General features: G+C 38.0%; 1 protein-coding gene and 1 long non-coding RNA gene across 2 annotated transcripts; one reads left to right on the top strand and one right to left on the bottom strand.

The window, feature by feature from the left end:
- On the top strand, positions 364-102,514 carry AGBL3 (ATP/GTP binding protein like 3). The gene is given in 17 exon segments (XM_021079175.1): positions 364-4,762; positions 6,206-6,266; positions 22,045-22,230; positions 38,951-39,058; positions 42,791-42,929; positions 44,470-45,249; positions 48,555-48,717; positions 50,915-51,041; positions 52,047-52,147; positions 52,351-52,463; positions 53,448-53,506; positions 62,970-63,055; positions 70,502-70,559; positions 72,356-72,421; positions 86,869-87,100; positions 100,800-100,888; positions 100,891-102,514. Coding segments are annotated over 17 exon segments (2,751 nt in total). The 5' UTR covers positions 364-4,699; the 3' UTR covers positions 101,211-102,514.
- Positions 61,639-62,974, bottom strand: LOC106506765. The gene is made up of 2 exons (XR_001302308.2): positions 62,730-62,974; positions 61,639-62,621 (listed from the first exon to the last, which is right to left on the bottom strand). It is a non-coding gene; the product is annotated as an uncharacterized LOC106506765 (long non-coding RNA).

Here is a 112,801-nt window from a genome sequence, read left to right as displayed (position 1 = left end):
GCCCTTACTCATCCTAAAACAACAAGGAACTAGCACCTGGAAGAAAGAGGGGATGAATGTAAATAGCAAAACACCAATTCCCTCCCACTTCCTAAGCCACAAGAGCTAGGGACAGATCTGGGGGCCAACAAGAAGGACGTTGAATCAAGTTTGAAATTGAAAGTTAAATGTTCTTAATACCCCTAAATAAATAAATACATACATAAATAAATAAAGGAGTTCCCATCGTGGCTCAGTGGAAACAAATCTGACGAGCATCCTTGAGGACCCAGGTTCAATCCCTGGGCTCTCTCAGTGGGTCAAGAATCTGGTGTTGCCGTGAGCTGTGGTGTAGGTCACAGACACGGCTCAGATCTGGCGTGGCTGTAGCCAGCGGCTACAGCTCTGATTTGACCTCTAGCCTGGGAACCTCCATATGCCATGGGTGTGGACCTAAAAAGACAAATAAAAATAAAATGTTAATACCAAATGCCAGAACGAAATCTTAAACACCAAAATGAAACAGTTTAGTGGCTGAAAGTGGCTGAAAAGTTGTGGAATCTAGCCGACATGACCATGACGAGAAAGTAGATTTCACCACTGCACAATTTGGTGTAGTTATTGGCTGGGTGTAGGGGCTGAGGGGAGACCATTTCATGTTTTTTATCATGAAACTTCACAACTGAGGCTGGGCGCCATTCTTTCACTTTCGAGGTGATTTATCCTATCTGTTATTCGTTGAACAGGTAGGGGGCAATCTTAACTACCTCATTTCCAAGTGTTCAGAAGAATGATGCTTCACTGCAGTCTCCAAATTCAGACATACTGTATAAACTAATAGTACAAACTAATTCTACCAATGGCAGGGGGATTAGGAAAGACTTCGCTGAGTCTTGGTTAGTTGAGTGGCTGGGAAAGATCCCAAGATCTGGTTTGGCCCCATACGGGGACATCCTAGACCCCAATAGTCTGAGGAGGGCCACAACAGGTACTAAATGACCCTAGGGGTCCCAGGGTCCATATAGCTTCCTCAGCCAAATTGTGACAAGGTCTCTAGAGCTGCATAACCACAAACTTCTGTGATGTCATAAAAACCTTGCCCGAGTCACCTCATATTCTCATTGAACCTCGGCTCATCAAATTCAAAATGATAGAACTACACAAAACAAATCACATTCCTAACACAATGTACATTTGGCCAAGTTGTTAAAGTGACTTTTCCTACTGATTCTCACACTAGTAATTGTGCATTTTGGAGTAATGTTTTGGTTTTTATGTTCCTCTTTTTTTACCCTTATTATACAGCCTTTTATACTGCAGGCTTAGATGAATCCACTAAAAATTGGAGGAAAAGTTGCTGCACAGGTAAAGCTGCCTTCCCAGGAAGCAGAAACTAGTTCCATAAAGAGTCTGTCCAATAACCTTCTCTGATAAGATCAAAGAGAATGGGAACAAAAACTCAGACAGACAGAAACTCCTTGGTTGAAATTCACTCCAGGCTTTCTTTCCACTTTAAAGGCAAAGAATTTAATTTCCACTGTATTCTACTGTCCAGAATAGGAGTTTTTAAAAGGAACAGGTGCTTAAGAAAACCATCTTATATTTATCTGGGGAAGAAAGAGATCCTAACGAAATCTCTTAAAATGATAACTGACTCCATCTAAGCTTCAGCTAAACAGTACCCTTGAATAATTCATAGCATGATCTTCTCTTAGAGCTTTTGTAGTGGCTGCTTCCCCTACCTGCCAAGGTCTTCCTCTAGACCGCCGCATGGCTCATCCCTTTTCTTGCTTCAGGTCTCTGCTCAAAAGCCTCCTGGTCAGAGAAGCTTCCTAGGACACTCCATCCAAAGAGCCAACACGGCCAAGGCCCATCTAGTGGAGTCCTCCCTGTGCTCTTTATTTTTCCCTGTTTTATTCTCTCCACAGCCCACAGCAATTGCCATAACCTGAGCGCTTTTTTTTTTTTTAAGTATTGGTCTTTCTTCCCCCAGTACTACATCACCTCCATGAGGAATGTCCATTTCTATTTCCTGCAAAAGCCATCTACCAGGTACAGTCCCTGACAAGTACTGGGCATTCAATAAACATTTGTTGAATTAATGAAAGAATAAATATGATTTTCAAAGTCTTTTCAAATTCCTAAATATTTTTATGCACTAAAATAATTTTTCTTTGTAGGATTACTTGAAATATGATCACGTAAATATTTAGACTAAAAATTATGAGACTTAAGTGCCAGCTCTACATTAATGTCTTGTGTAACCTGGTTAAATCACTTCTTGGGGTGCTTCACCTTGTATCTGATGGTACTATGCTTTGCAATCACGACTCTAAAATCCAACAGAAAAATAGGCTGCTTATATAAAAATTCTCTGTGTAGGTCACCTTTAATAACACATGTGACATAAGACAAGGTACGATTATAAAGGATAATTATTTTTCAAGAAAATGCGGTGTAATATGAGCTCAATTTATTTTTCTGGAAGGTCCAAACTTCTAAACCACGGACCTCAAAACAACATGTTATCTTTCAGAAACACAAAATTTAAGCAGATAATGTTAACCTACTTCCATATTTAAGCTATTGTTTTGCCTTTTATTCTACTTTGAAACTTGCTATGGTCCATTATCTCCATTCCTACAAGATTACAATCTCATAGTAGGCACTAAACATTTAAAGACCTTTTTTCAGCTATACCTGGAAAACTATTCCAAATAAATTATCCACCAGAGCTAAAAACTAGGGGAGAATCAAGGTGGGATGTAGAGGAATAATGACTAAGTCTGTTATGAGTAGATCATATTTAATTAGATGAGACCATACATGTAAAGTGATTCGCACAGTATCCCAGAAAATGTTCTTGATACGTTAGCTATTATACTAAAAGAATCTCTGAACAGGTAAAGAGCTTGAGAGTTCACCCTATAGATTAAATTTCTAAAGAGGAAAGTCTCATTTTTTCCAAATCCAATAAAGATCATTAGTCACACAAATGTGCAGAACACAACTCAGTGTGGGTTCAAGTAAAGATCGACAAAACAAGTCTTAATCAGTTTGCTCTACTGCCTGCTAGTAGGGACCTGGCAAACAACCGACGTGCAGAACCGTGGGTACAAACAGCCGTCCTGCCACCACGCATAAGAGCTCCCGCGAGCCCTCTGAGCACTACCACCCCCGAGCTGTGGAAACCCTCTGCTGCGGTCTGCTCTCCCACTACTTCCCGTCATCCTCCAGGCTTTCCGTTTCTTTTAGCCGAGGTCTCGCGTAGCTAGGGGGTGTCCGAGGTCTCGCGAGAGTGTTCCCGTTGCCTGGTAACTGGTGCTGCGCCTGCGGGTAAAGAACGTGGCTGAGGCTGCTAAAGGGCCGCTGCTTTCGGTCGCCGGGCTCTTGCTAGTGCTGGCAAAACGGCTGCTCCCGGCACGGAAGGGACGACAGGCCTGACCAGGGGACTCCGGACCGGAGTGAGGGGGGCCGAGTTGGGCCAGTGATGTGCTGAGAGGGAAAACCCCTGCGGGAAACGAGCGCGCCCCAACAAATGAGCCCCTCCCCGCACAGCCGTGTCGCGGAGTGTGGAAGAGTTTGCAGCCGGGAATTGTGGCTTCGCCGTCCTTCCCTCCGAGGAAGCCCTCGTTCCTGCCGGTAGACCTGTCCCGGCGCCGCTGAGTGTGGTCACGCTGCTGTTACCTCTTCTGCTTCTGACGCGAAGGCTACTCACGGAGCGCTCATTAGATGCATCTGTGCCTATGGCTTTCCTGAAGCTCAGCTCAGGTTTTACTACGCTTCTTGTCAGCACGGTGGTGCGCGTCGTAGGCTCGTGTAAGGAAAGAGAATCAAGATTTATCCAGTCCAGTTTTCCTAACTTGGAGTTGTGAAACCTGGACCTAACTTCAGTATCTTACTACTGAAAGTGTCGCCCATAAAGTAGACTTCTCTGTTAAATTCGTAGTTTTTTGCTGTGGAACTTGGGCTTTGTTTTATGTAGTCCACGCTTGAAAACGCCTTTTAGAGAGGAGTATAAGCCGTTGGTTCGAAATTAGTAGATTCCTTTGGTCTCTCAAAAATAACAGAATCTCGACAAGGAGTTTCTATTATTTCTTATTTTAGTAACCTCTTGAAAGAATACTTGCATAGGAGGGTTAATGAGCATTGCTAACCCAACCTTCTGATAACTATTGAAATTCCGGTAAGACTAATATGCAATATTAGAACAGAGACATTATCTATTAACCAAAAGAGAAAGAGAAAAGCCTATTTTTATTTGAACTGTTGGTCAAATGAAAATTTAGCAGAAAAATAACTAGATAGCTGCAACTTACTGCCTGAATAAGTAGCTAATTTTTCTTTGATTCCTCATCTTTTTAATGCCTTAAGATCATTCCGATCTTGCTATCACTGTGTGGTATTTAATTGTAGATATAGGATGTAAATGATTGGGCTATGTACCCTGGAAATTACTTTTTAAATTATTTATTTGATTTGACTTGTGAATTTTGTTTCTCGATCTTGTAAAAGTGGAAAATTTCTTCAAATCTTTGAAACTAAAGTTTAATTACTTTTTAGAAAAGCCTTTTTACCACTATTAATTAAATACAAGTGGATATATTCTAGTATACACATTTAATGTGTACTCAAAAAAAATTGTCGAACAAGTTCCTTGCAAATTGTTTTACAGCCTACCTACATAATACAAGATACTTCAAGCCACATACTGGAAGAGATGTCAGAAGATTCAGAAAAGGAAGACTATTCAGACAGAACAATCAGTGATGAATATGAATCAGTATGTTTTTCTCTCTTAGAGATAAAAACTTTTTATAAAGGATAAATTTACAGTACAAATATTGTAAGTTCAATTGGTTATAAAAATCAACTTGTCCCTGAAGCTGGGAAATAAATTGATTAAAAGTGAAGATACTGCAGTGTGCAGTATGCCCTATCTAGAAAGAGAATCTATGTTGATACTGAGGTGTTTTTGTTTGTTTTGGCTTTTTAGGGCCACACTCACTGCATGTGGATGTTCCCGGGGCTAGGGGTGGAATCAGAGCAGCTGCTGGCCTGCACAACAGCCGCAGCAATGCTGCACCTGGGCCGCGTCTGTGACCTATACCACAGTTCATGGCAACACCAGATCCTTAACTCACTGAGCAAGGCCAGGGATCAACCCAAAACCTCATGGTTCCTAGTCGCTTTGCCATGATGGAAACACCTGAGATTTTTTTGAGAAAATATTTTGGCTGATTCTTTTGAATTTTTATTAAAATTATAATTCATGTCCACTTACTTTCTTACATGTACTAATTTTGTGTTACATGATAATGTGTCATGATATTGAAACTTCCTATGTTCTAAACCTGTTTGTCACAATAATAGGCTTAATGTGGCACTGATGAAACAAAGGAGTGTAGAGAGATTAAGGGGGTGGGAGAGACACAAAATGCAATAGTTAAAAATGTTTTGTCTGGGAGTTCCCATCGTGGCTCAGTGGAAACGAATCTGACTAGCATCCATGAGGATGCAGGTTCGATCCCTGGCCTCACTCAGTGGGTTTAAGCATCTGACGTTGCCGTGAGCTGTGGGGTAGGTCACAGATGTAGCTCGGATCCCACATTGCTGTGGCTCTGGCGTAGCTACAGCTCTGATTCGACCCCTAGCCTGGGAACTTCATATGCTGCAGGTGCAGCCCTGAAAAAACAAAAGAATATATATATATATATATATACGTATATATATATATATATTTTTTTTTTTTTGGTCTGGTCTCAGTATATAGTTCTAAGAAATTTCCTTCACATTTTAGTTAAGTATAAATTATCTATGTTAAGGTAAGATCTCAGAATAAACTCCCTAAATGATGTATAACCTTTAAGTCAATGGTTTTTTGTGTTTCTTTTCTTTCTTTTTTGGGGGGAGGGAGTAATTTTATTCTTAATTTAAATTGTTTTGCCAAGTTTATTAAGAATCTTTAAACTATTTTTTTTCTACCTGTAATCATTAATATCACCTTACCTTGTGGAGGAAAAGAAATGAAAAATGAATACTTTTGTTTCAGAATGTTCTAAGTGTTGGGTGCTTTAAGACCAATAGCCCCTGATAATCCTTTTTTTCATTTATTAAAGATTAAAAACATGCACTGAATTCTAAGTACTAAGGTAGATGTAAAAAGATTTCTGAATTTGGAAACTGTTGGTTTGTAAAAGAAATATTTTAAAACCTCTTGTTTTAGGATGAGGATACCTTTATGAAATTTGTAAAAGAAGATATCCATCACTGTGCACTTTTAACAGGTTTGAAATTATCCATATATATCCTCCCTTCTCTTTATGATAATACCTTACATGGATTAAAAATAAAACTACAAGTCAGATTTAATAACATAGGGAATTATTATTCTGTTATTGATAAAGAGAGATGTATTTACCTTTATAAGACTCTCTTGGAGTTCAAACTTTTTTTTCAATTTTTTTTATTTATAATATTGTTAGTTTCAAATGTACAGCAAAGTGATTCAATTGTATATATTTTTTCTTCAGATTATTTTCCATTATAGGTTATTACATTGGATATTATTCCCTGTGTTATTCAGTAAATCCTCATTGCTTATCTATTTTATGTATAGCAGATTGTATCTGTTAATCCCATACTCCTTTTATTTCCCTCCCTCCCTCCCAGTCCTACCCCTGTGGTAACCCTAAGTTCGTTTTCTGTGTTGAGTCTGTTTTGTATATAGATTGATTTGTATTATTTTTTAGATTCTATATATAAGTGATATAATTAATTGGTCTTTCCCATCTGACCGACTTCACTAAGAACAACAGTCTCTAGGTCCATTCATGTTGTTGCAGATGGCAATATCTCTCCTTTTTTATGGCTGAGTAATATTCTATTGTACGTATGTACCCATGTACACTACATCTTAAGCCAGTCGTTTGCTGATGAGTACTTGGTTTTTTTCCATGTCTTGCTGTTACAAACATTGCTGCTAAGAATACTGAAGTACCTGAATCATTTTGAATTAGAGTTTTATTTATACACAGGAGTGGGATTGCTAGATCATATAGTATTTCTACTTTTAATTTTAAGGAACCGCCATACTGTTTTCCATAATTGCTGGAAAATTATATCCAATTTATATTCCCATCAACAGTGTAGGAGAGTTCCCTTTTCTCGACACCCCATCCAACTTTTGTATTATTTGTAGACATTTTGATGATAGTCAGTCTGATCTTTGTGAAATGATACCTCATTGTGCTTTTAATTTACATTTCTCTAATAATTAGTGATGTTGAACATCTTTTCATTTGCCTGTTGGCTGTCTCTTCGTCTCCTTTGGAAAAATAACTATTTAAGTCTTCTACCCATTTTTGGATTGGGTTGGGGGCAGGGTCTGGGTTTTCTTGTTTTTTGTTTGGTTTTTTTGGCCTTGCCTGTGGCATGTGGAAGTTCCCTAGTCAGGGATCAAACCCAAGCCACAGTAGCAACCTAAGCCATTGCAGTGACAATGCCAGATCCTTAACCTGCTGCACTACAAGAGAACTCTGGGTTAATTGGGTTTTTTTTTTTTTTTTTTGATACTGAGTTTTATGAGCTCTTCAGGTATTTTGGATATATTAACGCCTTCTCAGATGCATAGTTTGCAAATATTTTTCCCATTCTGTTGGTTGTCTTCGTTTTGTTGATGGTTTCCTTTACTGTGTGAAAGCTTTTAAGTTTGATTAGATCCCATTTGTTTTTATTTCTTTTGCCTTGGGAGACTTATCTAAGAAAATGTTGCTATGATATATGTCTGAGAATGTTTTCCGTGTGTTCTCTTTTAGGAGTTTTATGGTGTCATGTGTATTTTAGGTCTTTATACCATTTTGAGTTTATTTTTGTATATGGTGTGGGTGAGTGTTTCTGTTTCATTGATTACATGTAGCTATCCATCTTGCCCAGCACCACTGTTGAAGAGGCTGTCTTCTCTTGTATGTTCTTGCCTCTTTTGTAGTAGATTAATTGACCTTAGAACTGTGGATTTATTTCTGGACTTTCTCTTCTGTTTGATTGATTACTATAGCTTTGTAGTATAATCTGAAGTCTGGAAGCATCATCCCTGCTGCTTTGTTCTTTTCCTCAGGGTTTCTTTGGCAATTTTGGGTCTTTTGTGGTTCCATATAAATTTTAGGATTATGTATACTAGTTCTGCAAAAAATACCATTGGTATTTTGATAGGAATTACATTAAATCTGAAGATTTCTTTGGTAATGTTGTTATTTTAACAATATTAATTCTTACAATCGAGAGCATAGGATATCTTTCCATTTCTTTGAATCATCCTCAGTTTCCTTTATCACTGTTTCAGTTTTCAGCATATGGGTCCTTCACCTCTTTGGTTAGGTAGATTTCTAAGTAATTTTTTTAAATGATTTTCAATGAGATTTTTTTTTTTGCTTGCTGATATTTTACTATTAGTATAAAGAAATACAATGTATTTCCCTATATTAATCTTGTTTCCTACTTGCTGAATTCACTTATTAGTACCAATAATTTTTGTGTTCAATATGTAGAGGATCATGTCATCTGCAAATAGTGGGTTTTGCCTATTGTCTTCCAATTTGGATAACTTTATTTTATTGCCTGATTGCTGTGGCTAAGACTTTCAATACTATATTGAGTAGAAATGGTGAGAGAGGGCATTCTTTGTCTTGTTCCTAAGTTTAGCAGGAAGGGTTTTAGTTTTTTACCATTGAGTATTATGTTGGCTATAGATTTGTCATAGAATCTTTTATTATATTGAGATATTTTCCTTCTCTACTCACTTTGGTGTGAGTTTTTATCATGAATTGATGTTGAATTTTGTTAGATGCTTTTTCTGTGCCTGTTTAGATGATCATGTGGTTTTTGTCTTTCTTTTTGTAAATGTGGAGTATCATACTGATTGATTTGTATATGTTGAACCATCCTTGTGACCCTGGAATTAATCCAGTTTGATCATGTTATATGATCCTTTTTGTGTATTGTTGAATTTGGTTTACTAATATTTTGTTGAAGATTTTTGCATCTGTATTCATCAAAGATATTGGCCTGTGATTTTCTTTTTTTGTAGTATCTTTGTCTGCTTTTGGTAACAGGGTGATGGTGGCATCATAGAGTTTGGCATTCTTTCCTTGTCCTCAATTTTTTTGGAATAGTTTGAGAAGAATACGTATAAGTTATTTGTTTTATGTTCTGTAGAATTCCCCAGAGAAACCATCCAGTCCTGGACTTTTGCTCGCAGGAAGTTTTCTTTGTTTTTGTTTATTGAGTCTATTTACCTTTAGTAATTGGTCTGCTCAATTTTACCTGTTTTTTCTTGACTCAGTTTTGGGAGGCTGTATATTTCTAGAAACTTGTCCATTTCTTTAAGGGTGTCCAATTTGTTGGCACTTAACTCTTCATAGTATTCTCTTAAAAAAAATTTTTTTTGGATTTCTGCACTATTGGTTGTTCTTTCTCCTCTTTCATTTCTTATTTTGCTTATTTGAGTCCTCTCCCTTTTCCTCTTGATGAGCCTGGCTGGAGGTGTTTGTCAGTTTTGCTTATCTTTTCAAAAACCCAGCTGTTTATGGTTTCTATTGCTTTTTTATCTCAATTTTATTTATTACCTGTCTGATCCTTATTATTTCCTTCTTTCTGCTGACATGAATTTTTGGTTGTTGTTGTTGTTTCAGGTATTGTAGGTGGTAGTTTAGATTATGGGTTTTTTTAATTTTTTATTTATTTATTTATTATTATTATTTTATTATTTTTTTTTTTTTTTGTCTTTTTGCTATTTCTTTGGGCCACTCCCATGGCATATGGAGGTTCCCAGGCTAGGGGTCGAATTGGAGCTGTAGCCATTGGCCTACGCCAGAGCCACAGCAACGCGGGATCCGAGCCGCGTCTGCAACCTACACCACAGCTCACGGCAATGCCGGATCCTTAACCCACTGAGCAAGGGCAGGGACCGAACCCGCAACCTCATGGTTCCTAGTCAGATTCGTTAACCACTGCGCCACGACGGGAACTCCACATTATGGATTTTTTTGACATTTTTTTCTCCTTGAGGAAAACCTATATTGCTTTGATAATTCCTCTTAGAACTGTTTGAGCTGTATCCCATAGATTTTTGTAAGGTTGTGTTTTCATTTTTGTTTGTCCTGAGGTGTATTCTGATTTATTCTTTGATTTCATAGCTTATCCATTGGTTTTTTTTTTTTTTTTTTTTTTTTTTTTTAGTAGCGTGTTGCTTAGCCTATGTGTGTTCATTCTCCTGTTTTTCTTTCTGTGGCTGATTTCTAGTTTCATACCAGTGTGGTCAGAAAAGATGCTTGAGATAATTTCTGTCCTACTAATTCGTCGAGACTTGTTTGGTGGCATAATGTGTCATCTATCCTAGACAGTGTTCCATGTGCACTTGAAAAGAATGTGTATGGGGGGAGGTTGATGTCATGTCCTATAGATACCAATTAAGTCCAAATGGTCTGTTATGTCATTTGGGACCTCTGTTGCCTTATTGATTCTCTGTTTGATGTCAGTGGGTTGTTAAAGCCTTCTAGTATTATTGTACTCTATCTATCAGTTCCTTTTGTGTCTGTTAGTATTTATTTTATCTATTTAGGTGGTCTTGTATTGGGTGCACATATATTAACAAGTGTAATATCTTCTTGTTGTATTGTAAGATCCTCTTCTTGTATTGCTCCCTTTATCATTATATAATATTCTTCTTTGTCTTTCTTTTTATGGCCTGTAAAAAAATTTATTTTGTCTGATATGAGTATTGCTATCCCCACATTCTTATTGTTTCAGTTTGCAAGAAATATCCTTTGAAAGTGATCTGTGTGTGTCCTTTGCCTAAAGTGAGTCTTTTGTAGTGGCATATTGTAGGTTCTTGTTTTGTTTTTGTTTTTGCTTTTGTTTTCTGACATTCATTTATTTTTAAATGATTTTTATTTTTTCCAACATAGCTGGTTTACAGTGTTCTATCAATTTTCTACTGTACAGAGGTGACCAAGTCACATATATACATTCTTTTTCTCACATCATGCTCCATCATAAGTGACTAGATATAGTTTCCAGTGCTATACAGCAGGATCTCATTGTTTATCCATTCCAAAGGCAATGGTTTTGCAAATTCCCAGTCCATCCCACTCCCTCCACTTCCCCTTTGGCAACCACAAGTCTCTTCTCCAAATCCCTGATTTTCTTTTCTGTGGAAAGGTTCATTTGAGCTGTATATTAGATTCCAGATATAACTGAAATCATATGGTATTTGCCTCTCTCTTTCTGACTTACTTCACTTAGTATGAGAGTCTCTACTTCCATCCATGTTGATGCAGGTTCTTATTTTTTTATCCTACCTACCACTCTGCATCTTTTGATTAGAGAATTTAGCCCAGTGACATTTAAAGTAATTAAATGTCAATGGTTTAAACATTTTTTAATGAAGATAATGCAATTTTATTTATTTATTATTATTATTTTTAAATTTTTTATTACTCAAATTAATTTATCACATTTGTAGTTGTATAATGATCATAACAATCTGATTTCACAGGATTTCCATCCCACAGCCCAAGCACATCCCCCAACCCCCCAAACTGTCTCCTCTGGAGACCATAAGTTTTTCAATGTCTGTGAGTCAGCATCTGTTCTGCAAAGAAGTTCCGTCTGTCCTTTTTTCAGATTCCACATGTCAGTGAAAGCATTGGATGTTGGTGTCTCATTGTATGGCTGACTTCATTTAGCATGATAGTTTCAAGGTCCATCCATGTTGCTAAAAATGCTGGTATTTCGTTCTTTTTGATGGTTGAGTAATATTCCATTGTGTATATGTACCACATCTTCCTGATCCACTCCTCTGACCATGGACATTGAGGTTGTTTCCATGTCTTGGCTATTGCAAATAGTGCTGCAATGAACACTGGAGTACATGTATCTTTGCGAGTCGTGATTTTCTCTGGGTAAATGCCCAGGAGTGGGATTGTTGGATCCAATGGTAGTTCTATGTTTAGTTTTCTGAGGCATCTCCATACTGCTTTCCACAGTGGTTGCACCAATTTACAATCCCCCCCCAACTGTACTAGTGTTCCTTTTTCTCCACACCCTCTCCAGCACTTACTGTTTGTAGATTTTTGGATGCTGGCCATTCTGGCTGGTGTAAGGTGGTACCTCATCGTGGTTTTGATTTGCATTTCTCTAATAATGAATGATGCTGAACATCCTTTCATGTGTTTCTCGGCCATCTGTATGTCTTCTTTGGAGAATTGTCTGTTTAGATCTTCTGCCCATTTTTGGATGGGGTTATTTGTTTTTTTGGTATGGAGCTGCAGAAGTTGTTTATAAATTTTGGACATGAATCCCTTGTCAGTGGATTCACTTGCAAAGATTTTCTCCCATTCTGTGGGTTGTCTTTTTGTGTTGTTTAGGGTTTGCTTTGCTGTGCAGAAACTTTGAAGTTTGAATAGGTCCCATTTGTTTATTTTTGTTTTTGTTGTCAATACTCTGATAGGTGGATCTGAGAAGATGCTGCTGTCATTTATGTCAGAGAGTGTTTGGCCTATGTTTCCTCTAAGAGGTTTATAGCATCTGGTCTTATATCTAGGTCTTTAATCCATTTGGAGTTTATTTTTGTGTATGGTGTTAGGGAGTGTTCTAATTTCATTCTTTTCCATGTGGCTGTCCAGTTTTCCCAGCACCACTTATTGAACAAGCTGCCCTTTCTCCATTGTATATTCTTGCCTCCTTTGTCATAGATGAGTTGGCTGTAGGTACATGGGTTTAATTCAGGGCTTTCTATCCTGTTCCACTGATCTATATTTCTGTCTTTGTGCCAGTACCGTGTGGTTTTGATGACTGTTGCTGTGTAGTATAGTCTGAAGTCCTGGAGCCTGATTCCTCCAGCTCCATTTTTCTTTTTCAGGATGTCTTTGGCTATTCTGGGTCTTTTGTGCTTCCAAACAAACTTTTAAGTATTTTGTTCGAGTTCTGTGAAAAATGTCCTTGGTAATTTGATAGGAATTGCATTGAATCTGTAGATTGCCTTGGGTAGTATAGTCATTTTGATAATATTAACTCTTCCAATCCACGAGCATGGTATTTCTTTCCATCTATTTGTGTCATCTTTGATTTCTTTCATCAGTGGCTTGTAGTTTTCAGAGTACAGGTCTTTTGTTTCTTTAGGTAGGTTTACTCCTAGGTATTTTATTCTTTTGGATGCAGTGGTAAACGGGGTTGCTTCCCTAATTTCCTTTTCTGCTCTTTCATTGTTAGTATATAGAAACGCTATCGATTTCTGTGTGTTGATTTTGTATCCTGCGACTTTGCCAAATTCGTGGATGAGCTCTAACAGTTTTTTGGTAGTCTTTAGGATTCTCTAGGTATAGTATCATGTCATCTGCAACTAGGGATGGTTTTACTTCTTCCATTCCAATTTGGATTCCTTTTCTTTCTTTTACTTCTCTGATTGCTGTGGCTAGGACTTCCAGAACTATGTTGAAGAGTAGTGGCGAGAGCGGACATCCTTGTCTTGTTCCTGATCTCAGCAGGAATTCTTTCAGCTTTTCACCATTGAGAATGATGTTCGCTGTGGGTTTGTCGTATATGGCCTTTATCATGTTGAGGTAGGTTCCCGTTATGCCCACTTTCTGAAGGGTTTTTATCAGAAATGGATGTTGGATTTTGTCAAAGGCTTTTTCCACGTCTATTGAGAGGATCATATGGTTTTTATTCTTCAGTTTGTTAATGTGATGTATCACACTGATGGATTTGCGGATATTGAAGAACCCTTGCATCCCTGGGATGAATCCCACTTGATCGTGATGTACAATCCTTTTAATGTATTGTTGGATGCGGTTTGCTAGTATTTTGTTGAGGATTTTTGCATTGATGTTCATTAGTGATATTGGCCTGTAGTTTTCTTTTTTTGTGGTGTCTTTGGTACCAGGGTGACAGTGGCCTCATAGAGTGAGTTTGGGAGTATCCTTTCTTCTGCAATTTTTTGAAATAGTTTCAGAAGGAGAGGTGTTAGCTCTTCTCTAAATGTGTGATAGCCTTCACCTGTGAAGCCATCTGGTCCTGGACTTTTGTTTGTTGGAAGTTTTTTAATCACAGTTTCAATTTCAGTTCTTGTGATGGGTCCATTCATCTTTTCTATTTCATCTTGGTTTAGTCGGGGAAGATTGTACTTTTCTAAGAATTTGTCCATTTCTTCTAGGTTTTCCATTTTATTGGCATATAGTTGCATATAGTAGTCTCTTATGATCCTTTGTATTTCTGTGATGTCTAATATGAGTATTGCTACTCCAGCTTTCTTTTGATCCCTGTTTGCATGAAATATTTTCTTCCACCCTCTCACTTTCAATTTGTATGTGTCCCTAGAAGTGAAGTGGGTCTCTTGAAGACAGCATTTATATGGGTCTTGTTTTCGTATCCATTCAGCCAGTCTGTGTCTTTTCGTTGGGGTGTTTAGTCCATTCACATTTAAGGTAATTATTGATATGTATGTTCTCACTGCCATTTTATTGATTACTTTGGATTTGTTTTTGCTGCTCTTTTTCCTTTCCTTCTTCTCTTGCTCTTTTCTGCCTATAGAAGTTCCTTTAGTATTTGTTGTAAGGCTGGTTTAGTGTTGTTGAATTCTTTCAGCTTTTGCTTATCTGTGAAGGTTTTGATTTCTCCTTCACATCTGAATGAGAGCCTTGCTGGGTAGAGTAATCTTGGTTGGAGGTTTTTTCCTTTCATCACATTGAGTATATCACGCCACTCCCTTCTGGCCTGCAGAGTTTCTGTTGAAAACTCTGCCGATAACCTTATCGGGGTTCCCTTGTATGTTATTTGTTTCTTTTCCCTAGCTGCTTCCAAGATTTTCTCATTGTCTTTAATTTTGGTCAGTTTGATTAGTATGTGTCTCAGGGTGTTCCTCCTTGGGTTTATTTTGTATGGTACTCGTTGTGCTGCCTGCATTTGAGTGAGTGATTCCTTCCCCATGTTAGGGAAGTTTTCAGCTCTTATCTCTTGGAATCTTTTTTCTGTCTCCTTCTCTCTCTCTTCTCCTTCTGGCACCCCTATAATATGGATGTTGGTGCGTTTCACGTTGTCCCAGAGTTCTCTGAGACTCTCTTCATTTCTTTTCGATCTTTTTTCTCTTTTCTGTTCTGCATCTGTAATTTCCACTAATCTGTCCTCCACCTCGCTTATTCGTTCTTCTGCCCCCTGTATTCTGCTGTTGGCTGCTTCTAGTGAATTTTTTATTTCAGTTATTGTATTTTGCATCTCTTCTTGTTTCAGTTTTATATCTTGTATCTCTTTGGTCAGTGTTTCCTGTAAGTTATCCATCTTTGCCTCCAGTTTATTTCCAATGTCTTGCATCATCTTCACCATCAACAGTCTAAAGTCTTTTTCCTGGAGGCTGAGAATCTCCTCCTCACTTAGCTGTTTTTCTGGGGTTTTTTCTTTCTCCCTCATCTGGGTTATAGTTCTCTGTCTTTTCATTTTTATAGGTTTTTGGTATGGTGACCTTCTTACAGGTAATAGAGCTGTAGCCTCTCTTACTTCTGATGTCTGCCCCCCTGTGGGTGACGTCAGTATGGGGGCTTGCTGTAGGCTTCCTGATGGGAGGGGTTGATGCCTGCCCACTGGTGGGTGGAGCCGATTCTAATCCCTCAGGTGGGTGGGGCTTAGTCTCTGGATGGGATTAGAGGCAGCTCTGTGCCTGAGGGGTCTTTAGGGAGCCTGTTTACTGAGGGGCGGGGCTGTGATCCCACCTGGGTTGTTGTTTGCCCTGGGACTTCTCAGTGGCTGGCTGACGGGTGGGGCCAGATTTTCCCTAAATGACCACCTCCAGAGAAAGGCACTGCTGCTGAATATTCCCGAGAGCTTTGCTTTCAATGTCCTTCCCTCACAACAAGCCACGTTCACCCCTGTTTTCCCAGGATGTCCACCAAGAACTGTGGCCAGGTTTGACCCAGATTCCCTTGAAGACTTTGCTTTGCCCTGGGACTCAGTGCACGCGAAAGTCTGTGTGCTTCTTTTAAGAATGGGGTTTCCGTTTCCCCCAGTCCATGGAGCTCCTGCACACAAGCCCCACTGGCCTTCAGTGTCAGATGCTCTGGGGCTCTTTCTCCCCGTGTCAGATCCCCACACAAGAGAGTTTGATGTGGGCTCAGAACTCTCACTCCTGTAGGTGAGTCTCTGTGACCCAGTTAGTTTCCAATCTGTGGGGCTTCCCACCCAGGAGGTATGGGGTTGTTTATATCGTGAAATCACCCCTCCTACCTCTTGATGTGTCCTCCTCTTTTTCTTCTGGAGTAGGGTATCTTTTTTAAGGTTTCCGGTCCATTTTGGTGAAGTGTGCTCAGTCTTTAGTTGTGAATTTTGTTTTTAGGAGAGAAGTTGAGCTCCCGACCTTCTATTCCGCCATCTTAATCCCGTCTCCCTGGTTTAAACATTTTAAACCTTGTTTTCCAGTTTGTTTTTTTCTGTAGTTCTTCTTTGTTCGTATTTTTCTACTTTCCATTTTTCCTTTTATGGTTTGATGGTTTTTTGTATTATGCTTGAGTTTTGATTATTGCATGTTTTTACATGTGGTACCTTGGTTTTCAGGTATGTTAATCCATAACCATATCTACTTGCTTTAAACTGATAGTCATGTAAGTTCGAACACATTCTAAAAGATCTACATTTTTTTGGAGTTCCCGTTGTGGCGCAGTGGTTAACAAATCCTACTAGGAAGCATGAGGTTTCGGGTTTGATCCCTGCCCTTGCTCAGTGGGTTAAGGATCCAGTGCTGCCGTGAGCTGTGGTGTAGGTTGCAGATGTGGCTCAGATCCCAAGTTTCTGTGGCTCTGACGTAGGCTGGCAGCTACAGCTCCGATTAGACCTCTAGCCTGGGAACTCCATGTGCTGTGGGAGCTGCCCAAGAAATGGCAAAAAAAAAAAAAAAAAAAAAAGATGCAAAAAAAAACCATTCTAAAAGATCTGCATTTTTTTGGAGTTCCCGTTGTGGCGCAGTGGTTAACGAATCCAACTAGGAAGCATGAGGTTGCGGGTTCGATCCCTGGCCTACTCAGTGGGTTAAGGATCTGGCGTTGCCATGAGCTGTGGTGTAGATCACAGACGCGGCTCAGATCCTGCGTTGCTGTGGCTCTGGTGTAGGCTGCCAGCTGCAGCTCTGATTCGACCCCTAGCCTGGGAATCTCCATGTGCCGCGGGATTGGCCCAAGAAATGGCAAAAAGACAAAATAAAATAAAATAAAATAATTTAAAAATAAAAGATCTACATTTTTATACTTCCCTTCCCTACATTTTGTGATTTTGATGTCATACTTTACATCTTCATGCTTATCCTTTTTTTGTTAATTGCAAATATGATCACTTTTACAAAATTTTTTGATTTTTTTAAATCTTAGTACTGGCTTATTTAAGTGATATTCAATTTTTTTTTTTTTTTTTTTTTTGGCCTTACCTATAGCATATGGAAGTTCCCAGACTAGGGATTGAACATGCACCACAGTAGCAACCCAAGCCACTACCACGACTATGCCAGATACTTAACCCGCTGTGTCACAATCTTTTTATATGCTTGCCTTTCCTGTGGTGATTTTCCCTTTTCTGTAGATACTTGCTTATTTTCTGTTTAGAAAATACCTTTCCATATTCCCTTTAGGGTAGGTTTAGTATTGCTGTATTCTTTTAGTTTTTGCTTGTCTGAGAAAATCTTTATCACTCTTTCTATTCCAAATGATAGTCATGCTAGGTAGAGTATCCCAGGTTGCAGGGTTTTCCTTTCAGAACTTTGAATATATCATGCAGTCCCTTCTGACCTATAAAGTTTCTGTAGGGAAATCAACTGGTAGTCTTATGGGGGTTCCCTTGTAACTTAATCTCTTTTCTCTTGCTCTCTTTAGAATCTTTATTTTTAACTTTTGCCGTTTTAATTATGATACATTTTGGCGTGGGTCTGTTTGGGTTCATCTTGTTTGGGGCCCTCTGTGCTTCCAATACCTGGATATCTGTATACCTGGATATCTATTTCAGGAAGCTTTCAGGAATTATCTTCAAATATATTTCATCCCTTCTCTCTCTCCTCTCCTTCAGGAACCCCTATTATGCATAGCTTGGCACTCTCTATATTTTCCCATAGATCTAATATGTTGTTTCCTTTTTTTTTTTTTTTTTTTTTTCCATTTCTCTTTCTGTCTGCTGTTCTGATTGGGTGATTTCCATTGTTCTGTCTTCCAGATCATTTGTTTATTCTTTTGTGTCATTTAGTTTGGTGTTCATTGCTGCTAGATTGGTATTTATCTTGGCAAGTGAGTTGTCTAATTTTGATTGGTTCCTCTTTATAGTTTCTAATTCCTTGCTACAGAGCTCTGCATATCTGTTGATACTCTTTCTTAATTTCTTTAGCATGTCGATCACTTCCTTTTTGAACTTGAGGTTTAATAGACCATTGAGGCCTCTTTCATTATTCTTTCAGGGGACTTTTTAAATTGGGAACAGTTCCTCTGCTTTTTCATTTTACTTTCTCTGTCTGTTTGAATTTAGGAGAACCAGATATTTACTGTGGTCTTGGGAGTATTTTTATGTGGCAGTGTTCTGTGTAGACTGTGTTTGTCCACAATTTTTGGTGCAAGGGCTGAATGTGATATGGGTACCAGGCCTGTCTTTCTTCAGAGTGTGCTGGCCATTAACCCCTTGATAAGGGGATGTGATTGGTGTTGTAGTGTCTGGAGCCTGTGCTTGATGAGAGGCAGGACTTCCTCCTTGCTCTATGATTGTCACCATCTTGTTGAAATCAGGGTCTGCTTCCTAGTTGTTGGAGTAGAAGTCCTTAGGGTTGGGTTTGATAAGCCTCTATTACCCTTGCATGTGTGCCCTAAAAGAACTGATTTCTGAAGCAGGTGACACCCTCATGGTCAGAGCAAACCTGTGCACCACCTATGTAGGTGTGTTTGCGGTTCTGCTCAGAAGCAGCCCAAAGATGCATCCCTTTTCTGCTGTGTTTGTCCCAGATCTGTTGCAAGGCTGTAGTGTGGATCTGAGGGTCTGGGCTGGCTCGTGGCACACTTCTCCCCATTCCTGTCTGCTCCAGATCTGGTGCTAAACTGCACAGTGGAGTGGGTGGAGCTTCCATGCTCTCAATAGGAAACAGATCACTGCATACTCCAGCCCAGAGCCTATCTGCCCAAGATTCGCCACTTAGATGCCGCATGTTCTTGTGGCACTGCCTGGTGTGTGCACTGATGATGGTCGCCACAGCTCTGCCTGGATCACACCCCAGGAACCCTGGTCTGTTCCTGTGTAGTTAGACTGAATCTTTGCCCTGATCTTGTGCTAGGTTGCGGTGTGGAGTGAGCAGCGACAGGGCATTCACCCTTCAGATTGGGAAACGCAGCAGGGAAGCAGCTGCCAGTGCAAGGCTCTCTCCACCCTGATGGTGAGCAAGCCAATACACATATACTCCTCATGAGGGGAGTCGAAGCTTCTCCAGTCCTTCTCTCTGTGTCAGTGGGCTTCCCAGCAGGCAAGGGGCTTGTCTCTCCCATTCAAGACCCCAGAACTGAGATGCACATGTTGCAAGTCTGTCAGCTTCCTCTCCACAATGAGGGTCCACCCATGTGGATGTTCTCGTCTTTATGGATGCCTCTGAGGGGCACAGGTCCTGACCTGATGCCTTTCTCTGTCCTACTGAGATACGTGGAGATCTTCCTTGTAGCTCTAGTTGTATAGGAGATCTTCTGTCAGTTTCCAGGCAGTTTTCTGTGAAAACTGTTTCACATGTAGATGTATTTTTAATGTATTTGTTGGAGGAGGTGAGCTCTATAATCCTCCTGAGTCTGTCATCTTGAAGTTCAAACTTTTAAGGTTTGATGTTTCAAGGAAACTAAATGAAAGTGGTCATTAAAAAGGACCTCACTGGAGTTCCTGTTGTGGCTCAGTGGAAATGAACCCAACTAGTATCCATGAGGATGTGGGTTCCATCCATGGCCTGCTCAGAGGGTTAAGGATCTGGTGTTGCTGTGAGCTGTGGTGTAGGTCACAGATGCAACTCGGATCCCGCATTGCTGTGGCTGTGGTGTAGGCTGGTGGCTGCAACTCCAGTTAGATGCCTGGTTTAGGAACTTCCATATGCTATAGGTGTGGCCCTAAAAAAAAAAAAAAAGGCAAAAATAAATAAATAGAAATAAAGGACTTGACTTAACATGAGGATTTACCTTGGTGTTTCTTTAAATAATTAGCTCTTTAAATGCATTTGCAATATGACTCAAGTTTTAATGAACAGTGTTTTCAAAGTATGTATTTAAATGAAACATGCCTGTATGAAGAGTTTACTTATTCATTTGCAAATGTACATGTATATGGCTATTTTAATGTATACTTAATTTTTTTCATTTTATACATTTACAGTACTTTCAGATACACATTGAAATATTTATTTTAAATATTCACATATCTGTCACAGATACTCTGGAATTGAAGATAAGGTTTTTAATCCTATTTATTTAAAAATCATTTTCACCACCACCGTCTAAAACAAGTTTTCGTTTTTGATATAACCACTTGTCTCAGGCTGGTGCATATCCTTCTAGACCTTTTCCTTTGCATATGTACACATACCTGTGCCCATACTCACAGAAAATTTGTAGTACTATTTTGCAGACTTCTTCCCCCACTTTTTTCTTTTTAAAATTTTGCCTGTCTCTTGGAAGAAAGGGGGTTACTTGCTATTTTAACCAACATTTCCTTGATTGCTACAGAAATTGAGAATTATTTCATATGTTTGTCTATTTATATTCTGCCTTATTATGAACTGCCCACTCATAGTAATCCTTTGGTAACTTTTTAAGTTGCTTCTGTTGTTTAGAATCATTTTGATGTTAAGTTTATCATTATTCATTTTTGGCTCTTATTTTTATATCTGTTAAGTGGCAAAGACCTTTGCTACAGCAAGGGCATCAATAGTCACCTAAGTTTCCTTTAAGTACTTTTTTCTACTTGTTTGAATGTTGGCGTTTGATTTCTTTATAATTTACATTTACAGATAGTATGAGGTATGGATCTAATTTTATTTTCTGATTCATAAATAGCCACCTTGCCATTTTTGAGTCATACTGTAAATTAGACAAAATGTGGTCTGTTTGCATAATGCAAAACTAGATAATTAATGACTGTTGAATAAGTGGATCTATAAAACCCATCCTGAGAAAATACAAGGGAAGATTATTCCTTCTTTGCATATAGTAAAGTTTACATTCAGAGAAGCTCTATTGACTAATCAAAATCCTATAGAAACAAAGTGGTAGAATAGAACTCAGTTTGTCTGACTCCTAGGCCAATTGCTATATTTGCTATTGTGCAAGTAATAGCCAAGAATTAAATGTAGCTAAGAAGCCACATTTCAGAGATGAAAGTTCAAGAACAGTCAGACAAATGCAGAACCAAATATAGGTAGAAGAAACTAGGAACTGTAGCATCACTTTAAAAGTGGGGGGGGTGGAAATGAGCTTAAGGAGGGATGATTATCAATATCAAATTGATGCCCCACAATTATCCCATTAAAAGAGGGTCACTACACTACCTTCTTGGGGCAACTCCATTGTATTCCATGTGAATTATGTTCCTGGGCTTATGTCACACCGTGGCCCTAGAATGAGAACCGAGAAGTTGTAACTAAGAGTTCACTAGCAACCTTTGAGAATATAGTTGCAGTCAGTAGAGTGTCTTTTAATGCATTACATCAATAGTTGCCTCAATTGTGATTAAGTTTAAGATGACAGTTTTCTACAAAAGCTGTAAGAAACAAACATTTTTGGAGTAGCATTGAGCATTTAGCGTAAATTAACAGATTATGAGGTCAACAGTGATTTTCTAGCTATTATGAAAATTGTTACAACATTTCATTAGTACTTAGATTTTTTAAACTGCTGTGAAGTATAACATTTATGATAATATCCACAAATATTGACAGATTAATTGTATTGGGAGGAAAAAATAAACTATATAGAAAATTATAAGAATTGGGTTTTTCTCCTCCTCATTAATGATTGTGTTTGAATCCTTTTTCAGCTGACTCTATTAGTGACCCATTTTTCCCCCGGACTACGCAGATACTATTGGAGTATCAGCTAGGGAGATGGGTTCCACGTCTTCGTGAACCACGAGACTTATATGGTGTCTCTTCTTCTGGTCCGCTGAGCCCAACACGGTGGCCGTACCACTGTGAGGTCATTGATGAAAAAGTCCAACATATTGGTATGTTCTTAAGAGTTTTGGGGGTTCAAACACTGGCACACTTAATTTGGCAAAATTGATTTTAATGAGAAGACTCATGGTATTAGAAAAGGATGTTGGAGTTCCCACCATGGTGCAGTGGGTTAAGAATCCAACTTCAGTGGCTCGGGTCACTGCAGAGGTATGGGTTTGATCCCTGGCCAGACAAGTGGGTTAAAGGATCTGGTCTTGCCATAGCTGCAGTTTGGGTTGCAGCTGAGGCTGGGATTCAGTCCCTGGCCCAGAAACTTCCATATGCTATGGATGTAGCCAATTAAGGAAAAAAAGAACAATGCATTCCAAAAGAAATATAAAATGAGCCATGTATATAATTTTAAATTTTCTAGTAGTCACATTTCAAAAGTTTAAAAAAAAAAAAAGTGAGTGAAATACAAATATATTTAATCCAAATAATCCAAAGTATTTTACATTCTTTTTTTTAAAATATGAAGTCTTTGAAATCTGGTGTGTGTTTATATTTACATCTCAATTCAGTTCCAATTTCTTTACATCCTTGCCAACACTTGTGTTCTGTCTTTTGGATAATAGCCATCCTAACAGGTGTAAGATGGTATCTCACTGTGGCTTTGATTTACACTTCCCTGAAGATTACTGATGTTGACAGTGCAATCCCTATCAAAATTCCAAAGTCATTCATTACCGAAATAGAAAAACAGCTCTGAATTCAAATGGAACCACAAAAAGCCACAAATTGCCATATCAATTCTGAAAAAGAACAAAGCTGGAACCATCACACTTTCTGATTGCAAAATATATTGCAAAGCTACAGTAACCAAAGCAGCATGATACTGGCATAAAGATACATATATGTGTGTGTGTGTGTGTGTATATGTATGTATGTATGTATGTATGTATATGTATATATGCCTATAGAACAGAATAGAGAGCCCAGAAATAAATGCATGCCTATATGGTAAACTAATTTTTGACCCGAATGCCAAGAATACACAATGGGGGAAAGATAGTTTCTTTAAAAATGTTGTTGAGAAAATTTGATACCAACATACAGAAGAATGAAATTGGAACTTTTATCTTATTCCAAAAAATCAACTCAGAACAGATTAAAGACAGACCTAAGACCTGAAACTGTAAAACTCCTAGAAGAAAACAAGGGTGAAAGCTTCATGTTGTTCTTGGTAGTGATATCATGGATATGACAACAAAAGCACTGGCAACAAAAGCAAAAACAAAAACAAAACAAGTGGGACTACATTAAACTAAAAAGCTTTCGCACGCAAAGGAAACAGTCAAGATAGTGAAAAGGCAGCCTATGGAATCGGAAAAGCATCTCAAGATATATATTTCATAAGGGGTTAATCTATAAAATATATAAAGAATTTCTCAATAGCAGGAAGACTAATAACCAGATTAAAAAATGGGGCTAAGAACTTGAAGAGATACTCCTGCAAAGACGACATACACGTGACCAACAGGTATATTTGACTTACTACGTGAACTGTTTCTGTTGTTGGTTATACTTTCCTCTTGGTCTGTAAATGCTCTGTATGTTTAGGAGATTGGCTTACTGTCATATATGTTGCATACTTTTTTCTTAGTTTCTCATTTATCTTTGTTATTCAGGAATTTAAAATTTTTATTTGATCAGTATGTATACTGTTTTTCTATACTGAATTTCTGTGAAATGCTCATATTTCTCTTAACACTTTTCAACTTGTATTTTTTTGTGACTAAATTTTTTATTCATCAGGAATCTATTTGATGGGAGAAGTGAGCTCCCAGTCTAGTTCTCTTAACTGTCTAGCCAGTGTGCCAACAAGATTAGTAAATAAATAATTTTCTGTCTACCAATTGGAAAAGCCACAAGTATCATATACTAGACTGCCAGTTCTGATTTTGAATTCTGTTCTGTTCTGTTAACTTGTCTATTCATATGATGGCATGAAATCTTTGATTACTATAGCTTTAAAACTCTTAAGTTTTATTATGTAGTAAACATGGTTCCCTATCATTACTTCTCTATTTTTAATTTTCCAGTTTCTTGGCTACTTTTGCCTAATTGTATTTCTATATGGAATTTTTTAAAAGCCTTCCTAGTTGCCCTAAAATTAATACTGGTAACTTTATTGTGATCACATTACAGTTATAGATTAATTTAAGGACGAGTGGCATCTTTACAGTATTGCATCTCCCTATCCAAGAACAAGGTATGTCTCACTGTTCTAGTTTTCCTTTATCTCCCTTAATATAATTTTACATTATTTTCCTGCACCCTTTCTAAGTTGTATTTGTTAGGTGTTATTTCCTAACTTGTTTTGTAGTAGAAAATTAACTTTTGTATATTAATTTTGAAATTAGCCTCCTTTTGTTTCTCATTTTTGAATTTTTATACATATGCTGGATATACAGTTACACCATGTAGTAGTAATATAATTAAATCTCCTCATTTCCAATTTTTATATCTTACACTTTTTTTTCTGACCGAATGCATTGACTGGTAGTTTCAAAAATACTTAATAGATTTATATTCATCTTATTCCTCATTTGTAATAGGAATTCTTTTAAGTGTTTTCCCTCTAAGCAAAATATTATCAGGTTCTGGTTTGAAATAAGTTTGCCTTTGATCCTATCAAGCAAGTATGCATTTAATCTTATATTATTAAGAACTTTTACCAGGAATAATTACTAAATTTTATTATATGCCTTTTCAACATCTCTGGGGAGAAAGGGTCCTGGCGTTCTCATATTGCCTTGGTGAATTATGCTAGTATATTCCTTAATAGTGAACCAGCTGTATTATTGGAATAAATGCAGTTAATCATTATGTATTATGTTTGCTAATATTTTATACAGTACTTTGCTTCAGTATTCATAAATAAGATAATTTTATAATTTTCTAGCTTTTATACTTTTTAAGGTTTGGTATCATTATTACTCAAGATTCTTTATGTTCTTGAACAATTTGAATAATACTGCATTAACTGTTCTTTTAAGTTAGATTTCCCCCCAAATATCTGGACATATCTATTATTTGTTGTTTTTGGAGTTACAAAGAGTATTTTTATTGTCAAACTTATGTTTCTTTGTTAGTTTAGGTTTTCTGTCTACTCCAGGAATAGTTTTGGTTATTTGTATTTTCCTAGAAAAATAAGTGCTTTTCATAAAGAATTTTTACTTCCATAGATTTAGGCAAAGAATTCTCTTGTAATTATTATAATTTCCTTTGAACATGAGAGATTTTTTTCCCTATTCTCATATTTTATGGTGAGTATTTATGCATTCTTATTTTCTTCTCCCTGATTATTTAGTGGGGTTAATCTTACTAGTTTTGTCAAAGAATCAGTGTTCAAATGTATTTATTAGTTCTGCTGTGCTGTTTTCTAACTCATTAATTTATGATTTTGTGGTCATTTAATTCATTTAGGCTTATTTTTTCCTGTTATTTAACCTCTTGTTCTGTATTTACCTTCTTGTTTCCTAATATTTTTACCTAATATTATGAAAATTTTCAAATAGGGAGAAATTAAAAGGATTATATAGAAACATCCAGGATCCACCAGTTAGGTTTTTTATCAGTAATTTGTAATATTTCTTTATCACATACATAGCGTAATATCCATCCCTGTCTATACTTATCATACCATTGTAGATTTTCAGTGTATTTCAAAGTAAACTATAGGCATTCGTACATTTTCACCTCTAAAGTTGTCTTTATTTATGATTTAAGGTAAATTCTACATTCAATGAAATGCACGAATCTAAGCGTATCAGTCAGTAAATTTTTGTGTCTATCTGAACTTCAAATTTATTTTAATTTTTTGGGGGGAATAATTGACTTACAATGTTGTGTTAGTTTCAGATGGACAGCAAAGTGAATCAGTTATGTGAGTATGTTTGTGTGAGAGAGAGATATATATCTCCATTCATTCTTAGATTCTTTTCCCATATAGATTGTTACAGAATATTGAATAGATTTCCCTGACGCATACAGTAGGTCTTTGTTTTTTGTTTTTTCTATTAAAGTATGATTGATTTACAGTGTTGTGCCAATTTCTGCTGTACAGCCAAATGACCCAGTAATACATTTTATATACATTCTTTTTCTCATATTATCTTCCATCATGGTTTATCCCAAGACATTGGATATAGTTCCCTGTGCTATACAGTAGGACTTCACTGCTTATCCATTTTAAATATAATAGTTTTCATCTACTAACCCCAAACTCCCAGTTCTTCCCACTCCTTCCTCCCTGTCTCTTGGCAACCACAAATCTGTTCTCTATGTCTGTGAGTCTGTTTTTGTTTTGTAGATAGATTCATTTGTAACATTTTAGATTACACATATAAGTAATATATGATAGTATTTGTCTTTCTCTTTCTGACTTCCTTCACTTAGTATGAGATCTCTAGTTGCATCCATATTGCTACAAGTAACTTTATTTTGTTATTTTTATGGTTGAATATTCAGTTATATATATGTTCCAAATCTTAATCCTTCATCTTTCAGTGGTCATTTAGGTTGTTTTCATGTCTTAGCTATTGTGAATAATGCCGCTATGAACATAGGTGTGCATGTATCTTTTTGAATTACAGTTTTATCTGGATATATGCCCCAGAGTGGGATTGCTGGATCATATGATAATTCGTTTTTAGTTTTCTGGAGAACTTCCATGCTGTTTTCCATAGGGTTGTACCAATTTACATTCCCACCAACAGTATAGGAGGGCGCCCTTTCTCCACTCTCTCTCCATCATTTGTTATTTGTAGACTTGTTAATGATGGCCAGTCTGACCAGTGTGAGGGGGTACCTCACTGTAGTTTTGATTTGCATCTCTCTACTAATTAGCTATTTTGAGCATCTTTTCATGTGCCTGCTGGCCATTGATATGTCTTTGGAGAAATATCCATTTAGGTCTTTGGCTGATTTTTCACTTGAGTTGATTGCTTTTTTTGTTGTTGAGTTGTGTCAGTTGTTTGTATATTTTGGAGATTAAGCTTTGTCAGTTGCATTGTTATAAATATTTTCTCCCATTCTGTAGGTTGTCTGTTCAGGGTTGTTTTTGTTTGTTTGTTTTGTTTTGTTTTGTTTTTTGTCTTTTTGGGGCCGCAACTGTGGCATATGGAGGTTCCCAGGCTAGGGGGTCAAATCAGAGCTGTAGCCACTGGCTATAGCCACAGCCACACCAGATCTGAGCCATGTCTCTGACACCACATCTCATGGCAATGCTGGATCCTTAACCCACTGAGTGAGGCCAGGGATCAAACCTGCATCCTCATGGATGCCAGTCATATTCATTTCTGCTGAGCCACAATGGGAACTCCTCAGTTTTTTTTTTTAATACTTTGCTTTGCTATGCAAAAGCTTGTAAGTTCATTTAGGTTCCGATTGTTTATTTTTGTTTTTATTTCTTTTGCCTTGGGAGACTGACCTGAGAAAACATTAGTACAATTTTTTGTTTTTTTATTTTATTATTATTATTATTATTATTTTTTGTCTTTTTGCCTTTTCTAGGGCCGCTCCTGCAGCATATAGAGGTTCCCAGGGTAGGGGTCTAATCGGAGCTGTAGCCGCCGGCCTACACCACAGCCACTGCAGCACGGGATCCGAGCCACGTCTGCAACCTACACCACAGCTCACTGCAATGCCAGATCCTTAACCCACTGAGCAAGGCCAGGGATTGAACCTGCAACCTCATGGTTCCTGGTTGGAATTGTTAACCACTGAGCCACGATGGGATCTCCAATACAATTTTTGTCAAAGAATGTTTTGCTAGGAGTTTTATGGTAGGTTGGTCTCTCTATTCTGTTGCATTGATCTGAATGTCTGTTTCTATACCAACCCCACACTGTTTTGTTTACTGTAGCTTTGTAGTATTATGTGAAATCCGAGAGAGTTATGTCTTTGCTTCTTTTATTTCCTCAGAATTACTTTGGCAATTCTGGGTCTTATGGTTCCATATAAATTTTCAGGTTATTTGTTCTAGTTCTGTGAAAAATGTCATGGGTAATTTGATAGCATTGCATTGAATCTATAAATTGCTTTGGGTAGTATGGCCATTTTAACAATATTAATTTTTCCAATCCAACAGCATGGGATATATTTCCATTTCTTTGAATCCTCTTTAATTTCCTTGATTAATGTTTTATAGTTCTCAATATATAATCTTTCACCTCCTTGGTCAGGTTTATTCCTATGTATTCTCTGTGTGTGTGTGTGTTTTACATTCCTTTTCTGATATTTCACTGTTGGTGTACAGAAATGCAGCCGATTGTTGAATGTTAATCTCTCGTCCTGCTGATTTGCTGAGTTGGTCTATCAGATCTAGTAGTTTTTGTGTGGAGTCCTTAGGGTTTTCTATATATAATATCATGTCATCTGCATAGAGTGACAGTTTTACCTCTTCTCTTCCAACTTGGATACCTTTAATTTCTTTTGTTTGTCTGATTGCTGTGGCTAGGACTTCCAATATTCTGTTGAATAAACGTGTAAGAGTGGGCATCCTTATCTTGTTTCAGATTTTAGCAGGAAGGCTTTCAGATTTTCTCTGTTGAGTAGCATATTGGCTGTAGGTTTGTCATAAATGGCTTTGATTATATTAAGGTATGTTCCCTCTATACCCACTTGGGTAAGAGTTTTTATCATGAATGGATGTTGGATTTTTTCAAATGCTTTTTCAGCATCTATTGAGATGATCATGTGGTTGTATGACATTGATTGATTGAACCATCCTTGTGAACTTGGGATGAATCCCACCTGGTCATGGTGTTTTTTTTTTTTTTTTTTTTTTTTTGGTCTTTTTGCCATTTCTTGGGCCGCTCCGCGGCATATGGAGCTTCCCAGGCTAGGGGTCTAATTGGAGCTGTAGCCACCGGCCTACGCCAGAGCCACAGCAATGCGCGATATGAGCCACATCTGCGACCTACACCACAGCTCACGGCAATGCCAGATCCTTAACCCACTGAGCAAGGCCAGGGATCGAACCCGCAACCTCATGGTTCCTAGTCGGATTCGTTAACCACTGTGCCACGACAGGAACTCCTATGATTTTTTTCTTAATATGTTGTTGGATTCAGTTGGCTAAAATTTTGTTGAGAATTTTTGTGTCTATAGTCATTAAAGGTATTGGCCTGTAATTTTCTTTTTTGGTAGTATCTTTGTCTGGTTTTGGTAGTAGGGTGATTGTGGCTTCATAGAATGTCTTTCAGACTTCAGAGTGTTCCTTCTTCTTCAACCTTTTAGGAAAGTTTAAGAAGAATGGGTATAAGTTCTTTTTTTTTTTTTTTTATTTTCCCACTGTACAGCAAGGGGATCAAGTTATCCTTACATGTATACATTACAATTACATTTTTCCCCCACCCTTTGTTCTGTTGCAACATGAGTATCTAGACAAAGTTCTCAATGCTATTCAGCAGAATCTCCTTGTAAATCTATTCTAAGTTGTGTCTGATAAGCCCAAGTTCCGGATCCCTCCCACTCCCTCTCCCTCCCATCAGGCAGCCACAAGTCTTTTCTCCAAGTCCATGATTTTCTTTTCTGAGGGGATGTTCATTTGTGCTGGATATTAGATTCCAGTTATAAGTGATATCATATGATATTTGTCTTTGTCTTTCTGGCTCATTTCACTCAGTATGAGATTCTCTAGTTCCATCCATGTTGCTGCAAATGGCATTATGTCATTCTTTTTAAGTTCTTTGTATGGTAGAATTCACCCATGAAGCCATCTGGTCCTGGACTTTTGTTTGTACTGAGTGTTTTTATTACGTATTCAATTTCATTTCTAGTGATTAGTCTGTTCAGTTGATCTATTTCTTCTTCTCTATTTTTTTTTTTTTTTTTTGTCTTTTTGCCATTTCTTGGGCTGCTCCTGTGGCATATGGAGGTTCCCAGGCTAGGGGTCGAATCAGAGCTGTAGCCGCCAGCCTATGCCACAGCCACAGCCACGCTGGATCCAAGCCATGTCTGCAACCTACACCACAACTTACGGCAATGCCAGATCCTTAACCCATTGAGCAAGGCCAGGGATCAAACCCACAGCCTCATGGTTCCTAGTCAGATTTGTTAACCACTGAGCCGTGATGGGAACTCCAATCTATTTCTTCTTGATTCAGTTTTGGTAGGCTCTAGAAAGTTGTCCATTTCTTCTAGGTTGTCTGATTTGTTGGCATGTAATTGTTCATAGTATTCTCTTACGGTTTTTTGTATTTCTGCAGTATCTGTTGAGATTTTCGTTTTTCATTTCTTATTTTTGAGTTCTTTCTCTCCTCTTCTTGGTGAATCTGGCCAGAGGTTTATCAATTTTTTTGCCCTTCCAAAGAACAAGCTCTTGGTTTTATTTTTTTTTCTGTTGTTTTTTGAATCTCTATTTTATTGATTTCCTCTCTGATCTTAATGATTTCATTCCTTCTGCTGCCTTTAGGGTTTTTTTTATTATTATTATTCTTTTTCTAAATCATTTAGGTGGTGGGTTAAGTTATATTGATTTGAGACTTTTCTTCATTTTTGAGGAAGGCCTGAAATGGTGTAAACTTCCCTCTAAGCACTGCTTTTGCAGCATCCCGTTTATTTTGGATGGTTGTGTTTTCATTATCATTTGGCTCAAGGTATTTTTTAATTTCCTTTTGGATTTCCTCGTTGACCCATTGGTTTTTTTAAAATAGCATGTTGTTTAGTCCCCATGTTGTCAGTTTTTTCTCATTTCTTTTCCTGTGGTTGATTTCTAGTTTCATGCCATTGTAGTCAGAGAAGATACTTGAAATAATTTCTGTATTCTTAAATTTGTTGAGGTTAGTTTTGTGCCCCAGTATGTGGTCAGTCCTTGAGAATGTCTGTGTGCACTTGAAAAGAATGTATATTCTAATTTTTTTGGATGTAATGTCCTGAAAATACCAATTAAGTCCTAACTTTTCTATTATATGATTTAGGATCTCTGTTGCCTTATTGATTTTCTGTCCATTAATGTGAGTGGGTGTTAAAATCTCCTATCATTACTGTATTTCCATCATTTTCTCCTTTTATGTCTGTTAGTACTTGTTGTATGTATCTGGGTGCTCCTCTGAGGGGTATATATATTGACGATTGTAATATCCTCTTCTTGCATGGATCCTTTTATCATTAAATAGTGTCCTTATTTGTCTTTCTTTATGGTCTTCATTTTAAAGTATTTTGTCTGATATGAGTATTGCAACTCCTGCTTTCCTGTCTTTTCCATTTGCATGAAATATCTTTTTCCATCCCCTCACTTTCAATTTATACATGTCCTCTGCCCTAAGGTGGGTCTCCTGCATATTGTAGGTTCTTGTTTTTTTTATCCAATCTGCCTCTCTATGTCTTTTGATTGGAGCATTCTGTCCTTTGACATTTAAGGCAATATTGATAAATATTTATTTATTGCCATTTTAAAATTTGTTTTCCAGATGATTCTATGTTTCTCCTTTGTTCCTTTCTTATTTTGGTTGGATGATTATCTTTTATTTTATGCTCGTGTCCTTTCTTTTTAGTTTTTGTGGATGTACTGTTTGGTTTTGATTTGTGGTTGCCCTGTTTTTCAAGTATGTTAACCTCTTCCTATATCTGCTTGCTTTAGCCTGATAGCCATATAGCCTCAAACACAGTCTGAAAAAAAGTCTAGATTTTCCTACTTTCCTTCCTCATATGTTATGATTTTATGGTGTCCTTTTTTAACTGCTTCATGTTTGTCCTTTTGCTGTTCTTTGTGTTTATTGTTGCTTTTACAGTAGGTTTTTTTTTTCCTTTTAGATCTGTATATTGGCTTGTTTAAATGATTGCCTTCCAATTGTGATTTCCTCTATCCTATTTCTTCTTCTTTTTTATTTAGAGGAGGCCTTTCAGCATTCCTTTTAGGTGGGTTTAGTATTGCTGTATTCTTTTAGTTTTCGTTTGTTGCAGAAAATCTTTATTTCTCCTTCTATTTTAACTGAAATTCTTGCTGGGTAGAATATTCTAGGCTGCAGATTTTTCTCTTTTAGAACTTTTTTTTTCTTAGGGCTGCCCTTATGACATATGGAAGTTGCCAGGCTAGGTGTCAAATTGGTGCTGCTGCTGCTGGCCTGTGCCACAGCAACGTGGGATCTGAACCACATCTACAACCTACACCACAGCTCACCGTAATGTCATATCCCTGACCCACTGAGCAAGACCAGGGATTGAACCTACATCCTCATGGATACTAGTTGGATTGATTTGTGCTGCGCCACAATGGGAACTCCCCCTTTTAGAACTTTGAAAATGTCTTGCCACTCTCTTCTGGCCTGTAGTGCTTCTGTAGCGAAATCAGCTGATACCCTTATAATTGTCTTTGTTTTTCTCTTGCTGCCTTTACAATCTTCTCGTTAACTTTTGCCATTTTTTGTTTGTTTGTTTGTTTTAACTTTTGCCACTTGTATTATAATGTGACTTGGCGTGGGCCTGTTTCAGTTCAACTTGTTTGGGGTCCTCTCTGCTTCCTGTATCTTGGTATCTGCTATCTTTAGATTTGGAAAGTTTTCAGCCATAATTTCTTCAAATATATTTTCAATCCCCTTTTCTTTTTCTTCTCCTTCTGGAATCCCTATTGTACATAGATTGGCCTGCTTCATATTATCCCATAGATCTCTTATATTGCTTTCATGTTTTGTCATTTGGTTTTCTGTCTGCTGTCCTTCTTGGGTGATTTCCATTATTCTATCTTCCAAGTCACTAATTCGTCCCTATGCATTATTTGTTCTGTTCTTCAGTGCCTTTAACTCAGCTTGCATCTCTACAAATGAATTTTTCTAATTTTTCTTGGTTCCTTCTAATATTTTCTAGTTCCTTTCTAAAGTAATCCGCATTACAGTTCATATCTGCTCTTAATTCCTTCAGTATTTTCACTATCTCCTTTTGAACTCTGTGTCTATTAGACTGTAGAGGTCTGTTTCATTATTTGCTCCTTGAGGTGAATTCTCCTGTTCTTTTAACTGAGGATGGTTCCTGAGCTTCTTCATTTTGCTTATATTTTTCTTATTCTGTGAGTTTAGAGAAAACAACTACTGTAGTCTTGGAGAGCTATTTATATGCGTGAGCGCCCCTAGGTATTTTGCGAGAACTTATTTTTTATCTTTAGGGTGCTTTGCATACTTCCAGGGAGATGGAGGCAATAGTCAGGGCTAGTAGCTAGTGCCTGGTGGCTGGGCCTTAATGGTGGCAAGGACCTGCAGGAATGTGGTACAGGCCACTTCTAGTTGCAGGGCCCTGGGAAGTGAGTGATCAGGCAGGTGTAGGTGATGCCAATGGTAGTAGCAGGGTGGGTTTATTCCCAGGTGAGAGCAACAAAAGATGGTGCTTGGTTGCAGTGCCCTCTTTTTTGCTGACCTCTGAGGTGACTGGGACCGCAGCTGAGCCTGTTCACAAACCCCTAGTGGTTGTGGACCATGCTCCCCCTCTGGTTTCTGAGACGACTGCTGTGGTTTGCTCCCACCACCTGCAGATCACGCAAGAGGTGCCATGTCATGCTTAGCACCCCACTGCCCTTAGCCCACACAAGAGGCGCCCTGTCACCTGTGGCCCATGCAAGTGGCATCTTGCTATCCATGGTCTGTGCCAGAGATGCCCTGCCCTCTGAGAGTCCACTCATGCACAGGGAAAGATATTCCTATGGCGGTCCACCCCTCCTCTCTTTGCCCTCCCCGACAGTGGCGCCTTGCTTCTCCTGTGAGCCCAGACCTCCTCCCGGGTTTCCTCAGCTGTGGTGCTCAGCTGCCCAGCCCATGGTGCACCACTCCCTAGCCCTCCAGGCTGTCTCCACACAGCCAAGCCTAGTCTTCTCCCAGGAACTGATATCCAGAGCCGGAGTCTCAGCTCCTGGCCCCTATCCGTGCATCTCAGACTGTGGTCTCTGGGGGTAGTGGTACAGATGATCTGTGCAGCTCTCACTCTGCTTTGCCCTCCTCAGTCCACCTGCTGTGCTTTTTCTCTGCAACTCTGAGGTGCCTCCATCTCAGCTGATCTCCCCGTTGGTTACATGGCTTCTCAGGGTGTGGGTTCCTCTTCTCTTTCTCAGCTCCCTCTCAGGAGTGCTAGTCCCATCCTTATTACTTTTTTTTTCTCTTTTTTCCTTTTGTTCTAACCAGTTACATGGAGGGCTTCTTGCCCTTTTTGCAGCTTTAAGGTCTTCTGCTAGCATTCAGTAGATGTTCTGAGTGAATCATTCTACATGTAGATGGGTTTTTTTGATGTGTCTGGGAGAAGGTGAGTGCCAGGTCTTATTCTACTGCCATCTTGATCTTCTCCATGATTTAATATTTCCAAAGCTGTTTGCTTTGTGATAAAGCATTGAACTGTATTTCTTTGTTTTTGTACTTTTCATAAGTGTGGTTTCTAATAAGCATCTTGTTTAAATATTTAGTTTGTTTCTGGCCATGTGAGTTATGGGTAGAAGTATGTTTTGGTAGAGTTAAAAAGTGAGCACAAATAATTGGCAAAAAAAGATACATATATCAGTGCAACAGAATAGAGTCCAGAAATAGACTAACACATTCATAACCAAATGATTTTTAGCAAAGGCACAAAGCCATCATGTAGGCCTAAGGAAAGTATTTTCAATAATTTGTACTGTAATAACTTGTTATTCACATAGAAAAAATAAATCTTTACCTCTACCTCACTCAATATACCAGAAATTAATTCAAGATAGGTCATAGGCCTAAACGTGAAAGTCAGTATTTTAAAGCTCCAAGAAGAAAACATAGGATTTTATCTTCATAATCATGGGATAAAGCAGTAATACCTTAGAGAAGATCCAGAAAGAAAAAGGATGCAATGAAAAAAATAAAGAAATTTGACGTCTTCAAAATTGTAAATTTTCACCAAAGACACAGTTAATAACATGAAGAGGCAAGCCAGTCTGTAAGAAAATATTCCCAACATGTATTGACAAAGGACTTGTGTGCAGAATATATGAAGAATTTCTGCAAATCAATATTAAGAAGAAAAAATCCTAATTAAAAAATGAGTAATGGGAGTTCCCATCATGGCTGAGCAGTAGCAAATCTGACTAGGTAGGATCCATGAGGATGCAGGTTTGACCCATGGCCTCGCTCTGGTGTTGTCGTAAGCTGTGGTGTAGGTTGCAGATGTGGCTCATATCCCATGTTGCTGTGGCTGTGGTGTAGGCCTGCAGCTGTGGATCTGATTTGACCCCTAGCCTAGAACTTCCATGTGCTGAGGGTACAGCCCCAAAAAGCTATACACACACACACGCGTGCGCACATGTGTGCACACACACACATACACACACACACATATATATATGCAAAATACTTGAGCAAACATTATCAAAGGAAGACATATAATGGCTAAGAAACATATGGCAAAGTGTTCAACATGGGACATGAAAATTAAAATTGCAGTGAGATACGACTTTATATTTAGGATGGCAAAAGCTTTTAATTTTAAAAAGCTGACAACTCCAAATAATGCAGAACAATGGAGCTTTAATAAATTGTTGGTGAGAGTGTAAAATTTTGTAACCACTTAAAAGGTTTAGCAGTTTTATTTTTGAATAAAGGACAATACGTAACTATCCCGTAACCAGCAGCTCCACTCCTAGGTATTAATATTAGAGACATAAAAATATATGTCCTCAAAAATAGTTACATGGAATTTTCATTTTCATCTTTATTCACAATAGCCAAAAGCTGGAAACAACTCAGAAGTCCATCAGTAGGAGAATGGATAACGAAACTATCATATAACCATATAGTGGCAGACATCAGCAGTAAAAAAGGAAAATGAAAAACTGGTAAACACAACATGGATGAATTCCAAAAACATTACACTGAGTTAAAGCGGCCAAAACCAGAAGACTACTTAATACATGATTACAGTTGTAGATACAAGTTGTAGAACAGGGAAATCTTGTTTATGGTGACGGAAATCAGTGGTTTTTGGAGGTGGGTGGGTGGTGGGGATCAACTGGGAAAGGGCAAGAGGGACCTTTCCAGGATGATAAAAATGTGCTGTATCTTGATAAGTGTATTGGTTATATGATTACATATATACATGCATATATATATATATACATGCATATATATATATACACACACACATACTTATTTAAAACTCAAACTTGAAGTGTACAATTAAAATCCATACATTGCATTCTTTGTAATATATAAATTTTACTCAATTTAAAAAGTGTTCACAGAATTCCTGTCGTGGCGCAGTGGTTAACGAATCCAACTAGGAACCATGAGGTTGCAGGTTGGATCCCTGGCCTTGCTCAGTGGGTTAAGGATCTGGCATTGCTGTGAGCTGTGGTGTAGGTCGCAGATGTGGCTTGGATCCCGTGTTGCTGTGGCTGTGGCATAGGCCAGCTGCTACAGCTCCGATTCGACCCCTAGCCTGGGAACCTCCATATTGCCGCAGGAGCGGCCCTAAAAAAGGCAAAAAGACCAAAAATTAAAAAAATAGAAAGTGTTCACAATTCTCCATCCATGAATCCTCACCCTTTGAAATAACATCTTGCATTTTCTTCCATGAAGAGGTATACTCTCGTGCCCCATGTCTTGAATCTGAGATGGCCTATGACTTGCTTTAGCCAAACAGAATGTGGCAGAGATGATAGCATGCCAGTGTTGACCTAGGCTTCAAGAGACTTTATACACTTTTGCTTTCTCTTAAACCCTGTCCGTGGAGTTCCCATTGTGGCGCAGTGGTTAACAAATCCGACTAGAAACCATGAGGTTGCAGGTTCGATCCCTGGCCTTGCTCAGTGGATTAAGGGCATTGCCATGAGCTGTGGTGTAGGTCGCAGACACAGCTCAGATCCTGCGTTGTTGTGGCTCTGGCATAGGCTAGAGGCTACAGCTCTGATTCGACCCCTAGCCTGGGAACCTCCATATGCTGTGGGAGTGGCCCTAGAAAAGGCAAAAAGACAAAAAAAAAAGCAATTCCTAGAGTAGCTTATGGATAATGAAAGTATAGTGAAGATGAGCTGAGGTTATCCTAGATCAGCCAAACTTGCAGCTGATCAAGATACATGAGTGAACCTAACCAGTACCAGAAGAATCACCCAGCTAAGATAAATGTTGTTTTATGTCACTAAGTTTTGGAATAAGGTTCTTATGTAGGAAAAGTTAACTAACACTTATACCAGAATGGCTTAGAGTTCAATCTCTGTAGGAATAAACAGTGGCCCATGATCTGACCCATCACTTACTCTGAGCCTTTTATTCATCATTGAAAAATGGGGCATAAATCAGTCTTGGGAAAGGAATGCCTTTTATAATCAGTGCCCAAAGAATTTCTATAAAATGTTTAATTAAATTTTAAATAAATTAAAATTTTAATTAATTTTAAAAGCATTAATTAAATGATGTAGAAAGTTATCAGTAGATTTTCTAAAGTAGTCTCAAAGTTTACAGAGAGCAAATCATATGCCATTTGTACACAGACATTAGGTTAATTCCTCTCTGAGCCAAGCAGGCTCCTTTTAAGAGAGAAAAAAATAAAATAACCATGTAATCTAAGTGAGAAAATGATATGAGTTTGATATATTATATGAGTTTGATATATATTTGATGATATTAAATGAGTTTGCTGAACTGTTTTTAAAAGGGCATATATATGGCTTTATATATCAAGATGTAAAAAAAAAAAAAGCAAGGCAAATAGCTGAAATTCCCAAAATTTTCAGAAAAATACTACATTAAAAGTTCATGATTAATTTTGGTTTGAATTGATTACATTTTCAACTAGTGAGGGTCTCACTTTGAAATTTCAATTTGCTTTATTTATTATTGGTTTATTTGGTTGTGTGTTGTTCATTTAACCCTGCAATGTACAGTGGTGCATATTTGCATCAGTATTCTAGTCCGTGTTTTTTCTGTAGCTAGACATGGCCCCTCTTCACTGTGTCACATACACTGCTATTGCTGAAGCAGTTGTACATGAAATCCCCAAAACGTGTTTGTCCAGAGATACTTGTTTCTCATCACTCAGTTGTTGTTGTTTTTTTTTTTTTTTAATTTCAATAAATGTATTCGAGATCATCCAGGCTGGCTCCTTCTATTGGAGAATATTTATTCCCAGAGCCAAAACATAGTTTGACACATATCAGTCAGCAATAAAAGAAGAAAATTAGTCATCATCAAATACTTGTCCACTAAAAAGTGGGAACAGCTAGAGTAGTTGGGCCATGAAGTCATTTTTTTCCAATCAGATAGATCCTGGTCAAAAATGTGGTCCTAAAATTATAATGAAGAGAAGGAAAGCTGGTCTAGGTAAAGACAAAAATGGGGCTCCAAGGCTAGCGTTCCTCTGGGGAGACAAAAGAAACTTGACGCATGTATTTAAGCTTAGGGAAAAACCATTATCAAGCAGAAGACTGAAGATGCAGGGAAAGAGAATAAAAGGTGGAGGAAGATTCCCAGAGGTAGGTTAGAAAGGCATCAAGCATTCAAGAGAAATAGAAACTTGAGTATAACATCTATGATGACAATGACACAAATAAGCATGAACTACTCAACTATAATTTAGAACCAATTTGCAAATGGAATGTTACGGGTTTTGTGAAAGTGTGACCATGCTCATTGTTACTGCCAATGAACCCTTGATAAAATCCACCCTCACATAAAACACTAAATGTTAGCCTAGGTCTACCAATGAATAATTTGAAAATATACAATAAATTTTCTCATTTTCTTTTGAAGTCATATTCAAATAATGGTTTCTCTTTTTCTCCAGGTTGGACCCCTTCTTTTCCTGAGCCAGTGTACATCCCAACAGGCCTGGAGATGGAACCCCTTTACCCAAACTCCAAGGAAGATACTGTGGTTTATCTAGCTGAAGATGGTGGGTACATAGTGACACATGTTGCTATAAAATACAGTTTGGTACCTAGGCTAATGTCTTAAGTTATATTTGTTTTGCTGTTTATGGTGGAAATTGCAGGTTACTGGGAATTCTCTGACTCCAAAAACATGTTTGGTTACTGTTGATTCAAATACTGATTCAGTGCTAATTATAATCTTGAAGGTACATATCCTAATTTATGCAAAGTTACTTTAAAATAAAGCATTACGTTGACCATAAGAATGAAGTGTTTTACTTAGGTGGAATTAAGCTTCACGCCAGTTTTCAAAGAGTGCTCTGCAACTAACTATTGTTCCCTGTCTATAGGTCATGTTCATACAACCTTTCAAATGGTTTATTTTCATTTCATTTTAATGCACTTCTTGGGATTGCCATCCTTAAGAGGAATATATCCCACACTGCAAATAACATCTAAGATTCTATCTCAGGAAAGTGTTCTTTTTTTTATTACTCAATGAACTTTATTACATTTATAGTTGTACAGTGATCATCACAACCCAATTTTATAGCATTTCTATCCTAAACCTCCAGCACATCCCCCTACCCCCCAACCTGTCTGATTTTGGAAACCGTAAGTTTTTTAAAGTCTGTGAGTCAGTATCTGTTCTGCTAAAACGTTCATTTGTCCTTTTTTTTAGATTCCATATGTAAGTAATAGCTTATGATGTTGGTGTCTCACTGTCTGACTTCTCTTAGCATGATAATTTCTAGGTTCATCCATGTTGCTGCAAATGCCATTATTTCTTTCATTTTAATGGCTGAATAATATTCCACTGTGTATATGTACCACATCTTCCTTGTCCACTCCTCTGTCGATGGACATTTAGGTTGTTTCCCATCATGACTCTTGTATATAGTACTGCAATGAACAGTCATGGTTTTCTCTGTAGAGATGCTCAGGAGTGAGATTGCTGGCAGGAAAGTGTTCTTAACACTCAGGATCAATAACTGCACTTTCAGAGCTCTGGTAATGCATAATCTCTGCTTTATCATAAGGTGTGCTAATAATCAAACATAGAAGTTTCAACATATATTCTAAGCCGTGCTGCTCCTAAAGCACCAGCATAAGGGACTGGAGGACTCCTGTATAATTTCACCATCACATTTTCTATATTTTAGAATATATATTAAAAGATGATTTCCAGGGAACGTATGTATTTTATTTAAAGAGCTGACAAAAAATAGATTAATAAGGATTGCTTCTTATACCGTAAGTGATTCCAGAAATTACACACTTGTGCATTTTTAAACAAGTGGAGTAAGAGAAGCAGCTCTGATTTTTTTTAAGTTGATTTCAAATGATTTATATAGCTAACCTACCTTAGTTTCCACACACAACTTAAATGAGATCTAATGTAAAATTAAAGTAGTTGAGGTGAGTCAGTCAAGGTCTTGTCAGGAATTGGATGGCATACCTGGAGTAATTTATAAAAGTTTAATAAAAGAATAACTTACAAAAGGGTGGACAGAATTAAGGGAACAAATGTAGGATAGTAAAGCAACATAGACTTGTCAGCAGAACAGAAGCATTATTTCTCCTGGGCCTGAAAGGGTCAGAGAACAGACTGATTTCCAGACCTATGGCTGTAGGAGAAGGAAGTCTCCAGACAACTGGGTATATAGAACTCTGGGTTGATGTTTTTTTTCCTTTTACATGTTTTTCTTTCTTTAAAGATACTATTCTGTTGTCCCATGACATCTGTTCTCTTTAGTAAAAAGTCAGCCATAATTTATATCATTGTTCCCTCTATATGATGTATTTTTTTCTCTTGGCTGTTTTCAGCAGTTGGACTGTGATCTACATAGATTTGGTTATTTCTATATTTATCCTGCTTGGAGTTTGCCTAACCTTTTGGATCCATAGTTTAATAAGGTTCTTTGTTTTTTTGTGGGTTTTTTCCCCAAAATTTGGGAAAATTTTAGCCATTATTTCTTCACATACTTTTCATGTTGTTTGTTCTATCCTTTGCAATTCCAATTACACATATATTAGATTTCTTTTTTTCTTTCCTTCTTTTTTTTGGCTTTTCTTTTTTCTTTTCATTGCTTTTTAGGGCCACAAGTGCAGCATGTGAAGTTCCCAGGCTAGGGTAGGGGTTGAATCCGAGCTTCAGCTGCCAGCCTACACCACAACCATGGCAACGCTGCATCGAGCCATGTCTGGGACCTACACCATAGCTCAAGGCAATGTCGGATCCTTAACCCACTGAATGGGGCTAGGGATTGAACCTGCAATCGGGTTTGTTTCCACTAAACCACAAGGGGAACTCCAAGATTTCAAGCTATGACCTACATGTCACTGGATCTTTGTCTTTGCCTTTGAGTTTGGATAGTTTGTATACATTTGTTTCTAAGTTCACTGAGTCTTTTGCAGTATTCAGTTTCTTTTAAGCCTATCTAGCAAATCTTTCATTTCCGTTATTGTACTTTTTTATTTCTAGATTTTCCTTTTCGTTCTTTCTATAATTTCCATTTCTTTTTTTTGTTTTTTGTTTTTTTTTTGCCATTGCTTGACCTGTTTATTCATCATCTCTGTCTTTACCTTTAAGTCTTTTAACATGTATTCATAGTCTTTCTCTGTTAATCCCACCATCTGGGTTATCTTGGGGTCTCTTGAATATGTGAATATATTATCTTGGGGTCTCTTAACTGTGTATATATATTTGTCAGATCAGATTTCCTGCTTCCCTGTATGCTTCTTAATTTTGTTACCACATGTGGGAAATTGTGAAAGATATATTGTAGTAATCTGTATTATGTTCTTTTTAAAATTATGTTGATTTTTTTTCCGGTAGGCAGCTAAATTGCTGGCAAATCATTTACTTCATTTAGAATTGTTTTTTGTTGTTGTTGTTTGTTTTATATAAACAGGTCTCTTTTCATTTTGTTATTAGTTCTAGGTCATGGCTCTTACTCCTGGGTGTGGTTCTTAATGCCTAATATATAAGCTTTCTGGAGTCACAATTGAATGCCTGAAGTGTTCAGTGAAGTCTTTCTATTCTGGATAGATTGGAATTTCAATAAATCCCAGAATGTATATCCTCTGGGATCTCAGTTCCGCTGCAGCACACAGTCCTGTCTTCCTTAGTCTTAGCCTGTGCTTGTATGGCCAAGCCTTCATCCAAGGACTGGGGAACCATCATGTACAGGGAGACTATTCAAGTCCTCCCTGTATGTAGCTTTCTTCTCTCTGGTACCCGGGGTACCAGTTTCAGCGACCAAGGAAACATTTTGCCCCCTCTGCTCAGCAAGACTGTTATGCTGTTAAGTGCCCTCTTCCTAAGAGATAGTTTAAAAGTAACCCCAGGAAGAAAACAAGAATTAAACATGAGCTTCTTTCATATATTTATCATCTTTCAAGAACCTTATATAATTCTGGTCTATATGTTGTCCAAATTCATGAAAACAACTCATATTTTTGGTCCAGTTTTATGGTCATTTACAGTGAAAGGACAACTTCAGAATCAATTCCTTCATTATAACCAGAAGTAGAATAAATATTTTTAATGTGAGAAATACATAAATTTATTTTAGGCCTTGCTTTTCTAAACATGCAGACGTTCTCACTTCAACATAAACTTAAACGTTAGTGTCAAATTACAATAAATTTACAATCCTTAGTGACACTTCAACTATATTGTAGCTCCACACTGCAGAATAGCCTGTGTACTTTAGCTATGGCATTATATCTTTATGGTCCTCTCTCATCAGCCTACAAAGAGCCATGTTTTGTGTATTCTCGAGTTGGGGGCAACCGAACACCCTTGAAGCAGCCCGTGGATAACTGTGATGATACTTTGATGTTTGAAGCAAGGTTTGAGAGTGGTAATCTACAGAAGGTAGTCAAAGTGTAGGTTTTAAATATTTTTATTTGAGGAGCTAGACTATAAGTGTTTGTTGTTTCCTATATTAAGTTTTAGTGTCCACTACAAACCATAGTTTTAGTATCTACTACAAACCAAATTCTTTGAAGTATAGATGCTAATTAGAGATTTTATTGTAAGGGCGTGGGTATGGCAGGTTCTGGATTCAAATGATTTTGAGAACTATGAATTAAAGTTAACCAAGTTTCTGTACTGTACATTTTCAGTATGCCAATATGAGTTCTCCCCCCCCCACATACATGCAAACAGACACACAAACTGCTTTACAAACTTCTTTAAATTAAATTTTGGCGTATAGTGGATTTACAACATCAAACTTTTTTAGTTCTTTGGATGAGTGTTGTATAAAATATGCTTGAGAATGTGCATGTAATCCAGAAATACTCTTATTTAAAAATTTTTTATGAGAAAGTTTAAACATACACTTAATACAGAGTGCAATACAGTTCTACGTTAACTTCCACATACCATCACCTACCTTCAGCAGCTCTCAAGGTTTTGCAACATTCATTTCACCAGTTTCTAGTTCACTATGTATAACTACACACACAAACCCGCATACACACACAAGTGCATAATGTTGATAGAACAGGAAATTACTTGGTAAAGGAAAAAAGTCACAACTAACCAGGTAGAATTGTTATATATCTAAGAAATATACTAATGAAATTATTTTTGCCTTTATTTTGCCTTTATTATGACTAATTATGGGGGATGCAAATAGTTATCAAATATACTTCCTGTCCTCAGTTTAAAATTTTTTAATCCATATGCTCATAGTAATTTTTGTGTACATATAGAAATACCTATCACCTAAGAAGGGTTAAAAAGTATATATTTTGGAGTTCCTGTCGTGGCGCAGTGGTTAATGAATCTGACTAGGAACTGTGAGGTTGCAGGTTCGATCCCTGGCCTTGCTCAATGGGTTAAGGATCCGGTGTTGCCATGAGCTGTGGTGTAGGTCGCAGATATGGCTTGGATCCCATGTTGCTGTGGCTCTGGTGTAGGCCGGTGGCTGCAGCTCCGATTGGACCCCTAGCCTGGGAACCTCCATATGCCGTGGGAGCAGCCCTAGAAAAGGCAATCTAATATAAAACAGAAATATATGTCTGAAGTAAAAAAACAAACATTGGACTTTAATTCAGTTTTAAGAACTCTTTAATCACTTCTTTTATAGGAAACATAGTTGGGTTGAAATATTTTTATCAAATGCCATTTTTTATATGCCTCTTGAATTACAAAGGAATTAAAAGGCTTTAGAATTAGCATAGAAGCAGTATCATCCAATAAAAGAGAATATTTCAAAACTTTAATCTTTTGCAATTACTTGCTATTAGATACTGCCTAAATAAACATTGTTTCTTGAATAAAAAGCTTTCTATGAATAGGTAGTTTATTATTTTACGTTTATTATGACTTTTATTATTTAATTTAAACTTGAATGTCATTTTTACATTTTTATGTGCTTTTTTCCCCCTTCTTTTTTTTTGTGTGTGTGTGTTTTAGAGCAGAATATGAATACCAGCTAACTGTGCGCCCTGACCTGTTCACAAATAAACATACACAGTGGTTCTATTTCCAAGTCACTAATACCCAAGCAGGAATAGTCTACAGATTCACTATTACCAATTTCACCAAGCCTGCTAGTCTTTATAATCGGGGTATGCGCCCACTATTTTATTCTGAAAAAGAGGCCAACGCTCATAATGTTGGCTGGCAGAGAATAGGAGACCAAATCAAGTATTATAGAAACAACCAGGGGCAAGACGGGCGCCATTATTTCTCTCTTACGTGGACATTTCAATTTCCACACAATAAAGATACCTGCTACTTTGCTCACTGCTATCCATACACTTACACCAACCTGCAAGAATACCTTTCTAGCATCAATAATGACCCAGTTCGGTCAAAGTTTTGTAAAATCCGTGTCTTGTGCCACACTCTGGCCAGGAACATGGTGTACGTTTTAACGATTGCCACCCCCTTGAAGAACAATGACTCAAGAAAGCGAAAGGCCGTGATTTTGACTGCAAGGGTACATCCAGGAGAAACCAACAGCTCTTGGATCATGAAGGGATTCCTAGATTATATTTTAGGAGACTCAAGTGATGCACAGTTGCTTCGGGACACTTTCATCTTCAAGGTGGTACCCATGCTGAATCCAGATGGTGTGATTGTAGGAAATTATCGGTGTTCCTTAGCTGGACGGGATTTAAACCGTAACTATACATCTCTTCTGAAGGAATCATTTCCTTCTGTTTGGTATACCCGGAACATGATCCGTAGGTAAAATAAGCCTCAAAGTACCCTGTGCTAATTTAGTAAACTTGGTAGTAGTTTTGCTCCCACAATCCCACTCACTATACTTTAACTTTTCTTTAGATACCTGAACTATAGCTACTTAATTTTTCCCTCATTCTTCCCAACTCTGCTTCTCTGCCTTTCTGGTATTACGCCACTATATTCACTAGCTTTCTTTTAAATAATGAAATGGACTCTAGAATATTTTAATGGCTTTGTGAAACTTATGATTAAATTTGCACATCCCAAATTTGGTTTCCTGCTAAAGCTAGTGGTAGCACTGATGTTTATTTGGGGTTAACAAATATTGGATTAAATGAGAACATTATCATCAAAGTGCCCAGAATAGGACTTGGAACATTGGAAGCTCTAAATGTATTCAGTGTTTCCTCAAATGTAAAAGGAAAAAAAAAGTTGTTAATGAATTAGATATAGATGTAAAAACTCCTTGTAAAGCTATTTAGAATTGTTCAAATGTTACAATAATAAGTTCTATTATGGAGAATGTTCATATCCTCATCCAGCTTTGTTACCAGGGTCCCTCGTGCAAGCACAAGAGCACTGTGTGAAGGAGCAGGACCTCAGCTATACCTCCAGTTCCCCAGAGGAGCTGACAGGGTTTAGGAGTATTCAGCATGGCTCCAGTTACCTTCGTTCAGCCTCAGCTTTCACTTTCCTGTTAATCCTTTTATCTGCTTGTACCTATGGGGAGTGAAGGCCAGAGCCCCACAAAAAGGAGTGAAAACTCTTGTTTTATACTCTCTACAAATGTGGGCTCCAGGATTCCCTGAAGTTATTTGGGAAATATTTGAACGTTAAAGAGTAACCTTTGACTTCCTTATTTTCCTGGGGTGGCAGATAGTGAAAAGAGAGCTGAATAAATTTGCAAAGTGGTATCCTGGATTGGATTCTGGGACAGGAAAAAGGACATTAGGGGAAAACTAGTGAAATCCAGATAAGGTTGGGAGTTTAATTAATAGCCATGTACCAATGTTGTCTCCTTAGTTTTGACAATGTGTCATGGTTATGTGATACATTAATATTAGGGGGAACTGGATGAGGGGTATGGAAACTCTACTATTTTTGCCATGTTTATGTAAATGTAAAGTTATTCCAAAAATTAAAAGGTTTTTTGTTGTTGATATATAGAAAGAGAGCTGATGGAATGCCTATTAGGGTATTTATAATGTGGCTTAATGCTCTCTGACATTAAGGGTGCCTGGCCCAACACAAGATAGATTATAGGCCAAGGCCCCCTGGCTTGTCTCTATGGAAAATATTTTATATGTCTTGGTTTTCTCAAATTGCCTTGTAAGAAGGTTAAGGCAGGAATCTATTCAGTGAGTTTCAGAAAGGCTTCCAAGAAAGGAAAATACTTTAATGCAATTCATCATAGGCAGATAAATGGAATAAAAGTCATGTATGTATGGAAAGGTGAAGATACTTAAGATTAAATATATTTAAAGTATTTGAGAATAATAAGAGAGTGGATTTTAGTATAGGATACTTAGTGTAAGGTACTAAGAATATCCTAACTGTGGGTAAGGAAAAAAATCCCTACTGTTTCTAAAGTGATTTAAGTTAGTATAAGATGAGACAACCTACTATCCTGTTGCACTTCAAAAGTAGTAACCTTTATATGAGATTTAATTACTTAAAAATTTCCTTTTGACTCACTTATAAGAAACCAAAAGTTCATTAAAACTGGGGAAACATTGGTTTAAAAATGTGTAGCATATCTCATTTAAGGACCTAACTTGATATTCTTACTTTATAATCTAGTCCTTTTTCTAAAAATTTATAATGATCATATGGTGTCTTCATGTCAATCTTATTTTATTGACTAGGATTTATTGGGCACAAATGAAAAAGGACAGTAAATTAATACACATAACAGATGCTGGCTTGGGATTTCACTATACTTTAAAAGAGTAATGTTTCAAATAGAAACTATGCTTTGAATATTTTGATTTTAGAACTTAATATTTTTGTTATAAAAGTAATACATTTCATATTACTACAAATTGATAACATTTGGTATTTATTCTTCCAGATATAACAAATAGTATATGTCATTTTGGTTATTTAAGTAATATAATAATGCCACATAAAGTTTGGTAATAGGAAAAATAAAGGCCAAAATGCCCATAATCCTACAACCTTAACACCACTATTTTTCACCTTTTGAAAGCCTGTCTGTTAGTTTTTTTCCAGAACCATTTTGGGAGGCTTATTTTTTATTTAACATTCATTGAATGGCTAAATTGCAGGCTAAGAACTATGCTCTTAAGAAATGATTTCTTTAAATTATTTATTAGAAATTTACCAGAGAAACAATCATTTCAAACTTTGTTTCCATTTTCCTCAAAACTGTATTTACTCACCACATTACTCGGGATTAAATATTAGTTGTCATCAGGTACTAAAATTTTTTACACATATTTGGGTTCTTATGTGCATAGCACTGTTCTAGATGTTTTGAAGCATTCCCTATCCTTAATGAGATTAAATATCAAAAATATAAAACTTGCCTAGGCAAGTGCCAAGTAAATGGTACCATTATTAAGTGCCTCAGGAGTTCAAAAAAAGAAAAATCTATGGGCTTGACTAGTTAGAGAAGAAGTAAGACGTGAGGTTGGTGTTGAGGGATAAGGGATAATATTTGCATTTACAAAGATGAAGAAAGATATTTCAGTCAGAAAGAATCTGAGTGAGGGCTAATGGGCACCTCACCTAGTGCTGTTTTCTGTGTACAATAAAAAATCAATTTCTGCCTTAAGAAAAAAAAGTTGCCCTTCATAATTTTTAAAAAGCCCCTCTGCTGACCCCCAAGTGGTTTTGCAGTAGGAACTACAATTCATTTGGGGATCTGATTCAGCTTAACATGGGGCCTATTTTACAAGAACTGAATTTTGCTTTTCATTCTCTAATATACTGTAACCTGACTTGGTACTGGTTCAGCCTTCAAATATATGTTTAATTTCCAGGTAGTGCTTAGCCACTGTGATGTTAGAAATTTAAATGAAAATATTAAAATGGTTCTCAAAAAAAAAAAAAGGAATCCTGTTGGACAAAGTCTTAGGAGTAGGTAGATTTTATCCTTTTTTATACAATTAATAGGAACTCATTGTAGGTATTTTTAAAGTTGTATATTAATAAAAATATGCAGTATAGGTAAAAAAAAAAAAACAAGCTGAAAACTAGGCTATAAGAAATTCTATTCACATAGTTACAACCGTAGGAAAAGAATGCATAGGGAAAATGTAGTAACTTGTTTTTCTTCTTGATAGACTGATGGAGAAACGAGAGGTTATTTTATATTGTGACCTTCATGGCCACAGTAAGAAAGAGAACATCTTCATGTATGGCTGTGATGGTGGTGATAGATGCAAAGCTTTGTATTTACAGCAACGGATCTTTCCGCTTATGCTCAGCAAAAATTGTCCAGATAAAGTAAGCACCTTTAAGATTTTCACTTTACTACATGTTGTGCATGTGAGACAGCAGATAGTCTTAGTCAGTAAATTGCTTTATTATTTACTTATTTTGACTGATGTATACAATTGACCATGTGAAATGCTTAGTGACCAATAATTTGAAATATAAAGAAAAATGCCCATTATCCTGCCACCATACTTAATGATAAAAGACTGTCTTCCTCCTAAGGTCAGTAACAAGGCAAGGGTGTCCAGTCTTACCCCTTCAATTCAGCCTTATACTGGACGTTCTAACAAGTGCAATAAGGCATGAAAAAGAAATAAAAGGCAGACAGATTGGAAAGGAAGCAGTGAGGACAACACGATTGTCTTCATAGAAAATACGAAGCAGGAGTTCCCGTTGTGGTGCAGTAGTTAACGAATCTGACTAGGAACCACGAGGTTGCAGGTTCAATTCCTGGCCTTGCTCAGTGGGTTCAGGATCCGGCGTTGCTGTGAGCTGTGGTGTAGGTTGCAGACGCGGCTCGGATCCCACGTTGCCATGGCTCTGGTGTAGGCCAGCGGCTACAGCTCCGATTCAACCCCTAGCCTGGGAACCTCCATATGCCGTGAGAGTGGCCCTAGAAAAGGCAAAAAGACAAACAAAAAAACACACGAAGCAATCCGCAAAAACTCCTAGAGCTAATCAGTGAGTTTAGCAATGTCATAGGATGGATACAAGGTTAACCCACAAAAACCAACTTCATTTCTATATACTCACAGTGAACAACTAGAAATCCAAGTTAAAAACAATAACATTTACCATAGCTCCAAAATAAGCGAAATACTTGTGATGGCAAAGGAATGGCACAAGAGAATTTTTAAGAGTTGATAGAATTGTTTTGTATCCTGATTGTGGTGGTGTTTATACAAATCTTTATATGTGTTAAATTCACAGAATGGAAAACAAAGTCAACTTTAAAAATTGTGTGGTAATTAAAATTACAAAAATGCATGATACTGATGTTATACAACTATCTTTCAGATTATCTTTCATATGAAAATAAAGTATCTCTATTCTATTTTGAAAACTACAGCACTGATCTTCATTCCTAAATATGTTCAGGCTCCTTCCTATAACTGTTTTAAAGTCAACACTATCAAGACTTAATCAACTAGGAGTTCCTGCTGTGGGTTAAGGATCTGGTATTGTCTCTGAGGTGGAAGGGTTCCATTCCTGGCCCAGTGTAGTAGGTTAAAGATCCAGCATTGCTGCAGTTGTGGCACAGTCTGCAGCTGCGACTTAGATTTGATCCTTGGCCTGGGAACTTCCATATGCTGCAGAGGTAGCCAAAAGAGGAAAAAAAAAAAAAAAAAAAAAAAAAAAGAATCCACTAGTTTTGAATGCAGTGTTATATATAGACTAAAAAGTAAAACTTATTAGAGTTCCTATTGTGGTGCAGTGGAAATGAATCCAACTAGGAACCATGAGGTTGTGGGTTCAATCTCTGGCCTCACTCAGTGGGTTAAGGATCTGGCGTTGCTGTGAGCTATGGTGTGGGTCGCAGATGTAGCTCAGATCCTGCGTGGCTGTGGCGTAGGCTGGCGGCTACAGCTCTGATTAGACCCCTGGCCTGGGAACCTCCATATGCTGTGGGTGCAGCCGTAAAAAAAATAAATAAAAGACAAAATAAAATTTATTGCCAGAATTTAATTCTGTATTTCTATTTATTTATTTATTTTTTTTGTCTTTTGTTGTTGTTGTTGTTGTTGTTGTTGTTGCTATGTCTTGGGCCGCTCCCACGGCATATGGAGGTTCCCAGGCTAGGGGTCGAATCGGAGCTGTAGCCCCGGCCTACGCCAGAGCCACAGCAACGCGGGATCCGAGCCGCGTCTGCAACCTACACCACAGCTCACGGCAACGCTGGATCGTTAACCCACTGAGCAAGGGCAGGGACCGAACCCGCAACCTCATGGTTCCTAGTCGGATTCGTTAACCACTGCGCCACGACGGGAACTCCCCTTTATTTTATTTATTTATTTATTTTTTGTCTTTTGTTGTATTTCTCAGAAATGTAAATATATCATCCTTAAAGTGAGTTATTTCCATTAGTCAGGAAATAAAAGCAGTTCCAGAAGTTTTTGCCCTCCTTTTTCATTGACAGTTCAACTTCCTAAAAAAGACATTGTGATTAGAAAAGCAATGGGTCTCATTTTTATTTGCTTCTTTCCAGTTTTCATTCTCAGCTTGCAAGTTTAATATACAGAAGAGCAAAGAAGGAACAGGAAGAGTGGTAATGTGGAAAATGGGAATCAGGAACAGCTTTACCATGGAGGCTACTTTCTGTGGATCTACCCTGGGTAAGATCAAATATCCTCATTCATGACTGTCAGAGCTTTAAACCAAAGAGACATTTTTAATATGTAAGATTAATAGTGTAGACAACTGGATAGTGAGCACTTTCTTCCTACTTAGATGTAGACTCATAGCTAATCAGTTCTGTAAATGAGATGAATAAACAAACTCCCATTCTAGGCATCTCTATCTGATCATTTTCCTCTGTTTAGAAAAGGAAGTTTTAACATATATATAGAATTCTTACTTGGTTGTTTCATAAACTAATTTTTAATTGCTTGTTTTGGGGTGTGTGTGTGTGTGTTTTTTTTAAGAGGGAGTTCCTACAGATGACTAATGATTTCAAGAAAAAGCAATGCTCATAAAAATATAAGGATAGAAATATTTTTGATGGATTTGCTCTTTGTAAGGCAAAATAGACTGGGCTGTGTTTTGGTTTTTGTCAATTTATGTTTTACTTGTTTCCTTAAACTAAAAATAAAAATGTGCTCTAGTTCCATTAGAAAGCTTTTAGTCACACCTATCATATCTTTAGAATGACACATATTATGGTAATTGTCACATTATTAGAAAATGTATCAATTCAAAGGAAAGTGCTGGAAATCCATATGTGTTAACTTATGGCTTGTTTTTAAAGCACCTTGAAATTGATATGACATGATTAATGATGATGAAAACATTGAAATATTTACCCACGTTTTCCTCTAAGAAATATCGAAGTTGATTAGAGTGTTATAACTGGCAATCAAGTATTCCATTACTTTCTTACTGAGTTTTCTGCTGCCTTGCAACACAGACTAATCTGTATTGTCACCTTTGGTCTAAGTGGTGGAGAGGAATGAAGGAAGCAGTAAGCTTTTAGATGACCTGTCCCAGTGTAGAAAATAAGGGACAGAATATGGAATCATATCAGATATTTTATTTATACTCTGTTTTGCAACTTAGGCCTACCTGCTTTAAAAAAATGTTTAACTCACTTTCAAGGGTGGATAAACTTATTAATGTTTTAGGTAATAAAAGAGGCACTCACTTCAATACAAAAGACTTGGAGTCGATGGGATATCATTTTTGTGATTCTCTCTTGGACTACTGTGATCCAGACCGAACCAAGGTAAGTAAAGTCCATTTGGTAATAGATCAGCCTCCAGTTTCTGAGATAATGAAACCTGCCTGTAGGCCTACAGCAGTGTTATTCCTATACCCCAATAGTGTTCAGTGGGTTTTGGCACTTGATATTCCAGATATCTATATTCAGTTAGTTTAATTAGGAAATAAAGTTGTTTTATAATTAATTCATCTGTCATTTTCTCCTAGTATTATAAATGCCTAAAAGAACTAGAAGAAATGGAAAAACATATAAACTTGGAAAAAGTCCTTGATGATTCAGATACTTCTCTGAAAGAAGTTACATTGGATCTAGAGTCTAGGTAAGTCAAGATGGTGGAAGCAGTATAATTTGTTGTGCTGGTCTGTGATAATTTATAATAATACTAGAATACAATTGTCCATCTGTACTGAAAATCCTGGCTATAGGTGGAGGAAAATTTTTTCCCATGCACATTATGTTGACCAGACCTCATCAAGCCTTCATTTATTTATTTATCTATTTAAATAGTATTAATTGAGCACCTACTATGTACTCTTTGTGAAAGATATAAATTACTTTTGGTTTTTTTTTGAAAGTATAGATAATTTACAATGTCATGTTAGTTTCAGGTGTATAGCAGTAATTCAATCATACATACATATATCTATTTTTTACAGATTCTTTTCCCTTATAGGTTATTACAAAATATGAGTACAGTTCCCTATGCTATATAGTAGGTCCTTGTTGGTTATCTATTTTATATATAGTAGTGTATATATGTTAATCCCAAACTCTTAATTTATCCCTCAAATTGTTTTTAATGTTGTCATTACTCAAAAAACTAACACATTTGTAGAGATGCCATATAAATAATCTAAGCCAGTGAATAGTAAGTGCAGAATTTAATTTAATGCCAACAGAATGTTACTAGAAAGAAGGTACTAATTTTAGTACAGTTCCTATAGGAAAACAGAACAAATGTTTGATTCTTCTCCTTTATAAATTTTCAAACTTTGAGTTAGTGTTCCTGCAACCTCCAGTGGTAACTAATAAGTTTGTTTGCAGATAGAAGATTATCATTTTGAACTCATGGATTTGTTTATATTTATATTTGATATGATAGTCAATTTCAGTCATTATTCTTCTAATATCATCTAATGCCTGAAACTATCAAACATCTACACCTTTTTAAACGTCCCTCTTATAATTAGAACTATTTCTACCATTTCAATGAGATAATAAAGTAAAAGTAACAGTTGAAAATTTAAAATGCCACCAAAATATTCTGTAAATTAAAATAATTTTTTTTTTTTTTTTTTTGTAGTAGCCATGGCTCTGACAGTTCAGAATCCAATGACTCTCAGACTTACCTCCTCAAGTTAAGTTCTCAGGTATGATTGAAAATTTCTGCCTATGATATGGATACACTAAATAGGAACTCTTCTTACTGTGACTAACAGTCAAGCAAAAAGAAGTCTAAAGTTGTCTAATTATTGTATCACACAATTATTTCTTCCTTATTATATACCACATCCTTAAATCATAGAATTTTCTAACCTTAGGGTTTCTCAACACCCCTGCTTCACTGATGAGACCCGTTGATCCACTGAGATTAAATTACTTCTGAAAAGCCATACCACTTGTTAATGAGATAACATATATCATTTGACTGCTAGTCTAATATTCATTTATTTATTTAACTATATACTGAGTTCTGACTGTGTGCTTGGGAATATAGCAGTGAACAAAGCAAGACAAAAATCCTTGCCTTTTGTGGTTTATATTCTCATTGTTAGGTTGTTTGCTTTCTTTGATGTTGACTTCTATGAGCTGTTTATGGATGTTGGATATTAACCCATTATCAGTGGTATCGTTTGCAAATATTTTCTCCCATCCAGTAGGTTGTCTTTTCATTCTGTTGATGGTTTCCTTGACTGTGCAAAAGCTTTTAAGTTTTTTTTTTTCAAAGCTTTTAAGTTTAATTAGGTCCCATTTGTTTGTTTTTGTTTTCCTGTGCTTTGGATGGCCAATCCAAAAATATTGCTACAATTTCTGTCAAAGAGTTCTGCTTATGTTTTCCTCTAGGAGTTTTAAGTTTTCCAGTTTTCCAGTAGGTCTTTAATCCATTTTGAGTTTATTTTTATATATGGTATAGAGAATGTTCAAATTTCATTCTTCATTGCTTATTGAAGAGACTTTTTTCCATTGTGTATTCCTGCCTCCTTTGTCATAGACTAATTGACCATAAGTGCCTGGGTTTATTTTCAGGCTCTCTATTCTGTTCCATTGATCTATGGGTTTGTTTTTTGTGCCAGTACCATGCTATTTTGATTACTATAAGCTTTGTAATATAGTCTGCATTCAGGTAGCATGATTCCTCCGGCTCTTTTCTTCTTTCTCAAGATTGTTTTGACTGTTAGGGGTCTTCTGCATTTCCATACAAATTTTAAAATTATTTATTCTAGTTCTGTGAAAAATGCCATTGGTATTTTGATAGAGATTGCATTGAATCTGTAGATTGCCTTGGGTAGTATGGTCATTTAAAAATATTAATTCTTCCAATCCAAGAATAAAGTGTATCTTTCTATCTCTTTGTGTCATCAAGACAAAAGGCCCTGAAGGTGACTAAGAGGTCGTAGGGCCACTAACACCTAGGTTTTAATAGGGCAGACAGCTTCCAACAGAGACCACGGAGGCAGGCCACCTGAAGCTGTGAGCTATGGTGTGGGCAGGGTCCTGACAGAGACCAGGCATGAGTAGCACCCTGCCAAGCTGTTGGAGTGATGTTGTTAATCCAGTGGGTCCAGAAGGCAGAGCACTAAGCCAAGGAGGATTATTCATGACCTTTAAGACTTCACCAAATCTGCTTTGCTGGGTTTTGAGCTTGCTTGGTGCCTATAACCCCCATCTTTCTTTCCTGTTTCTCCTTTTGCATTGGAAATGTCTATCTTGTGCCTATCCCACAGTTGTATTTTGGAAGCACATAACTTGGCTTCATGGGTTCACAACTAGACAGGAACTTAACCTCAGGATGAATCATTTTGAGTCTCATCTATATCTGATTTAGATGATATGGAGATGAGACTTTGGAGTTTAGAGTTGATTCTGAAATGAGTTAAGACTCTGGGAGTTTGGGGGATGGAATGAACATGCTTTGCATATGAGAAGGACATGAATTTGGGATCAGGAGTGAAATGCTATGGTCTGAATATTTCTGTCCCTCCAAAAGTTGTATGTCGAAATTATAATTCCAGATATTATGGTGCTAGAAGGTAGGGCCTTTGGGAGGTGATTATGTCATGAGAAGAGAGCTCTCTGAATGAGGTTAGTGCCTTATAAAAGAGGCTCCAGAGAGATCCCTAGCCCCTTCTGCCACATGAGGATACAACAAGAAGTATGCACCCAAACGAAAGCTCTCACCTGACAATACTGACACCCTCATCTTAACTTCCAGCCTCAAGAACTATGAGAATATTTCCATTATGTATAAGCCACCCAGTCTGTAGTACTTTGTCATAGCAGGTGAACAGACTAAGATGTCGTATTCACTTTCTGTTGCCAAGTAACTACTCCATACCTTAGCAGCTTGAAACAACAAACATTTATCATCACACGGTTTCTGTGGGTCAGGAATTCAGAAGTGGCTTATCTGGGTGATTATCTAAAGTCTCTCAAAAGATTGCAATGAAGGTATTGGTCGGGTTGTGGAATCATATAAAGGCCTGATTGAGGAAGGATCCATTTTTCAGTTCGCTTACATGTTTATTGACAGATCCAGTTCCTCACAGCCTGCTAGGCTGGAGTCTCAGTTCCTTATTGGCTGTTGGCTAAAGTCTTTCCTTAGTTCATGGCCATGTGGGTTTCTCCATATAGCCACTCACAACACGGAACTAGCTTCCATCAGAATGAGCAAGTAAGAGAGCAAAAGAGGACACGCAAGATAGAAGCGACAGTCTCACTGCAGCCTAATCTCAGAAGCAGAATCCCACCATGTTTGTCATGTTTTATTCATTAGAAGCTAGTCACTAGGTTGAGCCCAATGACCTAGCATTACAGAAGGGTATGAATACAAATAGATGGTGATCATTACAGGCCATCTTATAGACTGTGTACCACAGATGTAAAAGCCATTACTTTAATTTGATCTTTGTCTCAAGGCCGTGTTGAAGCCAACCTTGAAATTCTAGGATTTGGGGTTCTCTGTTTTTCCTCTCAATTCAGTTTTTTGTCTAAATAATTTTGAACTGATTTCTTTTCTTGTAGCACCTTATCAAATGATGCTAGCAACAATCAACTCATACTCTAAACTTTCTGCTTCAAAATCTCTGTCCTTTGACTCAGATCTGTTAGGTACATTTTCTCTCTTTCATACTATCACAGAAGACAGTTTTGCTAAATGTATCACCTCTACCTAACTTGTGTCACTAATTTCCCAGCTTCCTATAACAGTTTCTAAACCACCTGTTGTTACTTACTCACAAAGCCAGTGACTTTCATATAGTTTAGGTTCTTATTAGGACAGGATCCCACTTCTAGGCATCAATTTCTACACTGTTCATACTTTATTCATTAAAACATATTTCTTATCATCTATATTCTAGTCCACTGGTCAATATTTCTGTCCTAATGCCAGTCACACTATTTTGATTCCTGTAGCTATGTAGTAAGTTTTGAAATTAGGAAATGTGAGCCCTCCAGTTTTGCTCTTTTTCAAGATTAGTATTCAGGGTTCCTTAGGGTTCCATATGAATTTCAGAATGAATTTTTCTATTTCTGCCACAAATGTCATAGGAATTTTGATAGGAATTGCCCCTAATCCATAGACTGCTTTGGATAGTATTGACATTTTAATAATATTAAGTCTTCTGATCAGTCAGCAAGGGGTGTGTTTCTACTTATTTATGTCTGCTTTACTTTCAGCAGTCCTTTGTAGTTTTCATTGTACAGTTCTTTTATCTCCTTGGTTAAGTTAATTCCCAAATATTCTATTCTTTTTGATGCTATCGTACATGGAATTGTTTTTATAATTTCCTTTTCTGATCATTATTCATGTATAGAAATGCAGCTGTTTTTTTGTATGTTGACTCTATCCTGATACTTTGCTGAATTAATTTATTAGGTTAAACAGTGTTTTGGTGGAATCTTTAGGATTTTTAAATATCAAATATCATCTGCAAACAGATCATTTTACTTTTCCTTTCCAATTTAGATAACTTTTATTTCTTCTTATTTATTTCTCTGGCAAGAACTTCCAATACTATGTTCAATAGAAGTGGTGAAAGGAGACATACTTGCCATGTTCCTGCTCTTAGAGGAGGTGCTTTCAGTCTTTCTCCATTGAGTGTGATGTTTGCTATAGGTTTTTCATAGATGATTTTTATTATTTTGAGGTAGTTTCTTTCTCTGACTAGTTGCTTGAGTTTTTTTTTTTTTTAATCATGAAAGGGTACAAAGTTTTGTCAGATGCCTTTTTTGCATTGATTAAGGTGATCATATGTTTCTTTTTTCCTTCATTATATCAATTTGGTGTATTTATTGATCAATATTATATGTTAAACTATCCTTGCATTCCAGGAATAAATCCTCTTTGGTCATGATGTACAGTCCTTTTAATATGCTGCTTAATTTGGTTTGCTGGTATTTTGTAGAGGATTTTTGCATCAGAGTTCTTAAGGGATATTGGTCTTTAGTTTTCTTGTAATGTTTTGTCTGGCTTTGACATCAGGGTAGTGCTGGCCGTATATGAGTTAGGCAGTGTTCCTTCCTATTCACTTTTTTGGAAAAATGTGTGAGAAATAGCATTAGTTCTGCTTTAAATGTTTGGCAGAATTACTGGAGAAACTGTCAGGTCCAGGGCTTCTTTTTTGGAGTGGAAGTGGGGGGAGGGAGAATTTTGATTACTCATTCAATCTACTTATCTAGTTATACGTCTATTTGTATTTTCTATTTCTTCTGAGATAGTCTTGGTAAATTTTGTGTTTCTAGGAATTTGTCCATTTCATCTAAGTTATACAGTTGTTCATAGTACTCTCTTAGAATCTTTATTTCTGTAGAATTGGTAGTACTATCCCCACTTTCATTCCTGATTTCAGTACTTTTTCTTCTTAGTCCTAAGCTAAAGATTAGTCAGCTTTGTTGATCTTTTCAAAGAATCAACTTTTGGTTTGATTTTTCTCTGTTTTTCTATTTTCTATTTCATTTGTCTGTGCTCTAATCTTTATTATTTCCTTCCTTCTGCTGGCTTTGGATTTAGTTTTTCTTCTTTTTTTAGTTCCTTAAGTTGTTTTTCTAATTGAAGTACAGTTGATTTACAATGTGTGTTTCAAACGTGCAGCGAAGTGATTCATATATATATATATATATATATATATATATTAGATATATTCTTTTCCAGGTTATTATAAAATACTGACTCTAGTTCACTGTGCTATATATATAAATAGGTCCTTGTTGATTATCTATTTTATATATAGTTGTATATGTTAATCCCAAACTTCTAATTTATCCTTCCTCCACCCTTTCCCCTTTGGTAAACATAAGTTTGTTTTCTATGTCTATGGATCTATTTCTGTTTCGTATATAATTTCACTTCCATCACTTTCTTTAGATTACACAAATAAGTGATATATGATACTTCTCTGTCTCTGTGTGGCTTACTTAATATGAAAATCACTAGGTGCATCCATGTTGCTGCAGATGGCATTATTTCATTCTTTTCTATGGCTCTAATATTCCATTTATACATACACACACACACTACATCTTATTTATTTATTCCTCTGTCAATGGACATTTAGGTTGCTTCCATGTCTTGGCTGTTGTAAATAGTGCTTCAGTGAACATTAGTGTGCATGCATCTTTTCAATTATGGTTTTCTCTGGATATATGCCCACAAGTAGGATTGCAGGATCCTATGGTAACTATATTTTGTTTTTTAAGGAACCTCCGTACTGTTCTTCATAGTGGATGTGCCAGTTTACATTCCCACCAACGGTGTAGGAGGCTTCTCTTTTCTCCACATCCTTTCCAGTATTTATTGTTTTGTAAATTTTTGCTAATGGCCATTCTGACCAGTATGAGGTATTATCTCACTGTAGTACTGATTTATATTTTTCTAATAACTCTTGATATTGAACATCTTTTCATGTGTCCTTTGGCCAACCACAAGTCTACTTTGAAGAAGTATCTATTTAGATCTTCTGCCTATTTTTTTGATTTTTTTTATATTGAGCTGCCTGAGCTTTTTATATATTTTGGAGATGAATACCTCGTCAGTTGCATCATTTGCAGATGTCTTCTTCCATTCTGTAGCTTTCTTTTCATTGTGATTATGGTTTCCTTTACTATGCAAAGGCTCTTAACTTTAATAAGGTCCTATTTTATTTTTGTTTTTATTTCCATTACTCTAGGAGGTGGACCAAAAAGAATATTGCTACAATTTATGTCAAAGAGTGTTCTGGGAGTTTAATAGTATCCAGTCGTATATTTAGGTTTTCAATCCATTTTGAGTGTATTTTTGTATATGGTGTTAGAGAATGTTCTAATTTCAACCTTATATGTTAGCTGTCTGGTTTTCCCTGCCATACTTATTAGAAGAGATTGCCTTTTCTCCATGGTATAGTCATGTCTCCTTTGTCATAGACTAATTGATCTTATTATGATAAGTATCTGGGCTTATTTCTGGGCTCTCTATTCAGTTCCATTGGTTTTTATTACTGTAGCTTTATAATATAGTCTAGAGTCAGGGAGCATGATTCCTCCAGCTCTGTTATTGTTTCTCAATTTTGCTTCGGCTATTAGGGGTCTTTTGTGTTTCCATACAAATTTTTAGAAATTTTGTTCTCCTTTTGTGAAAAAGGCCATTGGTATTTTGATAGAGATTGCATTGAATAAGCAGAATGCCTTGAGTAGTATAGTCATTTTGATAATATTAATTCTTCCAATCAAGAACATGGTATAGGAGTTCCCACTGTGGCTCGGAGGGTTAAGAACCCAACATAGTATATAGTGTTTGTGAGGATGCAGGTTCAATCTCTGGCCTCACTCAGCGGGTTAAGGATCCAGCATTGCTGAAAGCTGTGGTGTAGATGCAACTCACATCTGGTGTTGCTGTTGTGCAGGCTGGCAGCTACAGTTCCAGTTCACCCCCTAGCCTGGGAACTTCCATATGCCACTGGTACAGCTATAAAAAGAAAACAAATTTTAAAGAAGATGGTATATTTTTCCATTTGTTGTCATCTTTGATTTCTTTCATCAGCTTCTTATATTTTTAAGAGTACAGGTCTTTTGCCTCCTTAAGTAGGTTTCTTCCTAGGTCTTTATTCTTTTTGATGCAATGGTAAATTTCTCTTTCTGATTTCTCATTGTTAGTGTATAGGAATGCAAGAGATTTCTGTTTATTACTTTTGTATCCTGCAACTTTACCAAATTCGTTGAGGAGTTCTAATAGTCCTGGTAGCATCTTTAGGGTTTTCTATGTTAGTATCGTGTCATCTGCAGACAGTGACAGTTTTACTTTTTTTCCAATTTGGATACCTTTTATTTCTTTTTCTTCCTGATTGCCATGGCTAGGACTTTCAAAACTGTGCTGAACAATGGTGATGAGAGTGGATATCCTTGTCTTGTTCCTGATCTTAAAGGAAATGCTTTCAGTTTTTCACCATTGAGTAAAGATGTTAGCTGTGGGTTTGTCATGTGGGGCCTTTATTAGGTTGATGTAGGTTCTCTCTTTGCCCACTTTCTGGAGAGTTTTTTTTTTAAATCATAAATGCACGCTGAATTTTGTCAAAGCTTTTTCTGCATCTGTTGAGATCATATGGTTTTCATTTTTCACTTTGTTAACATGGTATATATATCACACTGATTTGCAGATATTGAAGAATCCTTGCATTCTTGGGATAAATCCCATTTGATCATGGTGTATGATCCTTTTAATGTATTGTTGAATTGATTTATTAGTATTGTGTTGAGGATTTTTGCATCTATGTTCATCAGTAATACTGAACTATAATTTTCTTTTTTGTGGTATCTGTCTGGTTTTGGTATAAGCATGATAGTAGCCTCATAGAATGAGTTTGGAAGTGTTTCCTCTGCAGTTTTTTGCAATAGTTTCAGAAGGATAGGTGTTAACTCTTCTCTTAATGTTTGATAGAATTTGCTAGTGAGGCCAAGTTTTTGTTTCTTGTAACATTTTAAAATTTAAAGTCTATTTTATCTAATATAGCCACTGTTGCTCTCTCTTGGTTACTGTTTGCATGGAATATCTCTTTATTTCCTTTCACTTTCAACCAGTTTGTGTCTTTGGATCTCACTGAGTCTTTTATAGACTGCATGTAGTTGGATATATGTTTTTATCCATGTGCTAGTCTCTGTCTTTTGATTGGAGAGTTTAACCCACTTATAATGAAAATAATTACTGATAAAAAGGGATTTATTCTGTTGCTGTGTTGTTTTCTGTATGTCTTATAGTATTTTTGTCCCTCATTTCCTATATTACTGTCTCCTTTCGTGTTTAGCTGGTTTTTCTGTGGTGGTGTTTTAAGTCCCTTTCTCACTTCCTTATGTGTATATTCTATAGGTCTTTTCTTTGTTGTCACCATGAAGATTACATTTAATATCCTAAAGTTATAACACCCTAATATGAATTTTTACCAGCTTAACTTCAGAAACACACGAAACTTTGCCCCTTTACATTTGCATCCTCATCCCTTTCATTGGTGTGTGTCACAGAATTACATAGTTATAACTACATGCCCCCAAACATAAACTCAATTCTTTTAAGCATTATTAGTTTCTTAAATTATGTAGAAAATAAGATTATATGGTATCATTTCATTTCATCTTGCAGAACTACTTTGAGCATTTCTTGCAGGGCATGTCAGGTGGTCTTCAACTCCCTTAGCTTTTGTTTACCTGGAGATGTCTTAACTTCTCCCTAACTTTTGAAGGACAGTTCTACAGTTTGTTTTCTCCTTTAAGCACTCTGACTGTATCCATGCACTGTCTTCTGCTTTCCAAAGTTTCTAATGAAAAATCTGGTAATGAGCATATCGAGGATCCCTTGTATGTAACAATCTGCTTCTCTTTTGCTGCTTTCAAGATTGTCTCTCTGTCACTGAATGTTTGATAATGTGTCTTGATATGGGGATTTTTTTTTTTTCCATTTTACAGCTGCACCTGTGATATATGGAAGTTCCTGGGCCAAGGGTCGAATCAGAGCTGCTGCTGAGGCCTATGCCACACCACAGCAACACCAGATCCAAGCTTCAAATGCAACCTAAGCCACAGGTTGCAGCAACTTTCCCAAATTCGTTGATGAGTTCTTAATCCATTGAGACTTACCAGACCCTTAATCCACTGACAAGGCCAGGAATTGAACTCACATCTTCAGAGACAATATCAGGTCCTTAGCCTGCTGAGCCACAATGGGAACTCTGGTGTGGCTTAAGTTTCATCTTACTTGGAGTTCTTTGAGCTTCTTTGATGTTTATATTCCTGTCTTTGGAACATGAACAGGTTTGGGAAGTTTTCAGGCATTATCAACTCATTGGCATTTTTGGGTTGCTGGGTTATATGAGGCAAAAAGAAAACACAGGAAACAACTCACCATCATGCCGATCCTCTGTTCCTGAAGTCTCTCACCAGTTTGCCTCTTTCTTTTGCCCTTTTAGAGTCTCCTGTGTTTATTTTGTGTATAATATCCAGGGTTTTCAGTTGTACTTGGGAAAAATAGGAGAAGTACTTCATTTTCCTCGAAGTTTTAGTCTCGAGATGGCTTTATGTCTGCATATATACTATCTTTGATGTATTGATTAAATATTGATTTTAAAATGATTCTCTTGCCTAGATAAAAAACAAAAAAAACATTTGAAAACAAAGAAGGAAAGAAATTCTACCATAGCAAGCCATCAAAACACCAGAGAAGAGCAAGAGGTAAATATTCATTGACATAGTTGTTAACAGTTCAACAACAAAACAAGAGAATAGCAAGTTATTTCCTCTTATACCCTAATTCCCGCCCCCCCAGGAAAACTTACTGATTAAGATTTTGCCCATATTAGCTACTAAAAACACAAAAGAACCTTGACAGATGAAAGGCGAGTCCTATTAAGGTGTTGTATTCAAATTTCACTTGAACTTACCTTACTTAGAAGAGTATTTGAGGCATCTTACAAAGATGTATCCAGGAGAGCAAGAATAAAAAGATTGAAACTAAGAAAAATTAATAGAGTGTAAAAAAGATGATGCTGAGAGATAGCCTTCCCGATAAGACGCTCACAAATCCATTCACCAGGAAAAATTGGTGAAAAAAAATTTTTTTGAAAAAATAATTTAAAACTTCTAGAAATGGTCCTAAGGGCATATAGCAAATGAAAAAAAAATCTATCCATGAAAATCTACTAAAATTTGGTAAAAATAAAAAACAAAACCAAAAACAGCACAAAAGAATACCCAGTGAGAACCTGGGCTATTTGAATCAAGACTCCCTTCTGCCTTCCAGCTCAGTGATACTCCAGAAGAGTACAGCCAAAAACAAGGATTCCCCACTCGCCACAGATACCAGTCAGAGGGCTATCTTCCCAGGAAGGGCAGGGTATTAGTATTTCTTATCCTGCCTTCAGCTACTTCTTGCTGAAGCTAAGTTCCAGGTAAATGCAATCAAGAATAAGCTCCTTCTTTAACCCATACCCCATTCTGATAGTAAGGCCCTACTTTAGATGCTACATGACTGAAAATATTTTGGCCCGAATCTCCCCATCTTGGCTTGTGAAGTGTTGGTTCCATACTAGAAGAAGCATAATGGAGAAGACCTGAGATTACTGCCCTCTTTTCACCTACATCTTAGCTCTTAAAGTGGGGTGTCACTGAGAGAAGAGCGCCATTATCCCCACCCCCAGCTCCAGAAACACCCAACATGGGACATTTTGCAGAGGTGCATCAAGACGGCAGAGTAGGAGGATGTGGAGCCCACCTCCCCTCACAAACACATCAAAAATACATCTACATGTGAAACAGTTCTCACAGAAAACTAAGTGGAAACTGGCAGAAGATCTCTTATACAACCAAAGCTGCATGAAAGAGCCCCATGTTACTGACGAGGATGGAAAAAACAAGGCATCAGGATGGGAGGTGCCCCTGGGAGGTGCCCCTGGGAGGTACCTGTGGAGGAAGGAGGGTCCACACAGGCAAGCCCTCACTCTGGGAACCCCTGCTGGCTGCTAGGAAGTCAGTTGGGACAGATGGAGGGGCTGGTGGAGCCTGGACTCTGCTCACGAGAAGTGCACATGTGCTGGCTTGCTAGCAATGAGGGGAATGAAACCAGCTCTGACACCTACCACCTTAACACACTTTCCAGCCCAAAACTCACACTGGGAAGGGCTGTTAGTACAAACAGCAGCTAGGCACTGACTCTTGGACAGATGTGCCCAAGGATGGACTTGGCCTAGCTGCCCAGATACAGCCCAAAGGGCCTGGGGTGTAGTCCAGGCCAAGCTTCAGAGCCCATTGTCATCGTGGCACAGTAGGTCACGGGTCTGGTGGCAGTGGACTTTGCATGCACACCAAATGGCATCACAGAATTGCAGGTCCCTGGCGGACAGCCCCGGGGAGAAATACATGGTGGATTCTTTCCTGTCAGGAGTGCCCTGCTTCTGCCCACCTCAATCCTCAGCTTGGAGCTGGATCAGGGGAGGACAGGTCCTGGGAAAGCCCTCCCATGAGGCAGACCAGGCCCCAACCAGCAAAACAACCACCTTGATTCCTGCAGCCACAGCACCCCAGCTCCCGGTACCAGCCTAGCACTAAGTCTGGGATGCATGTAACAGAGAAAGGGACATGACTTTGGGCTGCTTCTGGACAGAACCATGAATGCCTGCACTAGCATCACACAGCTCTGCTATGTGCTTGCTCTGACTGCAAGGACCTTATTTGCTTCAGCACTTACCTCATTTGGGACAGAGAATACAGCTAAAAGCAACAGAGCCTTATTGAAGACTCAGGGCTTCTACTCCAACAACTAGGTAGCCGACTCTGCCCCTAACAGGGCTGTGACACCCACAGAGCGAGAAGAAAGCCCATCCAACACCCAGTGTGGGCCGCGGATGCTATGACATTAATCATAGTCTCTATCACAGGGTTAACAGCCAGCACAGGCTGAGAGAGGACATGGCAGCATCCATATCAAAACAGCTCTCATCCCAAAAATATTAGACTTGACTCACAGGGTCTACACAAGGTCATTCCCACCAAAAAACACCCTTTCAGACCACAATGTTTCTCCTTAATTCAGAGAGACACATAAAGTCAAGTAAAATGAAAAAGTAGATGTACTACTCTCAATTAAAAGAACAAGAGAAATCCCCTGAAAGACCAAATAATGAAACAGACCTCATCGATGTAGTAGACCTCAAGTTCAAAAAGGAGGTAATAAAAATGCTAAAGAAATTAAGAAAGATTATCAAAAGAAAGACATTTCACCAAGCATCCCACTCCTGGGCATATATACAGACAAAACTTTTATTCAAAAAAATACGTGCACCCCATGTTTATAGCAGCACTATTCACAATAGCCAAGACATGGAAACAACCTAACTGTCCATCAACAGATGAATGGATTAAGAAGATGTGGTACATATCCACAATGGAATACTACTCAGCCATAAAAAAGAACAAAATAATGCCATTTGAAGTAACATGGATGGAACCAGAGACTCTCATACCAAGTGAAGTAAGTCAGAGAAAGACAGATACCATATGATATATCACTTATATGTGGAATCTAATATATGGCACAAATGAACCTATCTACAGAAAAGAAACTCATGGTCGTGGAGAACAGACTTTGGTTGCCCAGGGGGAGGGAGTGGGATGGACTGGGAGTTTGGGGGAGTTTGGGGTTGCATTTGGACTGGATAAGCAGTGAGATCCTGCTGTCTAGCACAGGGAACTATATCTAATCACTTGTGATGTAACATGGTGGAAGATAATGTGAGAAAAGAATGTGTCTGTGTGAGAGAGAGAGACGGGTCACTTTGCTGTACAGCAGAAATTGACAGAACATTGTAAATCAACTGTAGTAAAAATTTTTAAGAAATGCATTATCACTGTAACAAGGAACTAGAAACAATAAAGACTAACCAGTAAAGATTAGACAACTCAATTGCCAAGAAAAAAACCAATCTAGAAGCAGATAAATAGTGAACTAAATGACACAGAATAAACAAATGATCTGGAAAACAGAATAATGGAAATCACCCAATCAGAACAATAGACAGGTGAAAAAAATGAAAACAACAGATGAGATCTATGGGATAACATAAAGAGTACCAACCTGTGCGTAACAGGGCTTCCCAAAGGAGAAGAGCGAGATGGGGATTGAAATGTGTATGAAGAAATTATGGCTGAAAGCTTCCTGAAATCTAAAGAAGGAAACAGACATCTTTATAGCAGAAGGCCCCAAACAATATGATCCCAAACAGACCTACACCAGTGCATATCATAATTAAAATGGTAAGAAAGAGAAGCTGCTAAAGGCAGCAAGAGGAAAGCGTGTCAGTTACAAGGGAACCGTTAAAAGGCATATTGGCTGCTTCTCTGCAGAAACTTCGTAGGTCAAAGGGAGTGGCAAGATGTATTCTAAGTCCTGAAAGGGAAAACCTGCATCCTGGGATACTTGAACCAGCAAGATCATCATTTAGAACAGCAAGAGAAATAAAGAATCTCAGACAAGCAAAAGCTAAAACCATACAGCAACATTAAACCTAACCTAAAAGAATTATGGAAACATCTTCTCTACATAGAAAAGAAGCAAGTATCTATAGGAAAGGGAAAAATCACAATAGGAAAGTCAAATATATGAAAAGATTGAAGATTACTTAAACAGATGAAAAAACAGTCGAAAAATCTTAAAAGCAATTATAACTATAAATAACAGTAAAATAATAAGCATGAAGATGTAAAATAGGACATCAAAATCACAAAACGTAAAGAAGAGGAGTACAAAAACATGGATCTTTTAGAATGCGTTTAAACTTGTACATCAGTCTAAAGCAAATAGATATAGTTATGGGTTAACATACTTGAAAACTAGTGTAACCACACATGAGAAACACAGTAGATTCACACACACACACACACACACACACACACACACACAAAACAAACTGTAGAATAATGCAAAAGAAAACTATCCCCCACCAAAGGAAAAAAGGAAACAAAGACATGAACAAGAAGGAATTACAAAAACAACTGGAAAACAAGATTTTAAATGTCAATAAGGGGAGTTCCCTTCATGGCTCAGTCATTAATGAACTTGACTAGGATCCATGAGGATGCAGGTTCGATCCCTGGCCTCAATCAGTGGATTAAGGATCCAGCGTTGCTGTGAGCCATGGTGTAGGTTGCAGATGTGGCTCAGATCCCAGATTGCTGGGGTGTAGGCCGGCAGCTGTAGCTCCGATTTGACCCCTAGTCTGGGAACCTCCATATGCCACAGGTGAGGCCCTAAAAAACAAAAATAAATAAATAAATGGATGGATGGCAATAAGTACATACCCATCACTAATTACTTTAAAAGTCAATGGACTAAATTCTCCAGTCGAAAGACAGGATAGCATGTTGGATAAAAAAACAAGAATCTGGAGTTCCCGTCATGGCGCAGTGGTTAACTAATCCGACTAGGAACCATGAGGTGGCGGGTTCGGTCCCTGCCCTTGCTCAGTGGGTTAATGATCCGGCGTTGCCGTGAGCTGTGGTGTAGGTTGCAGATGCGGCTCGGATCCCGCGTTGCTGCAGCTCTGGCGTAGGCCGGAAGCTACAGCTCCAATTCGACCCCTAGCCTGGGAACCTCCATATGCCATGGGAGCGGCCCAAGAAATAGCAAAAAGACAAAAAAAAAAAAAAAAAACAAGAATCTACAGTGTGCTGCCTACGAGACTCACTTTAGGGTGAACAACACAAATTCAAAGTGAGAGGATAGAAAAAGGATATATCATACAAGTGGAAATGATAAGAAAGTGGGGTTAGGACTTCTCATATTAAACAAAATAACCTTTAAAACAAAGGCCATAAAGAAAGATAATGAAGTACATGAGATAATGATATAGGGATCAATATAGGAATAGGATAGTACACGCATTAACATATGTGTGACTATTTGTGCACTTAAATATATAAAACAAATACTAACTGACATGAAGGGAGAGACTGACAGAAGTATAATAATAATAATAGGAGACTTTAGCACCCCACTGACATCAATGGACAGATCTTTCAGACAGAAAATCAAGAAGGCAACAGAGATCCTAAATGACTGATAGGCCAGATATTTTGCCTTGGTGGGAGAACCAGGTAATATATATAGCTCCTAATGACTTCCCAAAATAAATGACTTATTTTGCAACAGGTCCTGGAGAAATTCAAGCTTAACAACATTGTCAAAAATAGCAAAAGTATGGTAAAATGCAATTGGGAGAAGATTGGTAGATCCATTGGAGATAAAGGCTAAACTGTAGGCTGGCTAGTTCCCCAGAAAGAATTGGGGGCATGGGAACAGCTGAGAGGAATCTGAGATGGGGTCAGAACAACTCTCAAACCTTGACCCATCCCTTCAAAGGAGCCCAAATTTGATCAGTCCGTAGAGCAATTTATGCCCTAGGGCATTGTTGAAAACAGTAGCGCTGTCAGCCAGAAATTAGTGGAATTTAACAGCTGGGTGTAGTCAGGAAGGAGTGAAACACAGCCCTGCCAAAACCACTGCCCTTTCTGAGAGAATGTGGGCACACGTCTGCCGCCCTGAGGAGTGAAGCTTAACACCATATAGGGATAATGGACTTCATAGAAATACACCAGCCAGTCACTAAAGAAACAAATAAATAAGTAACAGTAAATAGCCCGAGAAGGGATAGAAGTAAGGAAGACGATCAGTAGTACCCAGAGTTCAATAGAATTGTCTAGTTGGGAAATAAGCCTGACACACACAGTTGCAGGACAACCAAGGACGACATCCCTAGTTGATGGAATCCAAACAATCACCCTTGGATCCAAGCAATCAGTCCTTAAAGTATCTGTTACCTGCAGAGAGCCCACACACTGGAGAAGACCTGAGTACCAGACAGAGATTAGAAGACTTCTACTCAAATATCTCCTGTGTTAATAATCATGCTCCCGTGGGAGACTTCAAGTTTTCAGTGACAAGTTCGTTCACCACCCAATACACTGTCATCTTGCCAAATGTGTACTGAATTAACAGAGTCTCATTTCCCAAGAACATTTGCGATTCTTTTTTCTCTTTTGCTCCCTTAATTTTTTTACTTTTTATTTCAAAATAATTATAGATCCCCACAAAGTCGTAACATAAATACATGTACAGGAGTTCCCCTACATCCTTTACTTTTTTTCTCCCAGGGTTAGCATCTTGCATACATTATCATATTCTGTCAACACCATGAAATTGACATTGATACAGTCCACAGAGCTTATTCAGATTTTTATCAGTGTATCAGTATACATGCATTCATGCATGTTTGTACTTTTCTACTTTTAGCATTCCTCATAACATTTAATTCTCTTCTTTACAGCATATTATTATAGTAATATTTGTACATTTTGATTTCTAATTCTCAGACTCTTAGAAAATTCTTTATACTCTCCACAGAGCACAGATGTAGAAACAAACGTTTGGAAGCTTTTAAAGTGTTTCATGGTCACATAATGATTAGCGGACTGCTCAAGATGAGCAGTCACCATTCTATAGTGTTCTGTGTCTCGTTCAGTCCAACTGGGTCATACTGGCAAGATGTCTCCTTTCAAGATAGTCAGCAATGTCATGTGTATGATCCTTCTTACTTACTGTGAACTTTTTTAATACGCTACAAGAAAATATTTTTCAACTTTCCCATATAAGCAGTTTTATAATCTATGCTTTCATACAGTTTTGTATATTTTCACTTATTTCACACTTATCTGAGAAGGTTCTGATATAAAAGACTATTTTTATCCATTCTAAATCTATGAGGATTAGGAGTTTTTGTCATGACTCAGTGGTTAACAAGACCGACGACTATCCATAAGGACATGGGTTCAATTCCTGGCCCTGCTCAGTGGGTTAAGGATCTGGTGTTGCAGTGAGCTGTGGTGTAGGTCGCAGATGCCACTCGGATCTCATGTTGCTGTGGCTGTGGTGTAGGCTGGGCAGCTACAGTTCCAAGTCAAACCCCTAGCCTGGGAACCTCCATAAGTAAATAAATAAACCTCAAATAAATATGAGGACGATGAGGTTTAAATTAGAAATGTTGAAAATGATCATAATCATATATAGGAAATATGCCTCATTTTCATGTTTATAACATAGTGTTTTCCTCTGGTTCTGTGTTCCACTAGGTTTGTGATAAAGGACGTTTAGCTCAGAGACACAAAGAATCAGATTCTGATGTGAAAGGTAATGTTCTGCTCCTCCTCTCATCAAGCAATTCGTGTCCTCAACAAATACTTCTTTGTGCTACAACTTTGAGGTTCTCACTGTGCTTTGTGAAGTGCAGTGTTACAGGCGCAATGCCAGTTGTCTAGACAGGGCTCCAAGGGAGCACAGAGAAAGGACAGGTCACTTACATTGGCGGGTTGGACTGAATGGTCCACATTCTTAAGAGAGATCTCGATTAGAAAGATTTTTCCTGGAGTTCCCACTGTGGCGCAGTTGGATTGGCGATGTTTTGTGAGCGCTGGGACACAGGTTCCATCCCCAGCCCAGCACAGTGGGTTAAGGATCTGGCATTGCCACAGCTGCAGCTTAGGTTACAACTGCAGTATAGATCTGATGCTTGGCCTGGGAACTTCCATTTGCTGCAGGGTGGCCAAAAATGGAAAAAAAAAAAAAAAAAGAAAAGAAAAAAAAAGATTTTTCCCAAAACAGAATATAGGAGTTTTATGGTTTAAAAAAACATGTTTTGTTTCATAACTTGATAAAGGACAATGAGCCCAGGAGGGTTAAACTTTGGATTATTCATTTGCTTCTGTAGGAATCTGCTAAGTCTGATATTAATCTCTAACATTTTTGGTATTTTTTTCCTAATTTTTATCTTGTATCCTTACTTGGGGTCTTCTGAAAAATTCTCATAATTTAAACAGTATTTTAATTTTGTCTAAAATAATTATTTAATTTTATGTGTACCTATATTAATTTTTGGTACATTTATACCACCTTTATTTTCAGAAAAGATTTCAGGTAACCTATTTAAAAAATATATATATGTACATATATCCATTTAGTTTATGATGCAGCAGGATAATGTAAAATAGAAATGGAATAAGAACAACACCTAGGAGAGAATTTTATTGTAATTAAGATGGTTAATTCACTTGAAGTCTAAATTATTCTTTCTCATAGTGATAAGCCAAGCAAATCAGTCACTTTTTGTATGTAACTTTTATATATTCTTTTGAAATTTAATGTCAAAAATTAAAGGACACATTTTATAATACTTATTTTAGCCTTTTTTCTCTACACATACACTTCATGTTAATTAATCATAATCTTCAGGTTTTTTTACACCCTATGTTTTCATTTAAAATTACATTATTAACTTTAATATAGTTAATAAATGGTGGCAAAGTACTCCACTGTATTAGTGAACCTCATTGTTAAAACTTTTGTTCACATTTTTTCTATTATAAACAACATGAAGACCTCTTAAATTCCTATTTGTATATATTATTTATTTATAGTAGATTCCTAGAAAGGAACTGCTGACCCAAAGAGTATGAACATTTTTTTATTTTTCAGACTTCACTATAAATAGCAAAAATTTAACAAAAATCTCAAGATTGGAGAACTGGAGCTCCCATTGTGACTCACTGGTAACGAACCCGACTGGTATCCATGAGGATATGGGTTCAATCCCTGGCCTCGCTCAGTGGGTTAAGGATCTGGCATTGCCGTGAGCTGCAGTGTAGGTCGCAGACATGGCTCGGATTCCGCATTGCTATGGCTGTGGTGTAGGCCGGCAGCTACAGCTCCAATTCTACCCCTAGCCTGGGAACTTCCATATGCTGTGGGTACAGCCCAAAAAAAAAAAAAAGAAAAAAAAGATTTGAGGACTATGTGTATTAATTTCATTGAGCTACTATTTATATATTATCTGCTAGCATTTTTCATGTAGAAAAAGATAAAAATATGAAATGTGAACGAGCCAATGAACTATTTCCATGCTACCAATGAACTTCTACCATCTTTTCTAGATACAAGGCCAGATGTATCGGATGACTGTATATTTGATTATTTCAGAAGACAGTTCCCTAATCAAGGTTTGTAAGAGAGGAATATAAACAGTAATGAGAGGTCACCTATCTGAATGTGAGCTATTTCATAATATTTATCTGATCAAGATTTACACATAGGAAACTAGAAGATTATCTTCAAATCAGATAGCCAAGGAACAGTTCACCTTCCCAGAAATTACGAATCTCCAATTTTTATTTTCCTCTCTAACTCTAGAAATATAGAGGAAGACAGTAGAACTTCATTATATGTCAGTTGTCAATTTGATTTCCTGTACATTTACCCAGTCAAAAAAAAAAATTCATCCCATTGTCTGTTCATTCCTATCTCACTGAATCTTAAAGCGGAAAGAAACCTTGGGAGGACTCTCTTCTCACCTACTTAGGACTGGCTCCAGGCTCCTCCAACCTTTACCAAATTGCAGTCAGTTCATTCCATTGCTAGAGAGCAGTATGCTTTGTATGTTGAGTTAAAAACATATATCCCTGTAAATTGCATTCACTTCTTTAATAACCAAAAACAAAAGAGTGAAGAAACCTTAAAAGTAAACATTGCTCAGCAACTCACTTTCCCTCATTCTCCTTGAAATACTAAGAACAAATGTAATGCCTCTTCCACATGATAGATCATACGTATTTTTTAACGCTATCACTTATTTCCCTGGAACTTTCTATTTCTTTCAACCATCCATAATATGACTCAAGGCCCTTTACTATCATATTTTAATCTTCTCTATCCACCTTGAATGAAATCGGACATAGTAGTGCAGATGTCATCGAACTTAGAACAGCCGGCCCTTGGTATCTGTGGGCAGTTGGTACCAGGGACCCCACACATACCAAAATCTGAGGATGCTCAAGTCCCTTATATAACATGGTGTAGTATTTGCATAGAACCTACACACATCCTTCAGTGTATTTTACATCATCTCTGAATTACTTAAAATACCTCATAGACTGTAAATGCTGTGTAAATAGTTGCCAGTACATAGCAAATTCAAGTCTTGCTTTTTGGAACTTTCTGTAATTTTTTTCCAAATATTTTTGATCCACAGTTGCTTGAATCTGTAGATGTGGAACCTGCGGACATGAAGGGCTGACCATATACAATAAATCATCAGTCTCATTTGCTGCTTTCTAGATACTACATTTGCATTAATTCTGTCTAAGATGACACATGTTCTTTTGAAAATTATCCTAACATATTGGCATAATGGATTTACATATACTCAACCTATGAAGTTTTATTTTCATAGTACCAACTTTTTTTTGGCTGCACCTGCAGCATGTGGAAGTTCCCAGGCCAGGGATCAAACCTGCACTTCAGCAGCAACCAGAGCCACTGCAGTGACAGCACTGGATCCTTAACCTGCTGTGCCACAAGGGAACTCCAGTGTCTCCTCTGTTCTTCAGTTTTGCTTTGGTATTTTGGTTCAGTGTACTGAGCCTTACATTATTCTTATTGAACTAAATCTTAAATTTAGCCTTTCGTGAACTCTCGATCCTGATTATGTCATATTGTTGTACCACATACACATGTGTTTACACATATATATGTACACATCTATATTTGTGTGTATGCATATATATATACATACATATCTATAATACACCTGACCTCATCAAAGCTTCAGCCTCTTGTATTTATCTGCTATATATCTTTACATAAATGTCCCACATATCCAAATTCAAATTCATCTAATCCCACAATAAATGCGATTCCTTCTGTATTCACTCTAACTTTGGTAGCAGTACTATCTACATAACCACTCAAGCTAGCAACCTTATCTTTTTTCTTATTTCACTTCCACCCTCCTATCCAGACAGCTACTCAATTCAGCTGATTTTACCTCATAGTCCCTTTTTTCTCCGTCTTAACTACCATCATTCTTTTTTTTTTTTTTTTAATCTTTTTAGGGCCACACTTGTAGCATATGGAAATTCCCAGGCTGGGGGTTAAATTGGAGCTACAGCTGCTGGCCTACACCACAGTCACAGCAAAGTGGGATCCTTAACCCACTGAGTGGACCCAGGGACTGAACCCACATGCTCATGGAATCTTGTCGGATTCTTTACTGCTGAGCCACAACAGGAACTCCCTTAACTACCATCATTCTTTTCAGACACTTATCACCTACTTACCAGAAGCACTTTAGATTTCTAAGCAGTCTCCTTGCCACCAATACTGGTATCTTGATTCTACTTTTTATATTGCCATAAAAGCAAATTATCAAAAACAAACACAAATCTAATTATGTTAATACCACAACCTAAAGCCTTTTAATAATCCTAGTTTTCTAACAGTGGTTGAAACTGACACAGTCTTGAGACTTAAATTTACCTTAGGCTTTCTCTTTTCAACTTTTTTTAACTTTTGAAATAATTTCAAGAATAGTACAGCAAACTATATCTATCAACCTACCTATCTAGCTCTACTTTCCTCCAGTCCTCTTTTTGTAGATACAATATTCCTTTATCTCTAAATAACTTTGCATACATATTCCAAGAACAAGAACATTCTCTTAAAGTCAGGAAATTTTTTTTCCTTTTAGGGCCACACTTGCAATACATGGAAGTTCCCAGACTTGGGGTCAAACTGGAGCTGCAGCTCCTGACCTACGCCACAATCACAGCAATGCAGGATCCCAGCTGTGTCTGCGACCTACACCACATCTCAAGGCAACGCTAGATCCTTAACCCACTAAGCAAAGCCAGGGATCGAACCCCCATCCTTATGGATCCTAGTCGGTTCATTACCACTGAGCCTAGATTGGAACTCCCAGGAAATTCAACTCTGATACAGTACTATTTTGTATCATATTGTAAGTGAATTTGCCATATGTTCCAATTATGTCCTTTAGAGCAAAACTTCCTGATCCAAGTTCATGAATTGCATTTAATTGTCATACCTCTTTATTCTCTTTTAATTTGTAACAGCTGCTCAGCCTTTCTTTGTAATTCACAGCCCTGGCATTTTTTAAGATTATGTGCCAATTGTCATATAAAATGTCTGCTTTTAAACTTTTAGAATCGTCTGGGAGCTTACAATAACCCCAGCTTTGGATTCTGGCTTGTGTTTGTTGTCGACCCCAAAATCTGCATTTCTGTAAGGTACCTTAGATAATGCTCATGTCGGTGATCTGCAGGCCACACTTTTCCACTCGCCACATAGGGAGCTATAGTGAGAGTCAGTGGGAAGCCGAGCATTTGGGACTCAGCCCACCCAACTTTTATTCATCCTGAATAGCTTTCATGTACAGTTTTTCTTTCAATAATGGTCTGTTACTTTTTTTTTAAGCTTCAGCAGAGAAACCAGGTTCCCTCACGTGACTTACAGGAGTTCCATGAACTGGCCCCCGACTACCTCTCCAGTTTTATCCCTTGCCAGTCTCTGCCTTTTCCTTTACACTTCAGTATCATGATCTTATTGGAGCCTCCAGATGCATCAGTCTTCCCTCCTTGTCCTTGCTCATGCTGTCTTCTCTGCCTGAAACATAATTTTCCCTCTCCAACTAGATTAGCTACTCATCATTTAAAGAGTAGGTATCAATGTACAGTAAGACACATAGAGTTCATTACAGTGAGAGTGAGACAGATTGAGTGGTAATGATATGCACAGATTTTTCTATTTGCTCAGAGGAGGGAATGTAATTCAGCCTGAAAATCTCTCAGGCAATGTTTTCTTGAAGGAAGTGATCCTTAAATTACGATCCTGATTACAATGGAGTCTTAATGACACATGAGGCATTTAGCAGGGAGATGAGAGTCACCTTGAATTCTTAAGAGATTCATGTCAATGGTTTTGTGAAATTCTATGTAAATTCTTTCCTTACTTGACTGCAAAGAACTCATTCAGAGCCTTTTGATTTCTGTCATCTCTTAACCAGTATTCTCCCCTGTCTAATCAGAAGAAAAATGACAGAAAAGACAGATGCAACAGAAGAGTTGAGGGACTCTGCTCTTTGGCATCCATCAGTATTTTAAAATAATCCCAACAGAACAAATCTAAGCATTTTTTGATATATTTTTATTCTAAATATAGCTAAGTAAAATTTACTTCTTCATGTCAATATTTCTTCATATCTTAGTTCTTTTGATATTTTAACCTTCCTGATACTATTGTCCTATATCTTAGCAATTCTCTTAAAATCATCCTTTGCTACATCATCTCCTTTCCATCTTCATTCATGTTCTTTTAAAAACCCGAGGTTTATCTGCTTCCCAGTGGCCCCAAGTTATACTAATCAATGACTGTGCTAGATATCGGGATACAATGGAAAATAAAAGATAGTTCTCAAGAAGTAGAGAGAGTGACAAACAGCCAATAGAAATACAGTGGGATACATGCTGCTTACTGTATTATGGTATTATACAGGAGTAGTCTGGGGATAAGGGAATACCAGAAAAAGTAATTGTTAGGTTTCCAAGAGCCAGATAAATAAATAGCATTTTTTTTTCTTTAACGAGTTCTGAATCTATTAAGAATTAAGACAAAAGAGTAAGACAAATACTCTCAAACTGAATCCAGCAACATATAAAAAGGATTATACACAATGACCAAGTAGGATTCTCTCTGAAATGCAAGGTCGATGTGAAAGTTAAACAATGTTGGAGTTCCCATTGTGGCTCAGTGGTTAACAAACCCAACCAGTATCCATGAGGATACGGGTTCGATCCCTGGCCTCACTCACTGGGTTAAGGATCTGGTGTTGCCATGAGCTGTGGTGTAGGTTGCAGATGCAGCTCGGATCCCGCATTGCTATGACTGTGGTGTAGGCCCGCAGCTACCGCTCCAGTTTGACCCCTAGCCTGGGAACCTCTATAGGCCATGGGTGTGGCCCTAAAAAGACAAAAGACAAAAATAAATAAACAATATCAAACACATATTAATAAAGAATAAAAAGATTTTTAAAGACTTTAAAGAACAAAAATGCACATGATCATCTCAATAGATGCAGGAGTAGTGCTTGGCAAAATCAAACATCCTTTCACGATTAAAAAAAAAAATACTCAGTAAACTAGAAATTGATTGGATGTTCTTTTTTTTTTTTTTTTTTTGTCTTTTTGCTATTTCTTGGGCCATTCCCGCGGCATATGGAGGTTCCCAGGCTAGGGGTCCAATCGGAGCTGTAGCCACCGGCCTACACCAGAGCCACAGCAACGCAGGATCCGAGCCATGTCTGCAACCTACACCACAGCTCACGGCAACGCCGGATCGTTAACCCACTGAGCAAGGGCAGGGACTGAACCCGCAACCTCATGGTTCCTAGTCGGATTCCTTAACCACTGCGCCACGACGGGAACTCCCTGATTGGATGTACTTCATCCTGATAAAGCCCATCTATGAAAATCCCACAGCTAATGTCATAGCTGATCGTGCAAGACCGAATGCTTTCCCCCTAAAATCAGGACCAAAACAGGTGTATTTGCTCTCAGTATTTCTATTCAACATTATAGGAGAGGTTTAGGCAGGGCAATTTAGCGAGAAAAATAAGTACAAGACATCTAGACTAGAAGGAGGTAAAACTATTTGCAGAACACGATATTGTTACAGAAAATCCTAAGGAATACACACACATATACACATGCATGCTCACACACACACACCTACTAGAGCTAATAAATGAGTTCAGCAAGGTTGCAAGATAAAAAATCAGCATACAAATTCAGTTGTAATGGGTGAATTGTATGGTATGTGAATTAGATCTCAGTAAGTCTTTTATAAAAATGAACTGTATTTCTGTATACTAGCAATGAACACTCAAAATGAAATTAAGAAAACAATTCCATTTACAAAGCATTAAAAAGAATAAAATGCATAGGAATAAATATGATGAGCAACGTAAGACTCATTCACTGAAAACTACAAAACACTGTTGAAATAGATTAAATAAATGGAAAGATTCCCCCATGTTCATGAATCAGAAGACTTAATACTGTTAAGTTGGCAGTACTCACCACATTGACAGATTAAATGCAATCCTACCAAAATTTCAATGAAAACAGAAATTAGCAAATCAAACCTAAAATGCATATGGAAGTATAAAGGCCCAGGATAACCATTGTTTTTCTTCATGAAAAAGAAGAACAAAGTTCAAAGACTCATACTTCCGATTTCAAAACGTACTGCTCAGCTGCAGTAATCATAACAGGGTGGTACTCGTGGAAGGAGAGATATAGAGCTCCATGAACTAGACTTGAGAATACAGAAATGAACCCTTGCATTTATTGTCAGCTGAGCTTCAGAAAAGGTGCCAAGACAATTCATTGAAGAGAAAAATAGCCTTTTCAACAAACAGTACTGAGACGACTAGATACTCATATGCAAAAGAATGAAGTTGAATTCATTCCCTACATCATATAGGAAAATTAATTCAAAACAGGTGAGAGATCTAAACGTAAGAGCTAAAACTACTCTTGAAAGAAAATATGGACATGTAATAGTACTAAGGGGACTTCGAGTTTTAGCACCAATATGTAAAGGGATAGTTTGGAGAGTAGACCTTTGTTATGGAGAATATTCTGGATATATTTTGCAATGCTTTCTCTTCTTCTTCCTACCAGAGCCAGCCCCTTCTAGTCTTCCTATGTCACCAAAGCGTAGAGGGGAGAAAAGCTAGGAAGTGTTAAGGCACAACCCAGGGACACAGACCTGCAAAAAAGACTAAGATTTAACAAGATTGTAGGATGGTCCCTTTCCCCCATTCCTTAAGGCCACCCCAGCATGACTCCAGTATAATAGTGATTTATAGCTGAAAGAGTACAGGCAAGACACATATTCTATCTAACAAGGAGTTCTTTGAGAAGTCCAAAGACAACAGGATAAACAAAGCAAGGCTGTTACAGGGATTCTAAGCCTCTGGCACCTGCAGCAAAAGCAAACATTAAAGTTGTGGTGAATAAGATATGAAGAAAATAAGCATTAAACACACACAACACACACATGAGTCCAACTCCCTGCTAAATTAACATAAACTCCACACTACTGCCTTTTAATCTCAGTTCCTGTTACCCACTGTCCAATTTTTAACAACAAAAAAGTACAAGGTAGTCTAAAAGACAAGAAAAACACAGTTTAAATAAAAAGCAAGCATCATAACCAGACACCAGTATGACACAGATTTTAGAATTATCAGGCATGGAATTTAGAACAACTACAATTAATATGTTAGGGGCTCGGATGGAAAAAGTAAATAACATGTAAGAACAGATGGGTAATGTAAAGAGTGATATAGAGGGATCTAAGAAAATTTTTTTTTAAATGCTAAATATAAACACTAGCAGAAGTGAAGAATGCCTTTGATGGGCTCATCTATACACTGGAAATGGTCAAGGAAAGAATGAAGATAGGTAAGCAGAAACTTCCCAAACAAATGCAAAGAGGAACAAGAATGCAAACAACAGAACATGAAAGGTCTGTGGGACAATTTCAAAAGGTGTGTCATACGTGTAATTAAGATACCAGGAGGAAAGGAAAAAGCACAGAGTAAAGCAGATATTTGACGATAATAATGGCTGGGAATTTTCCAGAATTATTGAAAGACACAAAACCATCCAGGAGACTCAGAGAACACAACACTAAGCAGGATAAATTTATATATAAATTGTATTTATATATGAATTTATTTAATGTAGATACATACGTATATGTATGTGTGTGTATATATATGTATACATGTGTGTCTGTGTGTGTATTTCCTTACAAGTCTAGAAACCTCTTGCTAATAAGGTCATATTCCATGTAGAAACTCCTTTGTGACAAAGTATCTAACTTGATGTCATTGCATTGGCCTGCCACCAGGGATCAGTGTAATGTGGGCTTCATAAGAGCAGACCTGCAAGTCAGAGACCTTGACTTTGAACGTATTCAGTTTTACCACCACATAAAAGAAAAGGCGGCTATCATGAAGCCTGCAGCGTTCAGAGAAGTGATATTGGAAAAGGACACACAGAAAGCAAAAATATCCTATTTTAGCCATGGGACATAAAGAAATGTCATCAATTTGTATTAATTATAAGTAATATCTATTTAATTAGCCCCATTGTATTTATATTCATTTTTTGAAAGGTCTTATATTTATGTATCTTAAGAACAATAATATAGCCTATAAAATATAAAAATCTAATAGTTAAAATCTGTATCAGAGAAAAAACATTATTGTTATATTATTTGTACACATACTATTTAATTGGTTTTACTACTAACTGCAACTGTTAACTAATCCTGTTATTTTTCTTAAATAACAGTGTTTATGTAACAGAATAGCAAGTAATACAGAATACATATAATCTAAACACCTAATTTATATTTTATGTTAAAATAATAATATGTGTATATAAGTATTTATTACATATTGTGCCAATTTTTTGGTCTCGTATAGCTGTGTCCTAAGTTGGCTGTCTAAAAAGTTCATCTACGTACACATAGATGTCCTTCACAGAGCCTGACATGCAGAATTTGGCTCTGAATTGTTTGACAGTTATTGGACAGGTATTTCTACTGGTTACTGTTTTTTTGAACCAGTTTAATCTAAAGGCCTCCGGAAGAAATATGTACTAATATATTTCATGTGTCTGAATGAGACAATGACAGATTAATTGAAGATAAATTCAGTTAAGCTAGTCATTAAAAATATAAATGAGGTAATTGTCAAGAAAGTAAAAAAGCTTTGTTAACCTTAAAATCTAAGTTCAGAAGTCCTATGATATATTCTCTTTTTTAGCAAAAATACCTGGACAAGCCCCTTCTTGGCTTCTAAAAAGATATTTGAGGTAGGAGATTACCTACTTCTTTTACTCTGTCTTATAAGATTCTGATTTTGAATTAAAGTAATATGTAAAAGTGACTTTTTAAAAAAATTTTTATTATAGTTGATTTACAGTGTTCTGTCAATTTCTGCTGTACAGCAAAGTAACCCGGTCACTCACACACACCACACACACACACCACACACATATTCTTTTCTCACATTATACTTCATTATGTTCCATCACAGGTGACTAGTTTATAGTCCCCTGTGCTATACAGCAGGAAAAGGGACTTTTTGATAACAATTGCTAATTATTATCTCCTTATAGTCTACATAGTGTCTATGATTAGGTCAGCTTTATGCACAGAGGTGCCCATATGATGTATTTTGAAGGGTTCAATATCCCTAAGCTATCCCTAATGGATGCCATAACATCTACAGTTAGACATTTATTTTTATGCAATTATCTTTGCTTTATCCATGTTTCTCTTTTTAAAAAGATACTTCTGGCATAAGATAATCGCTTAGCACTTTAAAATGAATGACCAGCAAAGGCTTTACTTCTATAATTGCAGCTGAAGCATTGACCACATAGGGATATTTACTAGTACCTAAAAACTGGGAATGGAATAGAAGGGGAAGTCAGGAATCACCTAGATGAACTTCGCAGTTTTGTCCAAACTTGTAATTATTATATCGCTAGCCCCCTTGGCAAGTTTCCCTATCTTCAGAAATAACGAATATGAACAACCATCTGAACAGTGGATATGGAAGCATTTTAGCACAGACTGAATTTGCACAGCAGAGGAAACATGGTACGCCCATGCTTCCTTCCTTGGCCTCTTTTCTAAGAACTTGGTTTCTGCTCAGTACAATGAGTTCTGTTGAAATATATAGACTCTCTTGCCCCCAAAACCTAGGAAATTAGATTAAGAAACCATCTTTGGCCATACCTGTACTTGGATTTGGAATCGATTAATTTAAATTAAGACTTAATTTTAAAAATATATTACTTATATCTATGTTATATATTAACATAAGAGAAAGTAGTAGAAAAAGTACTGGAGTTAGAAGATAACGTATTCCAGATCTGCCCCTCCCTCTTACTAGCTATGTTATCTTGAGCAAATGTTAACCTCTCTGATTCCCTAACATTTCCTGACATTCCTTCTCTGATGTAAGATGGGGATAACATTGGGCATCCTGCCTGTATCACAGAACTGGACTGGCAAGAGCCCCCAAGAGGTAATATCTATAACAATACTTTGCATACCGTGAGGTGTAAAATAAAATACAGCTACAACACGGCATTACATTATTTTTGATTAGATAGTTTGTTATGACACTGAAATCAGAGTACCCAATTTCTTTCAGCTCCCAAAGTATGATTCAGAGGCTTAGCAAAGACCAACAAAGCTATGTTTTAGAAATCAATAAGAGGCCAATTCAGGAAACAATCCACCCTAAGAACACTGATTTCTATGAAAACTGTTTCAAAGTGACATCCTTGAAGTGTCCTATGAGCAAACAAGTTCCCAGGTGGACTGAGAAGACAAGGATACCGACAGAAGGTTTTGTTTGTATTTTCTTCGTTTGTTTAGGATTTTAATAAATACGAAGGTGGCTTTCACTGTATCATTAATAAATTCTGTGAAATCTGCATTATGGAAACTGTTTTTGTAAATAGGATAGAGAGTCATTTTATTCCTAACTCTGAAAAATATTCGCGGTAATTTCTATATGAGTTGAATATAGAAGAAAATTATTTCGGTTATTTGTATTAACTACCTCTAACCATTTCTTCTGGGGCCATGGATGGATTCTAAATACTGATCAATCATAGCAGTAAAAAGAAATCAAGTTGTTGAAGCTGAGTGATGAGCTTATAGGAGTCTCTCTCTTTGGAGGAAAAGTGAATTTTTTTAATGAAGCCCAAAAATGTACTCTCTCACTCTCAGTGGTGCTGTAGATCCCGTGCCCATCAATGTGCTCAGTGACATGATTATTACCCTCTCTCACCTTCATCAAAGTATGGTCCAGATTCACTACCGTCACCTCCTCGCCTGCATACTTCTCCACCTACCACAATCCATCTTCTGTTCTCCCCAAAGCAATGAAATTGTTGCTTCCAGAGTCATCAGTTCTTCTCACACTTGACTCCTCTACCCTTGGTTATTCCCAGAGCCTTTAAATTCTCCCTGGATTCACTGAACAATTCAACATACATATCTATAGAATTCCTCTCTCCTTGTTTTAGTCCTGTTTCTCTGGCCATTCATGTTTGGTGTCCTACATGGGCTTCTCTTCCTCTGCCTGAATTTTATTTTTTTAAATTGAAGTAGAGTCAGCCTGAATTTTAAGTGAACTATTCCTCAGTATTCCATCCTTTGGTCTCTCCTGTTCTCACCACATACTTTTATTTCTGAGCACTCTCGCCTATGCCTGTAGCTTCAATACACAACTGATGATCATCATATTTTTTCATCATCAATCTAGGCATCTCTTCTAAATCCCATACTCATCTGCCTACTGGATATATCCATCCGTTTTCCCTCACAGATACTCATAGTTTAACTTGCCCACTACTGGTCTCTTTCTCCTCCTGCATTCCATGTCTCAGTCAGTAATACTGCCTTCCTCCACTTATCCAGCTAATAGCCCAAGACATATCCTAACCTACATCTCTTTGGTATCCAATATTGAGAAGCTCTATCCATTCCATTCTCAAAGATTCTCTTGAATTTGCCCTTCTTCATCGCAACTGCTGCTCCCTTAGTTCAGACTCCCTTCCAGCCTCCCTTGAGTTACCACACTAGCCTTCTAACTTGTCTCCCTGCCTCAAGTCTTTTCTCCAACCTGTCATCCTCCTGGCTGCCAGTGTGATCTTTCAGAAATGCAGATCTAATTATATTACTTCCACGCATAAAATCTTCAATGGCCCCTAACAATTCAACTTTTAAAACATCAAGCATCTACCAGACGCAAATTATTCCTGTCTCTGGAAACCTCTCAAAAGTTACGAACAAGGTGTCTAGTTCTGAACCAGTCATTCACACTTTCCTGACGTTCTAGTCATGCTAAACCATACTTGTGGCTTAAAGAGTGTGCCATGTTAGTCCCATTGCCTAGATTACTACTGTTTTGTTTACGTAGCTGACTTGCAATTATTCATCAAGACTCAGATAAATTCGGAATTAGGAATCTTTCCTTATCCAGCCCTAACTATGGCTAGAAGTCCCCCATCAGCAATCCTATAGTAAGCACCTTGCCTCATCTCTATAGTTACTTATTCTGTTGATGCTTTACTTTTCTCTGTCTCTCTCTCTCGTCCCAACTGTTGGACTATTAAAGTCAATGACTATATTTTTCACACCTATTTACCAAACTGAACATAATGCCAGATACCTAATAACCATCCAATGACTATTTGCTGAATGGTCTAGGAATGGCTTCTCAAGAGACTATAGATCCAGCATTGCCAGATATTGTGCTCATACACACCCTCATACACGGTCTTTCAAGTCTAGTTTAATTCAGTGAGTGTTTAGTCATCAGTTTCCTTTCATTTTAGTAGTGGACAATTCTTTTAAAAAAAAAAAGCATTATTGTGGAAATTTCAAGCATAAACAAAAGGAGAGAGAATAGAATAATGAATCACTGGTGCCCGTTATCCACCCTAAAGAGTTATCAGCATCCTGCTATTCTTGTTTCATTTGTATTCCCACCACTTTTTTTGCTAAAAGTATTTTAAGCAAAGTCAGCAAACCATGTTGTTTTGCCCATAAATAATTCAGTGTATATCTCTAACTAGATAAACATTTTTTTTACAAAGCATAATGTATTTCTTGCTTTTATTCTAAACATACTCTACTTTTTTGTATGCTATCTATATATCAATCGAGGCATCATAATTACAACTAACACTGCCACATCCTTGAAAATATCTACCAATCTTCCTTCAGGCTTTACTCGGGATGTTCTTCCCCTTCTCTACCTATATGTATTGAATTTTTTTTAATTGTGTTAAAATACACATGACATAAAATTTACCATCTTTATTTTTAAGTGTTCAGCAGTGTTAAGCACATTCACACTGAGGTGCACAGTTTCCAGAACTCTTTTCCTCTGGCAAAACTGAAATGCCATACCTATTAAAAACTGCCCATTCCTCCCTCCTCACAGCCCCTGGTAACTATGCTACTTTGACTATTCTAGGTTTCTCAATTAAGTGGAATTGATCTTTGGAAGACAAATACAATATTTGTCTTTTTGTGACTAGCTCATTTCACTCAGCATAATGCCCTTAAGGTTCATCTATGTTGTAACACATGTCACAATTTCCTTCCCTTTTTAAGGCTGAATGATGTTCCATTGTATGTATATACCATATTTTGCTTATTTATTCATCCACAAATGTGCATTTGGATTGCTTCCACCTTTGGACTGTTGTGAATAATGCCGGCATGAACATGGATATACAAATAACTCCTCAAGATTCTCTTTCAATTCTTCTGGGCATGTATCCAGAAGTCGAATCGCAGATCATATGGTAATTCTAGTTTCAGTTTTTGAGGAACCACCAATCTGTTTTCCACATCGACTACACCGTTTTACATTCCAGCAAACAGTGCACCGTGGTCTTAGTCTCTCCACATCTTTGCCTACACGGATAATTTTCTGTTTTTTGACAATAGCTGCCCTAATAGGTGTGGAATGGAATAAACACTTTAAAAATGAACTTTATTTTTTAACAGTTTGCTAAGCATTTTAATGTTATTATACTCTTATTATCACACTTTACAAAATAAACAGTAATTCCTTCATATCATCTAATAAGGAATTTCTAACATGCTTTTCTCATAATTTTACCTATATCTTCATCCTTCTATGTCCTTGAAAGAAACTTTGGAGCCACCACTGATTCCTCTTTTATTCTCTCACCCCGTATCTAATTCATGAGAAAATCCCAAAATATACTCAAGATACTTGTCTCCCCGTGCCTGTACTTCTCACTCTTGTGCCACTGCCACCACGCTGCTCCAAGCTACCATCCTCTCTCCGAGACTGTTTCAGCGGCCTTCCGAAAGACCTCGCTGCTTGTTACCCTTGCCCTGTTCCATCTGCTCTCAACTCAGCAACCAGATGATTCTGTCAGATGGGACACTCCTCAAAGCCTTCCAGTCTCCCTGCTTCACACTTAGTAAAAATCAAAGTCCTTACAACGGCCCTGAGGCCTTACGTGAACTAAGTCCAGTGACCTCTCTGAGCTCCTATGACATCTTTTCCCTCCTTCACTCTGCTTTAGCCACGTGTCCTATCTTGGTGTTCCTTCAACACCCTGCCATGCTCCTAGCTCAGGGCCTTGCCTAGAATGCACTTGCTTCTGATGGCTACTTGACTCGTTTCCTAACTCCTTTGACAGGTCAGCCTCAGGGGGAGGCCTCCGAACACCTTTTCAAAAACAGAAATTAATCCATCCCCTGAGAATTCTCTATTCCCCTCCCCAGGTTTTTTTCCTCACATAAATTTTATTATCTGATATATATTTATAAATATATATAGATGTATCTTGTTTACACACTTATTTTCTGCCCTGTATTTAAAGTATAAGCTTCAAATAAATATGCATTTTTAGACAGACACTTTGGTACCTAATGCTGAATAAGTAATTGCTTAATCAGTTCAGTTTATATAGCTATACATATTTTTATGGTTGCTCCCCAGGTCTTCATCACAACTTAAAAAATAGTATGAAAGAATGTACATCTTTCCAAAGCAAGAAGGCTGGTGTAAATTGGACAGACGATGAAAAAAGAATCTACAGGGATAAAAAAATATCTCAATCTGAAGAAATATTGCAGTATTTGCTCCCAATCATGAAAAGCACTAAAAATGTGCAAACCACTCAGATAAAACAGATTTTCAATCCAAGAACCAACTTTCAAATCCAACATCAGTAAGTCAATACAATTTTGTTATTCTTAGCTACTTAATATATGTACACTCTTTTTTAAGGAAAAAAGGCTTATTTGGGGGGGGGGTCTTTTCAGGGCTGCACCCACAGCATATGGAGGTTCCCAGGCTAGGGGTCAAATCAGAGTTACAGCTGCCAGCCTACGCCACGGCCACAGCAATGCCAGATCCAAGCCACATCTGCAACATACACTACAGCTCATGGCAATGCTAGATCCTTAACCCACTGAGCAAGGCCAGGGATCGGACCTGCATCCTCATGGATGCTAGTCAAATTTGTTTTTGCTGAGCCACGTCTGGAACTCCATGGCTTATTAATTTATTATCCTAAGAAACAAACACAGGCTCTTAAAAATAGTGGCAGCTACATCACATTTGACAAAGGGACAAAGACCCAAAGCCATAAGAACACATAGGATATGTGAAGGAATAAGTTATTAGGCCTTATTCAACTGTTTATTTGCATGAAAACACTCATTAATTTGGATCTATGAATAAAGTATGTATTAATAAAGTATGATCATAGCCTGATTTGAAGTTTCTCAGGTGTGTTTAAATCTTATAATCCTAGGAGGCAACCAGAATTAGAAATAATTAACCTGGGAGTTCCTGGCGTGGCGCAGTGGTTAACGAATCCGACTAGGAACCATGAGGTTGCGGGTTCAGTCCCTGCCCTTGCTCAGTGGGTTAACGATCCGGCGGTGCCGTGAGCTGTGATGTAGGTTGTAGACGCAGCTCGGATCCCACGTTGCTGTGGCTCTGGCGTAGGCTGGTGGCTACAGCTCCGATTCGACCCCTAGCCTGGGAACCTCCATATGCCGCGGGAGCAGCCCAAGAAATAGCAAAAAGACAGAAAAAAAAAAAGAAATAATTAATCTCAGCTGCCTCAGCTTATTGATATTCACAGGAAAGCAGGAAGGGTAAGACCAGATTTCTTTTAAAGATATAAAAAATAGTTGAACCCTCACTAAGGCCAAAAGGAAACTCATATAAATAAAAGTAAGACAATAACAAGCTGAAAATAATAAATTAATACTATTATCAACAGATATTCATAAAATACTTGCTATATGCTACACACTATTCTGTTTACACACATACACACACATTTTACATTCTCTACATAAGGAAAGTGAAGTTCAAAGAGGTTAAGCAATCTGCCCAGGGTCACACAGACAGTAAGCAGAAATGGATTCAACCCTGACTAGATATTTGACTGCAGAGTCCTTTATCAGTATGCTTTGACATTTCTTTTCATAATAAAAATTAAAAACACAGAAACAAAATACTTAATATTCAAATATTGCCTATAAATCAGTGACAAGATTATGAGTATTTTAATAGAATAATGGATTAAGGGTATGAACCAGGAATTCACGAAAGAAAAAAACACATGGCCAATGATCATTTAAAAATGCTCAATCTCACTTAAATTCAAAGAGTGGAAATTAAAACAATAATGAAATACTCTTCATATTTGTCTCTTAGTGGAAGAATTGATTCACTGATTGTTGAAATATAAACAGGTACAGTTTCTGGGAGGCAGTCCAACAATACAAATGAAAAATCCGTAATATTTACACTCATTTTGACTAAGAAATTACACTTTTAGAAACTGATCCCGAGGGGAAAAAACCTAGGAAAAGCTATATTTCTGTAGTGATATTTCAGTATTGCCTGAAAGAACCAAAGCAAAAAAAAAATGAATCTAAACACCCAACAACAGAAGACTGCTTAAATAAATTATGGCACATACTAACGTGAAAGATTATGTAGCTACTAAATATTATCAGTGTATATTAATTAACATGAAATTATGTTCACAGTATAAGTGAATAAAAGTTGCAGAACAGTTTGATTTGGTATGGCTGCATTTATAGGTTATGTATATATATTTAATGTGTGCATATTATACACACTCAAACACATATACACCTGGAAACAACTCTGGAAGCAATATTCCCAACAATGATTATCTCTGCATAGTACTGGCAGAATATGCTATGTCTCTTCATGCTTTTTTCCATAAATTTTTATTAATGCATATTTCTTTATTGTATAATCAGCAAAGTCAATAAAAATTATAAAACTAGGCAGTTGGTGGCAATTTCTAGTAGGATGGGGTAGCTATCATGCTAGTGAAGGCAGAGCCTAACAGAAATTGAATCAAATAGGTCAGCTAATATGAAAGACAGTATAGGCCCAGGCGAATAAGAGATCAAGTATGATAATATCAGCATAGTAAAAAATCAGGAAATTAATAACAAAATACAACAGACCTAGGCAGCAAGGCTGAGAAGCTAAGGATCTGGATATAAACAAGGGGTCTGAGAGGTGACAGGACGTTGCTTGGTTTTTAGTCATTATTTTCACAAGAGATCCCCTATATATTTTGAACCTAGACTTGCACTCAGTGTGGACTGGCCTGAGCCTGAAGGTCTATATAAATGGTGGTCTTCATTAATTAAGAACTCTTTGTTTACACGTAACAAAATAATTCAAGCTCACTTAATCAGAAAGCATAAGGTAAGGTAAAGGTGGGGAAGGACTGCAAGAAAATACAAGGCTAGGAGTTCCCGTCGTGGCTCAGTGGAAACGAATCTGGCTAGCATCCATGAGGACACAGGTTTGATCCCTGGCCTTGCTCAGTGGATTAAGGATCCCCATTGCTGTGAGCTGTGGTGTAGGTCTCAGACACAGCTCAGATCTGGCGTTGCTGTGGCTCTGGCATAGGCTGGTGTCTACAGCTCCAATTAGACCCCTGGCCTGGGAACCTCCATATGCCACAAGTGCGGCCCTAAAAAAAGACAGACAAAAAAAGAAAGGTTAATAAGTTGGAATTTATCAAAATAACAGCGTTTGCCTTTATTCCTGTTAAGAGAATAAAAAGACAAGCTATATAATATGGGAGAAAATATTTGCAAAGCACGTAAACAAGAAACATATCTATGTTAACAAAAATCATAACTCAACAGTAGGGGGCCCAATCAAGATGCCAGAATAGAAGGACTTGGAGCTCACCTCCTCCCACAGATATATCAAAAATACATCTACACATGGAAAAATTCTCACAGAATATCTACTGAACACTGGCAGAAGATCTCACCCAACCAAAATTGCAAGAAAGATCACCATGCAACCAGGTAGGATGATAGAAAAAAGGAATTATGACTGGACCTGCACTCCTGGAAGGAAGCCTGTGAAAGGAGAAAGGTTACCATACTCTGGAAGCCCCTTCACCAGCTAGGAGATAGCTGGTTCAGAAAGGGAAACTTAGAAGCTCAGAGAAGAGTGCAGCAACCAGGTTACAGCAGCCAGAACAGAGAGAGATCAGCACAGACAATCTGTTAGTGTGTGCAAGGGCTCGGTGCTAAAACTCAGAGTTTCAGACCTGGGGAGAAGGCTAGGGTTGGCTGAGCAGAGACAGCCTGAAGTCTGGAGTGTGGAGTGTGGTACCCGTCACAACTGTGGATGCATGCAGGGCCATCGAAGAAGTGCCCTTCTTAATGGGCCCACAAAGGAGGTGTGGGGGCTATGTCATCCACGGATTTAGGCAATAGCCAGTGCCGAGGCCTCTATGACCTAAGCACCTGCAGGATATCTGAGCAGATTAGTGGTGTTCCCGTGGCTGGGGCAGATCAGCATTACCTGAGGCTTTGTGGAGGCAGGGCCAGGGTCTGAGCTGACTGAATAACTCCCACAGCAGGTCCAGGTGCTCAACTACTGCAGTCATGGTACCTGACTTCAGTGGATCTGTGCCTATGGAGCTTACTGGTGGCTTTGTGAGCATAGCACCTGAGGGACACCAGGGCTGACTACCTGCATTCAGTGGTTGAGAAGGGGCCAAATGCAGTGCCAACAAGAGTGTATTTTGTGAGCCTGTACAACAGGTGACAGGTGACACACAGAGAACACTCCCTGGTGAACAGTTCCTTCAAAGGAATAATCAGTGGCCCCTGTCCCAGTGGGAGTGCTCCCATCCTGCCTACCTCACACTGAAGTTCAGAAACAGATTTGAGGTCTTCTACTTTAAAAACTAGGGAGCAGATCCTGGCCCTGACAACAGACCTGGCTGTGACAACCAGAGAGCAAAGAGGAGGTCCTGCTCAATATCCATGGCGGGCTCTGGTCACCACAACACCAGATCACACTCCACATCAGGGGATAACAGCCAGCACACGCTGAGGAAAGATGTGGCAGGCATCCATACTAAAAACAGCCCTCGCACCAAAAACATTAGACTGACACAGGCTACACAAGGACTCTCCCACATAAAAACAGCCCTTCAATGGCGTTCCTTTTGTGGCTGAGCAGGTTAAGAACCTGATAAATATCCATTAGGATACAGGTTCGATCCCTGGCCTAAGTGGGCTAAGGGCATTGCCACAAGCTTCAGCTTGGGTCATAGATGTGGCTCAGATCCAGCATTGCTAGTGGGGCTGTGGCATAGGCCAGCAGCTGCAGTTCCAATTCAACCCCTAGCCTGGGAACTTCCATAAGCTGCAGGTGTGGCCATAAAAAAAGAAAAAAAAAAAAAAAAAAAAAACCCTTCAAGACCAGTCATTGTTTCTCATAAATTCATGGAGTTAGAGAAATATAAGTAAAACGAAGAAGCAGAGAAATGATTTTTAATTAAAAGACCAACAGAATTCCCCTGAAAGAACAAACAATGAAACAGAACTATCCAATCTACTAGACTCCAAGTTTTAAAAGGAGGTAAGAAAATTACTGAAGGAGGAGTTCCTGCTGTGATGCAGTGGGTTAAGAATCTGACTATAGGGGTGGCTTGGGTCACTGTGGAGGACTGGTTTGATCCCTGACCCAGTGCAGTGGGTTAAAGGATCTGGCATTGCCACGCTATAGTGTAGGTTGCAGCTACAGCTCAGATTCAGTCCCTGGCCCAGTAACTTCTATATGCCATGGGTGCAGCCATTTAAAAAAAAATTACCAAAAGAATTAAGAAAGGTATTGATATAAATGCAGATTTCTCTTAAAAAGGAACTAAAAGCTATAAAGAGGAGCCAAGTAAAATCAAGAAATTCATTTCACAAGCTGAAATCTGAACTAAACACAGTAATTAGCAAATGAATACATGATCTGGAAGACAGAATAATGGAAATCACCCAATCAGAACAGTAGACAGACAAGTTTTTTTAAAAATCAAAGCAATTATACAAGAACTATGGGTTAATATAAAGTATATCATATAGGGACCCCAAAAGGAAAAGAGAAAAGAGAATGGAAAATATATTTATGATTGAAAACTTCCCAAATCTAAAGAAAGAAACTGATATCCAGGGACAGGAAGCACAGAGGATATCAAATAAGCAAACACACCAAGATATAATTAAAATGTAAAAAAATTAAAGACAGGATTCTAAAGGCAACAAGAGGAGTTCCTCATTGGTACAGTAGGTTAAGGACCTGGTGTTGTCACTACTGTGGCTCGGGTTGCTGCTTGACCTGGGTTCAATCCCTAGCCTGGAAATTTCCACATGCCACAGGTGTGGCCAACAAATAAATAAGTAAAAGAGGCAAGAGAAAAAAAAGAGTTAATTACAAGGGAACCTTGATAAAACTATCAGCTTATCTCTCTACAGAAATTCTGCAGGTCAGGAGGGAATGGCAAGATGTATTCAAAGTCCTTAAAGGCAAAAACCTGCACCCTATGATATGCTACCCAGCAAGATCATCATTTAGAATAGAAGGAAAGGAGTTCCCGTCGTGGCTCAGTGGTTAATGAATCCGACTAGGAACCATGAGGTTGTGGATTGGATCCCTGGCCACGCTCAGTGGGTTAAGGATCCAGCATTTCCATGAGCTGTGGTGTAGGTCACATGTGGCTCAGATCTGGCCTTGCTATGGCTCTGGCATAGGCTGGCAGCTACAGCTCTGATTAGACCCCTAGCCAAGGAGAGAGAAAGAATTTCTCAGAAAAGCAAAAAACTGAAAGAATACAGCAACACTAAACCTATCCTAAAAGAAATATTGAAAGGTTAACTCTAAATAGAAAAGAAGACTCTATAAGAAAGAGAAAAGCACAATTGGAAAGTAAATAACTTAAATTAGCCAGTAGTATACAGATTTTAAAAAATAATAAATTTAAAAATTTTTGAGGACTTCCTCCTGCCATGGTGCAGTGGGTTAAGAATCGGACTGCAGCAGCTCGGGTCCCTGCAGAGGTGCATATTCAATCCCTGGTCCTGCACAGTGGGTTAAAGGATCCAGCGTGGCATAGGTGGCATAGGTCACAGCTGTGGCTCTGATTTAATCCCTGGCCCAGGAACTTCTGTATGCCATGGGTGCAGGTATAAATTTTTTTTTAAAACTTGGAAAGCGCTAATAGCTACAGCAAAAGGATAAACATGAAATTGTAAAAAAAAGGACATCAAAATCATAAAATGGATGGGAAATAAGAAAATGTTTTTTTTTTTTTTTAGAATATGTTTGATACTATATGACTACTAGTCTAAAGCAAGTAGATAGAGTAATGGGTTAACATACCTGAAAACCATAATAACCACAAATAAAATATATACTGCAGATTCACAAAAATTAAAAAGAGAACACAAGCATAATATAAAAGAAAATGATCAAATCACAAAAGGAAAAAGAGAAAGAAATACAAAATGAACTGGAAAACAAGGTTTTAAAATGGCAGTAAATACCTATCTATCAATAATTACTTAAATGTCAATGGATTTAATGCTACAATCAAAAGCCAAAGAGTGGCAGATTGGATAATAAAACAAGAGCCTACAATATGCTGCCTACAAGAGACTTTTTTTTTTTTTTGTCTTTTTTGCTATTTCTTGGGCCGCTCCCACGGCATATGGAGATTCCCAGGCTAGGGGTCCAATCGGAGCTGTAGCCACCAGCCTACACCAGAGCCACAACAACGTGGGATCCGAGCCACGTCTGCAACCTACACCACAGCTCACGGCAACACCAGATCATTAACCCACTGAGCAAGGGCAGGGACCGAACCCGCAACCTCATGGTTGCTAGTCGGATTCGTTAACCACTGCGCCACGACGGGAACTCCCAAGAGACATATTTTTTAAGGCGAGGGCACACAGACTGAAAGTAATGGGATGGAGAAAGGTATTTTATGCAAAAGGAAATGATAAGAGACAGGGTCAGCAATACTCATATTAGACAAAACAGACTTTAAAGCAAAAAGCCACAAAGATAAAGACACTATATAATGACACAAAGATCAATAGAAGAGGATATTACTGTCATTAACACACAGGCACCCAATATAGAAGCACCTAAATACATACAACAAATACTAACAGACAGACGTAAATGGAAAAATTGATGAGAATACAATTATAGTAGGAGGTGTTAATACCCCATTGATGGGCAGATCTTCCAGACAGAAAATCAATACGGTAACAGAGATCCTAAATGATACAATAGAATAGTTATATCTAATTGGTATTTTCAGGATATTACATTTTAAAAAAGCAAAATACCCATTCTTTTCAAGTACACATGGAACATTCTTTAGGATTGACCATATATTAGTCCCCAAAACAGGCCTCAAAAAAAATTTTTTAAGCCTCAACGAATTTTTTTCAAAAAAAAAAGCATGAAGCATGAAGCTAGAACTCAACCACAAGAAAGAGAAATAAGAAAAATACTACCACATGGAGACTAAACAACATGCTACTAAAAACCAATGAATCAATGATGAAATCAAAGAGGAAATTTAAAAATAGGTTGAGAAAAATGATAGTGAAAACACAACCATAAAAAAATCTATGGAGAAGTACCCCTTGTGGCAAAGTGGAAAGAATCCAACTAGTATCCATGAGGATGAGGGTTCAATCCCTGGCCTCTCAGTGTATTAAGGATCTGGTGTAGCTGTGAGCTGTGGTATAGGTAGCAAATGCAGCTTGGATCCCAGCGTTGCCATAGCTGTGGCTGTAGCCAGAAGCTGCAGCTCCAATTTGACCCCTAGCCTGGGAACTTCCATATGTTGCTTGTGTGGCCCTAAGAAGCAAAAAAAAAAAAAAAAAAAAAGAAAAAGAAAAAGAAAAAAAATCTATGAGATTCAGTAAAAGCAGTCCTTAAGAGGGAAAATCATAGTGATACAGGTCTTTCTCAGAAAACAAGAAAAATCTCAGACAACCTAACCTGCTACCTAAAAGAATTACAAAAATAACAAACAAAATCTAGAAGTCATCAAAAGGAAGAAAATAATAAAGGTCAGAGAGGAAATAAATAAAATAGAGATTAAAAACAATAGAAAACTTGGAGTTCCCTTCGTGGCTCAGCAGTTAACGAACCGGACTAGGATCCATGAGTATGTGGGTTTGATCCCTGACCTTGCTCAGTGGGTTAAGGATCCTGCGTTGCCATGAGCTGTGGTGTAGGTCACAGATGCAACTCACATCCCGCATTGCTTTGGCTGTGGCGTAGGCCAGCAGCTAAAGCTCTGATTGGACCCCCAGCCTGGGAACTTCCATATGCTGCAGGTGCAGCCCAAAAAAAAAAAAAAGGGGGGGGGGGACTCAAAATAAAAAATGAAAAAGGAGAAATAACAACCAATACCACAGAAATACAAAAAATCATAAAAGACTACTATAAATAATCATATGCCAACAAATTGGACAAGCTACAAGAAATAGACAGTTTTTAGAAATATATATCCCATCAAAACTGAATCAAGAATTAATAGATAATCTGGACAGACTAATCACTAGAAGTGAAATAGAATCTGTAATTAAAAAAACAAAAATAAAAAAACTGCCAAAAGTCCAGGGCCAGATGACTTCACTGAGGAATTTTACCAAACATACAAAAAAGAACATATACAGTAGATCCTTGTCAAACTCTTCCAGACTGAAGAGTAGGAAACACTCCCAAAGTCATTCAATGAAGCTACCATTATTCCAATACCAAAACCAGACAAAGATTCTACCAAAAAAGGAAGTTACAGGCCAGATGCAAAAATTCTTGACAAAATATTAGCAAACCAAATCTAAAAACACATAAAAAAGATCATAAACCACAATCAAGTTGGATTCATCCCAGGGTCACAAAGGTGGTTCAATATATACAAATCAATGTGATACACCATAGCAACAAAAGAAAAGACAAAACCACATGATCAGCCCAATAGATTCAGAAAAAGCATTTGACAAAATTCACATCCATTCATGATAAAAAAAAAAACAACCTCCCACCAAAGTGGGTATAGAGAGAACACATCTCAACATAATAAAAGCTATTTATAATAACCCACAGCAAACATAATACTTAATGGTGAAACACTGAAAACGTTCCCACTAAAATCTGGAACAAGACAAGAATACCCACTCTCACCACTTCTGTTCATAATAGTATTGGAGGTCCTAGCCATGGCAAACAGACAAGACAAAGAACTAAAAAGTATCCAAATTGGAAATGAAGAGGTAAAATTGTCATTATATGAAGATAACATGATACTATACATATATAAAACCCTGAAGACTCCAAACAAAAACTACTAGAACTGATAAATGAATTCAGCGAGGCAGCAGGATATTAATTTAACATACAGAAATCTGTTGTGTTTCTTTACACTAACAATAAAGTATCATAAAGGGAAAGTTTAAAAAAATCCCTTTTAAAATATCATCAAAATAAAATATTCAGGAATAAATCTGACCAGGAGGTGAACGATCTATACACTGAGAACCATAACACACTGACAAAGGAAACTGAAGATGATTCAAAGAAATGGAAAGATGTCCCTTGCTCTTGGATTGGAAGAGTGAATACTGTTAAAATGGCCCTACTATCCAAAGCAATTTACCAGAATTAATGTAATCTCTCTCAAATGACCCAAGACATTTTTCACAGAACTAGAACAAATAATCCTAAAATTTATATGGAATTATGAGAGACCCAGAATAGCCAAAGCAAACCTGACAAAAAAGAGCAAAGCAGGAGGTGTAACTCCCCCAGACTTTAGACTACACTACAAAGCTACAGTAATCAAGACAGTATAATACTGGTACAAAAACCAACATGTGGATCAATGGAACAGAACAGAGAGCCCAGACATAAACGCACACCTCTAGTCCATTAAGCATGGACAAAGGAGACAAGACTATAAAATGGGAAAAAGTCTCTCCAGCAGGTGATGTTGGAAAGTTGGACAGCTGCATGTAAATTAATGAATTAGAACACACCCTCACACCCTACACAAAAATAAACTCAAAATGGCTTAAAGACTTAAATATAAGACACAACACCACAGAATCTAGAAGAGAACATGGGCAAAACATTCTCTGACATAAATCACAGCAATGTTCTCTTAGGTTAGTCTCCCAAGGCAAAAGAAATAAAAGCAAAAATAAACAAATGGGATCTAATCAAACTTAGAAGCTTCTGCACAACAAAGGAAACCATTAAAAAATGAAAAGACAAGCTATGGACTGGGAGAAAATATTTGCAAATGAGGCAACCAACAAGGGATTAAATTCCAAAATATACCAACAACCCATATAGCTCAATATAAAAAAAAAACTAACAACCCAAACAAACAAACAAAAATAGGCAGAAGACCTAAATAGACATTCCTCCAAAGAAGACATATAGATGGCCCATAGGCACATGAAAAGATGCTCATCATTGCTAATTATTAGAGAAATGCAAATCAAAACTACAATGAGGTATCACCTTACACCCATGAGAATGGCCATCATTAAAAAGTGTGCAAATAAGAAATGCTGGAGAGGATGTTGAGAAAAGCAAACCCTCCTACACTGTTGGTGGGAATGTAGATTGGTGGAGCTGCTATGGAAAAGAGTGTGGAGGTTCCTTAAAAAAAGTAAAAGTAGAGTTGCTGTGTGACCTGGCAGTCTCCCTCCTGGGCATATATTAGAGGGAAGCCTGACTTGAAAAGAGGCAGGTACCCCAGTGTTCATAGCAGCAGTATTTACAATAGCCAAGACATGGGGGCGACCTAAATGTCCATCAAGAGATGAATGGATAAAGATGTGGTTTTATTCTCACACACACACCACACGAATACTACTCAGCCATTAAAAAAATGAAATAATGCCATTTGCAGCAACATGGATAGACCTAGTGATTATCATACTAAGTGCAGTTAAGTCAGGCCAAGATAAATGTCATATATCAATTGATTGTGGAATCTAAAATATGATACAAATGAACTCATTTATAAAACAGAAACGGACTTACAGACACAGAAAATAAACTTATGGTTAACAAAGGGGAAAGAGCATAGGGAGAGATAAATCAGGAGTGTGGGATTAGCAGATACAAACTACTATATATAAAATAGATTAAAAAACAAGAGCCCACCATATAGCACCGGGAACTATATTCAATATTATGTAATAAACCATAATGGAAAAGAATACGTAAATACACACACACACATGTCTGAACCACTCTGCTGTACACCAGAAATTAACACACTGTAAATTAACTATACTTCAATTTTTAATAATTAAAATTAAAAAACAATAATGAATAAAATCAAAACATATAAGCAGAAAAAAAAATTAACAGTAAGAAAACAAGTAGTTCATTTAGAAAATAGGCAAGAGACATGAATTGATATTTCACCAAACAGAATATACTGATGGCACATAACCACATGAAAAATTGTTCCATGTCATTAGCCATTAGGGAAATGCAAATTAAAAACTTCAGTGAGATAATCAGTACCTATCTATCATAATGGCTACAATAAAAAATAATAGTGATAACACCAAATGCTGAGGAGAATGCATAGATTGCTGATAGTAATGTGAAATGGTACAGACTCTCTGGAAAACAGTTTGGCAGTTTCTTTAAAAATCAAACAGGGAGTTCTCGTTGTGGCGCAGCAGAAACGAACATGACTAGGAACCATGAGGTTGCAGGTTCGATCCCTGACCTTGCTTAGTGGGTTAAGGATCTGGCGTTGCTGTGAGCTGTGGTGTAGGTCACAGATGTGGCTTGGATCAGGTGTTGCTGTGGCTGTGGTGTAGGCCGACAGCTATAGCTCTGATTGGACCCCTAGCTTGGGAACCTCCATATGCCGCGTGTGCAGCCCTAAAAAAAAATAGACAAAAGAAACAGACACATAAAATCAAACATATAACTATCAAAGGGTCTGCTGGGCATTAGTCCCAGAGAAATGAAGGTTTATGTTCACTTAAAAACCTATACACAAATGTTTGTTAATAGCCATAAACTGGAAACAATCCAAATGTCCTTCAGTGGACGAATCATTAAACAAACTGCTACATCCACGCCATGGACTACTCATCAGCAACAATAAGGAATGAACTACCCTACATAAAACAACTGGATGAATCCCCAAAGAATTATGCTGGGTGAAAAAAGCCAATCCCCAAAGGTTATACAGAATATGATGCCACTGATATAACACTCCTGAAATAACAAAATTACGTCATTTGGACAACAGACTGATCACCAGGAGTTAAGGAGGGGATGGGCAAGGAGGAAGGTCGGAATGACAGTAGAAGGGAAACATGAAGAAATGGGTCTGTACCTTTTTTGGGGGGGCCACACCCACAGCTTATGGATGTTCCTGGGCCAGGGGTCAAACCTGAGCCACAGCTGCGGCCTACGCCAGAGCTGTGGCAACACCAGATCCTTCACCCACTGTGCCAGGCTGGGGATCAAACTGGGGACCGAGCCATTGGCGTCAGATCCCCACCCACTGCACCACAGCAGAAACTATACTGTGTCTTGACTATATCAATGGCAACATCCTGATTGTGCTACTGGCTATAGTTGTGCAAGTATTACATTTGGGGGAAACTGGGTGAGGGCTATATGGAATCTCTATTATTTGTTCCAACTGTAGGTGAGTCTATAATTATCTCAATATTAAGAGTTTAATTAAAAGTATAGTTCAGATGGAATTCTAAAGAAAAACTGAGAGACTTTAGGTAGCTACAATTAGTAATTATAAAACTTCCCTCTCTTGAGGAAAACTTCCCTGTCTTGGACTTTTATCAGTCTTTTTACTGACTATAGGAGAAAAAAAAAACAACCTTAGAGCATGTATACTGAGTTCATTCTAATAGAATAAACAAAGTAGATCTTTAGAGCAAAGTGGAATTTTAGAGAACATTCTATTCTTTTTTTTTTTTTTTTTTTTTTTTTAATTAATTAATTTTTTTTTTTTTTTTTTTTTTTTGTTTTTTCGCTGCATATGAGTCCAGCTAGTTGAATCGGAGCTGTACATGCTACGCAGAGCACAGCAATCAGGATCGAGCCGCATCTGCGACTACACCACAGCTCACGCACGCGATCATTACCACTGAGCAAGGAGACCCCAACCTCATGTTCCTATCGATCGCTAACCACTGCGCACGACGGAACTCAGAACACTAAATGAAAGAGAATTTAATTCAACTAGATGTGAAAGTAAGGAGCTATTACATTGGAGTCTGGGGCCAGGGAAGTTATACTGAAATATATACATCCTCTAGGCACTCAGAAATACCAGACTGGAGGAGCGCTGAAAAGTCATGACCAGCAGCTAGATCATTCTAATAGCGATGAAGGTAAAAGTCTTAAAGGAGAATGAATTCACCAAGGGAAAAAATAGGATTTATACTATGACAATGCCTGAGGACTACAAATACTTAGGGTTCACAGTGGACAAAAACTCACCTATTTCATTTCTTTCCTAGACTAAACCCATCTAGTTACATACATGTAAAGAAATACAGCACATCCTGGACACCACCCAGAAATCCTCCCTTGATAAGCCAAAGGGATCTTACAGAAGCTCTTCGGAATGGCTCCAGGCTGTGTCTCAGAAGTCATCTGAAAGCTTGTCACCTCTCAAAGGGCCCAAGAAGAGGAAAAAACATTCTCAAGTCAAGGCCACCAAGACTAAAGACGTGAAACCTGTCAGCAGAAAATGCAAGACTCTTCCCCCGTGTTCTGAGAAGGACACAGACAAGAGTCTGCAAGCTGAAGAATCCAACCAGCAGGGCTCTATGCAAAATGCCCCCCATCTCGCTAAAAATAAGGGAGAGCAACCAAAAACGAAGGATGAACAACCCACCTTTCGCCTGAAGTTGCGAAGGTACAAGTAATCTAGCTTTAAGCTGCTCTGACAACTGCAGATCAAAGATAACATATGCTGACATAGTAAAAGGCAAAAAGAAACAGAAAAGCCCTCCCTGTCCCTTCATCCTCATCCCACCCCCTACACGTGTAGTTCATGTGCATGTACTAAACTATAAATTTTAGATATCCCATCTGCTTTAGTAAGAATGGCTTTCAAAGAGTTAAAAAGAAATAAGAGAAAATATAGAAAATTAAAGCTCACGTAGATACTTCTATTTAACTTTGTCAAGATGGAAAGAAAACTCCTACTTTGATTTATTCATACGCCAAAAGACTAAGCCCCCGAGGAGGGAGTAACAGGTATGATCACCGACAGGGACGTCGCTCTAGGCACTTTCATGAATCAGTCCTATGTGCAGTGTCCTAGAAACCGTCAGTGATACAAAGGACATTCCTGTATTTTCACTACCGCACATGACTGAAATAACTCAGGATAAAACAGTGCATTGTCAAGAGTAAGTGAAGCACTCCAACAATTAGAGAAAAGATTTCATTTTAAAAGATGTTAACTGCACAGAGAAAGTGTGGCACCAAAGGGAACATAAATGCATGGACTATGGTTTAAGCAGTCATTTAATGTCTCAAAATTTAGCAAAAAAATGTAAAAGCATACATCTCCAGCCCTTTTTAAGTGGAAAACAAATGGACACCTCACAGTCTGTCACTCATGAGACAGTGAGTACTAGTGAGATTCCTAAAGGACACTGCAGAGGAACAGGTATGCCAGGCAACTAAGATGCACGTGGTAAGTGAGAAAACAGAGTGCGTCAGCCTGGAGCTGCAGGTCAGCCGTGGCATCCATGACAGGAAGAGGCTACCGAGGATCAGGTAGGAGGGTGTGTTCCTGCTATAAGCCACAAGCTTAATTAGGTCCGGGGGCAAAATGGAACCAGGAAGATGAGTTGGGTGGTCTGCTCTCCACAGTATCTTGGGAGCCAAAGAGGGTTCAAGGAGAGCCCAGCGGGATGTTAAAGGAGTAACTGTTGTGTCCTGGTTTTAACAGACTTTATTTTTAGAGAAGTTTTAGGTTCACAGCAATATTGATCAGAAGGTACAGCAATTTCCCTTGTAGCCCCGAGTGCCCACAGCTGCACGGCCTTCCTGTTATCACCATCACCCACCAGAATGAGTCATTGTTACAACTGATGAACCTGCGTTGATACATCATTATCGTCCAGAGTCCATAGTTTACAGTTGGGTTTGCTCTTGGTGTTATACAATCTGTGGCTTGGACAAATGTATAATAAATGTATCCACCATAATAGTATCACACAGGAGTAGTTTCACTGACCTAAAAATTCTCTATGCTTTGCCTCTTCATCCCACTCTCCTCCCTAAACCCTGGCAACCACTGATCTTTTTACTGTCTCCACAGTTTTGCCTTTTCCAAAATATCACATAGTAGGAATCATAGAGTATGTAGCCTTTTCAGATTGTCTTCTTGCACTTAGTAATATCCATATAAGTTCTACCATGTCTTTTCATAGCTTGATAGCTCATTTCTTTTTATGGTGAATAATATTCCATTGTCGGTAAAATTTATAAACATCTAGCAATGGTAACTAGGAAAAAAAGAAAATTGACTAACAGCAGAAATAAAAGAGGGGCCACCAATACTTATCCCATAGAAATTTAAAGAATACAGAGTTATCTTGTGGTGCAGAAGGTTAAGGATCCCGTGTTGTCACTGCAGCAGCTTGGGTTGCTGCTGTGGCACAGGTTTGATCCATGGCTCAGGAACTTCCACATGCCATGGGTGCGACCAAAAAAGAAGAAATTAAAAGGATAATAAAGGAATATTATGAACAACTCTGGACCCACAAATTTCATAACCTAGATGAAATGGACCAATACCTTGAAAGTCACAATCTGCCAAAATTCACACAAAAAGAAATAGATAATTTAAATAGGCCTATATCAATTAAGGGAGTTTAATCAATAAATAATAACCTGCCTAGAGAGAAATCACCAACCCAGATGAGTTCACTGACGAATTCTATCAACACTTTAAGTAAGAAATTATATCAATTCTCTACAATCTCTTCCAGAAGATACAAGTAGAGAGACAACTTCCTAATATATCCTATGGGGCCAGCATTACCCTAACACTAAAACCAGACAAATATATTACAAGAAAGAAAAATTACAGACCACTATCTCTTGTGACACAGATGAAAAAATCCTCAACAAAACATTAGAAAATAGAATCCAACAATGTATACAAAAGATTATATACCACAGTCAAATAGGTTTTATTCTAGGTAGGTAAGCAAGGTTTAACATTCAGATATCAATATAATCCATCACATCAACAGAATAAGGAAGAAAAATTATAACATCAATAGATACAAAAAAAGAATTTGGCAATATCTCACACCCATCCATGATTAAAAATTCTTGGCAAAATAAGAATGGAGGGCACTTCCTCAATTTGACAGACTGTCTACCAAAAAAATATACAGCCCACATCATACTTAATGATGAAACTCAATAGTTCCCTGTTAAGATCAGAAACAAGGCAAAGATAATTGCTTTCCCGTTCCTATTCAACACCATACTGGAACACCTATGTAATTCAATAAGACAAGGAACTAAGAGAAAGAAATAAAACTGTATTTCTTCATAGAATATATGATTATCTATCTTTACAGAGAACTCCAAAGAATCACCACCCAAAATCAAACCTGCTAGAAGTAATAAGCAATTATAGCAAAGTTGAAAAATACAAAGTTAACATACAAAAGTAGATCACTGTCTTATATACTAGCAATGAATACTGGAATTTGAAATTAAAAACACGATACCATTTACATTTGCACCAAAAATTTAAATACTTAGGTATAAATCTAATATGTTCAAGTTCTATATGAGGAATACTACAAAACTTGAAAGAAATCAAAGATATAAATAAATGGAGAGATATTCCATGTTCATGGATAGAAAGACTTATTGTGGTTGAGATATCAGTTCTTCCCAACTTGATCTAGATGCAATGAAATCCCAACCAAAATTTTAGTAAATTATCGACAAACTAAATTCTAAAGTTTATATAGAATGATTACAGATTCAGAATATCCAACACAATATTGAAAGAAGAAGTCAGAGGACTAATGTTACCCAACTACAAGACTTAAAAGACTTTCTATAAAGACACATTAATCAAGAGTGTGGTATTGACAACCTTGAATTCCATGTCCAGCAAAAAAAAAAAAAAATCCTTTAAAATTGGAGGCCACTGACAGGAGGGCTCAGTATGTGCTGTGATCCCACCCTTTCTTCAGACATGACCCAGATACTGTATTGTCTTTGGTTCCTCACACATGACAGCAGTGATGCCTGGTAGAGCATGGGTTCCAAAGTTGGCAGTGATGCTACTGACTGAAGCAGAAGGGCTTTATAAGATGAAATGAAGACATAAACTAACTCTGGGGCATTCATCCTGACATCACTGAATTGTTCTTTTATAATTAGGCTTTAAGATAAGGATGACCTGGCCACCACCACCAAAAAAGTTACATTTCATTTTTATCCCAAAAAGGTGAGCACCCTTTCTGCATATAAGAGAGATCTACCTAAGTCGTTTTTGCCCCATGCAAATATCTCTTCCTATACCATGGCTGAATTTATTTTCAGAAATATGTTATAACTCTTAGTTGGCAATTTCACTTCCAAATTAATAAATTGTAAACAAAGAAACAGTTATCACGTAACTGGCCAAGCATTTAGCCATCTTCACCCCTCACCCTCAAGGCTGATAACAGCCTCTGTTCCCCACATTCCTAGGTGAACCACTGACCCAACCCTGGCACCCTCTAGGATTCCCAGACCAGGCTGACTGTTCTAGCCTTTCTTCTTTGGGCACAGGCTGTGTGGAGAGAACGGCTCATGGCAGAGTCCTAGGTGATGGACAAAAGAGGCTCTGGGCCTGAGTCTGTCAGCTTGATACTAAGAATGAGATTCTGTTTAAAGAAATAAAAGATAGATTAAGATGGCAGAATAGAAGGACGGGAGCTCAACTTCTCTCCTAAAAACAACAAAATTCACAACTAAAGACTGAGCACACTTCACCAAAATGGACCGGAAACCTTAAAAAAGATACCCTACTCCAGAAGAAAAAGAGGAGGACACATCAAGAGGTAGGAGGGGCGATTTTGCGATATAAACAACCCCATACCTCCTGGGTGGGAAGCTCCACAGACTGGAAACTAACTGGGTCACAGAGACTCACCTACAGGAGTGAGAGTTCTGAGCCACACATCAAACTCTCTCGTGTGGGGATCTGACATGGGGAGAAAGAGCCCCGGAGCTTCTGGCATTGAACGCCAGTGGGGCTTGTGCGCAAGAGCTCCATGGGACTGGGGGAAACGGGGACCCAATTCTTAAAAGAAGCACACAGACTTTCGCGTGCACTGAGTCCCAGGGCAAAGCAAAGTCTCCAAGGGAATCTGGGTCAAACCTGGCTGCAGTTCTTGGAGGACATCCTGGGAAAACAGGGGTGAACGTGGCTTGTTGTGAGGGAAGGACATTGAAAGCAAAGCTCTCGGGAATATTCAGAAGCAGTGCCTTTCTCTGGAGGTGGTCATTTAGGGAAAATCTGGCCCCACCCGTCAGCCAGCCACTGAGAAGTCCCAGGGCAAACAACAACCCAGGTGGGATCACAGCCCCGCCCCTAGTAAACAGCTACCTAAAGACCCCTCAGGCACAGAGCTGCCTCTAATCCCATCCAGAGACTAAGCCCCACCCACCTGAGGGATTAGAATCTGCTCCACCCACCAGTGGGCAGGCATCAGCCCCTCCCATCAGGAAGCCTACAGCAAGCCCCCATACTGACGTCACCCACAGGGGGGCAGACATCAGAAGTAAGAGAGGTTACAGCTCTATTACCTCTAAGAAGGTCGCCACACCAAAAACCTATAAAAATGAAAAGACAGAGAACTATAACCCAGATGAGGGAGAAAGAAAAAACCCCAGAAAAACAGCTAAGTGAGGAGGAGATTCTCAGCCTCCAGGAAAAAGACTTTAGACTGTTGATGGTGAAGATGATACAAGACATTGGAAATAAACTGGAGGCAAAGATGGATAACTTACAGGAAACACTGACCAAAGAGATACAAGATATAAAACTGAAACAAGAAGAGATGCAAAATACAATAACTGAAATAAAAAATTCACTAGAAGCAGCCAACAGCAGAATACAGGGGGCAGAAGAACGAATAAGCGAGGTGGAGGACAGATTAGTGGAAATTACAGATGCAGAACAGAAAAGAGAAAAAAGATCGAAAAGAAATGAAGAGAGTCTCAGAGAACTCTGGGACAACGTGAAACGCACCAACATCCATATTATAGGGGTGCCAGAAGGAGAAGAGAGAGAGAAGGAGACAGAAAAAAGATTCCAAGAGATAAGAGCTGAAAACTTCCCTAACATGGGGAAGGAATCACTCACTCAAATGCAGGCAGCACAACGAGTACCATACAAAATAAACCCAAGGAGGAACACCCTGAGACACATACTAATCAAACTGACCAAAATTAAAGACAATGAGAAAATCTTGGAAGCAGCTAGGGAAAAGAAACAAATAACATACACGGGAACCCTGATAAGGTTATCGGCAGAGTTTTCAACAGAAACTCTGCAGGCCAGAAGGGAGTGGCGTGATATACTCAATGTGATGAAAGGAAAAAACCTCCAACCAAGATTACTCTACCCAGCAAGGCTCTCATTCAGATGTGAAGGAGAAATCAAAACCTTCACAGATAAGCAAAAGCTGAAAGAATTCAACAACACTAAACCAGCCTTACAACAAATACTAAAGGAACTTCTATAGGCAGAAAAGAGCAAGAGAAGAAGGAAAGGAAAAAGAGCAGCAAAACAAATCCAAAGTAATCAATAAAATGGCAGTAAGAACATACATATCAATAATTACCTTAAATGTGAATGGACTAAACACCCCAACGAAAAGACACAGACTGGCTGAATGGATACGAAAACAAGACCCATATAAATGCTGTCTTCAAGAGACCCACTTCACTTCTAGGGACACATACAAATTGAAAGTGAGAGGGTGGAAGAAAATATTTCATGCAAACAGGGATCAAAAGAAAGCTGGAGTAGCAATACTCATATCAGACAAAATAGACTTTATATTCTCAGGGACAAAGAAGGACATTACATAATGATTAAAGGATCAATCCAAGATGTTACAAAAATTTTAAATATCTACGCACCCAACACAGGTTCACCACAATATATAAGGGAACTGCTAACAACCTTAAAAGGAGAAATCAACAATAACACAATCATAGTGGGGGACTTTAACACCCCACTTACAGCAATGGACAGATCAACCAGACAGAAAATCAATAAGGAAACACAGGCCCTGAATGATACATTAAACCACATGGACTTAATAGATATTTATAGGACATTTCATCCAAAAGAAACAGAATACACATTCTTGGGAGTTCCCGTCGTGGTGCAGTGGTTAACAAATCCGACTAGGAACCATGAGGTTCGGGTTCGGTCCCTGCCCTTGCTCAGTGGGTTAACGATCCAGTGTTGCCGTGAGCTGTGGTGTAGGTTGCAGACGCAGCTCGGATCCCGAGTTGCTGTGGCTCTGGTGTAGGCTGGCAGCTGCAGCTCTGATTCGACCCCTAGCCTGGGAATCTCCATATGCCGCAGGAGCGGCCCAAGAAATAGCAATAACAACAACAACAAAAGACAAAAAGACAAAAGACAGAATACACATTCTTCTCACATGCACATGGAACATTCTCTAAGACTGACCATATCCTGGGCTACAAATCCAACCTCAGTAACTTTAAGAAAATTGAAATCACATCAAGCATCTTTTCCGACCACAATGCTATACGACTGGAAATCAACAACAAGAAAAAACTGCAAAAAACACAAACACATGGAGACTCAACAACGTGCTACTAAACAACCAATGGATCACTGAAGAAATCAAATAGGAAATTAAAAAATACCTGGCAGCAAATGACAACAAAGATATGACACTCCAAAACCTATGGGATGCAGCAAAAGCTGTTCTAAGAGGAAAGTTTATAACAATACAAGCCCACCTCAGGAAACAAGAAAAAGCCCAAATAAACAACCTACCTTTACATCTAAAGCAGCTCAAGAGGGAAGAACAGACAAGACCTAAAGTGAGTAGAAGGAAAGAAATCATAAAGATCAGAGCTGAAATCAATGAAATAGAAACAAAGAAAACCATAGAAAAGGTCAAAGAAACGAAAAGCTGGTTCTTTGAAAAGATCAACAAAATTGATAAACCCCTAGCCAGACTTATCAAGAAAAAAAGAGAGAGGACTCAAATCAATAAAATTAGAAATGAAAAGGAGAAGTAACAATGGATACCACAGAAATACAAAGGATCATAAGAGACTACTATATGCAACTATAAGCCAATAAAATGGAAAACCTAGAAGAAATGAACAAATTCTTAGAAAAGTACAATCTTCCTGGACTAAACCAAGATGAAATAGAAAAGATGAATGGACCCATCACAAGAACTGAAATTGAAACTGTGATTAAAAAACTTCCAGGAGGAGTTCCCGTCGTGGCGCAGTGGTTAACGAATCCGACTAGGAACCATGAGGTTGCGGGTTCGGTCCCTGCCCTTGCTCAGTGGGTTAACGATCCGGCGTTGCCGTGAGCTGTAGTGTGGGTTGCAGACGCGGCTCGGATCCTGCGTTGCTGTGGCTCTGGCGTAGGCCGGTGGCTACAGCTCCGATTTAACCCCTAGCCTGGGAACCTCCATATGCCGCGGGAGCGGCCCAAGAAATAGCAACAATAACAACAACAACAACAACAAAAAAGACAAAAGACAAAAAATAAATAAATAAATAAATAAAAAACTTCCAGGAGTTCCCGTCGTGGCGCAGTGGTTAACGAATCCGACTAGGAACCATGAGGTTGCGGGTTCGGTCCCTGCCCTTGCTCAGTGGGTTAACGATCTGGTGCTGCCATGAGCTGTGCTGTAGGTTGCAGACGCGGCTCGGATCCCGCGTTGAGGTGGCTCTGGCGTAGGCCAGGGGCTACAGCTCCGATTCGACCCCTAGCCTGGGAACCTCCATATGCCATGGGAGCAGCCCAAAGAAATAGCAAAAAGACCATAAAAAAAAAAAAAAACTTCCAACAAACAAAAGTCCAGGACCAGATGGCTTCACAGGTGAATTCCATCAAACATTTAGAGAAGAGCTAACACCTCTCCTTCTGAAACTATTTCAAAAAATTGCAGAGGAAGGGATACTCCCAAACTCATTCTATGAGGCCACCATCACCCTGATACCAAAACCAGACAAAGATACCACCAAAAAAGAAAACTATAGGCCAAGTTCACTGATGAACATCGATGCAAAAATTCTCAACAAAATACCAGCAAACCGCATCCAACAATACATTAAAAGGACTGTACATCACGATCAAGTGGGATTCATCCCAGGGATGCAAGGGTTCTTCAATATCCGCAAATCCATCAGTGTGATACACCACATTAACAAACTGAAGAATAAAAACCATATGATCCTCTCAACAGACACGGAAAAAGCCTTTGACGAAATCCAACACCCATTTCTGATAAAAACCCTTCAGAAAGTGGGCATAATGGGAACCTACCTCAACATGATAAAGGCCATGTACGACAAACCCACAGCGAACATCATTCTCAATGGTGAAAAGCTGAAAGAATTCCTGCTGAGATCAGGAACAAGACAAGGATGTCCGCTCTCGCCACTACTCTTCAACATAGTTCTGGAAGTCCTAGCCACAGCAATCAGAGAAGTAAAAGAAAGAAAAGGAATCCAAATTGGAAAGGAAGAAGTAAAACTATCCCTAGTTGCAGATGACATGATACTATACCTAGAGAATCCTAAAGACTACCAAAAAACTGTTAGAGCTCATCCACGAATTTGGCAAAGTCGCAGGATACAAAATCCATACACAGAAATCAATAGCATTTCTATATAAAAGAGCAGAAAAGGAAATTAGGGAAGCAATCCTGTTTACCACTGCATCCAAAAGAATAAAATACCTAGGAGTGAACCTACCTAAAGAAACAAAAGACCTGTACTCTGAAAACTACAAGCCACTGATGAAAGAAATCAAAGATGACACAAATAGATGGAAAGAAATACCATGCTCGTGGATTGGAAGAGTTAATATTATCAAAATGACTATACTACCCAAGGCAATCTACAGATTCAATGCAATTCCTATCAAATTACCAAGGACATTTTTCACAGAACTCGAACAAAATACTTAAAATTTTGTTTGGAAGCACAAAAGACCCAGAATAGCCAAAGACATCCTGAAAAAGAAAAATGGAGCTGGAGGAATCAGGCTCCAGGACTTCAGACTATACTACAAAGCAACAGTCATCAAAACCACATGGTACTGGCACAAAGACAGAAATAGAGATCAGTGGAACAGGATAGAAAGCCCAGATTAAACCCACACACCTAGAGCCAACTCATCTATGACAAAGGAGGCAAGGATATACAATGGAGAAAGGACAGCTTGTTCAATAAGTGGTGCTGGGAAAACTGGACAGCTACATGGAAAAGAATGAAATTAGAACACTCCCTAACACCATACACAAAAATAAACTCCAAATGGATTAAAGACCTAGATATAAGACCAGACACTATCAAACTCCTAGAGGAAAACATAGGCCAAACACTTTCTGATGTAAACGACAGCAACATCTTCTCAGATCCACCTATCAGGGTATTGACAATAAAAACAAAAATAAACAAATGGGACCTACTCAAACTTCAAAGTTTCTGCACAGCAAAGCAAACCCTAAACAACACAAAAAGACAACCCACAGAATGGGAGAAAATCTTTGCAAGTGAATCCACTGACAAGGGATTCATCTCCAAAATTTATAAACAACTTCTGCAGCTCCATACCAAAAAAACAAATAACCCCATCCAAAAATGGGCAGAAGATCTAAACAGACAATTCTCCAAAGAAGACATACAGATGGCCGAGAAACACATGAAAGTATGTTCAGCGTCACTCATTATTAGAGAAATGCAAATCAAAACCACGATGAGGTACCACCTTACACCAGCCAGAATGGCCAGCATCCAAAAGTCTACAAACAATAAGTGCTGGAGAGGGTGTGGAGAAAAAGGAACCCTAGTACACTGTTGGGGGGATTGTAAATTGGTGCAACCACTGTGGAAAGCAGTATGGAGATGCCTCAGAAAACTAAACATAGAACTACCATTGGATCCAGCAATCCCACTCCTGGGCATCTGTCCAGAGAAAACCATGACTCGCAAAGACACATGTACTCCAATGTTCATTGCAGCACTATTTACAATAGCCAAGACATGGAAACAACCTCAATGTCCATGGTCAGAGGAGTGGATCAGGAAGATGTGGTACATATACACAATGGAATATTACTTAACCATCAAAAAGAACGAAATACCAGCATTTTTAGCAACATGGATGGACCTTGAAACTATCATGCTAAATGAAGTCAGCCATACAATGAGACACCAACATCCAATGCTTTCACTGACATGTGGAATCTGAAAAAAGGACAGACGGAACTTCTTTGCAGAACAGATGCTGACTCACAGACATTGAAAAACTTATGGTCTCCAGAGGAGACAGTTTGGGGGGTTGGGGGATGTGCTTGGGCTGTGGGATGGAAATCCTGTGAAATCAGATTGTTATGATCATTATACAACTACAGATGTGATAAATTCATTTGAGTAATAAAAAATGAAAAAAAAAGAAATAAAAGCAAATTTAGCTGACAGAATGATATACTCCCTCTGCAGAGGTAACCATGGATCTGAAGATGACTGCGTGCTGCTGATGGCAGAGCCACACAGGGGCAGGCACCTGGGTCAATGAGTCACCCCATCTGAGATCACTTGGACTGAACCACAAAACTCCACCAAAAACACATGAAATGTCAGGACATCGACAGAACCTCTTGATGTCTCCTGAGTTCTTATCACTGGAATCCAGATCAGTGAGGTAAATGCTGGGGAGGCCGTGCATTTCTCTGACCCAGCTGGTCTGCACTGTCCAACACAGGCTCAAGTGAGCCCACAGAGAGATCGCTGCAACCTCTGTGGGCAGGATCAGGCTCAGGGCTGCAGAAGGAAACTTCCAATCAGGAGAAGGAGCCTCACCCAAGAATGCAGGCACAGGAGTCCTCTGCTTCAGCAAGTCTCGCTGTTACCATCTGACGTGCCTGGGTTCAGAGCATGGGTTGCAGTTTGAGACACCACTCTAAACCTCTGCTTTATGCAACATCGGGTGGGGCCCAGAGTAGCCAGAGCTCCTGCGGCAATCTGCTCTGGCTACAGTCAGCCCCTGACACTTCCCCAAATATATGGTACAGATAATAACATTTTTTAATGTGTGCAGCTATGAAAGAACAAAGGGTGTCCTGTTCTGCTGAACTAGGCCTCACTTGCTCTGCCCCACTAATGGTCTGGCCTGGTTGCCAGGTACTGTTTTGTTTTAGAAGTACGACCTTCCACAGGGGTACAAGCAGGCAGCGGT

The sequence above is a fragment of the Sus scrofa genome, chromosome 18 (genome assembly GCF_000003025.6).
Source record: "Sus scrofa isolate TJ Tabasco breed Duroc chromosome 18, Sscrofa11.1, whole genome shotgun sequence".
Lineage (NCBI taxonomy): Eukaryota > Metazoa > Chordata > Mammalia > Artiodactyla > Suidae > Sus > Sus scrofa.
This window is presented reverse-complemented; position numbering and strand designations above follow the sequence as displayed.